At 41.6% G+C, this 144,179-nt stretch overlaps 1 protein-coding gene and 1 non-coding gene across 2 annotated transcripts; one reads left to right on the forward strand and one right to left on the reverse strand.

Annotated features, from left to right (window-relative positions):
• Positions 1–7,927: 7,927 nt before the first annotated feature.
• LOC133408366 (cadherin-22-like) lies at positions 7,928–87,860 on the reverse strand. The gene is made up of 12 exons (XM_061687173.1): positions 87,570–87,860; positions 79,178–79,472; positions 67,034–67,153; positions 62,927–63,094; positions 61,164–61,345; positions 60,251–60,507; positions 58,036–58,172; positions 39,035–39,156; positions 30,208–30,325; positions 24,393–24,542; positions 24,049–24,150; positions 7,928–11,368 (listed from the first exon to the last, which is right to left on the reverse strand). Exons 1-12 carry the CDS (start codon positions 87,774–87,776, stop codon positions 10,830–10,832), a joined length of 2,397 nt encoding a protein of 798 aa, XP_061543157.1. The 5' UTR covers positions 87,777–87,860; the 3' UTR covers positions 7,928–10,829.
• trnar-ccu (transfer RNA arginine (anticodon CCU)) lies at positions 67,478–67,550 on the forward strand. The gene has a single exon. It is a non-coding gene; the product is annotated as a tRNA-Arg (tRNA).
• Positions 87,861–144,179: the final 56,319 nt, after the last annotated feature.

The following is a 144,179-nucleotide window of genomic DNA, read 5'->3' on the forward strand; positions in this document are numbered from 1 at the left end:
GTATGCCCCTCCGCGGAAGTGGTCACTCGCCAGGCACGCACCAAATACATCATAAAGCCGTCGTGGCATTTGAAAGAAGTGAAATCATGTGGAGGATATCCTCGAATAAAAGACACATCCAGTTTATGGTAATTAGTGGTACACTTCCAAAAAGCCTCGGAGTAGTTCCCCGTGTCGGTTGAAGTCTGTTTAAAGTTTTGTATTTAAATATGGCTTCTTTTTTTTCCTTCTTCTTTTAAACACTTCTCTCTTCACACGAGAAAGACTAATGACCTGTTTGTCTTTGCCTCATAAGTGCACAGAGAGAATTATTTCACCCGCACTCGTGGGCCGACTCTAATAAAAATTAATGATGTACAAACACACTGGTAATTAATTGCTCGCCATATCGGCTCGCGCGGCGCCGTCCTACTGTATTCAGCAGCGAACAAATTCACCGTGTTCGGACTTCTTTTGGATGATGGGACCGCGATGACGTACTCTTTGTCTGCCGGTGTTAAAGGGTAAAAAAGCTGGAACGTAACAACACGTTGAAGATGGCAAGTGGCAACCTTGCCAATGGAATGGGCAAACATTAGGGGAAAATACACAAATATTTGCAAAAAAGTATACATTTTTAGAAAAATATACATCAGAAAAATTATTTTAGAAAAAAATTTTTTTTTAGAAAATATACATCACGCAAATAAAACAATATTACATAAAACCTTTGGTGAATAGAATATAAAACTTTGTGTATATATATATATATATATATAAAACTACAAACATATTAGCCGAAGAATTTAGAAATATTAACACAATTACACAAACATTTCCAAAAATATTAAAAGATACTGGAAAGAAACCTGCAAGTTTGGGGAAGATATACAGAAAATAAACAAAAAAAAAGAATAAATGTGACTTGAAAAATGTAGAAATAGTAGAAAATAATGTCAAATATTGGGAGAAAATATGAATTAAAAAATGCAAAAATGCATGACAGAATACAAGCATATGAAAAAAATAATAATTTGTCTTAAACTATTGTATTATTATGAAAATCTAAAATCAGGTATATAGAAAACAAAATATAAGAACATATTAAAAAATATATTACCATATTATGCAAAAATATATATTTGACAAAAATCCAAACTTGTGATAAATAAAACAAATAAATACATATTTAGAAAATACCCAAATATTAGAAAACATGCACGATTATTAGATAAATATTCTGCTATCTTTTGCCATGCTTGGAGAAATCTATTAGAAAATAAAAATAACACATAAAAAAATAATTAGAAATGATTAGAATTAGAAAATTAGAAAAAAAAGGAATTGTTAGTCAAAATATAAAATAAATACAGAATTGAAACATTAGTCGAAGCACAAAAGTACACAAATGTTTGGCAGCACCATATCGTGCAGCTGACGTCTTCTTCTTCCCTGTCTGAATCACTTTCTCTTTTTTCGTCATTGTTATTTTCTTCTATGTTGAGATGTTTCTCCGTTTGTTTGCTGTTGCGCCAGATGGAAGAAGCGAAAAGACAACTACTACTATGAGACGCTAAATATGGTATTCACGATAATTACAATTTGAAACGGCAATACTATCCAAACCACCTGCGTATATTTTCCAATTTATCTGTAAACCACAATCCTTTTCATCCTCTTGTGTACAATTTGTGTGTGTTTGGCTTGCTTCGACGGCTTGTGCCAGGCTGCCGCGGCGGCGCACACTTAAACACGCAGTAAAACAGCAAAGCCTGCACAGATGAGAAACGAGCGCAACCTCGCCACAGGATCTCTGGCCTTCACGTCACCGAGCGAACCACTCGATTGTGAACGCGGCAGCATAGTGGACACAAACCCCGGCAAAGTTGAGGAAACACCTTTTTTTTGCTCATTTTATTACATCTGCATTGCGATTTCGCGCAATGGCGCGTGGCTGCAAATATCACAGGAGCCGTCGTCATTGAGCAAGTAATTGGCGTTTTGGGCGTCTTCGCTGTTTCCGCTGAGATTTACAGTGTTGACTCAGGGCGTAAGATGGAGAGGGACGATGACTCGGAGGCAGTTTCTACCTTCAGCGCCATCTGTCTGGAAACCCGCTGCGCCACGCCGGAGGGTGCGCTAGTTTTAGTGTGAAACAGGTGGCGATAAAAATCAACATCACGGCAAAAAAGGCGCAGATGGGATCGAAGGAGGATCTTCATCGCAAGATTCATATTTTTGTGACTTTTCCATACAGCTCTTAAAGATTCGAAGCAAATGTGTCAGGAATATTATATATATATAGTGATTCTTCACACCCCAGTAGAGGGTGCCCGCGTACCACGAGTTGAGAATAATTGCTCTAATTGATCTCAACTCGTCAAGTTGTTTGTCCTGTCCAGGTTTGCGTAACGTACAGCATTCAAATGGGCTGTAAGGTACAATTAAAGGTGCTTAAAAAAGAATACACTTTTCTCTGAAGACTTGACAATTGCCAGCGCAAGCAAGAAACACTTAAATGCAATTATTTCAATTGAGCTATAATTCCAATAATTCCCCATTTTTTCCTTTCATGAAGTCAATCAGACTCATTGAAAGATTTTCAAAGCGCACGCTGTTGAATCTCATTTTGGCCTCGCCTCTCTCATTCTTATTACTGATGGCATTTCTATTCAAATGGTAATGCCAGACAAAGGTCAGCAAAGACTCACATCTGATTGTTCTTGTATTTGTTCCAACTTTGTTCAGGCATCTCAAAATTTGGTTACGTAATTCTAAATCTTGACCCGAAATGTACTTTTAATTAGTCTAGAATAACCTAAAAGAGCGATCCTACGCAAACAGTTCCAAGGTGTTTTGATAACTGATTTCGATATGATTTTGTCAAAGCTTATAAGATGTATTCATTATTCATGCGTTATTTATTATTTATTCATAGTTTCACTTTACAGCGTCACTTTTAAGAACTCAGCTTGTTTCGAGGGATCGGACCTGTCTGACGCAAATGAGCTGCTGCTCACACCGCCGCCTTCTTCTTCTCCGGTGCAAAGTCGAGTATAATGCTGCCTCGAGAAACGAGTGACCCAACTCAGGCGTTATTCAAGAAACAAGCTGTCATTTGGCAGATTGTTTTTGCTTGGACTTGCAATTAAAAATATGCGATACGATCGCTGCATGACGGCAGTGAACTCAAATCACTTCACAAACAGCGGCAGTTTGGCAGAGAGTAAACAATTCTTCAATAAAGAGACTTCAAGCTGTTTATTGCCCCTCCCAGCTAATGATTACTGTCAAACAAAACATTGAACAAAGAGAATCACATGTCGTGTATTCTAAATAACCACATAACTTTACCATCATAAAGTCTGCTAGCTTAATGCTAACATTTAATGGGAAACGCAGTAGGGTGGCTAACGGGTAGCATCAGTGTCACTTCGTTATAATCCTTTAAGCAATGGAACAAAAACATTGGAGCAACACGTAGACAGATAGTATAACAATACTCACCGGCATACATTCTTTATCCTCTGCAAAAAACGACTACCAGCTTACTGCTGAGACCGGCTCCATGTACGGTAAATCAGTGAAGCAATATGCACGTTTTGGAATGTTGGAGGTTTTTTTCTAACAAGGAAAGAATCAACTATTATTATTATTATTATTATTATTATAGATTCCTTTTTTTTTTAAAATACTTTAGAGCAGTGTCAAGATTGCTTTTATGTATTAAATATCCTCAACCGGCATTTTATTGATTTAAACTTGATTTACTATGAAGAAATATGATTCAGATTTTTAGCAAAATATGGAAAAAATACTGTTTTCTACTTGATAATAACCACGCGCAAAAATACTGACCTCAGTTCATTTTAAAATCCGTGCACAACAAATTCCTCCATGTGCTAATTGGACATCCTCTTTGTTATTTATCCTTCCCTCGTCTGCCAAGCTAACAAGCTAATGCTGTTTCCCTGTATGTGTGGCATAATATTAAGCTTATTTGACTCATATTCAGGTTATTTTCAGGCATACTAAACCAATGTGCGGCATAACAATCACAAACTCACGCCATCAATAATGTACATACACGTATAAAAAAAAACGTTTCCATTGGTCAATTAGAGTTGACGGAACCAGTCTGACATTTACATGATGTCCGAATCGGCTTCTAGGTTGACAGTATCATGACATGCTTAAATGCTTGAAGGCCAAACAAAAGTAAGACAATATAAGATGTCACAGTTTTGGCTCATTGCTTTTAATTTGAAAAGGTCGGTCCTGAAAGGAATGATCTCTCCAGGGCTTTTCAAAAAAAAAAAAAAAAAAAAAGCGTAGAAGTTATGACAGCAGACGTCAGCTCACGTGGGAGCTCGTTGCCTCAAGAGAGTACGAGGCTGTTGAAATTTTTTTTTATATATATATTTTTAGACACCCTTAATGTCAGTTTGCAGTGTTTAATCAATTTATTGAGGCTTCTTGTCAATGGAATTGCCAAATACTTACTAACTGCTGTGTTTGAGGTGTTCCATGAGGCACCCTCTTTGAGTTATTTTGTTTTTTACGCTCCTCTTTTGTGTGAAAATACATGCTCTATACTTTTTAAGTCTGGAGATTTACTTGACCAATCTAAAGCTTTCCACTTGTCGCTTTTGTTTGTTTTGACCGTGTATTTTGGGTCATTTATGTTTCTATCTTTAAAAAAAAAATAAGAAAACAGTACCAACACTACACAAAATGGGGAGATTGTCTGCTTGCATTTGTGTTATTGTAATACAACAGGATTTATAATTTCAGCCCGAGTTTGGACCGAATGTATGTGTGACCTTTTCACTGTGCAGAAAATGGCATATGACATTATTTTATACGTAGAACACAAATTGATCCCGAAGGTATTTTGAGGTACGTATTTTACCTTCCACTACAGATCGTCACTGCACACTGTCCAGATGTATTTATGTAACATTGCTGAAATAGTGCTAAGCCATCGTAAGTGCATGTGCTTTATGGCTTTGTAACAAAAAGCATTTTTTAATGTTACTCTAGTGAAAAAAACAGCATAGATAGTTGTAATAAAAGAATAAAGTTAAATAAAGGTAATAATGAAAAGAAAGTTAACTGACAGTAGTTATTATGATATCATTATCATAATTAACATGTTACATGTTTTTTTTAGACAATTGCGAATGAAAATTGTTAGGTTCGATATATTTTATGTAATTTTATGTAAAAATGGGACAGCTGTAATGCTTCGGTGCAGAATGAAGCGGTCAGCCGCGAAGGTTTGTGTGCAGATTAATTCCTGCTGATGACACAGTAATATACGTTCAAATTGTTGTGTTTTAATCAGAAATCGGAAAGCAGAAAATATGAGCTAAACTCACGATGGAAGAGCAGTCATCCTCCTCCTCCTCATTATCATCCTCATCCTCATCGTAAGGCTGAGTGACACGCTCCCTAATTAGAGATGCAGTGGCGTTAGCGGTCGAGGGGGGCAAAACTGTCTCATTTTGACAATGATGGGAGACGAATGATAAGCTAGTTTGCGGACAAAATGTGACTAAAAGCGGCTGAATAAGCGCACGAACGAGGGAGCGCTCGGCTCTTCCTTCCCTCCGGCACGCGCTGACTCATCATCAGTTCTCTGCCCGCTGTTAGTTGCATCACCTGACCGGAGGTCATGTGATGATGACATTGTCTTTTGCGAGATGCACGCACGCTCCTTGATGGACTGCAAACGTGGGCGCGCGGGCGCGCCGGCGTGTATCCACGCCAGTGGTGACATTTACTTGGCTGTTGTGTTGCGCTGAGCTAAAGGTTAATGTTAATTGTCGCTGTTTGGCAGAGACGCAGCAAAGAATACGTGCAACCAAGCGGCAGACATCCGGAAAAGTCGTATAGACAGCAGTGGAAATAACTTTGAACTTCATTTGTTCGTCTTTAAAGAAAATATATGCCTTTTGGAGAAATTATTCTTGACAAATTAAGGTTTAAAAAAAAATAATAATAAATAAACTGCGTTTTTTAAAGCATAGGATTTCCACTGCTCTTGAAAAAGTTTTCTTGTAAAATAACTTTTTTTTTACCCCCAAAAGAAATACAACTATTCTGGTCGGATTATCACATATTTTCTAAAAAATAAACAAACAAACAAAACAAAAAAAAACCTTAGACTTTATTCTAACAACAATATGACCTACGTCTCTCAAGTTATTTTTTTTCTTGCAAAAATTATTTAAAACATTTTTATCAGATACAACTTTTGGGAAGTGAACATTTTTATAAAAGAACAAATCCAACTCTGTTCTTTTAAGATTTTTTTTCTCAACTTTTTTTTCTTGAAGTAAGAAAGTCTAAAAACAATTTCTCAACAAAATAGATTTTTAAAATTTTATTCTCCAGAAAAAAAGCTTTTTTTTTCTCCCCCCCAAAATAATCATAAAATTACAAAAATAAAATGATGACTTGATTTCTTTGCAATTACTTGTTTTGTTTTTGTGGAAAAACGATGAGCTTTTATTTCGCAAAAACCCCAAAGTTAAAGTTAAAATTTGTTTTTCTCTCTTTTTTAAATCTTACAATAATCAATTTTTTCTTTCTTCATGTAAAATATCATAAGATTAAATTTTGTATTCAAAATATGAATTTGCACTCTTAAGATTACAAATATTTTTGGTTGAAAAATATGACTTTTCTTTTCAAGAAATTACTAATATACCCTTGAAATGTTATTATTATAAGATCGCAACATGCTTTTTCTAAAATATGTATTTTTTTTTGTCAGAGAAGCACAACTTTTTTTTTTTTTTTTTTTAAATGGGAAAACAGCACAGGTCAAAAATGTCAAGAAGGCCCGTTGCTCCTGACAAATGACTTCCAGCGTAACACGCATTTAGATGTAATTGTCCGGGCTGCCACTTCTTTTGTTGTTTTGCTCTGAATATGAACACAGGCTAAGCGGCAGACGAGGAAGATGAAAGCGACCTCACGCGTCTCGCCGTCTTCCCGTGGCTGCCACAATGGCAGCAGCTTGGCAGGATAATGGGCTAATGGGGTGCTGGGGGGGGGGGGGTGGGGGGGGTGGGAGGGGGGGGGGGGGGATGACAGAAGGGTCTTTGTTTGACTGTGCATGTCAAATGCTCCGTTTGTTTCCATCCAGGATTAATCGGCGAGTCCCTCCACGCTGACAACACACAAACTGCAGCGGCACAATTGACTCGTAACGTGGGAGACTTCATCGGCAAACGATCGGAAGAAGATCATGCTCAAGAAGCATTGACTTTATCATCCATCCATTTTCTGCAGCGCTTATCGCGGGTGTGCTGGGGCCAATCCCAGCTGACGTCGGACGAGAGGCGGGGTACACCCTGGACTGGTCGTCAGCCAATCACAAGGCACGGACTGTATAGACAAACGTGGACTAACAACCATTCAACAACAACAGTGCAATTGTCGTAATATTGCAAAGTTGTAATATTGCAAAGATAAAGTCAAAGAATTACAAGGAATGATTGTGTCAATTTGAAGAAAGAAAAGTCATAGAATTGCGAGAATTGTCACAGCTCAACAAAATCAAAAAGTAGTCATTTTACAAAAGTAAAAATACAAATCTTAATTTTATTACAGTAAAGTTGTAATTTTACAAACAACCCATGAATAAAAATGAGAGCCGAAATGGGTGTTGCTAACTTTTGATCAGTTTATTTTTAAAATGACCTCTATATTATTGAAATATTGTACTTTTTTATCATATAATATCATAACGTTATCCTCGTAAAATTACACCTTAGTCCAGTCTGCCCCTACAGAATTTGCATAATAAACATGAGATAAATATATTTATAATACAAATATAATGATAATACAATTTAATGTGTATTTAACAGAGTAAACACAAACAGATGGAATTTATGCCAAAAATTAAATATTTATTTCTTTTTCTCTCTTTATTTCCAAACATTAAGGTCAACATTAATTATAGGTTGTAGGTATAAGGAGGATGTGGCCAGTTCATTCATTATACCTTTTCAACCTCCTTCCCTTCGTACAAAGTTAAAACAAGAGCCAAGCAAAGATTTCAGAATACAAAATGAACTTCTTTTTTTTTTTTTTTTTTTTTTTTTTTTTTTTTACACACACACAGGAGCGAATTTTAGGAAAGAAAATTGGCAATTCCGTGAAGCATTTTGTTTCATTTTGCGCCTTCAGATCAGTTTTGTAGACAAGATGAACAAAAACGAATGAAATCCTTCACGCACAATTGTCTGTTTTGCAACCCCAAAAAAGAAAACACAGCTTCACCAAATGCAAAAAAGCTCAGAACCTTTTCTTTCCATGTCTTTTTTTTTTAAAACACATAATATGACTCACATCATGTATTTAGCAAAAGAGCACATAGGGGAAAAAAAAATACAAATATACTCCAGCGGCAAACTCACACGTGAGCTTATTTTTTACCTCCAAGTCTCACATTCCGGTGAAAATCGGTGTAAATAAATACATAGAAAATCAAATAAATACATAAATATCATCGCCTGTTTTTTAAGAAAAAAAAATATTGAAGGGTTTCCTTGGCCATCTGCGCCATCCGGTGTGAAAAACAAGAGACTGAGGAACTGTCACCCATCTGGTGGGTGGGCACTGAGAAGATATAAATATTGGGACAGCTGAAGTTTTTTTGTTGTTGTTGTCTGAATGCATACAACGTCAGTTACAAATTTAACTCACATTCAAAAATTGATGCATGAGCTGGGGCTCAAACCCACGAGCAGCAAAAGTCAGACCGCACGTCCCTATTACAGTAGCTGTGACCGCTTCAGAATAGAATCGAACTTTATTGTCACAGTCATAGGAACAATTATAATGGCTGTCAATTATCCACATATTTTCGGACCCTATTCCCTGCGAATAGCGGGGCTCCACTGTGAATAGCGGGGCTCCACTGTAGTACTCAATTGGGGAGCTATAGCATCAAACTCTTTTTCACCATTTCAGTTTTCCTGTTTTGTGTTTTTGGGGTGTGGCTAAAACGGCACCACGTGACTCACTTTGGAGTCCTGGCACGAGTCGCCCCTTCCCCTTGCCCGCAATGTAAAAACTATTAGCGCCTTTGTTCTCATCAGCGGTTATCCGGCACAGTTGTGATGTACTGTTAGCTAGTTAGCTATGCCAACACCCCGAATATGCATTTTCCATCAGGATAGTCCCCTGCCGTGACTGCTTTAGAGAGCCTCGTTGTCAGCCGTGAGCGCGCACGTCATAGTGAGAAGGGGGCTGGATGGGAGTCCGACTTGACGGCCAGCGTGAGGACCCGGACTTCGCGCTGGCTTGGCCGCTTTAGAGTGCCTCGTTGATACGACATGGAAAAGCCCCGTGACGACCCGGTGGAATCTATTCCAGCCACCGGAGGCTTGAAGCGGAAATATTTTCGCAGCTCGCAGATACTAGCTGTAGTAGCATCACTTTTTAGTCCAGGTTGTAGAAGTGGTATTTGATTGACAGTTGATCATGGAAGGGTTTCAACACATTCAGCGGATTTGTGATCTGAGAGAATAGCTTGACTTTTCACAATTTTGAAGCCTTATTATATGTAAGCTCCCAGACTTTAGATGGATTTGGTTTCCAAAAAATTGTAAGTAGAATGGGAGGTCGAGCCTTTAGCTATCAGGCTTGTCTCCTGTGGAACCAGTCCGAACGACTGAAATTTTCTCTCTCTTCAAGAGTTTCAGTCGTAGTCAGGGATGACTGAAGCTTTTCCTGGCTCACCTCTTGTTTATGCTGCCATAGGCCTAGACTGCCATGGGATCCCCCTTGATGCGCTGAGCTCAGTTTCTGCTTTTCTCTCCTCTCGATCCTTATCACCTTATCACCATCCATGCAGTTACGATACTAAGCTGCTTCTCTTTGTCTCTCCCCTATTATTTGTGCGCTCCGCTTCTGGAGGTGCGCCTTCACATTTATCTGCTTGTTATCGGCGGTGGTGAGGCCAGGTACGGGGGTTTTGGGAGCGAACCAGTAGCGTCTTCTTGCTGTCATCGTGGGATATTACTGTTGTTGATACGGCTGTTGTTGTGCCCATTGTTCTTTCGTCCCTCCCCCGGGTGCTCAAATTGCTCTATCCTGTTTTCTCTCTCTAACGACCCTCTTCTTCCTCGCCATCTCAAGGCAGATGGTTTCCCTACAGAGCCTGGGTTCTGGTCTAAGTTTTTCCATGCCTCTGTCGCCAAGTGCTTGCTCATGTGGGCTTCTGTTGGTTTTATTCTAAGGGTATACATGTATGAGGACTGTGGTTCTTTACATGATCAATGGGTAAAGTGCCTTCAGATAATTGACACGGTATAAATAAAACTGACTTGACTCTCCTGTAAATGTAAGCGCAAATGGTTGTTTGTCTATATGCGATTGTTTGGCATCAAACCCGAGGTGTACCGTACTTCTCTCGCCAAAAGTCCACTGGGATAAGCTCCAGCTACCCCGCGACACTAGTGAGGATAAACACTATTGAAAATGGATGGATATCACGAGTCCAAACCATGATGGATGAGTCCATTGATGAAAAGGTGTGTCCCAATGCTTCTGTCCATATAGAGAGACACACAGAGATGTTACCGAACAAAATCTATATATATTTTTTTCTCCTTCAGTTTGACAAACGGCAATTCCGCAAAGCCGAAACCTCCTTTCTCTCACTGCTGTAACACTCAATTCCTGAATAAAATCCTTCAAAAAAGCAAAAATCGGGTTGGAGAAACCAAGTGCGATAATGGAGGACTTTCTGCTGTGTGTTTTAGGAGAATACAGGACAAAGAAAGAGGAGAATATCGAAGAAGTCTCTCCAAGAACGTGACACTCTGCTAGGACCCGTCCTCATCGCGCTTTCCTGGCACGTAATAGCCGGCCAGCTGCCGGAATCGCGGCCCCCAGTCACTGAGGTATGAGAAATCCTGCTCGGAGGTGGTGGACAGTGTGTGGATGGAACTAAGCGACAGAGCAGGCGAGCTCGTACCCTCAAAGGCGTACGTCTGGAACGAGTCATACGGCGGCACCGACAGATCGGCGTCGGCCTGCTCCACCTTCTTGCGGATGTAGCCTTTGAAGAGGGAGAAGTCGGCGGCCGAACACGACTCCGCCGCCGCCGCCCTGCCCCCTAACCGGTTCGCCTGCAACCACTGTGGCAGCGAGCGGATGTCCGGGCCCGACTCGGCGGCGGCGCTCTTGGCCTCGGGGAAGTCGTAGAGGTTCCTGAGGGCGCTCATGTCGTACGCCTGAGTGTCCTGCTCACCGCCGCCCTCGTCGTTGTACTTGATGACGTTGTCCCGCATGTCCTCCTCATCCTCGGCCATCCGCTGGCCTTTGCGGTGGCGTTTGAGGGTCAGGATGAGCAAGACGAGGACTGAGGGGAAGGGGGGAGAGATACCAGAGTTAGTGAAGGACGGTCAAAAAAACATTTAGCCTCAAGTATGGAGGTTTCAATCATCAACCCATCAGCATCAAACCTTAAACGAGACAAATTATGGACAATTGATGGTTAGTATCACGGTCACATTTGATTGTTCAGACAGATGGTCCGGAACATTCTTTGATGATGTGTATGTTAGGAATTCCTGCTGGTTGCAACCAATCAATTTTAAATTTTTAATTGCATTGGTAAGGTGAGATGTTTTTTGGCTTTGACTGAAATTCTCAACCCGTCACCTCCGCATTTTCAGGGATTGTTTCTTTCCATCCGAGTAAGAGCCCAACTAAATTTGAACAAAACAAGGCCGGGACCTGTTCCTGGCCACAACATTAAACCAATAATCTTCAAATGATGGGCAATTGTCAATAATCATACTTCTGTTGAAACAAACTGAACACTGAAGTAAAATGTGCCGAAAAGTGCACATGATGTTTTTCTTGTGACTTTGCTACACTAAAACACATGAACTGTCCGTGCATGATGGATTTTCCAACGAGCGCCTCCGATGTAACTTTGATTTGACTTCTTTGGGAGCAAACACACAGCAGGGAACGAGGGCCTGCGTAAGGGAATTTCAGTGTATTGTCAAGTTTTTCATTTGAAATGCATGAGTATTGATTTTGCAGCCTTGTCCCAAAATATGATTTAAGTGACTTCAAACGGGGGATGGACGAGCTTTATATCAATACTCATCCAAGCCTAAAGAGAGTAAAACTGTGACGATGAATTAGCACTTTAAATGAGAGGCAAATAACTCCAAAGAGCAAAGGGATCACTTGTGATTAAAATGAAAACACATCACAAAGATAAAAACAAGCATTGGAATTTGATTTTGTTTACGCATATTTTGTTTTTTCAAATTATTATTGTTAATGCTGGTCAATACTGACTTTTATCTTAACTTGCGATTTCTAAACTAGAAACGTCTTAAAATAAAAAGAAATTAAGAAGCAACATATCAGAAAAAGGAATGTGATTTTAGTTCAGGTTTATTATGGTAAATATTAGAACTATAAATTGTATCATAATTATTAATATTATTATTGCTGGTACCCTAGTTTATATTTAATTGTAATTTACAATATAAATCTCAAGCCTAGCAGAACATCTGAACTTTACTTGGGGTTGACCGGAGGCATTTTAAATGGCAGCAAGCGTATGCGTTGGAATGTGTTTAGTTATTAGTTAATAATTCTGAATGCAGCCACATACCCAGTTATAAGAGGGTGTGCATAATTGTGCAACCACATTTACTGAGTTGTTTCATTTTTTTTCTTTAGTGGTGTACAGGCTAAAGGTCACATTAAAGGTGGATTTTTTTTCATGATTTACTTTGGTGTCCTTTTTGTACAAAAACGGGTGTGTGTAGACCTTTTATTGCCACTGTAAATAACTGGAAACAAATATGTATGTGTATTTTATACTTGAAATGTTGGAGTACAGTTGAGGCTTGTTTCACTCTAACATTATTCCAGTGTCCACAATGTGACATGTAAATGCACATTCCTACATAACTTTGTATTTTGTGTCTATGTTGTTTCTTCTTATTGACAGCAGCCACAATGGACCCCTCTGAGTTGACCGGCATCTGGCTGCGTCCTGTATATAGAATAGAGCAATTAAAGGCTGCCAGCAGAAAGAGATCATTACCCGGCGGGCGCCTTGATGCATCTTCAAGAATCAATGCCTGAAATGCTGGCGGAGATAAAACGACAATAAATAACACGGTCGGTTTGGGCCCAGACGGATGCGCAGTGTTTGAGGCTGTGAACCCACCAACGCCAACCATTAACGCAAAGACAAATGCCACACATGCACACGACGCGGCCGTCACGTCGGCCGTGTCCAGCGAACTTCCATACTGGCGTCGTCGGACGGAAATGTGGAAGGTGGGCTTCGTAAGTTAAAATCTTTCCATCGTTTGCCTTCTGTCCCCCGGAGGTGGCCGCCAATCATCCTTGTGCGTTTACAAGTAAAAATACCACAATGTAGCCTAAAGAGAAGGACTAAAAGAAAACAAAATAACACACATATAATGTCGGGCCATGTGTCGTTAAAATATGAGGAAATAAAGTTGTCCTTTCATGATAAAAGCTGTGAAATGAAACTTACAATAAAAATATTAAAGCAGTGTTTTCACTGATCTGGCAGGCATCTCAGATTGCTACATTTGTATGTGTGAGAATTTTGACAATTAATCGGTAAAATCCATCCATCCATCCATCCATTTTCTACCGCTTATCCGGGTCGGGTCGCGGGGGCAGTAGCTTTAGCAGGGACGCCCAGACTTCCCTCTCCCCAGCCACTTCATCCAGCTCTTCCAGGGGGATCCCGAGGCGTTCCCAGGCCAGCCGAAGGACGTAGTCTCTCCAGCGTGTCCTGGGTCGTCCCAGGGGGCTCCTCTCGGTGGGACGTGCCCGGAGGCGTCCGGGAGGCATCCGAATCAGATGCCCCAGCCACCTCATCTGGCTCCTCTCAATGCGGAGGAGCAGCGGCTCTACTCTGAGATCCTCCCGGATGACCGAGCTTCTCACCCTATCTCTAAGGGAGGGCCCGGACACCCTGCGGAGGAAACTCATTTCGGCCGCTTGTATCCGGGATCTTGTTCTTTCGGTCACGACCCACAGCACATCAGAATCAGAATCTGAATCAGAATCATCTTTATTTGCCAAGTATGTCCAAAACACACAAGGAATTTGTCTCCGGTAGTTGGAGCCGCTCTAGTACAACAGACAGTCAATTTACAGAACACTTTGGGGACATAAAGACATTGACAAAAAACAATTATGCAAAAAGATGCAGAGTCCTCTAGCACTTAGAGCAGTTCGAACGACTAATATTGCAATAGTCCGGTGCAATGACCATTGTGCAAAGGGCGCTGAGACTTCAAGGAGTGTATGCGGTTTAAAGTGACGAGTATTGCGATCATCTGGGACAATGTTGACCATAGGTGAGGGTAGGAACGAAGATCGACCGGTAAATTGAGAGCTTCGCCTTTCAGCTTAGCTCCTTCTTTACCACAACGGACCGATACAAAGTCCGCATCACTGCAGACGCTGCACCGATCCGCCTGTCGATCTCCCGTTCCATTCTTCCCTCACCCCAAGATACTTGAACTCCTCCACTTGGGGCAGGATCTCATGCCCGACCTGGAGAGGGCACGCCACCCTTTTCCGACTGAGGACCATGGTCTCAGATTTGGAGGTGCTGATTCTCATCCCAGCCGCTTCACCCTCGGCTGTGAACTGCTCCAGTGAGAGTTGGAGCTCACGGCTTGATGAAGCCAACAGAACCACATCATCAGCAAAAAGCAGAGATGCAATACTGAGGCCACCAAACCGGACCCCCTCTACGCCTCGGCTGCGCCTAGAAATTTTGTCCATAAAAGTTATGAACAGAATCGGCGACAAAGGGCAGCCTTGGCGGAGTCCAACCCTCACCGGGAACGAATCCGACTTACTGCCGGATATGCGGAGCAAACTCTGACTCCGGTCGTACGGGGACCAAACAGCCCGTATCAGGGGGTTCAGTACCCCATAATCCCGAAGCACCCTCCACAGGACTCCCCGAGGGACACGGTCAAACGCCTTCTCCAAGTCCACAAAACACATGTAGACTGGTTGGGCAAACTCCCATGCACCCTCGAGGACCCTGCCGAGGGTGTAGAGCTGGTCCACTGTTCCACGGCCAGGACGAAAACCACACTGCTCCTCCTGAATCTGAGATTCGACTTCCCGACGGACCCTCCTCTCCAACACCCCTGAATAGACCTTACCAGGGAGGCTGAGCAGTGTGATCCCCCTGTAATTGGAACATACCCTCCGGTCCCCCTTCTTAAAAAGGGGGACCACCACCCCAGTCTGCCAATCCAGAGGCACTGTCCCCGATGTCCACACGATGTTGCAGAGGCGTGTCAACCAGGACAGCCCCACAACATCCAGAGCCTTGAGGAACTCCGGGCGAATCTCATCCACCCCCGGGGACCTGCCAGCGAGGAGCTTTTTAACTACCTCGGTGACCTCAAACCCAGAGATAGGAGAGCCCGCCTCAGAGAACCCACACTCTGCTTCCTCATGGGAAGGCGTGTCGGTGGAATTGAGGAGATCTTCGAAGTATTCTCCCCACCGACTCACAACGTCCCGAGTCGAGGTCAGCAGCGCCCCATCCCCACTATACACAGTGTTGGTGGTGCACTACTTTCCTCTCCTGAGACGTCGGATGGTGGACCAGAATTTCCTTGAAGCCGTCCGGAAGTCTTTCTCCATGGCCTCACCGAACTCCTCCCATACCCGAGTTTTTGCTTCAGCGATCACCAGAGCTGCATTCCGCTTGGCCAGCCGGTACCCATCAGCTGCCTCAGGAGTCCCACAGGCCAAAAAGGCCCAATAGGACTCCTTCTTCAGCTTGACGGCATCCCTCACCGTTGGTGTCCACCAACGGGTTCGGGGATTGCCGCCACGACAGGCACCGACCACCTTACGGCCACAGCTCCGGTCGGCCGCCTCAGCAATGGAGGCGTGGAACATGGTCCATTCGGACTCGATGTCCCCCGCCTCCCCCGGAACATGAGCAAAGTTCTGTCGGAGGTGGGAGTTGAAACTCCTTCTGACAGGGGATTCTGCCAGACGTTCCCAGCAGACCCTCACAACACGTTTGGGCCTGCCACGTTGGACCGGCATCTTCCCCCACTATCGGAGCCAACTCACCACCAGGTGGTGATCAGTTGACAGCTCCGCCCCTCTCTTCACCCGAGTGTCCAAGACATGCGGCCGCAAGTCCGATGACACGACCACAAAGTCTATCATCGAACTGCGACCTAGGGTGTCCTGGTGCCAAGTGCACGTGTGTACACCCTTATGCTTGAACATGGTGTTCGTTATGGACAATCCGTGACGAGCACAGAAGTCCAATAACAGAACACCGCTCGGGTTCTGATCGGGGGGGGCCGTTCTTCTGGTAACATACTTTTTTTTTTTTTTTTTTTTTAATTAAGGGACTGGAGCCAGTTTGACTTAGCCACATGATATTTGATTGGCATGTCTATTATGAGTAGGCCCACACAAAAAGTCTCAAACAGCAATGGCCAAAAATATGCTGTCATGTCTGTAATTTTTTTTTTTTTCCAAGCAGGCAGTTTAGGACCATTTCTTCGAATCCATTTCCAGGGGTCCTTTATTAAAGATGAACTTGTCCTAGAGGGATTTTTTTGGAAATTCAGCCTCTGAAGCTACTTTCGCTGAACCACATGACATTTGTTAGGCATGAATATTACGAGAAGACCCACCTAAAATCGTCTCCAGAACCCATGCCCAAAAAGACACACACAGCGTTTTTCAGTTTTTTTAAGTGGCCATTTAAGGATCATTTTGATCATTTTCAGGGCTCCTCCAAAGAACAACTTGTCCCAGAGATTTTGTTTCTTTTCATCTAAAAAAAACACCACTGTCCTTTGTAATATAATTATCTCAGCTGTTCCCGACGATGACCACTATTTGTGTAAATGGTCTCAAAGGTCGCTTTCCTGCTCACCGAAAGAGCCCCGTGAGACGAGCGGAAGCCCGGCCGATCTCGGAATGTGGACGCCACACACCAGTTCGATAGCTGATAGCATCCAATCACGCTCCTCTCACATTGTTTGCTGGGCTCCACTGGGAGGCCTTGCCTATAACCATTGTGTTTATTGTTCTCTGTCGTGAATGGACCAAAATAATTGCCACGGGGTTTGGGGGAGAAACGGTCGCGTGGTAATTCACGGCGCGCACCTCCTTGCATACGAAAGCGGTCGCGCTCGATTCAGCCCTAATGAGGCGGGCGTCAACGGGGGAAAACTCTCAACTCCATCGTATGTGTGGATGCTCCTGGTGCCAATAGAGCGGACGCGGCGGATTTAACCTTGTGACGAACGCTCGCTGATAGTACGCCGGCGTCGCTGCCTATTAGCCACACACACACTTGAGCCGACGGCTATCGAAAAGGCATTTAACTCGGAGATTAGCGTGCCTCTCTCAACATGAATGCAACACTTTTCACATGTGTAGCAAGTAGGGGTGCAACATTCTGGGAATTTAGAAACTTTCAATAAAAACCAAGGGGAATTTAACGGAATTAATGGGAATAAAGAAGGAATGAATTAAATTGAAGCTTGGCTCTGAATAGGGAAGTTAAATACTGTGGTGCCTTGAGATATGAGTATAGTTGTTTCCGTGATCATGCTTGTAACTCAAAACACTCACATCTCAAATCATATTTCCCCATTCACATGACTGGAAATGTCATCAATCTGTTCCAGCCTCCCCCGAATATATATATATATATATATATATATATATATATAATGTTCTTTAATATGGAAAATAGATGGCTATAATATTTTAATTTATAAAAACATAATTATTCCCCATTTAAAGAATTAAACAGTCATCATGATTCATTATTTATTCATTGTAGCTGTTTCTGGTATGAGTGAAACCTGGCCACCAGGGGGCAGTAATAATAGTCATACAGACCCAAACAAAGAAGAGTTTCACAGCTACTGTAAGTGACTCACTAAAGTGCAGCAATATTATTCTTTCTTTGCAAAGAATAAATAATATATGCCTGTGTGTATTGTTATATTTTCTGTCTGCATGTGATGATGCATTGTTTGTGTTCAAATATCCGTTCCTTCAAGCGTTATACAACTGCCACATAAATGCTATTCCTCGGCCCGTCTATGGCGTTTCCTATTATGTGTTGGCATTAAGTTAGCAGACTTAAAAATAAAGTTATGTGGTTGTTATGAATACACAATGTGTAATTTTCTTTGTTTATGTTTACGTTGGCAGTAAACGTCACTTAGGCGTGGCATTAAAATGCTTGAAGCCTCTTTTTGAAGCATTGTTCACTGAGTCGTGTCACTCGTATCTCAATTTACCACCATATATATTTGGGGAAAATATATTTGTGCATAATCTTGAATAAAACAACCAGATTTGATGCAAGTGCAGTTGAATATAAAGAATCCATTGCCTGATAAAGTTCAGAAAAAAGTTTGAGGCCAGCCTTGAGAAGCTTGAGGGAAGATTTCTTTTAATTTGCATTTTGAATATGACTTTTTTGCGGGTTGGGGGGGGGGGGGGGCTTTCCATTTCACATTGTGAATGGCACTGTTGGTACACATGAGTGTGGGGTGGGCTGAACAGGCTAATTGGGAGCAAGTGGGTGCCATGATTGGGTATAAAAGGAGCTTCCCTGAATTGCTCAGTCATTCACAAGTAAAGATGGGGCGAGGTTCACCTCTTTGTGAACAAGTGTGTGAGAAAATAGTCGGACAGTTTAAGGACAATGTTCCTCAACGTACAATTGCAAGGAATTTAAGGATTTCACTGCATCAAAAATCGACATCAATGTGTAAAGAATATCACCACATGGGCTCAGGAACACTTCAGAAAACCAATGTCAGTAAATACGGTTCGGCGCTACGTCCGTAAGAGCAACTTGAAACTACTATGCAAAGCAAAAGCCATTTATCAACAACACCCAGAAACGCCGCCAGCTTCTCTGGGTCGAGCTCATCTAAGATGGACTGACGCAAATTGGAAAAGTGTTCTGCGGTCCGACGAGTCCACATTTCAAATTGTTTTTGGAAATTGTGGACGTCGTGTCCTCCGGGCCAAAGAGGAAAAGAAACATCCAGACTGTTATAGACGCAAAGTTCAAAAGCCAGCATCTATGATGGTATGGGGCTCTGTTAGTACGAATGGCATGGGTAACTTACACATCTGTGAAGGCACCATTAATGCTGAAAGGTACATACAGGTTTTGGAGAAAAATATGCTGCCATCCAAGCAACGTCTTTTACATGGACGCCCCTGCTTATTTCAGCAAGACAATGCCAAACCACATTCTGCACGTATTACAACAGCGTGGCTTCATAGTGACGCCCCTGCTTATTTCAGCAAGACAATGCCAAAACACATTCTGTACGTGCTACAACAGCGTGGCTTCATAGTAAAAGAGTAAGGGTACTAGACTGGCCTGTCTGCAGTCCAGACCTGTTTCCCATTGAAAATGTGTGGCGCATTATGAAGCGTAAAATACGACAACGGAGACACCGGACTGTTGAACAGCTGAAGCTGTACATCAAGCAAGAATGGGAAGGAATTCCACCTTCAAAGCTTCAACAATTAGTGTTCAAAACGTTTATTGAATGTTGTTAAAAGAAAAGGTGATGTCACACAGTGGTAAACATGACCCTGTCCCAGCTTTTTTGGAACGTGTTGCAGCCATAAAATTCTAAGTTCATGATTATTTACTAAAAACAATAAAGTTTATCAGTTTCAACATTAACTGTCTTGTCTTTGTAGTGTATTAAATTAAATATAGGTTGAACATGATATGCAAATCATTGGATTCTGTTTTTATTTATGTTTAACACAACGTCCCAACTCCATTGGAATTGGGGTTGCACATCTGTTGAAATGTCATGCTTGAATTATTTGGAATGGCTGTCGTCCAACGAAAGAAAATTCATGTTTATGCTTATTATTTCCAACATTTCCCAGCTAACTTCCCAAGGAAATTTACCAGCCATTTTCCACCCCTTTGCAACGGCAGTTGGAACCACGTGGACCTTCCGCACCCCTCCACGCAAAGCTGTTCATTTCACCCTTCCCTCCAAAGCGTGTGTACAGATGTTGCGATAAGCGCTCCTGACAAGACGGTTAATTTGCCCCCGGGTTACGCTGCGTGGCCCTATCTGGAAGTTCATCGCCAGCAGATGGGGAGTTAATTGGACTGGAGGCATGCAGATGCTGCAGTGCGGCGTGGATTCATCACACCGGGCCTTTAAATGAACGGACGGAGGGACGGTTTGTTTGTAAAGTAATTAGGGAGAAATTTGTTTTAATTTTCAGCTGACAATTGATGTAACAGAGGTGGTCCTATCTCGGGAGAGTGAAGATGTTTGCTTTAAGTAGCTGCTGCTGCTGCTGTTGTGTGGATAGACAAGTTACAAACTGCAATTGAGCATATGGACTCTGACAATAATTGACCCATCAATTTTATATTGAGGTTGTCCTCATCAGGGATCCCGGTAACTGGAGCCAATCCCATGTGACTTTGAGCGAGAGGCCGGTACACGCTGCACTGGTCGGCAATCAGCCACAGGGTGGTATCTCAATTTACTTGTATATCCAATCAATTTCCCCCATTGAAGTGAATTAAAATCCCATTAAACCGTTCCATGGACTGAGGCTTCAGGCTGGCGTGGCTGCTTTAGAGTGCCTCATTGTCAGCTGCGAGTGCGTGCACATCACAGAGAGAAGGCGGAAGAGCGAGGAGAAAAAGAAAAAATGTGCTACGTGACAGCCGGCGTGTGGACATGGGCTTTATGCTAGTGTGGCCCCTCGTTGTTGCGGCGTGGAAAAGACCCGTGACGACCCGGTGGGATATATTCCAGCGACCAGAAAGTTTAAGCAGACATATTTTCATGACTGGAACATATAGTTATGTGTTGAAAGAAGAAAAATGTATGACGTAATACATCCATTTTTTTCATGTCGTAGTTCTAGGGGGCGTGGTTTCAGCGTATTCAGCGGACAAGCCCACAGTATGAAAACAGAAACAACGGCTTTTTTTTTTTTTAAACCACATATTTTTAGATATATACACACATATATATATATATATATATATATATATATATATATATATATATATATATACATATATATTCATTCAGATATAGTTATATAGAACCTTTGCTCTGCATGGGTGAGCTATGAGGCCCCAGCAATATCCAATACTGATAGCATATGATACCTCAACAAAACCCTACGTGAAGTACAAATACTGCTTCTGTCCTCATGTTGACTCGCCTGTGACTTAACCCGCTCTAAATTGCTTTGGTAAGACACTCCATTCCATTTACTACCAATCAGTCAACCCAAGTGGCATTGATGTAATGCCAACAAAAGCACCGCACTCAGTTAAATGGATCAGTTTATGGAAGAGCATAAAAATGTGCAAATGATAACATTTACATCGGTTACGGTAATGTAATTATCATGGGAAACCATTCTTGAACATAGCTGAAGTCAGATTGAAGAGCCTTTTGGATATGAGACATGCTAGAATGGGAGGTGTTTATATAGAAATGTAATCAGCATAAAGGTGGACAACATGCCTGGAAGGTCATTGATAAAAAGAGAAGAAAAGGAGGGGCCTAGAGTAGAGCCTTGTGGGACACCCTTTTCTACAATTAAATCATCCGACACAGCCTTGAATAAAACACACACTGACGTCTATTATTGAGATAAACATGCAACCAAAGCAGAGCCAATGGTAAATAATTTGTCGAGGAGAAGTAGTGATCATATAAAAAGCTTTGGAGAGTTCAATACAGTAAAGATAGCAATGGTGTGTTGGACTTTATCAAATGAAGAAAACAGATCGTTGGTAAATTTAAAAAGAGCTGTGGTAGAGAAGTTAGGTTTAGAAACCAGACTGAAATGGAGACAGAATACTGTATTGATAAAGTCAGATAGCTGAATAAAAATGTTCTTTTTATTCATTTGCATCATTTATTTCCTGATAACATGACAAACTTTCTCAAAAAAGAAAAGAAAACATTGTTATATTATTGTAAACATGTTTATTTGTCAATCTTTATTATGGAGAATTTAGTGCAAGATCAATTTTAGTCATGTAATAATTTTCTGTTTGCACAAAATATAAGCAGTTTTATGTTTTGCACAGTTAGATTAGATTAGTTCGGGAGTATTTAATAAAGCATCCGGCGAATGTATATTCCCCATTTACTGTATATACTGTTTTGAACAATTGTTTAAGTTGCAGAAACTACTTGTGCGAGCTATTCTAATGTAATGTATTTCTGCTCGTATTGTGTTGTGCATCTAAAAGGCCTTGAAATGCTTTTCACTTGGTGTCTTTGAGCTTTTGTGAGCCACAATACACTGCGCAAACAAAGTTGCATTTAATAGCCGGCAGAGGCTGCATCCGACGTACGCTACACGCAACGCGTTTGCGGATGCTTTTAAAAAGATGATGAATAAGTGATGCTCTGCTCCCGATAAAATGTTCTGCTTAATGGAGGCACATTCACAACAAGTCTCATTAGGACGAGCTATTTACAAGAAACAGATAGCGGCGTGAGTCACAGTTGCGAGCAGCGGGGTGTCGCGTTATCCATCATTCAGGTGGCGCTGTGCGGTCGCCTCTGCTGGAGAGACTATTCATGAAAATTTCACACAGAACAACGCCAAACCGCTGCAGTCTCTGCGTGAACGCATGTTTGCACTTGTACGAGCGTGTGTAAAGTCTTGTCAATGTCAAGCGGGCTGCTATTTTCACTCAATCTCAATAAGATGGAGAGTGACAAGGCAGCTCTCAATGCAGCAAAGACCTACGCCAAGGCCTCAAAGGACAAAATATTTCATACTGTGCAGTGTGGTGCCTTAACTGGGGAGTCTTGAAATGAATGGAAAGGCCATTACTCTGTTCTAGCACCCCCCCACCCCCTCTCCCTCCAATTAAAAAAGAAAACTCTACAGTAGGGTACTTCATGAAAATATATAGCAATACCATAATTAAATACATATAATTTACAAAATTAAACAGTTTGTGCATCATGATTTCATGCATCAATGCCCATTCTCTCTCATGCTCATTCTGGTGCATGTGGCTTGGCCACCAGGGGGCAGTATAAAACTTACATAAGTACATGAAGAAGACGGTCTCTTCTTAGCTTCGTAAGCTGTAGCAATATTAGTCGTTTTTTTGCACAGGATAAATAATATATGCCTGTGAGTAGTTATATTGTCTGTATACATGTATTGCTGCACTGTTTGTTTTCAAATATTTATTGCTTAAAGTACAAGTGTCAAACTCCCGGCCTGGGGGCCAGATCAGGCCCGCCACATCACTTTATGTGGCCCGCGAAAGCAATTATGTGTCGACTTCACGTCTCCTGCTATAATAGCAAACTGCAGATTGAGATATTGCAAGCATTTCTTTGTTACCAATCCCCATTTTAAAATACATTGAAAAATGTATTACTGAATGATTCACTCTTGAGCACTCACTGATACCGCTAGTACTTTTGATACATACATTTTCAATTATCTCAATATCAGACAATTGTGAACAAAGCTTTTTCTTTCTAACGCCGATGTAGCGCCAACTACTGATGAGGAGGACTTACTCAATGTCAGATTTCTTTTGCTTTAAGTATTGATGACTGGTATCGGCAGCCTTCCAGAGTACCCTATACCTTGAAATAAGGCCGGTATACTGATACCTGGTATCGATACTCGCCCATCCCTAAAAATGAGCAAGAACTTCCTTCCAAACCGATTTTTTCCCCCCTCATGTTTTTGGGTGTCAAATATCGGTGTGCGTGTGTAGATGGCTTTAGCTCAACCCTCTTACTGGCACAGCCTCCTGATCAAATCCACTGCTCCTGGTGGTCCTCCCTGAGTTGTTGACCTGACTGCCCCTCCCAGGCTCATATTAATAAAGTGTGCTTAGCCATCCATCATCACCCGCCCATGTATCCCCTAATACAGCCATACATCCATGAGTACCTCTGTCCGATCTCCCATTCATCCACGTACCTATAAGGATGAGCATGCACACCAGCAGTGCAATAAGCGCCCCCGGGCTGAGCGCTGCGCTCATTACATACGCTGTAGCGTCGCAGGACTGGATGGCTCCCTCTATAAAAGAAAGGAAAATAAATAATAATCACATTACATAGAAGCAACAGCATTAGTCAGTCCAGTGGACACTGATTAAAGCCATCCAAGGTGGAATAGTCAAGTTTGTATTAGAGCTTCACCCTCCTTTGTGGCCTTGGGGGTTTATAAGCTGCTAACAAATTGGGTGCAAAAAGCAAAAGCAAAACAACACGGATGACCTTTCAGTGCTGCTGATGCTGATTGCTGCTAATGGCGCTCACCTGTGTCGCAGCCGCAGATGTGAATGGTCAGGGTACCCGTGGAGCTGTGGGACGGGAGGGCGCTGTCAACCACTTGAATGGGCAGGAAGTAGACGTTCTGCTCGTGGCGTTTGAAGCCCGAGCGCTCCGTTCGGATGCCGGCGGTGGTGTCTGGGTCGGGTTGGAGTGGTAAAAGGAGACATATGTTGCATTTTCTAATCACATGCTTTCGTCAAATTCGTCACAGTGTTTGTGTGGCGAAATGCCGATGTCAACTAAATGTAAAGAAAAAATATAATCATAACAACATTTATCTGCACCAAAATTGAAAAGGGGATACACTCAGATTGCTAACACTATTAAAACTGATTTAATCTACTGAAGCTAACGGCTTCAACTAACTTTTGTGCAACATTTGTTGCCGTAAGCGGCGCGTGAGGAAACGGATGAGTTGGTCGTGCTGATGTTTGCTTTTCCTGACGTCCACTGACAACATTAAAAGTGTTCATCAGCAAGATGACGGCGGTGGGTGTCGGTGAAGGGTAGGCGGGGGGCGGGCGGGTTTCGTTTCTTCTCTTCACCATGTTGTGTGCGGAGGCCGGCAGACGGCATGAGGAGAAGACGAACAAGATGCGACAGATTGGAAGTGACAGGTTGACAAATGTGTCCACCAGCGGAGACACGGGAGAGCCCAGTAACGAGAACGGGTGGGAGGATTACAAAGTCTGCGTGTGGGTTTGTTTTTGTTTTTTTTCTTCCCCCCACTTAGGTATACAAAGCTCGCTACAGTGGTGTGGATATTTTTGATTACCTGCCGCAGCCAACCTTATATAGAAAGTAAACAAAAACACATGCGCTCTGTCAACGCTATGTGACCTTTACATATACTTAATCACATACACAGCGTGTCATGCTAGCAGCGAGGAAATTACACGTGCTGAGGGATGCGTGCGTGTATGCGTGCGTGTGTTTGCATATACACAGCTGGAGGAAGCATCTTCCTGAGCATTTGTGCGTGCCTGCAAGTTTACGCTCAGGCCGCGGCGGGCCTCGCTCGCTGACATTTCACCATTGCTCAGGCTGCTCCCGTGACATTTACCCGGTGTCACATCAATCTTGATTTTGTTGCGTGTCACGGTGGCTTAAGTTCGCACCTCTAATCGAGGATCTGCCTGCGTTTTTTTTTTTTTTTTTTTTTTTTTGGACAACACGAACCAGGCGAAGAGATTTGCGGCGATAAACGGCATCTCCTCTGAAGTTGCCGAAAAGTCAGTCACGGGATATCACGCTCGGGGTGTTTATTTAGTGGCAGTGCCAATCATATTTATTAGGGGGAATCATTGTTGTCATTTTGGATGTGCATTACATACTTTTACACGCAGGAACCTGGGGAACTGGGTCATTATGGCTCCAATGAGAACAACAAACCTGATGGGGACATATTATGTAAAATGGACTCTTTGATGTCTTGGAGAAAAATAGTCGGACCTCAAGTGTAAAATCGAAGCGTTCAAACGCAAATGTCGCCAAGCGCCATTTAGACCAAAATAGAGCCACGCATACTAGCAGACTGCCAATAACGGGTTCGGCGGTGCATTTCCTAACCCTGCAAAACCAAACAACTGATGTAAAATATGTCGAAACGCAAGGGTTTTATTGCCAAAACCATCTCCATCAAAGGCAATTACGAGCCCATATATTAGGTATGTTACGAAATCCAGATCACCGGCCGCCATTTTGTTTCCATTGCACTCTGCCGGATTTCCCGAACTTGAATTTAGCGGAGGGCCACCAAAATCACATTTATCATTGTTTTGCACAAGGTAATCCTTGTTCTTTTTAGATTACGTTGTTGGGAAATCTCTTTACCACCTCGTTTTTTCTATTTTCAATTCAAAAAACATTTTCTGTGATTCTGCCAAAGATAAAAATGTTCCTCGATTTCGACTGCTTTGAAAAACCTTTTGAATATAAGTTAGATTTGATTGCTTTAGTAATCCATCCATCCACCTTCTGTACCACTTATTCTCACTAGGGTCGCGGGCGTGCTTCGGGCAAGAGGCGGGGTACACCCTGAACTGGACGCCAGCCAATCGCAGGGCGCATATATACAAACAACCATTCGCACTCACACCTACGGGCAATTTAGAGTCTTCAATCAACCTACCGCGCATGTTCTTGGGATGTGGGAGGAAACCGGAGTGCCCGGAGAAAACCCCTGCAGGCACGGGGAGAACATGCAAACCCCGGTCCTCAGAACTGTGAGGCAGATGTCCAAACCTGCTTTATTAACATTAACTTATAATACCCTAAATAAAAATATTAGCTTTAACCTGGAACATCAACTCCGTCCTCAAAAAGGCCCAGCAGAGGATGTACTTCCTGCAGCTTCTGAGAAATCACGGCCTGCCACCGGAGCTGCTGAGACAGTTCTACACAGCGGTCATCGAATCGGTCCTGTGTTCTTCCATCACAGTCTGGTTTTGCTGCTTCAAAAAAGGACAAACTCCGACTGCAACGGACAATCAAAACTGCTGAAAGGATTGTCGGTACCCCCCTACCCACCACTGAGGACTTGCACGCTGCCAGAACTAAGACAAGGGCGTGCAAAATCCCCTCGGACCCTCCGCACCGCGGTCACCAGCTCTTCCGGCTCCTTCCCTCAGGTAGGCGCTACCGATCAATGCAAACTAGAACTAGTAGACATTCCAACAGCTTCTTCCCTCTTGCGATCAACTTCTTAAACACCTAACCTACAATTCCATTGCAACATGCTGGCAATTTGTTGACTTGAGTTCGTTGTTACATTTCTGTAGGGCCAATTATGTATGACTCGTGCACTCACTGTAGTTGTCTCGCCATGCTGCACTATTTGCATATACTGGCCACTCATGCCAGAGTAGCATCTGCTCCATTTGCACACGGATTGAGGAGTATCTGTAACATTTGCACAACCATCATTGTCCCAGACGATCGCACTACTCGTCACTTTAAACCGGATACACTCCTTGAAGTCTCAGCGCCCTTTGCACAATGGTCATTGCACCGGACTATTGCAATATGAGTCATTCGCACTGCTCTAAGTGCTAGAGGACTCTGCATCTTTTTGCACAATTGTTTTTTGTCAATGTCTTTATGTCTCCAAAGTGTCCTGTAAATTGACTGTCTGTTGTACTAGAGCGGCTCCAACTATCCATCCATCCATTTTCTGAGCCGCTTCTCCTCACTAGAGTCGCGGGCGTGCTGGAGCCTATCCCAGCTGTCATCAGGCAGGAGGCGGGGTACACCCTGAACTGGTCACCAGCCAATCGCAGGGCACATACAAACAGACAACCATTCGCACTCACAGTCACACCTACGGGCAATTTAGAGTCTCCAATTTATGCATGTTTTTGGGATGTGGGAGGAAACCGGAGTGCCCGGAGAAAACCCACGCAGGCACGGGGAGAACATGCAAACTCCACAAAGTCGGGGCCACAGATTGAACCCGGGTCCTCAGAACTGTGAGGCTGATGTCTAACCAGTCGGCCACCGTGCCGCCGGCTCCAACTACCGGAGACAAATTCCTTGTGTGTTTTGGACATACTTGGCAAATAAAGATGATTCTGATTCTGATTCTGATTCAGAAGTAAAGAAAAAAATAAACTGATTTTCCTCACTCAAAAAATGGAGACGTCTGCTTTTGCATTTGAACTCTTCAACTAAATAACCAAGTAAATCTTTTGGTATCTGGCTGCAGTGCTTCCCTGCGTATTACCTACTCATGAATTTACTTATTCGCAGATATTTTTTGGAACATGTCTTCTTACCTTTTGCTGAAAGTATTGCTTTGGCTCCATCTTGTGGCATCTTGGTGCCAAGGCACTATGTTAAAGTGCGTTGAGGCACTTCATATAGACAGGCTATTGCCCGGTCTAATATAAAAGCTGTACTTTCTTGTGGCATCTATAGGCAATTAAAACCATTTGAGGGGCCGTCAATTACTCGCAGATTTTTGCTACAAGTGGGGGAATACTGTATTTCTTAGAACGTGTCTGTTGGTGAGCTTGTGCTTGAAAAATGTTCTTTTCTAGCCACTCTTGGTGCAAGGATCAGGCCCCCCTTTGGAGTGACTCATTTAAGCGAGAGAAGAAATACGATGAGCTAAGTGCAAGCATTTTTAATTGCGAAAAAATATATATATATATCCAGTATATCCCCTCAAGCCTGATGTGTGTCCTTGACTGCAATTGATTTGTGTTTGGTTTGACCATAAATTATGCAAATATTATTATTGCCTTCCCTCAAAATGTATAATGCAAATTTCATTATGACCCTCGTGCAGAACAATCTAAGTTGGCGCTCAGAGGGGAGAGACCAAGAAAATGCAATGCATTAATTATACAATGAAGGCACATTATTCAAACAAAGAAAATTACATTTGTGTTACAGTTTTTATATATCGGACGATTTAGCTAATTTTTGGTTGCTTTTCTACACAATGATGTTTTTTTTCTGTGTTTTGGATTAAACAAACAAAAAAAAAATCACAAAATGGTTTTCACTGGCAATGACAGGACAATACATGCACCCCCCCCCTAAAAAATATATTAATCAATAAAATTAAGTGGTCAGTGTGATCTCCAAAAAATTTTCCTAAAAAGATAAAATATTTAAGATGTTATGCGTTATTATATATTTTTTTTTAGCTTGCATTATTCATTTTCCTAAAAAAGATGACAAAAATACTTTTTTACTTTTGTAAAAACATCTGTTAATAGGATTAAATATTTAAATGATTTTTTTTTAAAATATTATTTTGCTTAATTGAGAAGCTTTCATTCATTGGAGAATTTATATGAAAAAAAGTTGTGATTTGTGAGGGTTTTGGGAGAGTTGGTGTTTATCCAAAAGTGACGAAAGCTCATTATAACAGTAATACAAAATATATACAATATAAACAACAATACTGCGTGTTTTGGATCAACTTTTTCCAAAGCATTTGGTAGAGTGCTTCCATCATCTGGTGCTTGTTCTTGTAGGTACAGTAGTGCCTTGAGATACGAGTGGGCAAGTTTACGAGTCATCATATGACCCGGCACGGTGAGCGACTGGTTAGCACGTCTGCCTCACAGTTCGGAGGACCGGAGGACCGGGGTTCAAATCCCGGCCCCGCCTGTGTGTTCTCCCCGTGCCAGCGTGGATTTTCTCCGGGCACTCCGGTTTCCTCCCACATCCCAAACACATCCCAAAAACATGCGTAGTAGGTTGATTGGAGACTCTAAATTGCCCGTAGGTGTGAATGAGAGTGCGAATGGTTGTTTGTTTCTATGTGCCCTGCGATTGGCTGGCGACCGGTTCAGGGTGTACCCCACCCCGCCCGAAGATAGCTGGCAGCCCGTGACCCTAGTGAGGATAAATGATAAAGAAAATGGATGGGATGGATGGAGCCATCATATGGCCTTTTATTTTTTTCCATTTATGTTTTTTTGCTTTGACTTGCCAGCAAAAATTAGAGACGAGCACTGTAAAGTGGCAGTGAGCGCAACTCAATCACTTCACAACAAGTCAGCAGTTTGGCAGAGGCTTCAAGCTGGTTATTGCTACTAACCAGCTGAAGTTTACTGTGAAACTAAACATACAACAAAGAGAATTAAATGTTGTGTTTAAAACAACCACACAGCTGTGCCTTAGAAAAGTCAGTTCAGCAAAATGTCAACAAACAATGCAAAACGCCATTGACGGGCTAAAAAATGGCACTGGTCTTGCAACAGATATTTGAAGACAAACAGTGGGGCAAGACATTTAGACGAGTGGCTGACATTTTTGCGGGATCCCAAAATCTTGGCACTCTCACCTTTGACGTCCCACAGGTTAAAGTGTCGATTGCCGGAGGCTCCAGGGGCCAGCGTGAAGTAGAAGTGATGGCCGGTCTGCGGCTCGTCTTTGTCCACCACACTGATGGTGTGAATTATCTAAGGAGAGGGACAAGTGGAAGAGCAAATTATGTTTGAGAAAGGTTACAGCCACACAACGGTTGGATCCACAAAGAGAAAACAAAGCCACCGCATTTTCAAGACGACCCCGAAGAGCGAGAACGGATGCTCAACGGCTCTGAGTGAAAATGCAGCCGAGCGGGTCTCAAGTCAGAAACGGATTTCTGAAGAAATCTGCATTATAAAAAAAGATACATAAAAGGCTTCCCCGGAACATAAAGCGACAGAAATTTTCACTCGGGCTGCCGTATTCACTTTAGGAAAATGCAAGTGGAATATAAAAGGAAGGCACAAAACTCAGTCAGGGTGTCATCCAGCAATCTTCCATATGCAGAGTGATCCACATTCAAAGAAAAAAGTCAACTGTGATCCAATTTGGAGAACTCTGCGTGGACACAATGAGGTGAGCTACAATTGACGGTGAGCTGAGCATACATCAAAACATCCCCCGGGGAGGCTCGCTGACAATTCATCCCGCTTCTGTGCAGAAGACATCCAATCCTCTGCAGGTTTACAGCACAATCGGACACAAGCTGCTCGTTGCAATGTCCTCCATGTGCCAAAATGAAGAAACAATGGTCGGGTGCATTGCTTTCACTTGAAAAGTATTATTTTTTATTTGCATTTGCAAGCAATTTTCCAACTGCAGGTGGTGGACCACTGGATGTATTGAAGTTGAGAGTCTTTTATGTTGTTTACAGACAGCCCAAACTTTTTTTTTGTGTGTGTGTTTTAGAAAATATTTGTTTTGTGCCAGAATGGAAAACATTAATTTAGTTATTAATTTAATAAGTAGTCCCTTAATTGATTCAATTATGAACAATAGTTTTGAATAACTGCATTGGGTGTGCAATTGATACAGTATATTTACTTATAGTGCAAAAGCCTACCATATTCCGCCATCTTTAATAATAACATGGCTGAAATCGAACAGTTAGTTGGTTAGAAAAAAGCATTTTAAAATGTCCCTTAATACAACCGCTTCACTGTTAATAAAAGAATAATTCAATTTGGCTTTTTTGCACACGGGAAAACAGTGTTGGAATGCAAGCAAACTGAAGGGTGACCGCTGTCTAGCTATCCCAAGATGCAGTGCATTGTACCGTTGGCATCATTTTTTATTTTTTTTTTTCCTGTGTGAACTTGCCAAGTGGGTTGATTCCTGCACCAAGCCTCAGTGAAATATACTGTCTGACGTTCCATGAAGCTGCATCCTGTCCCAGTAGACTGGACTGATTGGCATTTAACCACAGGGCAAGTGCGATTGATGATCTCATGGCAATTGATCCCACGCCAGCTGTGTTAAAAACCAGTTTCGCGAACCACTACGCAGTCAACGACCATTCTCTCAGGAAGACATTTGAAAAATAACAGCGCGCTCCTTTAATGAACGCACAAGTCCCTCAATGCAAGGCAATATTTTTTTGTGTAATCTTTCGCAGACAAACAACAAACTCCTCTGTGATCCATACAAGCCAAGACGTCCTTGCCAAAACAGACCTGAGCTCATCTTCTCTTCATTCTCCAAAGCCCTTTCAGGTTCCTGCAATTTTAAAGAAGTCAGAAAGTGGAGGAAGAGGGTGAGCAGCATAAGCAGGACTGTTGTCTCCAACCGAGAGATGAATGCTCGAATATCTTTGAAGAAATGTAACAAATGAGCCTCGATCTGTGTTCGGTGTCAGAGCCCTCAGCAGGGGCGCTCCTCTTAAGGCGGCGTCCGCGGGTCGACCAAAACATCCTCTGAGCAAAACCAGCACCGTTCTGAGCGAGGTTGCAAACAAATCTGAATGAGCTTCGTTAAAAATCTCACTGAAGGATTTAAACAAAATACGATGTGACAACTCAAGCTGTCAGTTTGTTGTTGATCAATTGACATGTACTGTACGGTTAGGCCCACAAGTATTTGGACAATGACACATTTGGTTCGATCAGTCTTCTTCTGCAAGCTACAGAAGGAGAATGAAGGAAGAGGAGGACAGTGTGGGAGTTTATCGAGCGGCTCGCGTAGCTCCCTCAAGCACAATCACCGAATTAGATTTCTATCCGCCGCTCCCCTTTCTTGACCCCCTTAAATCTCCTCGTTCGGCTGGAAAGCTAGAGGGGGAGACTTTCCCAAATGTGCAGCCTGTCTGCTCGAAACCTTTCTGACCGCTCAAGGTTGCGAGGAAGAGGAAGGTAAGGAGTTTCCATTTCAGGGGAGCCACAGGAGGTAGTCAATAAATATATACAAAGACATCACATGATATAGGGGACGTTCACCTCTCGGGGTTTTTGTCAATGCAATCTGTTGTGGCAGGGTTAAATAAAAACATTCCAAAGGCTAAAAAGTAAGCTACATGAGGTTTTTTTAAAATGGCATCCTAACAGCAGAAAAGAGCCAGTCAGTAGTGGGAAGTAACTAAGTACGAATACTTTGTGACTGCACTTAAGTAGATTTTTTCAGGTATCTGTGCTTGACTTGACTATTACATTTTTTGGACAATATTTTTTTTACTTGCACTTCATCATCCATCCATCCATCTTCTGCTTAACCAGGATCAGGTCGCAGGGCCAGCTGCTTAGGCAGGGAAGCCCAGATGTTGTCCGGCTTTTCCGGACAGGATCCCGAAACGTTCCCAGGCAAGCCGGAAGACGTCGTCTGTCCGGCGTGTCTTGGGTCATCCACGGGGCCTCCTTTCCGGTAGGACGTGCCCGGAACACCTCGCCAGGGAGGCGTCCAGGAGTCATCCTAAGCAGATGCCCGAGCCACCTCATCTGGCTACTCTCAATGCGGAGGATCAGCGGCTCGATCTCCTGGATGCCCGAGCTTCTCACCCTAATGGAGAGCCTGGACACCCTGCTGAGGATATTTATTTCGCCCCCTTCAATCATTGATCTTGTTCTTTTGGTCATGACCCACAGCTCTCGTACTTGTTCTCCCTACAACCGAAAACAGATGTTCATACTTTCTACTCCTTACGTTGCCGAAATAGACTTGTTACTTTGCCCAACCACCACTGATGACAACACAACAAAAAGATGAACGTTTTTTTACTTAGGTAAAGGAGTTAAATCAATACTTCTACTCGGATGAATTGTTCTTATTTAGTTTTAAAAGTATTACTATTATTCCTATTCTTGACCTGGATCAAGGAAACTTATCAACCCTCTGGTTTGTGTCTACAGTGTATATGCTTTTGTAAAAGCATTAGAATGCACTTTGCACTTTGGATTAATATTGGTTTCACTAAGAGGAGCTTAGCTAATTAGACCAGTATTGATCTGAAAGTGTTTCTGACAGCCAGAGAGCCAAGGTAGCTGCGGTGGAAGCTAACATCAGTAAGAACCTGCATGTTCCATGTCAGCACATTTTTAATGGATTGATTGGAATTATTCTATTCAAATTGAAATATGGCAACTGAAACACTCCATCGATTTGTCTTAAGCTTATTGTCACCTCTCATTAATGACAAAATTCCCATTCATCTTTAAAGGAGACATACATTAGCTGTCACAATTTGAAACAATAGTTTACAAACCTCTTCCATGCCTACCTGTTGAAAAACATATGTGACGAATATATTGACGAATATTGATGAATACTAATGTCCACGCCAGTGATTTGAGTTAATATGCCCCCTTTAAATAGTTATCAGGTTTAAAAAAAATTAGAATCAACGTGCCTCCTTTTGCCAGGTTCTGGCACTGTCGGTCGAACGTTTTTAAGCGTTTCTTTGCTTCGCTCCATTCACGGCCAACTCGCTCATTTTGCCGATTAAGCTTCTCACATATGCACCGATGTGATGAGCGCGTTTCAGACATGCGTAACATTTATGCTGTTTTTTTTCACACTGAGCCCTCCGTTGGATGCTGCCGACACTGCGGTCAAACCGAGGCGATGTGTCGCCGCGATCCCCTTGGCTCGGCTGTGAGACGGCAGCGCCGAGCTGACAGGTTGCCGTTGCCTCGGGTCACACTTACTGTTTGGCTTGCCACCCGGGCCTCTTTTCTGCACACGTGCACGCTGTATGATATCTGTCCCTCCACATCCCAGTCAAGCAAATACCAAGAAGTGGGCGAGCAGTGGCGAGGATCACGTCCCTCCTTGCTACATTTCTGGATATGTAGGATGCCGACGCAAAAGAGACGGGGAACATGCTAACTCCACGTTGGACGGATGGATGGAAGATAATGTCTGATTTCATTGGGGCCACGGTAGGGGCAGTGTCCTGCCAGATGTGGCCAAGGGAGTCAAGGTGATAAAAAAGCTTGTTGTGTGTGCCAGTTGTCAACCCATCTGTAATGAACATTAAAACTTAAATTACTTTTAGGCATAAAGCTCAAAATTCCACTGGGAAGGAAAAGCTGACTGAGAAAAGATGACTTTTTCAGCAGTTAAGGACTTGGCCTGCATTGCCTTCAGCTTGAAAAATGTTATTGCTCAACTGAGAAAAATGTCATAGTATCGAGAGAAAAATGTTTTCCTTGAATTCATCAAAAACATGCCAGGGATGGACACGATGAACATCTGTGAGGCTGAAATTTTGCACTTGAAAAGCTTTTCAGGTAAAGCTAACTCACTTGACTAATCTGTAAAGGTTTTTAATCCAAAAGGCTTCTTCAGTTCTAAATTTTGAGGTGTGGAGTCTCCTTATTTATGCCTTTGGTGGGTGTGTCCAACATGGTACCGTCCTGCATATCAAGTGGTTGTTCTCTCCCTCTTCCTGTAGAATGAGACAATCTTGACAGGAGAGATATGTGGAACTTATAGCAACCTCCTGATATCTCTCCCCCGAAACATTGTCTCTCGCACGTAACAATTTAGACCTGAAGAAGCCTTTTGGATTTAAGTTAAAACGTCTTCAACAACAAGGAAATTCCAGTTTCCTCAATTCAACCTTCGCTGATTACCATGACCTGGACGACCGAGAGTCTACACAGACATTCTCGCTCGACGAACTCTTGAGTCCCAAAGCCTTGCATGAACACTGACGAGGAGCCCATAGAATAATCAGCCTACAAGACTGCAGATACCGTCTATGAAGACGTGCAATAAATCTGCGCCACGCATGACGGCGAAGCCATGTGCTGCACTCCAGGAGGGAGTCTTGGCCCATTTGCAGTGACATCATGGACGGCAGAAGCAGCCTTCTGTAAAAAAGTTTGCAAACCCAATGTAGGCAATTTGACAGTTGATTTGGTTTGAGTTGATGTGAAATATAGCAGGTGTTGTGTGGGCTCTAATACATTCTGCCAGCGTCTCAGGCCTCAGACATTCGGCATCCAACAAAAGCAGTGTAAACGCTTTTTTTTTTTTTTTTGCTTTTCACAGTAGCCAGATGGAATGGAGGGAAGTGAACATTTTCAGGGCGCGTGAGACAAGCAGGAGAAGCTCATCAGAATTATTTGACTTCTACTTGAAGAAATAGTTTCAATAAGATGTTGACCTTTGCCATTCAAAGAATGCTGGCAGATTGTTATACTTCTTGTTTTGGTAGCTTATTTCAAATGAAAAATTAAATACAGTAGAACCACTAAGGTTGAACACAACGATTCAGAAACAACTTTTCCCTAAGAAATAATGGAAACCAATAATGTAGTAATAGTAATTGTAATAGGAATGTTTGATATTCATTTTATAGGTTTATATAGGTTTTAGTAGTCCATCCATTTTTCTATACGCTTATCCTCCTTAGGGTTGCACTTGAGCTGGAGCCAATCACAGAAGAGTTTGAGGGAGAGGCGGGGTACACCCTTGACTGTGCGTCGGCCAATCACAGAGCTTATATAAACAAACAAAAATGAAAACATTCACACTCCCTTTCCCCCCTATTGCCAATTTAAAGTCTTCAATGAAGCTTACCGGCAAGTTTATGCAATGCCGGAGTACCCAGAGAAAACACACGCAAGCACAAAGATTCTTAAACATCATAAAAGTGAAGAACAGAAGTGGACCGCTATGACATAACGGAATCAAATGACATCAAACGACATATCCTTTGCTGACATATGACAGAGACACATCTTATAAGGAAATGAAAAAGGAGGCTTTTTGACGGCGGTGTCATAATCTGGATTTGTACGTACATTGGAACGAGCTGTAGTTTATCATTCGCTAATCTATGCTAACACAGTAGTAAAGTCATAATTACAAGAAATATTTGTATGAAAAACAATCCTCAACCAAAAATATAAAACAACCACATGAAACAGGGTAACTATGACGGTAACTAAGCGTGCCTTCTTGTGACACATAACGACGTATTCTTACGCCGCTGCGCAAGTAGAGCATTGTGTAACATCGAAACGTCGTATGTTGTTTCCGTTGTATACCTACGACCCCCTGAATTATATATACTAGATTACTCCTTAGGAGTCCATTTTTACATGCAATACATTGTTTCTTGTAAAAAAATGTGCAGTTATTGCTGTAACGTATCGTTACTGTCAACGTATTGTTGACCTATTGTACTGAGCAACCAGGGACACAGACAAGCATTCCGCTTTCTATTGTCGCAATGCTACATGTTAAATTTCCAGTTGTATTTTCAGCATCAATCAAAACTTCTCTCATCACCATCAGTTGCACGGTAGGGTAAAGATTGGGTTCACTCAAAAGCACAATATTCTGATTAAATTACATTCACTGTAGAGTATTCATTTAATAGAGAACCCACAAACACGTGCGCCTTCAAAGTAGCCTGTTAGACGAGGCGTGCTCACGTCTCACTGGATCCGCTAAGGGGGTTAATTTCCCATTTAAAGCATATTTTCCTAATGGATTTCTATGGCAATCACGTGTCTCGGGGAAACTCTGCTTGCCAGGTATTCAAGCCTCCCGAGACTTCAGTGAGTCACGCCTCAGAGCGGTTGCGCACATATTCGGCCGGTACGCACGGGGTTTGCCAGACGTCCTATACGAGAGGATCGGGCAAACTTGATAGCACGCAAGCCAGGTGCCTAAAAAGATTTACGCACGAACAGTAGAATATGGCACTTAATGTGGGGGGGGGGTTTGAAATAAATAATTGAATTTAATTGAATAGCAGCATTTTTTTTCTTCCCGGCTTTGAACCATTTTTTTCACAGGAATCCCTTCAAGCTGTGGCGACGCAACTGGCGCCTCGCCCTATATCATGCAACATTCCTGTTGGACCCCCATTACCTATGAAAATAATAGGGAGGGGGAAAATTTATTGTTTTCCCTCAGGCCCCAGCTTGTAAATTCCCCAGAGTCTGAAAATGAGCGCCGGAAAGCCTTTCGCCAAAGGCAAACACATTTCCATTCAATCCCAGCACCAGCCATCTCCACAACACGATAAAAAGCCAGAACAGACAAGTAAAAATTGATGCGAATAACCTTTCATATGCACCCCATCTCTTCATTTCCCCTCACATGTGCCTACAGTTGCTAGGTAGGCATTTCCATGTATTTATATGAATAGCTTCATATATATTCATATATTATATGAATAGCTTGCTTGTGGGCTAGAAGTGATCTTATGGTGCAGGGTGTCTCATCAACGCTGTGATTAGGAGCTGAAGGTTAATGCAGGCTTCCTTTCGTGGGGGAGAGAAGGATGTGGAAGAAAAAAAAACTGTGGAGGGTGACGGTGGGAGTTAGGAAATGTAAGCATTTAAAGCCCTGTGGATCAAGAAGAGGTCAGACCTGAGCCTCATTACACATGTAAATACAGCATCCAGCATGGAGGCCGCACCATTTTTTAAGCCTTGTTTTATTTAATTACCCCTTTGTTTTGAACATGTAATTGGGTCCAATGTAGTCCAGGGCATTTTGAGTGTGTGTGTGTGTGTGTAGCATAAAACACCCGAATAAGCCTTTGAATTTTTTAGAAGTATTCAAAGATTGAACAGGTGGACGTGCACCTGTAAATGTTACAGTACATTTTAGGTTCATACGGAAATTTCACCTGCGAGCCAAATATCCCTAACCCTTTTGGCAGTAGTGTGGATGTATGCCTGTAAACATCCTCATTAATCCAGGTCATTTCATTCTCAGGGCATTGCATCGATCACAACTGGACTGGTTTGGTTGTTCTTGAAGACGTTTGTCCTCTCATTCGAGTAGGCTTCATCAGTTCACGCACATAGGCTAGCTAGGGCAACTCGAGTCTGAGTGTAGGTGTGGAACCCCAACTATTTATTGTTTAAGTTGACCATGACAAAGGCATTGTATGTCTGAGTCTTGACCTGATGAGTTAGCCCGTCTATGTAGTGCAACGGGCCTGCTCAGTGGTTGCTTGGCTTCCCCAATATAGAGATCAATGCATTCGTCACTAAACTTCACAGCATCAACCACATTTCTTTTCTGGGTATGGGGTGCCTGTTCTTTTGGGTGCACCAGACTTTGTCTCAGGGTCTTGCCAGGTTTGAAGTATACCAAAATGTTGTGTTGCTTAAAAGGTTTCTCAGACACACACCTGATACATACAGAACGACAATGTTGTTGCTTATGTCCTCTGTGGGACAAGATGAGCTCTTTACAAACAACTAGCTGTGGGTAACCACGACTTTTGAGGGCCTCCTTCAGTTGCCTGTCCTCTTTCTCTTTGGCCTGGTGGCTACATAATCAGCTCTGTGTTTTTGGGTTCTGATGCTACCCAGTTTATAGAGTAGATATCCTGTAGTAGAATAATTTGTAGTGCAGATATAGTAGAAAATCGCAAAACATATAAATAAATAAATTACCTTGCCGGCCTCGGCGTTTTCACATATGAAGGCTTCGTAGGGTGTGGCGAGCTCAGGAGGATTGTCGTTCACATCCAGTATCCGAATGCTCACAGCTGAGTGCGACGCCATGGTGTGGTTATCTGCACAGGAAACAGAAAGAGCAGCAGTCCGTTGAGAGTCTCCTTCTGGTTTGCGAGCCTTGCATAAGTGACATCTCTGTTGGCCTTGCACTTGAATCAATGCGGCTCTCTGCAAAGGGTTATTTGATTTCACAAGTTAGTCAGCGACGGTGTGGAGCTGCAGCACTTTGGCCGTTACACACTGTCAAGACGCTGATGTTGACAAAGGAGTGCAGAGGTGCCAGCGTGCTGACTTTACAACAAGGCGCCCGGCGTAGACAATAATGCCGTAATATCAAACGCGTTGACTGTACGGAAGCCGTTTGTGCGCTTCAGGCGGCGACAAGCGCTGGCGCTTGTAAGAAAATAAGTCAAAGCGTGTGCAAAACAAGCTCACAGATTTATTTTATTAAAGCAGCTGTTTTGCTCTGTCAAGAAAGCAGAAGTAAAACACGCACACGGAATCAAATGAGTCTTTGCAGATGGAAGAAAACAGTTGGCTTGGCCTTGTGGTTCACTTCTGAAGGGTTTACTGGCAAGGCCTCCTCCATCTGCACACAAAAACACCTTCTGGCATCTGTGAGCGGTGTGGGGAGGAACGCAGTGATAGTCATTCAGGCGTTTTAAAGTTAATCATTCGAAATTTGAGAATCATGGGTGTCCCGAAAAGTGTACTCACCGACTGCCAATTGCTTGCCTATTTCATTTTGATCTGGGTGTTTATTGACATACTGTACATACAAGTCAAATGAGTTAAAAGCAATAGCATTCAATTTTGGATAATCGAATGGCAGAATAGAAAACATAAGTCGAAACAATAAAATATGAGTCCTTTCTCCAGCTGCGTTTTTTTTTGCAGTTTATAAACTTCCATTAGTTGCGTCGGCATACATTATTCCACTATGCTGTGACTTCTGTTTGTGATTGGCTGCATTTTCAGTAACTGCTCAGGCATAATTGGACGAGATAGATGTCAATCATTGTCGTGGCACCACCAAGCGTGTGCTAATCATATAACACCTGGCAAATATTATTTATATTTCGTTGTAGTTGTGTATTTCGGGCCAGATGTAGAATATACACATTTAAGACTATATATTTTTTTAGCAACTTTATCTTTGGCCAATAAGAAACAAATTGTTTGATTGAGTAATTACTGTTTATTTATAGCCAGATGTTGAACGGACAGAAAGAGAAAGCTGCTGTTTTGGTGCTGTTTTCTTGTTAGATAGCCTAAAAATTATTCAACACCAATAATTAAAATTTTTGCATCCAGTACTTCGCTAATTTGCCGATCTTATGAGGAACACGTAGGGACAAAGGCGTTTGTTTTATTCATTAGGACATTTAAGATAGATTACACAGGAGCAAGAACGCCAGCACTCGGGCAAACGCTCTAAATGGACTAAAATGTCAACGTGGGAGGGGTGAGGATGATACAATTAGCACAATCAAAAGCTACTTCAAATTACTGTGACATATCCCTCTCTTCATTTGTCCAATTTCCTCACAAAACATTATGTACAGTACAGGTCTGAGGATGCCAAGTCTATAATACACAATATACATTTGTGAGTGTGTGCGTGTGTGTGAGACAATTCCTGGATGGAGATGGAAAGATAATGAGAGGACATAAAGCTAAATGAGAGCTGTGTTTGCATCAGGTGTTGGCCTGATATCCTGTTCGAATAGAGAACATTTTTAAATGACTAAATCGGCAGTCAGCACTCGGCGCACGAATCTGAGTGTCATCTATTAAAAAAAAAAAAAAAAAAAAAAAAAAAACTTCTGCCAACAAGCCAGTGACAAGAAAAAACAACAACTATTGCAGTAGAAAATCACTCAGTGCATCGATGTCAAATGATTTAATTGCACAAATATGGTAACAATTAGGAGCCCTCACTCTAAACAAAAGCCTCTTTCATATGGCGGAGGGCGAGTGCATTTATACACTTATCATTCAAATCGAACAAAAACTTACGTACTGACAGACTAACAAGTTAAGTAACAACCATCCACTCACCTAGCAACCTTTCACACTTGTTACTGCCCTACATCACTAGCATGCTCCCTACCTAGCTATCTAATTGGTTATCTTGCAAACTACATAACGATAAGGTGCTACCTACCTGATTTACAAGCTCATTTATTGCACAGCTACATACCTGCCTTGCTCACTAACTAGGTACCTAATCAACTACCCGCACACCTACCAGCCAGTTACTAAGTTACAAACTAGCACACTACTGACCTAACTACCTAGCTAAACAGTGCACTACTTATCTAACTGGCTTTGATGATACCTAACTAGCTAACTTCCATATGAACTGATTTACAGATTAACTTGTTACCTACTAACCTACACCGACTAACCTTGCTCACGAAATACTGGCTAATGTGTTATGTACAGTGTATCTACCTACCCACCTAGCTGAGCAATAAACTAACTAATTAACTGCCCACTCACCCACCAACCTTGTTCACTAACTACATACAGTATCTACCTAACTAGCAAGCTACCTACCCACACAGCTAACTGGCAGAGGTGCTACCTGCCTACCTGACTAATAAGCTAATTAACTACCCACCCACATACCAGCTTTGCTCACTTACTACAGACCTATCAAACTAGCTGTGAATCTACGTATCCCTGGATAACTTGCTAATTACATACCTAACTGTCTAAGGTGCTACCTACCTATCTACCTTAGGTGATAACAAATTGATTACCCACCCTGCCTACCAACGTGCATGCCTAGTGTTAGATATATCTTAGTAGTTATCATTTATTTGCTTAGCTTGCATTAGTATTTTGCATTAGTAGCTTGCATTAGTATTATGGACAATATTTAGATAGAAAGATGTCTCGCCTTCAAGAAGATGACTCAGCAACATTTGATGGAAGGGCGCCTTGACCAAGGACGTGATCGGATGTGGTCGGGGACGGGACAGGTGTCGTCTGGTCCTATGTTTTGTGTTGTGTCTTAATGCTTAGAATATTATGTCTTGTAGAACTCTCCTCTTTTCAAATAAATGTAGGAGCGACGGGGGAGATTGTTTAGAGCGTGTTGAGAGGCTGTAACCTGAACAATCTCCCATGCGCCCTCCTCATGAGTAAAATGACCAACGTCTTCATTCCTTTTGTGTTTATTCATTATAATGTTTGGTGAGATAAATCCAACATTAAATTGGTCCTTCGAGCCGGATGTCAACACACCCGAGGATTCCAGTTGTGGAGCCGACACCCAGTTAAGAGACCGTGGCCACGGCAATTGAGACCCTTTCCGGGACTGGTCTTCGTTCTTCTCAACTGGGATCTGAAGGTTGACGACAATCCACAGGATTGAAGACGACTGGTGAGTTAAATTTTTTAAAATTTTTTGAAGAATGAATGTATCGCGCGACAAAGAAGTCTGCGGCGAAATAAACCTTGTGTAATACTAGTCACTGGCAAGTAACTGATGGACGGCGGAGTCCGACAAATTCCGCATGGACGGCGGAGTCCTATACGTGCTGAAATTCCGTGTTAAAATAAAAAAAAATAATAAAAAAATAAAGGACGGCGGAGTCCTAGACGTACTTAAAATTCCGTGCCTTCGTGTTTCCGTGTTTCCATGTTTTCGTGTGTTTGTTAAAACGTTACTAATATCGTGTGTGTGTGTGTGTAAAAGTTTGGATGTAAGAGACTGGATTGTAAGTGACAACTGAGTTTGGAAGCAAAGGCAAGAAACCTCCGCCCCATTCGGGGTAGAAGGTTGAGGTTTACCAGAACTCAGACATTCATTGTCACCCAGTCATATTTTGAATAAAGTCAGTATTAGGTCACTCTAGGTGCAAATAAACTGACTTCCAAATTCACAAAAATGGGAAACAATAACAGTAAAACGAATCCAACAGAAAGCCTGACGTGTAAAGATTGGAAATATGTACAACTACAAAACCCTTCCAAAATAAAACATTTAAACACGTGGATAACCAAATACAGTTTCGCTGGCCAGCTGAATTCGAGAAAATTAGTTCAACTTCGAAACAAAATAAAGGAACGGCACAATAATAATATATCACAAATGGGAAAAGATGGATTTGACGACTTACTTTTTTGGCTAAATATGGCGTCTAAAAGAGAAAAGGAAGAAGAGAAAAAGAAAAACTTAACAGATGAACTAAAAGAGCAAACAGAAAAGGATAAAAATATATTGTTCCAAAGACAGGAAGATGACGAGACAGGACTAAAGATAAGAAATGTTAAAACAAAGATAGTTGAAAAACGAAGTGAAAAAAATGATGAGACACAAGCATCAGCGCCCTTGTACCCGGTTTTGCCACCTCATGAGCATCCTCCAACTTGTGAATCAGAAACTCATCGAGTTTTACGATCAGGAGGAGTACAAATGCATTGGTCTAAAAATATGGGGGAAACATTTTCTCCCGTTCCCAAAATGGCAAATACAACCTCAAACGAGGGGGACATGGATTTATATCCGATGATTGAGGTGGCAAATCCAAATGTACAAGAGGATCGCAAAGAAACTATTTTGGTCTATAGAACTTGGACTAATGAGGATGTGAAAAAGGCCGTAGCCGGCCTCATATCCTACAAAGTAGACATTGTCCAGTTTGTTGAGGACATGGAAAATCTTAGACATTCCTACCATTTAAACGGTGCAGAAACACAACAAATTTGGATGACTGCAATGGGGCCTGATTGGCATCTTTGCCGTGGAGATTGGGATCCAAAACATCATGGTGTTATAATGCCACATGATGACAGAGAATTACACCATCGAGTTAGAGCCTTGATAGAAAGAACCACAACCAGGTTCCGCAAAAGGGCGAATTACACGGAAATTGCAAGGATAAAACAAAAAGACGATGAACTATTTGAAGAATACAGGGTTAGAATGACCGCTTGTTTTAAAGCAAACAGCGGATTGACTGAGGATGCAAATCCTCAGGGCCCTTATCAACAACAGTTGAAAAATGTTTTACATGCGAACTCGAGAGAGCACATTAACAAATGGGTCGATAAACATTGGATGAACCTAGCAACTGGCTCTCTGGAGGAATATGTTAATCATGCCCTCCATGCAGAAAGAGTGTTAAGACAGAAGAAAAAAAATAATAATAATGTAGATGTCTTCCTCAACGGAGGAGCAGAAATTTACTATCAAGGCAAAAAGAGAGATAATTTTAGAGGACGCGGCAGAGGCCGTGGGATGGTAAGATATGGTCGAAAATATTATGATAATAACATCTGTTGGTGCTGTGGAAATAAAGGCCACATCGCACGTAACTGCCCGAAGAAAGATAACAAAGAAGACGGTCAAACAACCGCATGACTAAGCCAGCCTGCTTCCCAACACAACAAATCCGCTTCTGTAAACATTATGGAAAATGACGAAGTGGATTTCAATTTACAGGACATTCTAAGTTTGGATACTGAGAAACCTGAAATAATCCTTATCAGTAAATGGGAAAGAAATGAACTTTCTTTGCGACACAGGAGCATGTAGAACTGCATGTCGGGAAAAGATTCCAGGTTCCAAACTATCGGGACATAAAGCAATAGTTAGATCAGCAAATGGACAAATTACTTTTGCCATGGAACTTGAGCCTGTGTGGATTAGAGACCCACAGGGGAAAACATGTAGAATGCCAATTTTCGAAGTCCCGGAGTGCCCTGTGAATTTGTTGGGAAGAGATGGCTTATTCCAACTAGGACTTGTACTCATTCCATCATCAAATGGAAATATTTTAGTGAAACGAAAACATGAATTAAAAAGAGAAGATCTCTATATGACACTGGAAAGCAGACAGAATACATTCTATTACACAATCGATATCCCTGACAAACCACCGTTAAACATGGGAGAGACTCTGATGTCTGCAGCCTTGCAGCTTATCACACAAATAGAAGATAAAAAAAACAGTGATGAGCTGCATATAACACTGTGGTACAAAAACACATCGGGTCCAGACTCAGTATATGAAAACAAGTTACGACATGCGACACATGATAACATTACTGTGGATTATCTGTACTCAGACAATAAAGCAAAAGTCGCGGCAGGAATTATTTTATCAGACAAATTAAAGGAACTGTATAAAAATACAAGTGTCCCACATATTTCAATGTGCAAAGATTATGAGTCACAGTGGAAATGTGTGGGAACATTAGTAAAACAAGGACAAGAGGCAGATGATTGGCAACAAATAGAAAACGACCTCGAATACAGTGCATCAACTGGTCTAATCAGGAAGGCAATATTTTGGACAATGCAGGGTGATGAAGGGAGACACATGCATCCTGTATGATTAGACCAGATGATTCTCACTGAAATTGATGAAGAGATGTTGAAAACAGTTCCACAAAAGTTATGGTCCGCAGGACCATTCGATGTAGGCCTTATTAAAGGGGCTTTACCAGTACAAATTAGACCAAAAACGGAATATAGGCCAGGGATTCGTCAATATCCATTAAAACCGGATGCACATGAAGGAATCAAACCGGTAATTGAAGCACTAATTAAAGCAGGAGTTATAGTGGCGTGTCCAGATTCACCATGTAACACACCAATTTTTCCCGTGAAAAAGGCCCCACCTTCAGTCGGTTGGAGGATGGTACAAGATTTGCAAGCTGTAAATTCTGCAGTGATACAGAGAGCAGCATGTGTACCAGATCCACACACATTGTTAAATTCATTAAGAGCAGACGCTACTGTGTTTACAGTAGTGGATATAAGCAATGCTTTCTTTTCTATACCAATAGAAGAGAACAGTCAATTTTGGTTTGCATTCACATTTGAGGGAAAGAAATATACATTTACTAGATTACCACAAGGTTACTGTGAAAGTCCAACAATTTATTCACAAATAATGACAACAAGCATGTCTACATTCACTCCCCCAGGAGGGAGCCAAATCTTATTATATGTCGATGATGTGCTTTTGGCATCTCCAGATGGAGAGACATGCATCAAAGATTCATTAGCCTTACTGCATCATCTAGCAGAGGAGGGACATAAAGTAAACAAAAATAAATTGCAATGGTGTAAAAAGCAAGTCAAATATCTAGGACATAATCTGAGTGTAGGAGGAAGGACTATATTAGAAGACAGAAAAACTATAGTTTTAAAAGCCCCTAAACCGCAAACAAAGAAACATATGATGTCATTTTTAGGCCTGACAAATTATTGTAGAGCATGGATTCCAAACTATGCAGAAATTATTGCACCATTGTCAAAATTGATGTATGAAGCAGACCTTAAAATGACATCACCTGTTCAATGGAATACAGAGGCAGAAAAGGCCTTCTGTGACATTAAACAACATTTGGTGTCCAGTACTGCGCTGGCCCTTCCGGATTATGATAAACCATTCATTCAGATGGTAGATTGTAAACACTATTACATGACCTCCGTACTTACACAACAATACGGTGATAAGCTGAGACCAATAGCTTATTTTTCAACTAGACTAGACAACGTGACGTGTGCATTACCGCATTGTGTCAGAGCAGTTGTGGCAGCTTCAATGGCAATAGAGAGCAGCTCCACAATTGTGTTATTTCATCCATTAACTCTTAAAGTGCCACATACAGTGTCTGCTCTCCTATTGCAAACCAATATGGCGTTTTTATCACCTGCAAGACATTTATCTTGCATGGCCATCTTGCTGTCACAACCACATTTGACTGTTGAGCGATGCACAACCTTAAATCCAGCCACACTAATACCCTTACCTGATGAGGGCACGCAGCATGATTGTCAGGAATTGGCTGAAAAAACTGCTAAATGTAGAAATGATTTGAAAGATCAACCTTTGAATAATGGACAGGTTCTGTATGTAGATGGTTCTTCGAAAAAAAATGAACTAGGAAAGATAAAAACAGGTTACGCAGTAGTAACTGATACTGTTGTGCTAAAAGCTGAGTCGCTACCGTCACACTACTCTGCCCAAGCTGCTGAATTAGTAGCATTAACCGAAGCATGCAAAATGATGATAAACAAGGATGTTACAATCTATACTGATAGCCAATATGCGTATTCCACAGTTCATGTTTTTGCACAATATTGGGATAACAGAGGAATGATTACATCAACAGGGAAACCAGTAACGCATGCTGAATTACTTAAACAATTGTTACAGGCAGTGCAGCATCCACGAAAAGTGGCAATTTGCAAATGTGTTGCACATACATCTGGCACTGACAAAATTTCTCGAGGGAATGCATTTGCGGACAAAACCGCGAAAAAGGCAGCCTATAAACCATTTTTGGGTTTAATAAAAAATATTGAGCAACAGACCTTAGATGACCAAACACTAAAAGATATGCAACAACAGAGTCCACAACAAGAACGCAATTATTGGGAAAAACGAGGTTCAAGGCTACAAAATGATATTTATATTAGCACAGAAGGGAAACAAATACTTCCAAAGAACCTATTCAAATGGGCTGCTATATTGAGCCATGGTGTGTCACATGTCTCAACAGGAGGGATGGTGGCACAGATACATCGACACTTTACAACCTATGGTTTCAATTTATATGCAAAGAATTATTGTAGAGCATGCATGATCTGTGCACGACATAATCCTCAAGGGCAATTACGACCTACTAGAGGTCAATTTCCAGTGCCTACATACCCCTTCCAACGCATTCACATGGATTATATAGAATTAAATCAAAGTGAAGGAAAGAAATACTGTTTGGTTATCATAGATGCATTTTCTAAATGGATCGAATTATTCTCAACAAAATCACCTGATGCTCTGACGGTGGCAAAAGCACTATGTAAAGACATCATTCCAAAATATGGCATACCTGAAACCATTTACAGTGATAATGGGACTCATTTTGTAAATCAAATAATCAATAAAATAGGAACCATGTTCCACATCAATTTGAAAAACCATTGTGCTTACCACCACCCTCAGAGTGCAGGTCTCGTGGAAAGAATGAATGGGACAATAAAAAATAGCAGAAAGAAACACGTGGGTTCATTTAACACACTGTAAAAGAGTCATTTCAGCTGAGTACTCAAATAGGGAAGGTGAGCAAAAGTCTGATAACGGAGCGGGAGCAGATGTGTAGATTCTGAAAACGCTTGCTGGTCAGTGAAGAAAAAAGACACCAACCCGTTTAGTGAGAACTCAGCAGAATGGCACACCCACGTTGGTTACGAGATTCGATAAGCTGTTACGCAGCAACTTTGGTTACTATAGTGTTGGTTTTGTTTATGTGGTACGTGGGAAGTCCCACACTAAACGATACAACGCATTTTTTAGATAGGAAATTACCTACCAACTGGACCAATATGACCAACCCAATAAAAAAAAATGTTGAATCATTAACTCGTACCAAAAGGAGTACAGTTGATGATCAGAACTGTGGGAATAGCTTCCAAATGCGGCAAAACAGGTTAATATTTTGTGCCCCCCGAAATCAAGATACTTTAATCATAATTCCATATGCGGCTCTCACCAATGAAGCTCAAGAGAATGGGCAGAATTGGGGAGATAAATATGACTGGTATGCATCTATAGGCTTTGGATGGGAATACCTCATTGGTGAAACAGGTTATGATTGGTCCAATTGGTCATTAAAAGCAGCAAAAGAACATAGAAAGAAGTTTAACTTAAGCAAAACGACCCATAATTTAATATTGACATACAAGTCGAGTCACCCAATGTGTTTGATGGTGAGTTTGTGGGCATATACTGCGGGAAAAGATCCCCACTTCCAAGTAGCATTGTGTTATGGGAACCGCGTTAAACCAGAAATGCCATTAAAAACTTCAAAGAAAGGTGGACACATGTTAATGGTTAACAAAATAACTACTGATGATTGGTTCCTTGTAGTCACAGGAGTTTCAGGACAAAATAACAATTGGTTACTATTGGTGGAACAAGCAGCAAATGTAGCAAAAAAAGATTGTGTGGTTTGCATGGGTCCAAGGCCTTTGTTGCGAATAGTTCCGGCACAATTATCACAAAATTGTATTATTCCATTAATGAACGCTACTGTACCAACTAAGGGATGTAAATCATGGGATCGTATATATCCCGTAACAGAAGCAGATAAAAACAAACCGATGTTTTCTACTCTAGTAGCACCAAATAATTTCACTTGTATAAACATGATTAGTAAAGGCAAAAAATTAGGACCACTGAATGACACACAGTGTAAAGTAACCTTAAAAGTCGGACCAAATTTTATGCCAGTATCACGGAGCGACATCTGGTGGTGGTGCGGAGATGATAGACTGTTTGATAGATTACCTAAAGATATATCTGGATTGTGTGCTATTGTCACTTTGATATTGCATGTGTCAGTATACCCTATCCCTGTTCAAGATTTAATGAAAAGGGCACCAATGTTTTTGTCTGATCTAGAACATAGACAAAAAAGAGATTTGTCCTGGCAGGGGCAAAATAATCCGACGTACATCGACGCCATAGGTGTTCCTCGTGGGGTTCCAAATCAATACAAATTGGCTGACCAAGTTGCAGGAGGATTTGAGTCTTTCATATGCTGGTGGTGTACGATTAATAAAAATGTTGATAGGATAAACTACATCCACTTCAATGTACAGAGATTAGGAAATTGGACTCAGAGTGGGTTGGAAGCTGTACATGAGCAGCTCAAGGCTACCTCTTTAATGACGTTCCAGAATCGCATAGCTGTCGACATGCTCCTCGCAAGAGAGGGAGGTGTTTGTGGTATGTTTGGAGAACAATGTTGTACATACATTCCAAACAATACTGCTGCGGATGGCAGCTTGACCAGAGCCATCGATGGTCTACGGACCCTCAATCACAAGATGAAGAGCCACTCTGGGGTAGGACACTTCTTTGTGGGACAGCTGGATGGACGTTTTTGGTAAATATAAAACCCTAATTTCACCAATATTGATATCAATTGCTGTTTTTGCAGCCATTCTGACATTTTGTGGATGTTGTTGTATCCCATGCATTCGAGCTTTAATCAGTAGATTAATCACCACAGCCATAACCCCCATGGAGAACCGTATGGAGCTGATGTATCCATTACTGTTTGATAATAAAGATAATGATGATGATAATGATGATGATGATGATTATGCTTTAACTGATTTGTTTCCTGATCCAGATGATTACGATGTTTAAACTATAACATTCATGTATGACAAATCTACTCTGGGTGTAAATGTATTTGTTTCATAAAAATGATTCTACAGTTAAAAATCGAAATGAAGTGACTGTAAGATGATATGAGAATTTGTGCAAATACATGATAAACAGGAGGGAAATGTTAGATATATCTTAGTAGTTATCATTTATTTGCTTAGCTTGCATTAGTATTTTGCATTAGTAGCTTGCATTAGTATTATGGACAATATTTAGATAGAAAGATGTCTCGCCTTCAAGAAGATGACTCAGCAACATTTGATGGAAGGGCGCCTTGACCAAGGACGTGATCGGATGTGGTCGGGGACGGGACAGGTGTCGGCTGGTCCTATGTTTTGTGTTGTGTCTTAATGCTTAGAATATTATGTCTTGTAGAACTCTCCTCTTTTCAAATAAATGTAGGAGCGACGGGGGAGATTGTTTAGAGCGTGTTGAGAGGCTGTAACCTGAACAATCTCCCATGCGCCCTCCTCATGAGTAAAATGACCAACGTCTTCATTCCTTTTGTGTTTATTCATTATAATGTTTGGTGAGATAAATCCAACACCTAGCTATCTAAATTTATAACCACACCCACCCACCCACCTAACAACCTTCCTCACACATCAACTGGCTAAAGTGCTACCTACTTTTCTACCTACTTAACAGACGAACAAACACATGGACGGACGGATGGACAAACTAACAATCTAACTCACTAACTCGACAATAAGCTAACTGCGAAGCTAATTGAATGGCTTACAATCTAACTAATTCTCTACCCACCCACCTATCACCTTGCTAACTACCTACAGCTCTACCTAACTAACAAAACATAACCGCTCATCTCAGCTTTCAGTAAGATATAGTGTAGTTCTGCAACACTGCAAACCGCAATAATCATCATCATCATCATCATCATAAAAATAGCACAGTAACAGAGCCATAATATATATTTTGTTGTAAATGTAGCATTATGGCTACAGCTCTTGCATGGGACGCAGTAGCTGTGCGAAAAATATAATGGACATCGTAGCGACATTGTGCAGCTCTCTGGTGCAATCTCTGCACAAACAGCATCGGGCCCAGTAGTGTCCCGGCAGCTGATGAGAACACTGGTCGCTGCTAATAGTATAATCCTCACATCAATGCAGCCTTTTTAAAAAAAACAAATTTTTTAAATGGCTCCGCATTCTGACGGAGCGGGAACGAGAACACAACGACGGGAAGAGCTGCGCCGTCACGAGATATCATTTCTGTTCTGCTAATTTCGTCTCCTCATTATGTCCCTGTCCCTGTTGAGCCACAGTGAAAAGCAGTAATCATCCCATGTTACACATTATACATTTCAATTTCCAGAATTGAAAACAGATGAAACAATGGAAGAAATTTCCCATCCTTATCCAGCTCAAGCCGCCTCTCTGTGGCGGAAGAGGAAGGGGAAGCTATCAAGTGAGACAGATTCATTCATGTGGACCAAGTGGTGCTGTTCTAAATGTGTCTGCTGATGGACAAGAGGAAGAAAGAGATTGTGTTGTGAAGATTGGTGGCATCTTTTGTGGCACTCACCAGCTGTTGTGCATGTTCCTGGGACTCACTGTGCTGCACAGTGGCGCTAAATTATTCTGACACAACTTTGGAGAAAGAACAAAAAAAAATTTCATACATTACTCGGACGGGTGGACGCACATCTGGTCTGCAGAGCAGTGTTTCCCGACTTTTATTTATTATCAATGGCCGAAACGCAAAACCTCCTGAAAAAAAGAACTTTTTTTAAAAGAAAAGAAAATAATTCTTGCACAATGCTATTTGTCAAGGTGAAATCAACCAATTAGAAAATTGAAGGTTTTACATTTCGACCATCGCTATTTTACATTAAGCAACTCTCAAAACAATATCCTTAAATAATGATGATCAATTTACTCACAGACTTACTTAAATCTGTGCGTATTTAGTTGAATACGCAAATATTCTGTCGCATGAAACGCATCCGGTGGATACACTACACGTTAATTGTACCTGAATGAGCCAGAACTGAGAGGGTCAACCTCACCCCTCTCTCGGTCGGCTAAGACCACAGGTTCGGCACTGGCAAATTCCTGCTCAGGTCCAACCCATGTCGAATATAAAAATATTGTTTTAGCTCCATCTGGTGGCATCTTTGTGGCAAGCAATTTTGTCAAGCCATAGCCTTATCTAATAGAAAAAAAAGTGATTTGCTGCCATCTCGTGATAGCTGTTGGCAATCACATCCCTTTTTGGGTGGACATCCATTTCTGATGGATTTTTGCTTTGGGGTCCACTGTAATAACCATGTGTCCCAATACTTTTGTTCATACAGGGTCCTTGGTTTAGTTCTGTACCTGTGGCGTCAAACTTGGAACATGCCATATTCTTTTACTAAGCTACTCTAATGCTTTAGTAAAGCCTTAATTATAGTGACTACTTATTTGAAAAACACTTGACGTCATAAATATTTTACCAAAGACCCCTTGTACACAATGAAGCGCCAAGTGGGGCCCTTACTTTTACTGCTTTGACATAGGTGTAATAACTGGGAAAAAGAAAAACATCCATGACAAATAAAAACACCACAGCAAAGTTCCTTTCTCATACCAAGAAGGAACAAAATTATAATACAAACTTTGCCATTTCGAACAACGGCAGAACATTTGCACAAACACTATGCTACCCAGTTCTATGAATGCCTGAACAGAAGCGAGACTAAAGAAAAAAAAAAAAACCTCTCGTTCCATGACATTTTTCAGACAAGAACTAGGTGTAAAATCCTTTTCTCGCTATCAAGATTGAACAACAGGGAACAAGAATGTATCTCCTGACATCCTCTTACTTCTCTTCTTGTTAACATGTTTGGTGTTTTAAAGGTGTGTTTCGCCAAACTAAATCAGGAATATATGTGATGAAGAATCTTGGTGTCTACTGCTCGGCAAGACCTCAGGGGATTCAATTCCAGTGTCAGCAACACTGCGACTGTTTCTGTGTCTGAGAATTTATTTATTTTTTATCATGGGCTAAATTTTGTCTAAATTAGACAGTGTGGAAAAAATGCCAGTGAATGCATTCAGCAAATCCTCAACTGCAACTGTACCAAAGTGGAGGATTGCGAACCTTCCAATTGGTCACTTGGACACCAACAGTTTCTTTTTTTTTTTTTTACCTCGTGAAAGGAAATCTTACAACAAAAACACTGCTGATTTCCACAAAAGGGGTACTATGTTCATACAACACAGAATTTGGGCATGACATTTTCCCCATTGCATCACAGCAATCTACCACTGTGCACAGTATGAACACACAAATGTCACATAACTGATCCATACAAGTCTCAACTGGACTGGTCACGTATCATTTTTGGAGTGTGTGTCAAGAGTACTTTTCTTTTCCCACCTTCCAGACATCTCTATTAGAGACTAACTTGTTGTCAGAGTGGAAGAGTACAACATGATTGAGTCCTTGCTGGCCTTTCCAAGAGCATCACAGCGGAGAATTGTCTATTTCATCCCGCAGCCATGACCTCTTGATTGAATTTGTCACGGGGACAAGTTGTGAAGCATTAAGGCACGCGGGTAACCTTTGCGGCACAAGCACTCGCTGATTTTTCTCCTTGTTCTTCCGTGACATCCAGTATTTGGAAAAAAAAAAAAAAAAAAAGGGGATTTGTGGGAATACAAATTACAATGGGAACAATGACTGTCACCTAGAGAGTGACATTATTGTTCCTCTCCTTGAGAAGTAATGTGTGACTAAAAAAAAAAAAAAAAAAAAAAAAAAAACATCAAATGCCATTTAAAGGTGTGCAATTTGAAATTTGACCAACATTTTCAGGAAAAACAAACATGCCTGTAAAGTTGTTCAACTCTGTGTTGAAACAGCAAGGTCTCTTCTAGCTATTCTAATTAAATTGAACTGAATTGAACACTGAATTATTCACATGTGTAAATATCAATTTTATGTCAACACTCATATGATGATAAATGCAAACGATGTACATGCACAAAATAAATCATATTTATCAATATGGAAAATGCATACACTGTGTATAGGAGATGTCTTTTTTTTAATTCAAAAGTTGGTGCAAGAAAAGTTTTATAAGTGTGTTTTTTGATTTTCCATTTCAGGGCTATGTGCTTGGGACACATGCTGTTTTGTTATTTACTCTCATATAGTATTTTGATGACACACATACACTAACACACAGTGCTTATGCGTATCAGATATTTAAAGCTGAATCATGTTTTGATGCTATAAAAATCAAACTGTGCACATTTATTTGCCAGACAGACAATTTAGGCTGCACTGAATCTACGTTTCCCTTCAACACTGCAAGAGATAAAGACTTTCCAACCACACCTGTATCTATCTATCTATCCTCAGGGTGAACCAACCTGTCTGGGTGAGAAGAAAAAAAAAACATTTCAGCGACGTGATATCATACTTGCTATCAGAAAATTATATGTCAGTCTAACTTAGCCTGATGTGTTAGGGAAAGTGTTAAAAATAAGGGTTAGGCTAGGAGAACTTTTAATTGGATGAATGTGAAGATGGAGTACATTTGTGTTAGTCCGAGTATAACGAGCTCACGGTAATGCACTTGTGTGCCCGCTGACATTTAGTGTGCATCTTGCACTTTCGTAGTCCGGGTTAATCCCGGGGCTCAGACAGCCGACCGCGGTCGCAAAGCTCTTGTCACTTGTCCAATAACGGCGATACAATAGTTCAAAGGTGGCTAAAGGACGTACGGCGTAATTAAAGGTCGTGTTGCGTGGCTCCAGTTTTAACGAAGTCCTCGGACAAGTTGACCCCCGTGGGATCTGCAGCCTTAATGGAGGCATTTTATGGAAAACAGATTTTTTAGCGACTTGTATGCAGTAGTTTGGTGTTGCGAGTGGCTGTCAACCCACTGAGTGTTGAATTAAACAACCAAGTAAATCTTTGAATATATTTCTGATTCCAAAAATGCGTGAGACAGGGTCAACCGCTCAAACCGGTTCATTTCAGCCAGACAAACGCTACGGTGTCAAGTAGCGATGCACGATTATGGCCAAAATAGTAATCCCGATTATTTTGATCAATACTGTAATGACGAGCATTAATCACGATTATTCCTCGTCTTTATTTTTATTGCACTACTTTTCAACAAACAATATGTAACACTGTTCAATTCAAAATGATTCTTTAACTAAGAATCAATGATAGACAATAATAATTTTAAAAAACGTACCCCAGAAAAAAAAAAAAATCAACATTGCCAAGGGCTAGCTGAATAAATGTGCTATTACAAAGTGCAATCTTGAATTGCAGCTTAATGGAAGCAAATACAGTTAATGTGTCAAACGCAATAACATTAAGCTGGAAGCACTGACTTTTCATTTGAAAATTCCCCGTCAATATAGTGAACTGTCCAGGCCGGGTACATCGCCGTTATTCTGGCAGACCATTGGTCAGTCGTGCACGGTCACAAACTGCAAAGAACTCTACAGTTGTGATTTCATTACGGTCAGGCCAGCTGAAAAGTTGAAGTCAAGGCAGCTGCTACAACGATCGCTAATAGTGTCTTAGCGTGACATGCCGCCACTCCGCCGACGTGCTGAGAGGGAAAACCTTAAAATAAAAGCTTCATATAGTACTACATTGGACATCAATGCCACTTTAAGCTTTGATTTTGAAGTTGGCCACGGGGCGCGGTGCCCTTAACGGGGCGCGATGCCCTTAATGAAGCCTTAACCATACGTTCGTCCCCTGGTGGTTGGCTGACGAGGTTGCGGGCAAGTGTGACATAATTATTGATCCTCTGTTTTTTTGTTTTGTTTTTATTTGTTTTTTTTTTAATGCATATGTTTCCTTTATGAGCAGAGAGGCTTAAATAGGAAGGAAAAAAATCGAGAACAAAGAAGAATTTGTAAGCTCGGCGGCAACGACCAAGAAAAAATGTCAAATTTGACACCGTCTGTCCTGATGCTTTCATGAACGAACGTTTCCATGTACAGATGTTTTATCAAACGAATGCAGGCATGTGTTTATATGGCTGAAAAATGAATTCAATTAGCATTAAAATGGGATGAAATTTTAAATACAGAGAAGGAAAAGCAAAGAAGACACCAAATTGCTTTGTGAGTTACAACGCAAAGTGTCTTATTGAGTCGTCATAGTGTGCTGCCATTGATTATTGGAATAATCATTATTTGACCAAAATCTTCAAGAAAAATACACATTTAAAGTTGAAAAAAAACCCAGAGCAATTGAACCGCTTCACATTAAAAAAAATGTAATACAGCATATGTTGTGAGCATCTAAAGGGTCCATTTATGCCCAGCCAAGTCAATAATAATAATAATTAAAAAATAATAATAATCGAAGAATGCAAAATGAGCTTACGTTTAGTCTTTTATGTGACGAGACACCTGATTATTCTTCAAAGTTATGGACCATTACTGAACTTCTTCTATGACAGGAATGATAAGCGGCAACACTCCCCTCCCCGGCATTTTCATCAAGGTTAAGCTTGAGAAGACATTTTGTCTTTATGTTCTACTTGAAAGTTACTTGTACAAATGTTTTACTATGGGAAAATCTGATTGTGGTCAGCCTTCGAAGTTCCACTGGAAGGATTACTTTCCAAATCAGAATTTTCTCTTTAGTACAATCACACCAAAGCTATTAGCGAATAAAGGTAATCTTTCTATTGGTTTGTTAAAGAGCTTTAGTATATCCTGGAATGATGGAGACATTTCGAGACTGCCTGTTACTCGCCATCGGTTCGAGTGGGAGTCTGCAAGTGTCAATGACGAGCGGACGAGACGTGCCAATCATCGCAGCAATTCTAACTTTCAGACAGTATTATTTGCTTCAATTTGCAGTTTTGATGAGACCAGCAGAGTGCATTTATTTAAAGATGCAGTTGAATGATTTGCTCTTGACTCTGTTACACTGCTTTTGCGTCGACTTAATTAAAAACACAAAATAGAATGGAATTGGGGTGTAGAGAAAAGACAGCAAGTTTTATTTACATTGTCCTGCCCTTTTCAAAATCGTGTCTTTCGTCGTATGTCTGTGTAGATCCAGGTCATGGTAATCCGCAAATGTTAAATTGAGGCAACTGGACTCTTGTTTGTTGAATTTGTTGCTTTCCAAAAATATTCAAAAAGGTCTTAGGCAATACTGACGGAATGTAGATGGTAATAGCCTCTTTGATGCTCAAGTAAATTTTTTTACTTACTGTCACAATATCAATAATAAAAGGAAAAAACACCAATCTTCTTTCTACAAATAGTTGTTTCTTCATGTCTGTGTATATTTTTAAGTTACCCAGGTAAAGTAATCCACAAAGGTTGAATTAAGGCAACTGGGCGATTGACTAATTCAAATGTCGGTGGTGACACGCCCACTGATTCATGCCAAATTCAACATTGTCAACATTGAGTCAACATTGTTTACGACCATCTTTCTCCACTTCTAAGCCATAGACATACAGTACTGCACTGTAAGGCTCGTCGCAGCAGGGCAGTGACATTTGTTTTTAACAGTCTCAGGTGTTGTCAAATTTCACACTTTGGTTGTGCTTCCCTGGCTTCCCCTTGCGCACCGCTGGTGTTCCTCCTCCGTTGCGCATATGATTCTACTTTCAAAGCTGACTTCAACACCCCCATCCCACATCGATATGAATATAAATGTAATGTCCCAGCCATATGTCATGGGATGCAAATATTGTGAAAGGAGCCCGAGGAAGCGTACCTGCTTCCACTGCCATCACGGTGATATTGTGCCAGCCTGCTGTCTCACGGTCCAAAATCTTGTCCAGCGTGATGGCGCCCGAGTCAGGTTGTATGTGGAAAATCATGTCCTGGTCTGTGCTGCGATCGATGGAAAACCTGTAGCAAACAAACACAATTTGTTTCTTTGTTTCTATATACGTTGTACATGTTTGAAGATAATAGCTGAAAACCTGTTCAAAGACTGAGAACTTTGAAGTAATCAATTGTGTAGCTATAGTGTGAAATTGTTTTTCACCCTTTCAGTAGCTAAAACGGGTCCCAGTAATGCACCTCGGCCCCGTCGCGAGTCCCCCCCTTCCTCCACCAAGAAAGAACTTGAGCGCCTTCGTTTGCATCAGCGGTTATCCGGTGCAATTGCGATGTGCAGTTAGCTAGCTTGCAATGTTGTTAACAAAACCCTTGTTTGTGGTGTGTCAAATTTAGAAGACATCATTTTCGCTGTCCAGGGACGTATGGTCTTTTTTTTTCCTTTTTTTTTTTTTATGTTTGTATTATTTCTCTGAGTCAATTTGACAGGTCTGAAGTCATGACAGGTGCTGAAGCTGCCAAGCCGAAAAGTCAGCTATGTGAAGCGCTACACTAACAATAACTTTTCTTGCAACCAACCCAACAAAACTTTTTCTCGTTTTTGCCTAAAACTGAATATCTATTTTGTGGATTCGCAGTGCAGAAACAACAATCCTTTCCTTATATAAATCTCTTGTTCCTTTGGATGAAAGCGTATTTCTTCTAATCCGCTGAGCTGAAACACAAAACTGTGAACTTGACCGACGTGCGCCTACCCCCCATCCATAAATAAGGATTTATGTTCCTAAAATGTGACAGGACTCTCTTTTTCCATACTTGTTGTCTATCCGGGATCATCTTTTGACAGGTGCAGGTGTCTGCCAGCTGTTTGATTTACCTGCTGGAATATGTGCGATGCTTTTAGCTGCAGTCATTTGAAGCTTGTGGCAAAGCACCATTGCAATAAATTCTGCCACTGTGTGTTTCTTTTCCCGTTAACTAAAACTCGTTGCTCAGGCTGCATTAATATGCAGGTCTTAAAGAGTGTGTGTGTTACTGAAGCACCAGAGGCCATGAGCTTGCCAATTTAGCCCAGTTGGTGGCTTTTGGCCAGCGTCCCCCCTCCTCCCATCCACTTTGTCACCCATTCATTTGCTCATGCGCACACATAAACACACAGGCGCACATGTAGCACACACTCACACAGCCTCGTAGCTCCCGGCTGCCTGTGAACGACAACGCTGCCAGTGTGTTGTACTTTATTACACCTGGAACCTGGGAGCCTCATGCATTTTTAATGGAGGTAATTTGCACAGGCCCCGCAAGTGTCAGCGTTACACCCCGTCAGCGACACTGTCTTAGCCCTTATCTACTTCCCCCCGCCCGTGGCGCCAGCAATTGCTCTTCCGAGGATGCGTAAACCCAAGACCTTGGTACAGGAGATTACTCGGCGATATTGTCTCTTATCATGCACCGCGATCATAGCGGAGAAAACAAAAAGAGACAGACGACGAAGCGCTATCCATTGTACGGTTTGAGATGAAATCAGCTGCCTGTGTATGCTACCCTGCTGGTGAATTATGGGTCTTTTTAAGCCCATTTTTCATGACATCAATTTGGTTCCAATAAAAATTGTATTTGCAGCGGTTAAGCCCGAAGGAAGACAGAACAATTGAGTTGCTTTTACCGTATTGTCGTCATATTCAGCAGCGGGGATCCCCTTTGCGATGCATACTGACGTCAGTGCTGACCTTTTCTCTTTTATTTTCTTGCATACACTTAATACACCAAAAGTACATCAAATGAAGCTTATTTAGTCAAATTACACCAAACACAATTATAGGCCTGAGTAGTCTCAGGCATATTTGGTACTGTAAAGAGGCATTCCTACACAGAACATGTTAGGTAGCCACATCTAAATGCTAAAATCGTGTTAAGTGACATTTACAATTGCATACTGTATGTCTAAACGCAATTATTGTCTTAAGGCATCGACAATATTTTATGTTTCGATCGACATATTTCGCAGTTCAATGGCCACCTGATTTTAACCTACATGACTCGGCAGTTCACAAAAATATACCTGTTGGAAGAATGGCAAAGAATGACTTGCCAGACAATTGCAGGGCACACGAACCACTGTACACCAAGCAGCCCACTATTCATACCTGACCGGTTTATTTTTCACATCGGGGTCTCGAGCAGTGACGACGCCGACCAGCGCTCCCACTTTGGCGTCCTCCTGCACCTCCATGACGGCGCCATCCGCAGGCTGAAAGAGCGGCGGCTCGTCCACGTCCGACACGCTGACGCGGACTATGGTCTGGTCCCGGAAGGAGCCCAGGTCCACAAAGCGAGGGTCCACATGCTTGTTTACAGCCTCAACCACTACGTTGTGGGTGCGCTTGCTCTCAAAGTCCAGTGGCTGGGGTGAAAAAAGGAAAAATAAAAAAGATATGTTTTGTCTCAGTTCTGGCTGTCAGACACCCTCTGTAAGAAGTTGTTGCCCAAACTAATTCAGGCTGCTGTCACTTTATTATTAAGGAAAGCAACAACAAATAAGTCAATTCTGTAATTCTGCATATTTCCAACAAAGAATATTGTATCAGCCTAAATAGAGCGAGGACGATATCATCCACATTTTCTGGGCAAGTTTGTAGAAAAAAGGTAGTGGTATGGCGCATTAGAATGGAATGTTCTAAAAGTCAAACACTCGAAAGATGTCATTTACATGTGGCTCAAACTCCACATATATACACATACACAATTTATTTTTATTTCAACTTCATTTTAATTCAATTTAACTTGGTTTTACTTTACTTTGGTTTTATTCCGTTGGTCACTTCAAACATTCAAACCAATAACACTACTGCTTTATCACCATCTTCTGGCATCTTAATGCTAAGGAACTATGTTGAATTGAAGTGAAGCGTTTCATTTCAACATAAAGAGTGCTTTCTGCCATCTTGTAGCATCTATAGGCAATTCTAACCCATTTTGAGGGGCAACAGTTACTCGCGATTTGGGGTGGGGCGAATTGGGAGGGGTCGTTGTACTCTTTTTTTTTTTTTTTTCACGTACCTTCTTGATAGAGACGACAGCTTCTTGGCTCATGGCGTCGGTGGTCACCTTGAAGAGCTCCCCCCCTTCCTGGATCAGGTAGCTCATGTCCGTGTTCTCCCCCATGTCTGCGTCCGTGGCGATGACGCGTCCCACCGGCGTCCCCACCGCCGCGCCTTCCGACACCGTGAACTGGTACATCTCTAGCGGACGTAACAAAAAGGAGGAACACATTACAACAATAAGGAACAAAGGGATTCAATTGCAAAGGACATTGTTTGTAGCAGTTCATTCAGGACATACACTGCACGGACTACCTGTAGTAATGTTTCATTGGATGTATTGGAACAGGTTTAAAATGTCACAACACTCATAAAATCTGTCAAGACAAAACAGTTTAGAAGAGAGGAATTATGAGAAAACACTGAATTTCGTTACCCACACTCGGCTCACGTTTTCCCCTTTTTATCATGACGGACTAAATTCCGCGTCTATCGGAGCGGTGAAATCATTACCCTTGCGAGGTTTAGCCCTTCGACTGCACAAACACGATATGGCGAGATGTAAAAGTTATGAATACAGAAATAAGAAAAGACATATGAGGCATATCAAGTTCAATCCACGCCAGAAAGAATCTGCTCTTCGAGCTGGAACAGAAGTAAAAGAAAGAAGAAAAAAAAAAAAAGAATGATTAGTCTGTTAGCAGTAGCATTTGTCTGTTAGCGGTCACGGTTGTCTTCGAGCCGAAAAAAGGAGGTACTGTTTCTCTTTGTTAGGTGATATATTTTGTCCTATATTGGAGCTGCGGTGTACAAAAACAGGTGGATTCGCTACTTTCAGGAGCATTTGTTTGGTGCTAAAGGGATATTTAACTTGACTGTGGAAGCTAAATTAAAATAAAGCAGCCGAGAGCGGCTGCCGTATTGGCAAAGCTCATCAATAGAACTGTCTGCTTTTTCAGTATTTCAGTCACTACACATTGTTTGCTATAACAGATAAATTTAACCCCCGCTGCCCGCACCAAAGGCAGGCGGGTGTACCACAACACCATCAGCGACGACAGGTGGAATCGTTATCTTTATTTATATTCTTTGGACGTATTAATTGCCTACAGGACTCAACATGCCCGCTATCCTGGTGAAAATGAGTGTATTTTAGGGGTACCAAACGCGACGCCCCATAATTGATGTTCCCTGAAAAGTTGGGGGGGAAAGAAATAACGAAAATACAAAAAAAACACACAAAAAAACAATATCTAATGTGGGCGAGCATTGTTTCAGTGTTTGATGCTCACTATGAAAAAGGGGGTGCAAACCTTGACCTATTTGTGAAAGCCAAATTAATGATTGTGAAGTTGATTATATGACATGAATCACTCAAAGATCACAGGAAACTAATCAACCATGAATTTTCTTTTAACATTCTCTGCAACAATGTGGAATAATGAACAATTGACTGTAATTCATGCTTTTTAGCATGACTGCACCTGTATTGCTACAAAAAAAAAAAAGAAATTGCTTAATCAGTGTCTTGTTCATCACTAGTCGCAGCTTTAATTGTGATTATTATTGTTTGGTTTAATGAAAAGATTATCATGAAAAGAAGAAAATTGGGACATATTCCACCTTTTTGAAAACCAAAAATATCGTCACACTAGGTAAGAGTACCATAACGTTTTCGAGTCACATTGCTCAGAAATATGTCACATTTTCACAGTGAGATCATTTTGGACTTTGAATGTCTTTCTTTAGCTCAGTCAGTCGGAGAACGTGTCGGAAGCTCACTCTGCGGGAAGCGTGGCGGGTTGTCATTAACGTCCGTGATCACGATGGTCACTGTGGTGGAGCCGGAGAGACCGCCCATTTGTCCTGCCATGTCGGTTGCCTTGACGACGAGCTCGTAACGATCCTGCGTCTCGCGGTCCAGATCTGCCACGGCTGTCATTATGATCCCTAATGATTGCCGGATGGGCAGAGAGAAGGAAAAAAAAAAAAAAAAAAAAGGCAAAAGAGAGAGAGAGGAAGTTGGAGTCGAATGGAAACGCTACTACTTACTACTACTTTATGCTAATATGACTCCCCCCACTGCTACAAATGTCAACACCAGGCAAGCAGTGCATTATGGAGTACAGTGTGTGCATACTGTACATCAGTTTATGACACAGCTGTATGAAAAGCTCTAACGTATGTCACAAGAATGTGGGAAGAATGGTCTGAGCCAAACTCCTTTTAAAAAAGGAATGGATTTCCAAAGAGAAATTAAGGGACACTGAGAAGGTGATAAAACCTCAGCTTGAGCATTATCATGCACATTAGGAAGCATAAACGCAGGCAGGCGATGTTTTTATGGAACGTCATAGTAGTGCAACAGGTGAGGTTATGGAGCTACTTTGTTGATCTCGAAGGAAATTTTGGAACATGTTCTCATAAGAATTTAGCAGCATACAATTGTACAAATGGACTATTTTTCAAGTTGACAACACGGGAATTTGTGTGTCAAATCTAACCAGGGACGAGGAAAAAACATGGGCCTGTTTCTTAAGTTAAATGACATCTACGAAAGCTCAACTTTGTCCAGATGATCGTTATGCTCTATTTCACGAAGCACAACATCCTTCTGACCCTAAACCAAGAAAGGTCAGATTATCACATTTGACGTAATTTTCCTGTGGTTTGGGGTGTGTTAAGAGTGACTTTTCCTCGCCAATCTGCTCAGTAAACGGTCGGGGCAGACATTCGTAAAAGTTAAACCTGTTCAATATTTATGCAAATCCTTTCTGAGTTTGGCCCATCCATGATCACTGTAATTGTATTAAATCTAAAGGTAAAACGTGTGTACCAGGCTTTAAGGATTGTTCTTGTCCTTCATACTTTTCTCATTTCCATCCAATTTTAAACTTCTGTAAAAAAAAAAAAAAAAAAAAAAAGTCAAATTTGAACTCTTGGAGCTGAAGAAGCAAGCGCATTGTCCTTCTTGGTAGAAAAGAGACCTTCTCCTTGCTGGGTTTACAGCATGAGTGTCTAGCTGCTTTACTTTGCACTCGTAATCTAATTCCTCTCCTCGCCTGGGGATTATCCACATCAGAATCTATTGATGCATTTCCCTGGATTAGTGCCGTCTCGCTCCCCAAGGGCCGCCGCGCTATGTTGGGAATGCAACTCAATGATTCGAGTCACAGTTAGCCCTTGACCGTGTCCTATGAGCAGCCACAAATGCAATACATGCAGCGATGCAGTTAAGGAGATGACATGTGCCCCCCCTCCCCCCCAAATTCATCAAATGCCAGAAGGGATGCCTCGAAATCTGGACGGGATCGAAGTTGAAGCCCTGATCAACATAATGGGGAGGCTTCATGTAGATGAGGCTTTTATTCATGGAAGCAGTCAGTTTAGCAATGTGTGAGCTACATCTCAATGCGTGCTGCGCTGCTGCAATACTCCCCCAATTTTACCGGCTGTGACCGCGCACACCAACTGTGAAATAAAGCACCAGTATGCATAATATTAATTTAATTTAAAAGGCACGGAAGACATTCTAATCATTTTTTTTTTGTTCTTCTCCCTTTCCGCTCATGAGACAAAGGAAATGGGAGTCTGACTTGGGTTTGGAAAATCACCTACTCAATATTTAAGATTGCATACTGTTTAAAATACTGCAGGTGAAAGCAAGGGGTGTCCAACATACGACTCATGAGACATTTGAGGCTCTTTGGCTGCCCTGACGTGTCTTCTGTATCAAGTCAATCGAGAACAGTGGGTCCTTGCTTTACGATGGCACCAACATACGACATTTCGAGGTTTGTGCAGCGGCGTAAGAATACGTTGTCATGTGGCACAAGAAGGCACAGACTCAGTTACTACCGTAATGGATTGCTATAAAAAGCGTTTTTCATAAAAATATTTACTGTAATTAAGACTTTACTACTGTGTTAGCCTAGTATACCGATAGACTTCTAGTACTCTGAGTTCTGGTTACGCCACCCCTGTAGGAATGGAACTCAGTCTTAAACCAAGGACCGCTTGATCGATATTAATGTAGTGGCTTGCGCAATCTTCGTTTTGCCCTCCTTCACTCGCACCTATTAGGCCCACCGTAGCGACAATGAAATGCAAAGAGGGTCGGGCGGAGAGAACTGAGGTCGCGAGACAGACGAATGGAATGAACCATCCAGTTGAGGGAACGGTCCCACCGAGGCAGAACCATTTATCATCCAGGCGCTCAGGTTGGCCAAATCAAACCGGTGGAGGTCGAAAAGGGAATCATTAAAACTTTAGTGCTTTCCCCTGAGGAGGGACGGGGCACACTCCAAGCCGCCGCCGCCAATGCTAAGCTACTCCAGGCGGTCAGCTTGTTATGTTCCTACAACACCTAAACCTTTAGGGAAATAAGGGAACCTGCGAGGACCTGGGGATATTCTTGATATTGAAAATCTAGATCTGGTGGATTTTGACAAAACTGGTGAGGTCATATTTTCTATTGTTCGACACATTTGCACAAGTCGAGCAAAAATGTTATTCAATAACTTTGGGTTAGCTGCAAGGATTGAAATAACCTACTATTTCGTATCAATTGCCTTAACGGGTAATTAATAAACAAGCAATTCCACGGAATCGGCCTGATTTTAAACGATCAATCAATATTTACTAAGCTTAATCTTTGCAGAAGAATTTTTTAGGAGTAGACTATATTGTGATTGCAAGACTACAGTACTTGCACAAATCATTTTAATCGCTTTGTCTAAAATTGACTGATAACATTACAGTTATCAGTCAAGTGTAATTACGCCAGGCCGTTGGTTGACAGTGTTGCTAATTAAATACCACAACATGAGACATTTTCAGGATGAAAATGATCATTGTAGTAGGAGTAGTATATATAGTAGTATATCTTGTTACACCCACATCTGATATTGATAACCATCACTGTTTGATTTCATTTTTATAAATGTGTTTAATATACATCACAACAAGGGCAGATACCTATTTTTCATAAACCAGGTGTTGGACAACCTTGGAAAATTGACACAATGCTACCAATCATGCTGACTTTAATGTCAAATAAGTCAATGCATGGATCATAAACTCTGATAAACTATCGGCTTAAACATACATATATATATATATATATATATATATATATATATATATATAAAACAATCTTAAAGGGTAACTGTACATTTAATTGTTTAGTTATCTTTTTTTTTTTTTTTTGACTGTCAGTACAACAACTATAATTCAATGCTGTGGCCAATATTTTCTATTATGGTAATAAACAGTGGGAAACAGCAGAAGTATTACTTTTCTTGTGTTGCATGCACGGAAGAGGAGAATTTTGACAGAGCCGCCGGCAGGGGTGAGCGGCACTTAAAGGAGACAAAGTGATCGTGACATATAATTTGTTAACAGTTGCATGTAGGAATAGCCTCGGTTGACGACCCGCATGCTATTTCACCAAGTCTAAAAACAAACAAATTTTTATCTCCTCACATGCAGCAGTCTCTTCTGGAAAATGTCCATACAATCAGTATACTACAGTTATTCTTGATCTATGCTTCTTATTTTTTTCCTCAACGGTAATACCCACGTGGAATAAGAGCCTTAGATGGTATTGTCGCCACCGAGAAACCGTTGCTACTTCACAGAGTGGCTGTGACTTGTGAGCTACCCAGCTCCCATGATGCTTTGCACTGGCTTGTTAATGGCTCCTGGGCAAGAAATCAATGATATTCAACTTGTTTACTCGAATGAATGAAAGTCATTGGGTGAAACTTTAAAGGGTGACTTGTTTTGGTCAATTGCTTTTATGTTTTTAGCCACAAAAAGTGATTGGTTGAGGGAATTGCAGCCGCTGATCTTGAGGTGGTTTCAGGTATACACGGCATCATTACTGACCTGTGTGTCTGCCCACGGTGAAGAACTTTTCTCCATCCAGGACGCTGTAGACAACTCTTGCACTGCTGCCGTAAGACGGGTCGTCGGCGTCCGACGCTGTGATGTTGAGAACAGACGTTCCTGTCAAATGAACCATTTCAGTCAGTTTCACCTTGGACAGAAAGTTTCTTCAAAGGTTACGATTAGACTCTCCGCGTTAATGTGATTTTTAAGGGCTACAAGGCACAGAAGTAGCGTGTTTCATCACTATCCAGAAACATTTGCTGATGATTAAAATGATTGTTGGCCGCTCGGCTGCCTTGCTCCAAATTGTTTTCTCATCAGCACAAGCGCAGCTCCTCACTTTGAGAACATAAAGTCAATATCAACCTATAGTCAAAACGAAATCCGTAGAAATCCAAACGGCCTGGTGGTAAGACATTTACACCAACCCAAGTTGTATTAGCCCCAGTGGCCTAATGGATAAGGCACTGGCCTCCTAAGCCAGGGATTGTGGGTTCAAGTCCCATCTGGGGTGGTTGTCTTTCTTCAATTTGTTGTAGCTTTTACAATGACAAAGAATTACATCCTCTTTTTTTTGGCAACGTTTTTACACCGGATACCCTTCCCAACACAAGCCATACATTTTTTGTTCCAGGCTTGGGACCGGCATTGGCCAGGAATCGAACACACGCTAAGGCAGCACTGCATGTGCTGTTACACTACCAGTGCTTTTTGCAGCGACATTATTACGAATCATTATTTACATGCAGTGTTACATCAAATCGTTTAGTCACGGTTTAGCGAAAGCTCAGCCCGAGGCCGTCGTAATTTCAAGGTTCTTTAACACAGGCTGAGAAACAATACCGCTTAATAATGCATATGTTTTTGTTTTGGGAATAAATCCACACAAAAAAAAATTTAAAAGGGGGAGGATAAGACTCCTCAAGGACAAAGAGTCACCCATTGTCTCTGTCAGTGTGGGTAATTACTGACAGCTGGTGGTGTCCACCAAAGGTCACCGCTGTAGCCTTTTTCGGAGCCCTGTCGCGCTACAGCTCAGCCGCCGAATGGCTGTATGCTAATGGTGCTAATTAGCGGCGAGTGTCAGAGTGCTGTTCACTCTTCAGCCTCTGAAGCTCCGAAGGCGAACTTGATTGCGGTGGTGGTGGGTGGAAGGAGCCAGATCAGCTGCCGGCTTTTGCATCTTTTTTTTATTCCTATACATTGATACCTTGATTTGCGAGTTTAATTCATTCTGGCCAATTAATCTGATGCAGCCCCCCCCCCCCCCCCCCCATTTTTAAAGAATTAAAAACTGCACTGTTAAATATAAAAATATAGCAAAACAAAAAGAGAATGTGAAGAAATAAACTGGTTTCATAAAGTGCAATTGAGCCAAATGTCACGCAAGTTATTGTGAGGTAACGAAGAGTAGTTTTTTTCCCCCTTTCATGTCACCTTAGGGTCTCCTTGGAAGCTCCCACTTTAACCAGTACATAAAAAGCCATGATAGCTAGATGCAAGTAGGAAGAGCTACACGAGGCTTTCGCTCAGATGTCCTCGCGTCAGTTGAGCAAATCGACTGCAAATCTTTCCCGATGCAGCTCGGTGACAAATTGACTCGAAGGTCAATTGTCCGTTGTTTCCGTTATCGCCGAACATATTCTCAATTCTCTCAAAGTCCTGCGACGGAAGGAGATAAAGATAAGAGTTAATACCAGTTAGGGGCAGGTGAGTGAGATAGTCTTACCGTCTTGAAAACATTTTCGGGAGAGACATTTTTGTTATTATTATTAATGGCAACAGACAGAAGGAGAGACTTAGTCGGTGCCTTCGTTGTTAAACTACTTGGCCCGACTGCAGTTGAGTCCAATAAAGGAATTTCCATCCACTGGATTACTCTCTTATCTTAATTTTCCCCAGGTACCAACGCTGGTTTGGGCTACTGGCTGCTTTCACTGTCAGATGGCTTGGAAGAACTATATAAATGCAAATGATTCTTTATTGTGTTTGTATTAAAAGGCAGAAGTCAGGCAGCAGGTTTGGCACTTGGGTTATTATTAAAGCCAGACATTTTACATACTTAGTGTTTGCTGGCGTCATATCGATGCAGATTCTACTGCTGACAGGGAGGGCATTACATTAAAAATTAGCTAATTCACTCTTCTTGAGTTGGCATGTAATGCACATACAAACTTTATTTACTGATAGCATCTAATGGTACAGTATTAAGAATGAGTGTTGTTGTGCTCTGAGCCGCTCATATGACCATTTTCTCTGCCAAATTAATTTTAATTATTAACAATGTATTTTTTTGTCATATTAGTGTTCTATATTCAGGCCAAAATATTCTGTATAATTTGTATTTTATTCTATTTTGTGCATATTGTAAATATGGCTCAATGCCAACTTTTAATAATATATATATATATATATATATATATATATATATATATATATATATATATATATATATATATATATATTCCCTCGCTATATAGCAATGCAGGGCAGGTTTTTGTCCCCCAGAATCAAATCTTGATTATTATTATTATTTATTTTGAGTGTACGCTGAAATTATATGGAGGTAAAATAAACGCTGTCTAGCCTAAAACATTAAAATTGTAGGAAAAAAAGGGGAAAAATTCATCAAAATACATTACAAGGAATAAAATAGTGTTTATATATACAGTACGACTAGTGTACAGTACTACTGTGCATTGCTGTATGTTTAAGAGTTTAAAAGGTGTTTAAGAGTACAGGAAGTGTTTCTAGGAGTATGGTAGAGCTTAATAGGAGTGTCCGGAAGATTAATAAGAGTCTAGGGAGGTTCATACAGCTTTAAAATATGAATAAATAAATTTTTAAAATGTGGTCACTACTTCGCGGCTTTCACCTCTTGCAGGGGTGGTCCGGAACGTAACCCCTGCGATAAACGAGGGATTACTGTACTCAAATAAAGTACAAACATCTGAAAAAGTACAGTAAGGAATTATTTGTGCTTTGTTCCTTCCCAGCAAGCGTGTGTCTTTTTTACATGTGACTTGGCTCTAATGTTAGCTTGGCCACACCTTATCAGATCTATGAGAGCAATGGTTTCATCCGCTGCAAAAGTGCGCGAGACGCGGGACTGACAGCTATTTAAGAGGCGGCCTCGTAAAAGAGATTTGTGCCCACCTCAGCCGAGCGCAATGCAGGCGAGGGGGTCTAACGGCCGCGTGTCGTGCGCCGGACTACTGACTGCTCCCCGCCTTGCATTATGGATCATTTAGTAAAGTCGTAAAAGCTGAGGTGTTTGCACATGAAAAGTTATTTCATCACCACTTCCGCCGTGATTCATTCGATCCCCCCTGTCCACAGAAATGCCTCGGGAGCGAGACAAGGTGAGGAATAAAGGAGGGGGGGAAAGTTGGCGTGTCATAAAAGCCAATGAGCTGCGTACATTGATCCTTTTTGAGATCTAGACGAGGATTTAGGGAGATGTTTCATTCCTCCTGACAGAAGTTGTAAATCCAATTTTGTTTAGCCTTTGAACTCACGACATAATAGATAATAGCTGTATATTACCGTCTATTTGTTTGCCTGACAATATTTTGCAGCGCTGAGATAAATCCAATGTCTGGTGTAAAAGGGGAAGCTTTGTCCAAGTGTAGAGTTATATAAAAAAGTATCAGCTCTTACTCATAATAAATATTGTTAAAGAATTACTTCAAAGGTTTGGACATTTTAAATAGGTGTGTAGCTACAGTAAATGGCACTGTGGTCTCTCTATGTGGAGCTTTAATGTTTGCTGGAGTACCCGGCGAAAACCCTCGTGAACACGGGGACCCGATAAAAAACATCCATCCATCCATTTTCTGAGCCGCTTATCCTCACAAGGGTCGCGGGAGTGCCGGAGCCTATCCCAGCCATCATCGGGCCACTTCAGGGTACACCCTGAAGTGGTTGCCAGCCAATCGCAGGGCACATACAAACAAACAACCATTTGCACTCATATTCACATCTACGGGCAATTTAGAGTTGTCAATCAACCTACCATGCATGTTTTTGGGATGTGGGAGGAAACCGGAGTGCCCGGAGAAAACCCACACAGGCACGGGGAGAACATGCAAAGTCCACACAGGCGGGGCCGAGATTTGAACCCCAGTCGTCAGAACTGTGAGGCAGACGCTCTAACTAGTAAGACACCGTGCCGCGATAAAAAAACAGATTAAACAAATATTGGTGGTTTTGAGGGGCTAGAACGGATTAATTGCATTTCCAATCATTTCAAAGGGGAACATTTATTTTCGTTACAAGCATGGTTATGGAATTAATTCAACTTGTATCTCAAGGCACTCCTGTATTATAAGGGTTCCCAACAGTGCCCCCTGGAAAGATACCAGTTTCATTAATTGCATCCAAAATTTGGTGCACGTGTCTAGCACGAAAAAGTCTGTTGGACCCACGCACCCAAATTAACAAGACGTTGGCTATTTTGCTTTGAAGTAGGCATTTTGGCCGCAATCCTAGGCTTTTACTTCGACAGACTCAAACAAGCTAACTCACCCAAATGAGGCCCAAGAGGAAGCAGGTCTACTAGACAGATGGCTGACGCTAAATTGCAAAGCTTTTTTTTTGGCTACGTCAAAGAATGCGGGCGAAGCACGGTGTCAAACTTTGACAATTACTTGGCGTATTCAGCATGAAAAGATTTAATTTATAATCATAACAATGATTTAATTATTTCAATTTGGCTCAAGACCACTTTAAATTCCATCCTAATTCAATGACCTTCTTCAGACTTCTTTGTCAAAAGATGAAAAAAGTTCACCCCAAAAAAATAATTCAATTGGCACAGTGCCAAATTTCAGCACATCTCTTTTATATTCTGTGCCACAAGGCAGAACAATGCACAACAAACTATAGTCCACACTTTCTTGCATGATTGGACCAGCATTGCTGAAAAATAATCACATGACTTAGTCGGTGCCTCCGTTGCCCCCGTCGCACTAAATCACACATTCTGCCAGATCGGTGCTCCTCCGTCGCTAACGTAAGCACTGATTCATACACGAGGCCACGTGGGGATCAGTGACGATCACTTACGGCAAAGCATCGCGGTTGAACGCATCGCGTGGACGTCACCGGTCGTCCGTGGACGTCACCGGTCGTCCGCATAAGGACGCCTGGCAGAGACTATCGATTGTAAGTCATCCGTCGTTAGCATGACAGACCCGAGCCATGCTAATGTGGACGGCGGCAGTTTGCCGGGGGTTATCTCACTGTAGCAGAGCGACAGAGGTGCGATCAGCCCGTGAATGCAGCTTTCATGTTGACAAAGTGAAGAAGGAGCTCGGATTCCAACAGCGGCTTGACGACACTGTGAAGTTATTTACTCAAGAGATTTTCATGATGAGCACTGAGGAGAAGTAGATGAAAATTGCAACGGCTAAAAGTTCTGGAAAAATTCCACCGATTATTCAACTTCACCAGGGTTCTTGTTCTTACATAAAGCACTAATGCCTGAAATATTTAAGAATGACATTTAGAGAGATATAATTTTAACAAATTGTGAACATCAAATGTGGATATTTTGCGACACGTAGAAAGCTTAGAAAGAATATATATGTATATATGTATATATATCTACACATATATATATATATTTTAAACAGGGCTTCCTCATCTGCCTTGCTCTGGAAATACACCCCAAAATCAATCTTGTATTTCTGAAGTATTAGGAGAGTTGAAGTATGCGTTATGGTATGGAATAAAGATTTATGAACGCTTGCTACATATGATTAGTTACTGATGTCTCTGTCTTTAGACTTGGTGAAGCAGCATGTGGTTTACTAGCCAAGGTTATTTAGCCTTCCCCATTCCAAGTGACTAATCCGGGTAACAATCCGGTATATGCTCAACCTACTCCCGCATTAACACAAGATGTCACAAAAGAGCCGCCAAAGACGACAATATCCGATGTTTCGGCTTCGTTCGTGTTTACATAGATCACATCATATTTGTGTAAATAAATGTTATACATGTACATAACTTCTCCCTCTTAACTCTTCTCTTCCTTAGATATCCATTACAGCGTTGGTGGATTAGGGGTTCGGTTGAACTCAAATTTAGGTTTAGGATTAGAAATTGGGGTTTCGGATCTGGGGTTATGGTTAGACGACCGCCAATGTCATGCCCTGACACACATTCTACCTTTTACAGGAACTTTCCATTGAAACCATATCAAACAAGTAAAAAAAAAAAAAAAGAAATTTGTAATCTTTTTTTTTTTTTTTAAATGTTTTAATACATCAATAAGATGTGCACTGCATGCACATCATCTCCCACCAGGATCTGGACTAGACATTGAGGTGAAAAGCTCAAACATTCTAATGCTTGAAAAGTACATGAGTCTCTAATTTAGCAGCTTTGAGGATTCGCGGCAATATACCAGTGTGGCATTACTTAAAGCTCCGGGTTTTTAAACCCCCAAGAGGCCTCGCTCAAGCTGCATAAATATTTGAACATTTACTATTGATAGGGAAGAGCAGAGGGAGAAAGAGCTGGCTTCTGTTCAAATATTAATGATGCTTTCCAAAACATAACCATTAAGATGGAATTCCAATGTAAGCCACCTGCTACTAAGCACTGTGTAAAAAGCTGCTGTTGATACAGATCTTTGGAGAGCACGGCTCATAAAAAACATACTGTTTGAGGCAACAAAAAGCACTTTATGCCGCCGCGGCTGTCTCGTTTCCCCGTATAAATACTATATTTAGCAAATCTCAACTGAAGGAATGCAAAAACAAATTGGACAACAAAAAAGCTGCAGGAAACCACAGACCAGTAGAGGATGTCGATTGAGGACCAGGATGGGTTCATCCATCCATCCATTTTCTGAGCCTCTTCTCCTCACCAGGGTTGCGGGCGTGCTGGAGCCTATCCCAGCCATCATCGGGCAGGAGGCAGGGTACACCCTGAACTGGTTGCCAGCCAATCGCAGGGCACAAACAAACAAACAAACAACCATTCGGACTCACATTCACACCTACGGGCAATTTAGAGTTGTCAATTAACCTACCATGCATGTTTTTGGGATGTGCGAGGAAACCAGAGTGCACGGAGAAAACGCACGCAGGCACGGGGAGAACATGCAAACTCCACACAGGCGGGGCTGGGGATTGAAACCCGGTCCTCAGAACTGTGAGGCAGACGCTCTAACCAGTTGTCCACCGTGCTGGCAGAATGGGTTCATGGTACCGTTAACTCAATGTTGAACTCTTAACTTTTTTTTTTTCTATTGTGACGTTGGATTTACACTATAGAGTCATGCTAATCTGTAAAAAGTATTTATTGGACAGATTCGACAGAGCCTGTCAATGAGTGTCTATCTGAACAACATGGCAAATAAACAAACAGCTGTGGAAAAACAAAACTACAGGCAGGATATCAAATGTTAAATGGGATCTATGATGGTACATTGGCTACATTCAGTCCTTTTCAATACTGCTTACCTCATTTGGGTCGCAGGTGAGCTAGAGCCTATCCCAGTTGACAGTAGGTAGTGTACAACCTGGGACTGGTCCACTAGCCAATTGCACAAGCACATATAGCCCAGCAAACATTCACACCTATAGTAGGGACAATTTAGAATCTTCAATTAACCCAACATGCATTCTTTGGGGAATGTGCGATGAAACCCAAACGAGCATGGGGAGAACTTGCAAACTTCACAAAGGAAGGCTAGAACCGAATTAAGCCATTCAGAACCGTGAGCCTGGCTGCTAACCACTTACACTTATTTATTTTTACCAAAACTCAGCTGGGATAAGGTTCAGCTCACTTGGGACCGTAATGACAACAGAAAATGGATGGATGGACAGGTGGCTGGATGAATTTATTCGTGTTTAATTCTGTTGGTATCCAATATTGACACACGTGTAATCGTTTATCCTGATCCATGTGTTCAGTAGATCTAAATGTCGTGATATCGGATATGGGTCACTTGAAAATATAACGGACATGGATCGTCACAAAAAATGTATTGGAGTTGGACACATAAACCTGCTTTGCCAATCCACACCGAAGTGCTGATAAGTACCAGTTGGAGGCCGATCTAAGTTACATTTCTTTGATTTGTCCCTGAAACTGTTTAATAGCAGATTGGTAGTGGCTCATTGTGGCTTTTTGCAAAGATTAGTTCCTACCAATGAGGCAAGGGTGTGTGATAATTACATATCATGCATCCATTTTCGAAAGCGTTTGTCCTCAGACAGACAGACAAATATCACCGAACCCAAGCGATTTTCCACGAATGAGCTCAAAGACTGCAACTGGCTGTTGTAACCATATTTGGGAATGCCTCCCTATTCTACCTTTTCGAGTGTTTATCTGAGGACACAGCCGCCGCTGCCCACCCATGCAGACTGACTTCATGCGCACCCCTGCCCACTCCTTTTTGTCCTATCATAAAGACATGCACACTTCTCAGCAAAATTCAATCAAGCATGAACGGCAAATTTGATTTAGAGCTGCAATTTCATTAGCCGCATATTTTTCAACAAAACAACACCCGGCTGAGTCCCTCACACTTCATCAAAATCATCGCCACTCCTGTTTTATTTGCCCTCTCCTTTTTTTCGGGGGACTCAACCAACCTTGAAAAACAAACACACTATGTACACAAGTGTTAGTTTGGTTTGAAGGCGTAGAGAAGTAAATGAAGCTGTAGGATGCAAATCTCTGGCAAAGCACAAACCGTAAGTAAAACTGAATATGCCGCAGGTAGCTACTGATTACATCCTAAATATTACTGGCTGCTGTTCTCCAAAGTTATTTGCTCCAAAGTTATTACTTGCTCGCGTCACCAAAATAAAAGCTCACATAAGCCATACAAGCAACCCACAAAAGCTATCAGAATTTAACATTTTATTAATCAAATGTTACAAACTTTGCTTATCGTAAATCGAATAGTAGACATTGATAAAAGTAAATACAGTGGAACCTCAATAAAACGGACTCCGATATAACAACGATGGGATAAAACAGACCGTCAAGACTGAACAATGTGTCCACAATTAAGTTTCCATTTGTCACTTAAACTTCCAAAATAAGTGCCTCCCGTGCCTATGTTGGCGGCCATGTTGAATGTGGAGCACTGACGTGGCGTCCATCTCATGATGGATCCTGTAGATCTATTGTCTATTGTACATAGACTCGCAGCACACACAGAGAGAGAGAGCGAGAGCGGCATAGTGGCAGTGTTTACTCTGAGGAATACAAAATACAAGTCTCTGGAGTCTGGAACATGCTATTTTTGGTATAGTAACAGTTTATTTTCAAGCCGTTTGCCTTCGGCAACAGATTTGGAAGTAGGAAGCACACTAATTCCTCCCGGCTCATGAAAGCGACTCGCCTATGATGAGTACTGTACATCAACAGTGTCAACATGACCAAGCACGCCGGCGTGGTAAGTTTGGATAAAATGTGAAACTTTCAAATATTTTCAAGCTTGATTTATATTTATTTACAATAACTTTGACCTGTACTGGGTGTCTTAGGCCACGAAAAAACCTACAAAACAATAAATTGTACTGTACAGAAATATGGGTGCATAAAACCTGAAAAAAAAAGTGCTTCAATGTAACGGACAATCAGCTTTTTAATTAATTTGTTTTTGACCAGTGTGATTGGTGTGCTGTATGCGTTGTATGTTGTATATAATGTAATAAATGGTACGTGTCACTCTGTGTTTTATTATTTATTTAAGTTACTCCTATACCTATTTCTGGAACTTAAATGGAAATTAACTATGCTAAAATGCTGTCATACAACAGTATAATCTCCTATAAAAAAATCATGGAAAGTGCCATTTTTGATCCCACATTTATCGTCAACAAGAGCAATGCATTGTGGGATATTTTCCCACCAGAGAGCACAGCTATTTCCCTATTCAAAGCATGCAGCAAATATTTCACAGCTTTTACTGTTTGCTGCAGGATGCCTCGCTACTGAAGTGATAACCTTGCGCCGCTACTGATGTCGAATAACGGTGTTTATGCGTGCGTGTGTGTGCGTGTGTGTGCGTGTTTGCGTGTGTGTGTGCGTGTGCCTCTGTGTGTCATCCACATCTCCCGAGAAAGATTGTGTTCAACATCTGAGGTTCCACAACTGTCTTATTCATGTGAATGGGACTTTATTGCTGATATTCTAGAGCGGGGGGAAAAAGCTAGCAACAGATCACGGGGGAACAGAAGAAAAACCTCCATTTGGCTTCAAACAGCAGTGTATGCACAAAAGGACGGTTGGCATCACGCTGAGGAAGCAGGAAGAAATTCCAAAAGGACGGAGATGTTCCTTTTAGTGCAGTGGTGTGGAATAACAAAGTATAAATACTTTGTATACTGTACTGAAGTACATTTTTCAGGTATTTGTCCTTAACTTGACTATTTAGTTTTCTGGTGACCTTTTCCTCCCTGCATTTTAAAACACGTACACTGTACTTTCTACTCCTTACCTTTGTCAAAATTATGCTAGTTATTATTATTATTATGCTAGTCAGGTATGTTTGCAGAATTAGGGGTAGGTCCTGAGAAGTTTTTTTTACTTCTTCCTACTCCTGTTGAACAAACACATTGTACATTCCTCAGTTTATTATTGCTTGTGTTTGTTTGTTTTGTTTTTCCATTTGTCACAAGTTTATCTTGTGTTGATTGTTTTGTTTTCTGTATATTTTCAGTAAATACAATAAAAAGAAAACTTCCACAGATGATGACACAGCTGGGGTTGCAATCTTGATCGTTTGATTGATTGATTGCTTGATTGGGTATTGTATATAATTGACAGTAAAACATGATTTAAATATTTTACTTCTGCCCTTAAGTCCATTTCCGACTGTTAAGTAATCTTTTTACTTAAAGATTTGAGCCCTTACTTATACCTTTACCAGTCTTTTTCTACACACGTGTTTGTACTGCTTCTGAAGTGCATTTTGTGGTAAACTGTCCATCCTCTCACTGATACTTCCAATAAATAATTGTCTCATATCGGTGTCTGAGTAATTCTTCTTTGGAACACTTGAGTAGTCCCACATGTGCCGCTCCTATTTCCACCTGTAATCATTTCCCTCCTTAAGATTGTGCCGGAACACGGTCAAACTGACGGCTCATCGGGGAGTAATGCAATCAGAAACGTCTCCCTCCTCCCCGTTTGATTCGTAGCGGCGGGCGATAACTGATGTTGTTGTCATCCGTTAGCTCACCTCCACCCTACTGACTCGGTTGATTTTCGTGAAACATCTGCTGCACGTTTGTTCCTATGTCCATCCCATCAACAGGAGAGAGTTTTAGCATATTGCCTTTCTTGGCACTTTTCAGAGTACAAACCATTATTGTAGAACCTACTTTAGGACTTTGAGGCTGTAAGACTTATGCCTTATGCCTTGCCTAACGAAATCACTTGACACAACATGCTTGATATTTAGTGGCGACTCCACTTTTGCCGCAGTAACTCGATTGAAACTTGAAGGTTAAGACTTGAGACTTACGTATGACTTACTACCACTTCCGTGTTGTTGTTTTCCCTCGTAGAAAATAATGTAAGGTGAATCAATTTCAGACTCATACTGTGGCCCTCATAAAAACCTCACGATGTTTTTAAGAAGTTAGATGGTAGGCTGCCTGACAGTAACTTCATGTAACGTGTTTTTTTGTTTTTTTTTAGGTACTGCTGAAATCAGTACCTGTTATTTGTCAGCAGGTAGCATAAGCACACAGTTTCTTCTTATTTTGATGACATTTTGGTACTTTCATGTTACGGAATAGCAAAAACACCTATTTTCTGTGCGGTACAAATGTTGCTCTGTTCGTTTCCACAGTCGCCATTATCCATTATGCTAGCGGCATCTGCTTGTTAAAATAAAACTGTGTGTTTTTTTTTTTTTTAAAGAAATGTAGCGCTCATTGTTGTACTTAGCAGACAGACCCTTTCCGAGGTTGCAGTGACTTCTAATCGCCAAATCAAACCACATTTGCGGAGTTATTCCTTAAGAGGTACTTAATGGTGAAACTCCGCACAGTAAATGTTTAATCGCTAAGGCTGTAACAGTATGCCACAAATCGTGGGCCAGTATTTACATACCTTGGTTATATGTTCACAGTTGGTTGTTCATTGCGGTCTTACCTATAGGAGACAGTTCGGCCACGCTGCCGATGTAAGGCCCCTCCAAGAACTTGGGCTCGCTGTCGTTGATGTCCTGGACCTTGATGACGAACTCCGACTCCGGTTCCAGCGGGTCGTCGCTGAGCCGATGGCGGGCCTGCGCTCGCAGCGTGTAGAAGGCCTTCTCCTCGCGGTCCAGCCTCTCTGTGGCGTGGATATCGCCTGTTAGCTCGTCGATGATGAAGATGGTGCCAGCCCCTTCTCCGGAGATGGTGTACTTGATGCTACCCTCGCCTTCGTCGGAGTCCGTGTGGATCTGGAAGTGAATGACGGAATACACGCGGGTTGTCACGCATCTGGAAGTAAGTTACCTAAAAAGATCGACTTACAATAGAACATTTTTAAACTCTTAAAACAAGAGATTATTTCAAAATAAATTGGGGGGGGCATCAATTTAATTTTTTTGGCTATTCGCGGCAGTGTTTGGTCTGTGTCCCCCTACAGGTTTACTGTATAGTGAAAAGGATGGGTGTAAGTAAATGTTAACAATCGCTGTGGACAAAATACTGCATATTGTCAAAACGGTAAACATTACCAATTACTAAATTCAATTCACAATTATCTAGAACCTCTGGAGACTATGTCATGCTACTTTCCCACTGCCTGGTACGAACTGACGTTGGTTCAGCAATGCGGGGTGGTTGGTGTACCAGCTCAAATACGCATGAGTGAAAAAAAGTGCTGCACTGTCAAAACAAGACACAATCAACAGCAAAATAGGAAAATGTGGTCTCCTGTACTGGGTTTTCGGTTTATGATGGTCAAGAACGTATTGCTGTTGCTGCCATACTGACTGTTTTTCATTTGCTTGATTTCTATTCACGGACAAAAGCATTTAGTCAACTGCATTATGTAGGTTAGTGATAGTCTACACTGCATTACAAATTGGGGTTACGTTGCCGTCATAGAACGCTCTCCCGCGACCTGTATGCGGACATGCGCTATAGAAATTGGATGGATGGACTTTTCTAAATAGCTTTCTTTCGGTTGAACTACCACAAACTGACCAAAGAGCAGTAACGGTAATACAGACGACGATTAAAGTGCCAAACCAGGAAGCCCAAAAAAAAAAAAAAAAAAAGAATAAAAAGTGAGCAAAATTAAACCCTTGAAAGACCTTCGAAAGTACTTGTATCAAGTATCAAACTCTATCTAGGTTTCAATTCAATGGCTGAAAGTTAGACCAAGTTGACCGATTCTCCCGCCCAATTCTCGTCATCCTAATTGCAATCACAATCTAATTTCATCCGCCAGATTGGAACACCAGTCATCATTTAGGATTTGACAAAAGACTTTGCGCTTGTGGTGGTAATTTACACCTTTACTGCAATGGACGGCTCTCCCAAATGAGGTGTTCAAAGTCATGCCGGTAGTTGTTAAAGGTAGATGAAATGAGAACTTAAAAGAATCATTATAAATCAGACCGATAGTTCCCTCCTTAATGTGATTGGATGTTCAGAAGCTCCCCAGGCGACAATACTGGGACACTGTGCGTCTCCTAAACTCAACTTAACAAGAACATTCTCCAATTGCTCTGCATATATGGGCATCAATTTTGTAACCTGAACTGCATGACAGTCATATTGGGAATAAGAGACTTTCTTTTAAACAGCATCTGAAGATAGACTGGAGCAGTATGGAAAGTAAAAAATGGGTAAAGATGTTGAGCATCTGGATCTTTATGTCATTATTGGTGGCATGTAGTGATAGCATTGCTAAATTAATCTAAGGAAATTCAGTGTGATTGAAGACAATAAAACATTTTGAAGCTAAAAAAAAAAACCCAGCCGTCCAAGTACCACATCATGACCAACATTTAACATGCAGTAGCATAGTAGGTCTGAGTGTTCATTAAAAACAAGGAAAAGGTTTTAATCCCAAATAAGTACATTTAATATCACTGTAAGCCACTGGAACATTAGGGACTGTATGAACATTAACACTGCATTTAAATATAGGAAAATTAAAAAAGAAATGTAACTGTATTGTAATAAAATGTTAAATACAACCGCACTATATTTCGGCTTTGATTCTTTCGCGTAGCACGAGCGAGAACCCACATCCCACTAGTGGCACTGTTACTGCAGTTTGACATTGGCTGGTCTAGAAAACCAAAACATTTTTTTTTTTATTCTGAAACAGGTGAAGCTCTCTGAGTCTTTCATCCAAACTCGATTTAAAATCTCTGGAAAGAGATCAAACATGCAGCCGATAATACACCATCTTCCCAAAATAGAAGTTCCATTATGGATTATTGCACTTTTCCTTTCAGTTTTTGCCTCGAGTCAGGCAAAAATATTCAAGCAGGTGTTTGACCCTCGACGTAAAACCTTAACTCCTTTTATCGATAAAAGTATTCGTCCATGTGGGGCACTCAATACGCCTCCCCAGCTTCTCTCGACAACGTTGCATTTCCAAATGAGATCGCACCGAGCGCAATGTACGTGAAATGTTGTCACCGTGCGTTAATTCAATTGCACGAAGGCTGGCACCAACTTTCTAACGACTGCACATGCGCACACCAAAACCACGCGCACATGCACACACGTGGTCAACCGCTGTGCAAAACACTCACACACACACACACATACACGCAAACACACGCAAACCCACAAAAGAGTTCACTATTCTGCTGGCATGATGCAATTCCCCCCCATCCCTCGGGCTGGATATATCCATCCGTCTGTCAGCCTATCATTGCTGGAGTGATTCGAGTTGGCGGCTTGAACAGAAACACACACACTCACACACACACACACACACACACACACACACACACACTTAACTAAATGTTACTCCGCAATCTGAAGGTCAAAGCCAAGACATGATTTAGCAGAAAACAAAGGAGGCGGCCAGCCGGTTTTCATCAAGCTCTTTTCATTTTCATACCGAAGGAAAAAGTAGGGAAAAAAAAAAAAAAAACGATAACAAGCAAGCGATTTTCTGCAATGTGAAGGCAAAAAATAAATAAATAAAAATGGTGTCATAACCGAAACAGACACCCTACATTTGCCCATCAAACTCTTCAGCTTAAGAAGTGGCTTCCTCTTTCCACAAAAGCAAACAATAGTTTTCTTCCAACAGTGTCCCACTTTTACAAAGCCATCAAAATGCCCACTGACATCATTGCAGCCTTGTGCCCTCACAGTTTCGAAAAATAATACACAAAAAATATTGGAAAGACCTTCCCGTATGACGCGGGGCAGTTGCACACCACTGCAATCCCCGCAAACAATATTAACCCTTAAGAGGTCCTTCACAAAGACTGCTGTAAAAATAATATTTATTTATTTTATTTTATTTTTCACTTTTAAATGAGTCAGTCTTTTACAAATACTTCAGCCTGAAATATACATGTCAAATATTAATTAGATTTCTGGTTATTTTAAAGGCCATTATGTTTACATAACTCCACAGTTTTCTATGGGAAAAATACCACCAAGAATTTCCATAAAATATATTTGGAGTAGGTCATTTTGTTATCACATTTTTTTTTTTAAATCACTATTACTATTCTTTTTCTTTGCAGTGTAAAACTGCAAAGAAAAAGCCCATTAATGCGATCCAATCATTTTAAATTAGGGCTTCAACTTGGGCTACTGGTTTTCCATTTTTATTTGGTAGCACATTTATCCAACAGATGGCAACAACTTTTTCCGATTCAAAGCATGCAGCAAAATTTTACACTTTTTACAATTTCAGGCAAGGGTGCGTTGCTCCTAAATTGATAACCATGTGTCAGTACTGATGTTGAATAAGGGTGACTATGTCAACAGAATGTGGGTTTGTATGTGTGAGGGTATGTTTTGTCTTGGAAATCCACATTCTGCGCTATGGTCTAATACAGTAATGAAGGGTTAAAATCCTATGCCAGCTGACTTTGGGTGGGGGGGGGGGGGGGTACACCCTGAACAGGTCAGCAGCCAATCGCAGGGCACATGTTTACACACACTTACGGGCAATTTACAGTTTTCAATTAACCTACCATGCCAGTTTATGGAATGTGGGAGGAAACCGGAGTACCCGGAGAAAACTCACTCAGGCACGGTGAGGCGGATGTGCTAACCAGTCGCGCTAAAGACTAGAGTCTCCTTAATTGCGCTAACATTTGTCACCCTTGACGACGCAACCAAACGTGATAATTGTGACTACAGCAAAGCATGCTGGCTAATGCCCCTTCCTCCAACTCCCTAACATGCCACATTACCTTGTAAATGGTGCGATGTGAAGCACTGAAGACACAGAAACTACAAATCCCATAATGCAGTGCCAGAGCTGACATTTACAGTTGATTTACTCTTGACAAATATTCCAGCCCAGCCGTTCTGATTCAGATAAATATTCAAAAACATTTTGTTTGAGTCTGTTCACTAAATCCTGTTCAGCCCATAACTTAATGTGTGCTTTGAATTTTGCGTTTGACACCCCTGCTTTTAACCCATAAATGAAACACACACACATATATATACATATCCGAGTGCAGCTTTAGGAGTTGATGCGATTTGTCTCGGTTTAAATTCAACTTCATGCACCGAATATAAGGGACAGACGCCCGAGGCTTTACAGTGGCACACTACAGGGTGACTCGGGGGAGAGGGAAGCTATCACTTTCCCCTTTGGGTGATGGCAACGAGCCGTGCAGCCACACAGCAATCATCGGGAAAAAGAAGAAGGTTGCCTTTTCATTGTTTGCTGGTGAGCGAGATGACGCAACAACGACCTGACCAATTTACACTTTGTGGAGGTGCAGTCCATAGGCCAAACTAAAGAAGCCTTTTAAATTAAAGGTGAAACGTCTTCACCATACAACAACAGTCCAGGTGCCTTGAATCAACCTTTGCGAACGGAATGACAATATTGTTGCGTCTGCCTGCACATCTTTTCCTTCTTGTCCACCTTGCTCTTGTCCCTTCTAGAATTAGATCCAGTTTAAACTTTGATTATTAAGCCTTGGCCTGTGCTTCCAACTTTGGGGAAACAGTTTGAGTAAAAACACTTTCCTATAGAGGCGTGCTTGGACGTGCTTGGTGTGGAAGATCTTCACCTCGACACACATCAGACACCTTTAGGATGCACTCGAGCTCTACTCTGGTGCCAACGTCACCTCGCAAATTTCACAGACATATACGAGAAAGCCTTCCCAAGGCTGTGATAGCTGTTATACCTGCTTACATGTTTCATTCCACATTCACTCCGTGTTGTTGAAAATCGAAACTATATTTGGAGGAATTCTGAGCGGAGGTGGCCGGGGCTCGATCCCCTCCGCCTGTTTGGTTTATGGAGGGCGTCAAAGCGGCAACAAGTTGGCTGTCTCATATTTAAGTCTGTGTAATCATGAGAAGGCCCTGCCACATTTGGCTGCAGCTTGTCAGCCCCTCAGATCTCTGCTTCAAAGTGTTAACAAGGTGACTATACGATGCAGCAGCAGAGGTGGAAGCTGCTGCAGGGAGGCAACCAGACAGGAAAAAGAGGGAGACGGAGAGAGTGAGAGTCATTGGTGGCAAAGTGAGCAGAAGGCTTAAATAATGTCAACGTCATAGTGTGAAGAGAATCTGTTGATCAGAAGTAGACCTAGGATGAAGTCAAGAAGAAAAGATGACACAAACGACTCGTCGGATATAATCATTAGCCTTGGAGCGAGCGGAATGTTTAATGTCACAATGTACACCATCTGATTTGTCAGTGGCGCCCCAGGCATAGTCACGGTTCTGTATTTGCAAATGTTCCATTTTAGTCTACTCTGCCATTAATCATTATTATGAGCAAATACCAAAAAGTGAGTTTAATTATTTATGCCCGTTTAATGTGCTAGTGTGCATATTTGTTTGCCCATGTGTGATATCATGTGCCAGTGTATTAATAAGGCTAGTAAGCTAGCTAAATACTATTGATGAGTCTCATGTGACAGTGGTTTGTTTGCGTCGAATAATTGACAACCGAGTCGTCTATGTAACATGGGTTCATGACTGTGTACATGCGAGATGCATCTTGTTGATGCCTCGCTGATTATTTTGTCGGGCTGGGTTGGTACAGACCACAGTAAATATAACAGTTTAAATAGAAAACCAGTTTTTGTTGCTTAGCTGCCATCTTGTAGTATCTATAGGCAAATTACAAATCCCTCGGATATTTGCTGTTGGCGGCAGGCATCGTTTCCTATGCATACAAGCGTAGAAAAGTAAGGTAGCTATTGGTAAAACAATAACATAATTAACTTTACCACCACTATTAACTGTGCAAGTTAGTTAACCGCTCTACTCTTCTCTGTCGAGGCTAGTCCTTCTTTTGGAATACGTGTCAGCTACAAAATGCCAAAGAAAAAGTTGAGTAAAATGAACTGAGGGAGCACATAACTTCAACGACTCGCATAACATCATGCATACCGGCGATTATCAGGATTATCCTGAGTGAAAGATTTTTACATTTGTAAATGTTAACTCTGTTCAATATTTAGGATCACAATTCATGTATCCCGCGTAACACGATCAAACTTGCATTCCCTTTCTGCTTGAGAAAGACGACAAAAATGTGTCACTTTTCTTCTTCCCTTATCGGCCGTTTAGAAGGAGCCATATTTCACTCATTCGAATGCTCGTGTCATCTGCTCGCACTAAAAAAAAAAATAAAAAAAAAAAAAGCACATTTTGAAAAGGAAATATAATGGCTCTCGGATCGCTCAACTCCGCGAGGATTCATTATCTAAATGTACTGATCCAAGCTGCCAGTTTAATGTGACGTGAGTGGCCTTTTTATGGGTAAATCAGATTTCATTAGCGGAGTAGCCATGGTGTTAGACAGCGTGAGCTTGGCAAGTCTGCTGACTTGGCTGAAGTAATATTAATAGAGAAAAAAAACAAACTAAAAACATGTCACAATTATGTAGCCGAGAGGCACTCGGCTCAGGCTTTATCCTCCGTGACACTAAAAGTGTCGATTGCCGACATCCAGCTGAGTTCGTACATTTTCATGAGAAGCGGTGACATGCATCAAACATACGCACTGTCACGTTCTGTATGTGTTCATAGAAAAGACAGATGATGCAATAATTGGCTTGCAAGCGAGCATGTGTCAATCATGCGTCAAACCTCCCAATGCGCCAGCACTTTTTGTCTCTATAGTATAACTAGATAAGTATTCACGATATAATTGTGGGATTGTAATTGCTACACTGAAAGGATGTACCTTTAAGCAACAAAAGGAACACATTTTTACTTTAAATAACATGTTTGAATAGGACACTGCCTTGTAAATAATGAGATCAAACACAGTTACATTATCAGTAATGTCGGTGGACCTCCAATTCTATTCAGCATGTCGGACTCTTGGCATCCACTATCAGAAATACAGTATATGGACATACAGTACATAAATATATACCATAATTTCTGGGAACTAAACGGACATTTTTTTTCTCGAGCTAATCTATAACGGGTCCCTAAATGTGGGTTAAAAAATTAAAAATTAAAAATTAAAAAAAATCTGCAGAATCGACCAGATTTCATAAAAATCGAGAACATCTTGTAGAATTTGTGTGCAAACAAATCTGAATTTGAGAAAACAAAATATTTGCTTGTATGTATTGCTAGCAGTTCATTTCCAATCATTTGCAACTTTGTTTAATGTTTCCAAAATGACCCTGCTAAATTTCCAATAGAAAGCTTTTGTATGTTTTGTCGTAATATACTGGAAAACGTACACCCCTTTGAAACCTGCTAACCAGCACCTGTGCTAACATTGCTAGTTCTAGTAAGCATTCAGCACAGTTAGCCGACTGTATTTCCTGTCTTAAGAAATGCATGCTGTATATTTGTTACTTTTACAAGGGCTGTCAAAATGTATATTACACTACACAACTACAAGGTGATCCATCCCTGGTACAAAAGTTCCATAAACAAACAGTGCAGCTCAGCTAGCTCATTTAAAGTTTCATGCAAACTTGAACACCACAGCAACATACAGTAGGACCAACTATTGATGTTGCACTTACCCAAACAAGAAAAGATTTAAGATATTATGAATCATTACATATTTACTGTATTGGATTGTGTACTGCCGCAAACAGGGACAATTCAAGAGTAATTGAACACCTCTCAAAAGGGTTATAATTGTTATAGGTGCCACAAGTTTGCGGCAAAGCACCACTTTTCTATTGGACACGGCTATGGCAAAAGATTAAAGAAGCATTTTTACATTTTGTGATTTATTTCTTGACCTTAAAACCAGGCTACACCCCCTAATGGACAGCTTTCTGGGCACTCAAGGGAAATATTGAAATAAGCAAGACAATCATCACATGAAAGCACCTCAAGAGAAACACATTTTGTAAATGTGTTTGACAAAACAGACGTCTTACCTTTCCAACGTAGAGCGGTTCCGTGCCTGTGTACTCCTCCACCACAAAGAACTGGTTCCACACCCATCCTCTCTTCACCCGTTCCACGGACGAGGCCCCTTGCTCCCCCCTGCTGGAACCAATAGTCCTCGACGCTTCACACCAGCAGCTAAGAAAACTCGATGCGGCCAGCAACGTCCACGCGCCGACTTTCCCCAGAGAAGCCATGTCCAATTACAGGAAATAGAAACAACTAAGAGAAAAGTCCAGCTGGGGTAGACATGTAATAAAAAAAAAAATGACGGGAATAATGTCCACGTTGCAAAGAGGTGATTGTTAATCCATGGGATCAAATATGTTCAGTTATATACTAGATGCAGGCTTATAGGTCAGTTTCGATTCCTTTGTCCTGCCAAGAGTTGTATTGTAACATGGTCACTCACTCGGATTCCATCTCTGACCCACTTGCCCGATAGTTTCACATGACATAACAGCACCTTTCAACGAGAACGTTCCAAACAAGAGATTAGCTCTCTTCTTCTTCTTCCTCGAAAAAAAAAAAAAAAAGAAGATTTTGAGATTATTTCCCCCCTTTTTCACAGCCAGCTCATCCAGCAATGTTCGATGCCTTTGATATTTCCTCCTCCTGTGCTCTTGGTGCTTTCGTGGTGAGCTGTCCAAAAAGTATACTTCCTTGTAGGCCAACTGGGAAGGTTTTCAGATATTGTAGTTTTTGCTTGATCATCAACAACAGTAGTCAGTCTTGCACTGAAAAGGACAAACCTGTGGGGCAGTAAAGATTAGTGGTTAGTAGGGCTGCAACTTTTATTCGAATAATTCGATTACAAAAAAAAAAAAAAAAGTTTGCAGGGATTATTTTGATTCATTTGCCTATTTCTATATTCCATGTAGAATTGTAAGAAACCAAATGTAAATAATAATAAAAAAAATACAAACAACAATAAAAAATATATATATAATAAGCACATTTATTCACAAGCTGTTGATGGCCACAACTCACGGCAAATCCATATAACATGCAGACTGGTTAGCCAGTTATCAGCCAGCCAACACTACACTCTTATTCGCTGGCACCAATTTAACTCACCAGGCTAAACCCCGCCTTTTAAAGCCATACACTCAAATCACAGAAACGCCAGTAGACTATAAGGATGGTGACCTCGAGTGGAAAAAAAAACCAATAACAATGCAAAATCTACTTTTATCCGATTACTCAAATAATCATTAGAATACTCGAGTCTGAAAATATTCTTTTCGCGCTTCCCTGAGAACCTACAATGTGTGTTTTTTGGGGATTATCTGTCATTTATTGAACTGGTTTTCTGAAGTGTTCCTGAGCCCATGTGGTGATATCCTTTACACAATGATGTCGGATTTTGATGCAGTGCCGCCTGAGGGATCGAAGGTCACGGGCGTTCAATGTTGGTTTTCGGCCTTGCCGCTGACATGCAGTGATTTCTCCAGATTCTCTGAACCTTTTGATATTATGGACCGTAGATGATGAAATCCCTAAATTCCTTGCAATTGTGAGGAACATTGTCCTTAAATTGTTAGACTATTTTCTCACATACTTGTTCACAAAGAGGAGAACCTCACCCCATCTTTGCTTGTGAATGACTGAGCAATTCAGGGAAGCTCCTTTTCTACTCAACCATGGCACCCACCTGTTCCCAATTAGCCTGTTCGCTAGTGGGATGTTCCAAACAGGTGTTTGATGAGCAATCCTCAACTTTCTCAGTCTTTTTGGCCACCTGTCCCAGTGTTGCAGCCATAAAATTCAAAATTAATGAATATTTGCTAAAACAATCAAGTTCATCAGTTTGAACATTAAATAACTTTGTAGTGTATTCAATTAAATATAGGTTGAACATGATTTGCAAATCATTGTATTCTGTTTTTATTTGTTTAACACAACGTCCCAACTTCATTGGAATTGGGGTTGTATTTTTAACAATGGGCTTCGAGCTCGAGATCACAGTTCGACTCTTTGCGTATGTCTGCCTTTTCGTCAGACTGACAGAGCGACCCGCTGACCTCAGACAGCTGATTAATTGCATGAGGAAGCACTAATTGGATAAAAGTATTCATCAATTAATTAAATCCAACGAGGCAACAAGCGCCTAATACCTCAGACAAACACTGGAGAGCAGCGGGGGCTCGTGGGGATGGGGTCTACGTCCTTTGTGGTTCAGCAGACCCGAGGCGAGAAGGAATGGAAATAGTCAGAAATGAAAGTTCCGAAGGAACGGAAATAGTCCGAAATGAAAGTCCCGAAGCGGAAATTAGAGGTTGATGTGTTACGTGTGGCCTGAGAGTGATTAATGGCTTTAAAAACAAATATTTGAAACATCACAAACTAAACTAAAAGTTTTCTTTGGCCTTACAATCCCAAGAGAAGGCGATGCCAAGAAGAACTTTGCAGGGCCGAGAGATGGTTTAACCTATTGTATGTGTCCTGTGGAGAGAACTTCTATAATCACACTCTCTTCCTGCCTGGACTTGCAGCTTCCGGAAATAATTCCTTCTCAGGCTGTTGGTGGAGGCAATGTCCGTGTTATTGGAAAGCAACTTTGCGGCGGTGTCAAATCCCCTGCGGCAAACAACCTCGAGAGCAAGTCAAACAGCTCGCTTCTCTGTGCTCACCTGCTCAGACGATGCTTTTTAACGTGTGTCCAAGACGTTAATGCACTTTTGGTAGGATTTGTGTGCAGCAGACATTGTTGTGATACATTGGCATCAAAATGGTTTGACACTGGTAGCTTGGATATTTGACTTTTACAGCTCGACTTATACAGCTCGACTTATACAGCTCGACTTATGAGAACTTAGATTTTTAAGTATCCGATAATAGCCTTTGTGATTTGACTCCTCGAAGTCTCAAATATTGCTGTTTGTCCAACCCTATCATATCACCAGTGAAGAAAAACAGACCAAAGCTAGCTCTTCAATTTTTAAAGACCTTGGAAAGTGAATTTCGAAATGTGTTTCTTCATATAAATTTAAGATAATCGTGCAAAATATGTGCAAAAGACTAAGAACTATTTAGCACTCAATTGTGGATTTACAGCATGAACCTGTTTCTCACCATTTCAATTTTCCTGATTTTTTGGGTGTGGCGCCACGTGACGCACTTTGTAGTCTGGCATGAGTCGCTCATCCCCCACTAATATAAGAGCTTGAGCAACTTCTTTAGCATCAGTGGTTATCTGGCGCCATTGCGACATGAAGTTAGCTAGCTAGAGCGCTAAATTCCATTTTTCATTTGAATAGACCGCTGGCGTGGACAATTTAGAGCGCCTCGTTGCCATGCCATGGAAAAGCTCCAAGACGACCCGGTGAGAGATAACCCAGGATGTGTAGGCACAAGAAAGATGCTAGACAAAGTAGCATCTGTTTTTCCAGGTCGTAGTACAGGTATTTGTTTGACAGTTGACAGTTGAGCGGGGTGCGGTTTTGGGGAACACCGCTTGGATTTTGGCTCGGACTGCAGTGAAAGCGGGGGAATGTGACCCGCGTTGCTCCCTGTGCTAAAACACCGCCGAGAGCCACGCCGCGCTGCAGAGTTGACAGACAGTCATCATCATCACATTCATCGTCCTCTACCGTGGCGGAACAGCATCCTCTCTGCAACGTCGAGGCTCCCCCAAAATTGTGATGCTAACGAGTAACGTCCGATATGAGCGACTCCTTTCACTAGCTTGGTTTGCTTAAATTGATCCCAAATACTTCCTTTCAAGTTTCCAATTAGGAATGCTCCAGCCATGAAGTGGGAACTTCAAAGCCATAAAACATACGCTGTCGTGTTTATTCCTCGGTGCCTCTGAGGCAAACGGCGTCAGGATGAAATTAATTCATTTTGCCTATCTGCTGCTCTTTATACTTTTTTTTTTTTTTTTTTACAGTAGATGACTTAACAGGGGCGGCAGGCACTTTCAATGTGTTTAATTAGAGAGCATTTGTATTAAACATATTTTCACATGCACCAGTGGCCCATGAGTTGATTTGCAAAGCGAAACATTTGTTGAACAGCCGAGTGCTCGCTATCTAAAAACAAAAATCCTCCAATGGCTCTCTCCCTTGTTCTGTTCTGCCTCCCCAATTAGGGAATTTCATTAAGTGTGTACACATTTACTCATAATTAGGCCTGGAAGTAGGAAACGCTAATGAGGAAGCTGGAGACGTACGCTAGCGTGTTCTGGTTTTCCCTCAAATTTGGCCACCGCCACACCGGTTTGTCGCTAGGCTAATTAGCAGCGTGTCAATTAGCGTCCGTTTCTTTTCTCGCCATGGCCAGCAAAACGTAGGTTTGATGATGCAAAATGGCTGCCATACTTCTCTCCCTCTCTCTCTCTCTCTCTCTCTCTCTCTTTCCACTATCGTTTACTCGGATCCAAGGCATTTTGGCAAGCATTGCGCAGCCATTCGTGACCTATTAAGAGTGCTGGATTGATTGGCGAGCGTGCGCGGGACGTCTCATCGGCGGGCATGACCAGAACGGGCCCTTTGACAGCCGGCAGCAGACACATGACAGCCAGGCAAGACTGATCACTGCAGGCTGAGAGGCAGAGGGCCAATACCCCCCTTCGTCCCGTAACGGTTACCAAGCGTGACCCGCCATCCGTTTTTTTGTGGCCTGTGGCGCATACTAAAATTAACAATTGACACAGCCAGTGTGGTTAGCCTGATTTGTACTACTCGCTTTCTACGTTGGGTGGCAAGCCAGGAGAAGTGAAAAAGAAGAAATGTGTTCTTGTCTCTCATTTTCTTGTCTTCCACCAATCGCACATCATTTGGTAAGAAACGCCTCGGAATCAAGATTGTTTGATCTTCTTTCTGCTCTGTGTCGAGGTCATCTTAGTGCAGATTGCCCTTGCTACTGTTCTAAGTACTGATGAGATGTGATTCGTCTGCTATTTCAGAACAGGGGCGAATGTTTTTTTACTAGGATACAGGGCTACAAGTGGCCATTGCATCTTCAAATTTATTTTTATGCGGCCTTTGGAGAAAAGGTTTGGACCCCCCCAGTTGTAACACATACGTCTGACAACATATCCTCGCGGATTTTCTGCTACCCAATTGGAAATTGTGAAAACTATGCCGCATTGAACGCACCGGTCGGAAGGACTAGTAGTTATATTCATTGTTTGCTAACCTTAATTGAGCCAAGGCCCATATTTTACATTTCAAAAATATACTGTGGATAGATATAGATAGATGAACAAAGATACTTTTGTCGTAAAAAAAAAAAGAAAAGAAAAAAGTTGTGCAAACCTAACCTTAAACACGACAGATACTTTGCTCAAATACAATCACACACACACTCACACGCACACACGTCTCAGCCAAGCAAGTAACACTTCTTTAATATTCCAAACATTTCTTTGGCCCTCTGCCTTTGTCTGGCTCTGCGCTTCTCACCCACTTCTAAAAACATATTGCTTTCCAGCCTTCCACCGTCTTCCTTTCTCTGCGTTTATTCATTTGCTTTTTCAACTTTATATTCTCTCGTCTTTTTCTTTTTCTGTCACCTTGTCTCCTCACCTTTTCATGCCCGGTGGTATTTTCCCACAACCAGCAGCTCAATAACAAAACTGTCGCCGAGTCTAGGCGGCACGGTGGACGACTGGTTAGAGCGCCTGCCTTGCAGTTCTGAGGACCCGGGTTCAATCCCCGGCCCCGCCTGTGTGGAGTTTGCATGTTCTCCCCGTGCCTGCGTGGGTTTTCTCCAGGCGCTCCGGCTTCCTCCCACATCCCCAAAACATGCACGGTAGGTTAATTGACAACTCTAAATCCCCCATAGGTGTGAATGCGAGTGCGAATGGTTGTTTGTTTGGATGATAGCTGGGATAGGTTCCGGCACGCCCACTACCCGTGTGAGGAGAAGCAGCTCAGAAAATGGATGGATGGATGGCTGAGTCTAAAGAACCTGCAATTCAAGTCATTTCAATCAATTTCTTTTCACATTATGATTTTTTTTCAGTTTTCAGCTTTCTTAGTAACATGTATGTTAAAAATACCGTCCTGCACACCAATCAGTCGTTCACTCGTCTTGTGGCAAAACAGCTTGTTAGGTCCACGCTTCCTGTTGAATGAGGAGATCTTAAGGATACTGTTCTAGGCAGATGATAGGTGATGCCTAAAACCCCCTCCTCTATTTAAAGACATTTTTTTCTAGTTTGACACTGTATATGGCTTTTTCCACCTTTTTCCTTCCTATCTGGAATTTTGATGATGTTGTCATCGAAGGAATGTCCCTTCTTCAGATGCAAACGAACCGCTGATTCTGGACAAGATGAAGCCACTCGCCAATGCTGCGCCATGCGTCTGTGCAGCGGCTGCTTAGTCTCTCCAATGTAGAGGTCATTGCACTCCTCATTGTAGTGCACTGCATAACCGACATTGCCGAGTTTGCTTCTCTGGATTTTATCCTTGGATTAAAGGTGAAATGTCTTCAGAAAACAAGAACAGTCCTGTTGCCTTGATTCAAACTTTGCGGATTACCACGACCTGGATGAATGAGAATTTACACAGACATGTACACCATAGTGTTTTAGTTAACTTCTTGTATGGTTTCCTACTAAATTGTGTTGAGGGCGTGTCGTCTCAGTACACATTGGAGCTAAAGCTGTGTGCCGTGTAAACCTCCCTTTTACCGTGTACATATTTACCCCCGACTTTGGAATTTGGAATCAGCCTGTCACGAGGCGCTGATCCGGCGCATTGACACGCAACGATAAAGGGGAAGGTGAACTAAAACCTCCTCCGAAGTGCTCTTGAACTGTTTATTCCTCAGAATACATTAAACGGATTAGTGCGTGTACGTAACGTGATTACGAACAACGCGTCGGGAGTGTGAACAGGTGGAAAGTCAACACTTACGTAGCTACACCAGGCGAGGGAAAAGGTGAGGGATAAAATGAAATTATCAGACGGATTAAGAGATTGTGTTCAAACGGATATTTTTTATATATATAACTAAAGGAAAATATTACTGAGAGAAACTGGACGGAACTTCATTGTAAGAAATTTTGAATGTATCTAATGACCGTGGCACTAGCAAGTTGAGCAATACATTTGGTCGCACAGAACTTCAGAAGAGGATGCGCTGTTCAGGAGGAGATAAGAGCTCAGTTGAGGAAGCATCAAGGAATTAAGGGGAAAATATTATGGAACATTGATTTTGGAATTGAGTGTTTGTTTTTGCCTGCCCACCCATCAAGTGTGAAATGAAAGAACCAAATACATCTTTGTTATCTGTTTTTTTCTAAAAAAATGTGTCTGAGCGAGCCATCCTGCACTTTCAACCAACTGTTGCATAACGTTGGGGCTAATTTATATTACGGTAACTAAAGTACATATGGGGACCGGAGCGCCAATAAAACATACCAATTACTCCTGCCTATTTTATCTTTGGACCATTTAAAAGGTTATCATATACTGTAAATCTGGCATCGCTGCATGTGTGCAGCATTTCTAGCATTCTCACACACTTCTCTTGAGTTGTACAGGTGAGGCAAGGCAACCCCAGCAAAATATTTGCAGCTTTTAAGTACATACCTCGAGTTATAGGTTTCCAACGTGGTAATAAATGACAGGTTTTGCAATCTGTAATATTTGTGTTTGTCTTTCTGCCATCATCATCACAATTCAAACAAATAAAGGCTTGAAATATTTCACTTTGTGTGTGGTGAACTAATATAACATACAAGTTACACTTTCTGTATATGCTCAGACTTTGTACGGAAAGCTTTCTGATGTATTTCCAGTCCTCACAGCTCTCGACAGCAGTTTTCACGCAAAACGTTGTTAATGCCAAAGCATCCTGACGCTAGTGCCTAACTGTATGGAGTCCCAATGTGTTAAAACGCAAATATCCATTTCGCTTCCCCCGATGGTGAAAAAAAAAAACACAAGAAAACCCAACCCTGCCAGATATGCTCGGACTTTGTTGTGCTCATCCGTGTAGGTGGTCCCGGGAGGGTCGCCGCAGGGTCCTGATGTTGAGGACCCGGCCGGTGCTGAGTGTTGACAGACACCAGCGCTCCTCTCGTCCGTCATCTAGCTACCCGAGTGTATGGACAGCTGTCAGGAATGTTGGACATCATCCATCACATTCAAGCAGACACGTACGCAGAGATGCACAGAGCAGGAAGAGGCGTTTGGCTGTTTGTTTTTGGTGTTTTCTTTTGTTTTGTTGGCCATTTCTTCATGCTTAACATGACCTCTCACCTTGTCTCTCTCTGCAGGCTGAAGCTGTGAATTTAGAGCGCCAGTGACGCGTGAGCCGAGGGATTTGGTAATAGTGCAGACTAGTGGCGCGTTTCTGGGCAGCACCAGTGGACGCTCGCCTCTGCATATACAGAAAAAGTCGGATGGGAGGGAGAGAGAATGAGAATGAGACGAGTTCATCTCAAATCACCTTTCCCCATTGAAATGAATGGAAATGCCATTAATCTGCAGTAATATTTTTCACAGATAAAGCCGATAGAGAATATACGCATGTACAGTTATATGTGTCGCTGCACCGTTTGTGTTCAAATATCTGTTTCTTCAAAACGTTTTAACAACACCACATGGATGCTATTCCCTGGCCTTAAAAGAATAGTGGAGGAGTTTTAACATGTAAAACACTGTAATTTTGTGATTCACACTGTTATCATACACGGTATTATAGCTATAAAATCAGTATGACAAAATAAAAGAATCAGAATTTTGTAGTATTTTGTACAAACAGGAAAGTATTTGTCTATAAATCGGAAAATGGTGCTTTCATATGGCTTTTTTTTTTTTATGGCTCTAACCTTCATTTACCTTGAATTTTTTTAAAAGAAAAAAAATTGCAAACACTGAAAATGATGCTCTACAATTGTAAACAAATGAGAAAAGGTCAATTTTTGAATCATGATTGTTGTTGTTGTCGAAATTCATAAATGATTAGATCCTAACCTCCAACTGCCTTGAAGTGTCAATAGCGCATATTCAACCAAACTTTCGTGGTCATTGTTGAAAAATGTAGATTTTTTAAGAGGGCTGGAGGCATTGCTACAAGCGGTAGTTGTGGGCGTAACGTTTGTAGATTCCGCATGAGCGACCGTATACCTGGTGGGTGTCGGTGGGGTAAGGAAAGGAAATTGTGATGCAGTGCAGAGCTGGCTATGCTGCAATTAGTGTAATCACAAGGGCGACTTTAGCACGGCACTGACAATATGTCACCTCCCATTAGGGGCCGTAAGCAAACGCAGGAGCCTAATGCGACGCAGCGCCCGTTCCCCTGCACAGTTCCCGGTGTCGATGCGCATCTTGCTCCCCTCGATCACGCTCGGGCTGGCTCGGATTGACTCGCCAATACCACACAGGGCGCGGGGCGCAGAATACAAAGTCCGGTGGAGGGAGTGCAAGAGAGAGAGAGGCAAACAATGGCAAGGTCCAATTGCTGCTGCTGGGCTGGATGGGATTCTTGGCAGGCAAACAGTAAAGCTTGTGGCTCCCTGTCAAACTGCGGGGATAGGGAGTGATTCAGATGGACGAAATGGGTCAGATGTTTCTGCAGCGGTGCCTTGGGTCGAACACTGTATACTGTGGCCAAGCGGAATTCAAATTTGGACCAGCGCGGTGCTGGAACATGATCAGCAAACTCGACTTTACGAGGGACTGTGTAGTAGTTTGCATTCATTACAGAGCAGTGAGTGATTCAATGCTGAGTTTCTGTCATTCAAACGTTGAAGCGAGTGTGACTGGCATATGTACATTTTTGTCATCTTCCATACGGCAGTTATGATGGAGCTCGACATACTCTGCCTAGCAACAACTGCAGTTTTTTAACGCAATCGGGCCAAAGAAGTCCAGAAGAATTAATAGCATTGTTGGGAACAAAAATACATTTTCTCTTAAAATATCCACGGACCCCGGGAAGATTAGCAAACTGCTAGGGCACAAGCTAATGGGGATCCTTTTAAATAAGCAAACAAAGAAACAAATAACAAACCATAGTTATGTTTTGTCCGGTGCCCTTATGTACAGACAAAGGCGCTTATTACTGAATTATTGTTTGTTATATGTGCCAAATAATGCTTGTAAAAAAATATTTTTCCATTACAAAAAAATTTAATGAAGTGAAAAATAATACATTCTTACTCCAAGGTACCTTAAAATTGATAAAACACAATTTGTAGAATTTTCTAGGATTTTGACAAAGACATTCATCCCAAAATCAGTATGACCATGTCTTATTGTCCCTCTAAATAATTTTAAAGAAATTGTCCTTTTTCAAATAATTATTTATTAATTCGAAAAGAAATATATATATTTTTTAAATTTTCTTTCATTTTTTTTAAAATGGAAAAATAATAAACATTTCCCATAAAATTGCTTGAATTGTGAATTTATAGATTTTATAAGGATATAGGAGATTTTTTTTTTCAACCAAATATGAATTACCTTGGACAAATATATCTATAAATTGTTTTTGTAATGTTTTCAAATGAATGTTGTGAAAATAATAACATACACCAGGAAACCCCTTGAAATTGGTAAAACAAAAGTGATCGTACTGCAACTGAAATAAAAAAATAAATAAATAAAAAAAAAAATATATATATATATATACTCAGGGATACCTTTCCTCCAAAGTACAGCTTTGGTATAGAAACCGTATTTAAAAAAAAAAGAAGTCATTTGACTATATATTCAAAGTCTGACTTTGCTGCTGTATCAACACTTGACAGGGACTGACTGTTTCATGTACAGTATGTTTATGTCTGAGTCACTCCTCGGTGACATGGCGTGGGGCTCGCGGAGCCAAATGACTGGAACAAATTGGGATTGGAAATGACAAAATAGGCGGTTTAATAAGCACGGCGGAAGGGATTGGACTCTGGCGTCGGGTTCACTTCGCTGAACAGACTGCGTGAACTCCTCCTGGGCCCGGCTTTGATGGCAACTTTCATTCGTCTGATGGGGAGATTCTGCCAAGGCGAGACGGAGCCGGGTCTCTCTGTTTGTATGCGCATGTGTGTGCGTGTGGATCTAAGAAATGCATAATCAGTGCTCACATCAATCAGACATAGTGCGCTTGTGTCAATGTGGCCATGGTTCAAAACCTCAGGCTATGAAGTAACGCATACATTTTCCCCTTGTGATGGTAATCTAGTGACGGCTCTGCTGATTTTTATTTTATTTTATTTCATTCCCTCATGAAAGCAGCCCCAACTTTGTGTGCGGCTTGCGCAACCTTTAATGCATGTGTGCAGAAAACATGGGAGGAGATCAAATGTGCAATGTTAGTGTTTTTCAAATGTGGGAATAATTTTGCGAATGCAATGGTGACGAAAATGTGCGTTTCTAAAGGAAAGGCGATTATGTTGTTTAATATTATTATAAGATGCCCACAACCCTAACTGACGTTGAACGCAGTGCTTGACAAATTTATTAGACTGCCTGTCATTAAAAGGAGAAGAGACCAACCAGTATCACGACGTGCTATAATAATGACTCTGTCGTTTTACCATTTGGAACGGGAAGGAGGGCTTTCAAAGTGAATTCACCTCTTTATAGCCAAATTAAAGTCTAATTAGAAATGAGTATACTTAGACTTAAGCGTCGAAAGGAATATTATGTCTATTGTGAAACAAGAAGCAGGCTCTGTTATGTTTTAAAATGGTGATGATTTTCAAAATCTAAAATCGGCGCAGGGTACGATGACATTTCCAAACTATCAAGGCATTCTTATTGTACTTCAGAAAATGTAGAGCAATGACGGAATCAGAATGTAAATGAAGAAAGCAATTTTTGCCACATTTATTTACATCAATTCAATAGACATGGTGGTTCTCCCTCTCGTGTGCATAACCTGGCCACTTGGGGGCAGTATAATACAGAAATACGGAAATAAAGGAGATGGTCTCAGCTCAGTAAACCACAATAATATTGGTCGGTCTTCGCAGAGGATAAAGAATACTTGCCTGTGAATATTATTATATTGTCAGTCCATTTGTGTTGTCCCATCATTTCTTTTCAAATATACGTTGCTTAAAGGGTTCTAACACCGCGGCACCAATGCTATTCATCAGCCCGTCTCTGGCATTTCCCATCATATGTTAGCATTTAGCTAGCGGTGATCTTAAAATAATGCGGTTGTTTTAAATACACAACGTGTAATTTTCTTTGTTTTATGTTTAGTTTGACAGTAAACTTCAACTGCGATTGTCATTGAACAGCTTGAAGCCTTTTTTTTCCTTCTTCAATTGTTCACTCCACTCCCTGCCAAACTGCTACTTGTTGTGAAGTGAGGAGTTCACTGCCACCATAAAGGGCTTGGATCTTAAACTACTACATTTTTGCTTGCAAGTCAAAGCATCCATCCATCCATTCTCTTTACCGCTGCTCCTCACTCGGGTCGGGGGCTGCTGGAGCCCATCTCAGCTATCATCGGGCGGGAGGCGGCGTACACCCTGAACCGGTCGCCAGCCAATCGCAGGGCACCTAGAAACAAACAACCATTCGCGCTCACATTCACACTTAAGGTCCCCAGAACTGCGAGGCAGATGAGCTAACCAGTCGTCCACCGTGTCGGCAAGTCAAAGCAAACAATTTAAATATATCTAAGAAAAAAAAATCCCAAAAAAATCAAATCTAAAAGTAAATCGTAACTCAGGTCACTCGTATCTAAGGGCACCTCTGTAATACTGCTAAGCAACAAAATATAAAATATCTAATTTCCATTTATTATTTTCCAGTGTGCTTTCATTTCTCATTACTTTTGTCAGTTTGAAGTTATTTCTGGACATGGACATTTTTCCACCTCCAGCACCCCAATCAATCCCTCGCTTTTCATTTTCTTTGTCTGCTTTTTGCTTTTGTCGCTTGACTGTCCTGACTCTGTGCCAGTTGGCGCGTTCAGCCGTGAGATTCCCATTAAACCTGAGAGAGGAGCGGCCCTGACTCCATGTTTCTCCTCAGCTTCATCAACATCGTGACGGTTAGATTGTTTGTGCGCTTGCCAAATTGCGCGTGAAGACCTCCCCTTCCGCCCAAATGTCTCTCGTCTGTGTTTCATCTGTTGACCGCACGTCCTTCGTCTTCGCATCACATCACCGGAGTTCACGCAACGTTCAGGCCAGGCGGGATGCCACGAGTGCCACCATGTTGGAAACGCACAACAGGAAATGACATGCACGTTTGCACGTTGAGGGAAGCGCGCATGTTATTTGCAGAAAGGTCAAGCTTACAAGCCCGAGGACAGGTTGTATAAGTGTGGTAATTAGTATGTAGCTACACGGGAATAAGAAGGAGCTACATGTCAAATGTCAAAACCCTGCACTCTGAGGCTACAAGAGTCCTTTTGGAAATGTCAGCGTTGGGGGAGGGGGAGGGGGGGGTGGTGGCTACAACTATTGGAAAGCAATTCTTGTTCTCAATTGTCATTACTGCCCTTAAAAGAGTGAAGGGATTCCTTATAGCCAGCTTAATAACAAAGTGTGTTCCTCTTCTTTACACTCACACTAAAAAGGTCAATCCTAATGATGTTCTTCGTTAACATCCTGAATGAGGCCTGGATTAGATGCGAGCGCATCTTTTAAGCATCAATGCTGACGTAGCAGACATGTTTGTTTGTTGTTTGACATAGCCATAGGGGAAAGGATCATATCCATTCATTTTCTATACTGCTTGTCCTCATTAGGGTTGCAAGGGAGCTGGATCCTATCCCACCCTGGACTGGTTATAAATCAATCATCCGGCAAATTCCTGTATCCACAAGCAACCATTCACCAACCATTTGGTTTCCAATATTTCTTTTAGGAACCTAAATCTCAACAGGATCCAGCTTCCTGGAATGAAAAGTTCAACTGTGTTTGCTAATCATCAATTCCCGGTAACAAGTCGTGTTTTTAGAGATGTCTATAGGTGGCTGAATTGATATCTTTTTTTTTTTACTTGGTGAGCTTTTTTTTTTTTTTTTTTTCACGTGTTGACGAACCCGTTTGTTTTCTGTGAGAAGACGGGCGCGATTAACACTGAGCGTCTCTCGCCGCAGCTTGTAATTAACATTACAGCTACTACTTTCCAAAGAAAGTTTCTTCTTCACACAACCTTTCTTTAAAGAAAGTCAATGAAAATGGGGCAACAACAAAAAAAAAAGAAACAAAATGAACCTAGAACATTTGCTACTGGGAGGAATTGCTATGGATTTTGCTGCAAACCCTGTTTAGGTTCTGCTAGGTGATGGGGATGCTGTAGTCAAGTGAATGGGAAAGAAAACACAGCATAGCCCCTTCAAGAGCAAGAGGTACACCTTCTCCTTATCATCATTTCACCAAACGCTTTTTATTTTTTTAGCCAAAATCAATAGTTGGCTGAATATGTGCATCTTCGATTGTGCACATGTATAGAACTTTTTTAAAAAACGGTCCAGGAAACGATTGGATGGATGCATTAAAAGGTGTGGCGATACAGGCGGGGTGAGGCTCACCGTTTGTAGTAAACAAACATAACACAACATGCGTGGCCTGCTTGGGTTAGCAAAGAGACCATTCTGTTGGCTTAACAACCAAATAAAAGTCGCTGCAAAATATTTGAAAAATAAAATGTATTTTTAAGATGCAATACAGATAACTAAAGCCTGTACATCAGTTTTGTGATCCAAACACTTACAAAATACTTCAAATGAATCTCCGTCACGAGGTGACCCCTTTACCTTTGGGATAATTCAAATGACTCACGTAATAGAACGAACATCCAGTGCAAATCAACTGATTATACCCACTTGTGTGTCTATTAGAGGATACGCCGCGCATCGTGAGCCTCTCTAGTTGGGAACGAGAGCTCCTTCTTTTCAGTATAATTAAACACGCTTCAGGTAGCTGCGGTCATAGGAAGCCCTCGCCGGGCATACAGATTTGGGTGTTAGAATGGAAACGTCAATATTGCTATGCACGTAAACTGAGTTTGAGTTTGAACTGTGATAAGTGAAGCAATGACTGATGATGAGACAAAAATGTCCCAGCGTGACCCGAGGTATCCCAAGCATCCTTGATCAAAAAGGAGCTTCAAAAATTCAAAATAATAAAAAGTGTGAGGCCTGTCAGAAAGGTTCCAGGACTGGTGGCACAAAAGATACCATATTTCAAATCCAAACCTCAAACAGCAGGTTTTTGCCCTCGGAAGTAATACCCCTGGAGTCCCACTGGAAGGTCTCTTCTGGGACTCTCTATATCTCTGTCGTCACAGCCATCTTGCTCGTGTCCAAGTCTTCAAAATGGGACCCTTTTGTTAACTTTTGAGCTTGGAAAGAGGAAAAAATATCACATGGAGCCAGGTCTGGTTAGCAGGGAGGTTGCTCCAGCACAGCAATCTTTTTCTTGGCCAGGAACTGTCAGATGCTCATGGGATTCAACGGGACATTGACTTTGGATTTCGATTGTCTTGGCAAAGTCACACTCTTCCACCGAAGGCTCTGGCGTTTGGTCTCCCGTTTGTACTCGAAGATCCATGAGTCACCACCGGTGATGATTCAACCCAGCAAGTCTGGTGTAATATACTCCTTACATTTTAAGGGGAGAACTTTTAGTTTTTAAGTTTGGGTTTGAAAGATATCTTTTGCCACACCAGTCCTGGAACCTTTCTCACACACCTCGTATTCCTGGTTTGATGAACTAATGAACCTGAACCTCTGAAGAAAACAGGTTGAAACGTGACGGGAAGAAACTTACTTAGTTTACTTAGAACTGAGTTCAAGGAAAAGAATCCACCTAACCATCAATCATTTTATATATATATATATATATATATATATATATATATATACATACACACACACACACACACACACACAGTTCTCGTCCTCATCAGGGTCATGAGAGCTGAAGCCTATCCCAGCTGACTTTGGGCACAAAGGGGATTGACCCGCTGGTCTGGTTGGTGGTCAATCACAGGGCACATAGAAACAGATAACCATTCGAACTCATGTTAACATTGCCACTGAGAATAACAATCCAGACAGTAAAACTGTGGAAAATGAAGCATGGTGCAACGCTTCGGAGGCACGCATTTAACAGTTTGGACAAACCTTCTCTTTCTAAACTAACTGTTTTTTGTTTGGTTTTTTTTAACCTCCCCCTCCACTTTAATTTCCTCATGAGTAATCCTGCTCCCTGGGCTTTTTTCTGTGTCAGACTCTGCATGACTGGCAGGCTCATTAGCCTATCCCCATTATGATATTGCTGCATCAATCTATTCATCCCGCAATAGGTCATCTTTATGATATATTCTAGACTTGCCCCAAACTAAAAGAACGGTCCAGTGACACGACTTGGCTATACGCCGGATTTCCACTTCAAAGCCATGGGAATCTGCAAAACTCAAGGAAATTATCCAAGTTTGCTGAATTGAAATTGTCTGAAAATTATTTATTCATCAATCTACGCCAGTGTCTTATAGAAACAGGTAGACATTTTTATTTGCTGCTGTGCCCTGAGATTTTTATGTAATATTTGACATATATGTATGCAAAGTTTAAGGGGAATCAGAATCAGAATCAGAATCATCTTTATTTGCCAAGTATGTCCAAAACACACAAGGAATTTGTCTCCGGTAGTTGGAGCCGCTCTAGTACAACAGACAGTCAATTTACAGAACACTTTAAAGTTTACATTTATTTTAGTGTCATCAGGGGTGCTGCCATTGTTGTGCGACATCAGACTGCATCTGCGTGAAGTCGGTCCATGTAAATTTGAAGTAGGACCTTTCAGTCTGAGTGGTGTTGAAATACATTTTTCCAGGGAGTAAAATTACAGATTTGGCTTTTTTTTTTCTCTCTCTCTCTCTGGAAACACAGCATCATCTGCATGGACATCCATCCATCCATCCATCCATTTTCTGGGCCGCTTATCCTCACTAGGGTCGCGGGCGTACTGGAGCCCATCCCAGCTGTCATCGGGCAGGAGGCGGGGTACACCCTGAACTGGTTGCCAGCCAATCGCAGGGCACATACAAACAGACAACCATTCGCACTCACAGTCACACCTACAGGCAATTTATAGTCTCCAATTTATGCATGTTTTTGGGATGTGGGAGGAAACCAGAGCGCCCGGAGAAAACCCACGCAGGCACGGGGAGAACATGCAAACTCCACACAGTCGGGGCCGGGGATTGAACCCGGGTCCTCAGAACTGTGACGCAGACGCGCTAACCAGTCTCCACCGTGCCGCCTGCATAAACTGATCCACGTTAAAGCCTTGTTTTTATCCTGTGGCAGTATGAAAGAAAGCAGAAGTTGGCCTATAGGAGGAATGTTCAGGATCTCACTGGGAGGTAAATCATACCTTTGCAATCAACTTTCTCGTTCCCCTGCTGTGGTCTCACACAAACTATCAACACGGCGTTGGGAGAGCGTGTTCCAAGCGTTACCAGCCCCGCCATTAAGTGAGCGTCGAATTATGAAGCACATCAGGACTCCATCAGAAGTTCATAGGAATCTCAGCATGTGCAGTTTTGGATGCCTCTAGCGTGACTGTGATAGTAAAAAATACCTCATACTGTCAGGTTACATACTGTATGGAAAACTACTCTTTGGATCACGGGCTTGCTCGTTCCTTCCTTTTAACAGCCAGTGTTGCCCTTTGCTCAGCAGCGAAAATTAACCAAACACAAAAGGGATGAGATCACATTAAGAAGAGGGAACGCGCCAAAGTAAAAGAACATAATTGCCAAAGCTGAACAGAACGGCAACTGACACACGGTCGCCCATTTTGAGGACAAACATCATTTACTGTATGAGTGCACAGAATAAGTGGAGAAGTGTTTGAATTCCCCAAATGTGCACTTGCCAGACTTAATGGGCTTGCAACTTGACACCATTTGAAGATTAATAAGCACAAAGTGTTTCCAATCAATGGTTAAAATAATAATAAAAAAAGGTTCAATTCCATACGCAAGCTTTTCAAAACATTCACTTTATTATACTGCATCATATGGTGGTGGCGCAAATGTAGTTATTTTGTACTTCTTTGCATTCTAAATTATTGGACAACACGACAGCTCAATAAAGATAAAGGCCCATGAGACAATACGAGATAGTGTATCAGTAAAATGTTTACAATAATCACAAACTCCCTTTAGCATAGTTTGCTGCTGTAATAGGCCGGACTCAATTTAAATCTCAACAACTAATTAAAGGCTCCATGCAGATGGCAGCAGAGAGGTTCTACTCAAATGCTTGTTAACTCAAACTCGACTTTCATTTTCAAATGGACAATTCCAGTTTGTTTTTTGTCTTTTTTAATTAATATTACCATGCCCAAACTCTTGTAAATGACATAAAGAGGGTCAATTTGCTCACTCGTGTCATGAGCAGCAGCCCGAGAGCAGTCCATGTCTTTCTTGTAAACGTCTGGCAACATTGCTGAATCGTTTTGTATTCTACTGAATGTGCTCATATTCATATGTTCTCTGGGATTCATAGATTCAAGGCCTGTGTTGTTTGAGGTGATGGACATCATTTAGATTGTTGCAGTCACGTTTTTTTTCGCCAGCCACACTTTTAAACCACATCTTTTTTAAACGAGGTAAGAATCCTACTGATCATCGGATACAAGATTGCTCTATCACATATCAAACGTGTCAACCAAGGACTTGGTTTTAACAGAGCCTCTTTCAACTTCCTCGTACTCTCATTGAGTTTTATCGAGTTAAGTGTGTTTTTCAACAAAACTGATCTCAAAGCCTTATCCGTACGGAACAGGTCCGAACCCAAGCTCCTCTCCTCACACATTAAAGAAAAACGCCACAGGCGCAAGCACGGAACCTCGAAACCTGAACAGACAAGACAACAAGACTCCGTACAAGACGCTGTACTACATCAAAAGGAACGAATGAAGTAAGTTCAATGTCACAGTAAAGTTATGTTGAAAGCAACTTCTTAAAATCGTCAGCTGCAGTCAGTGGACTATATGTGACCTACGATCCTAAGCGTGGAGGGCTAATGAGACTTGAATTAAGGGCAGGCTCTTGCGTTTCGCCGTAGTCTCACGTCAAGGAGACGACAATTACGGTGTACGTCCGTATCACCTTTCAGTCTCCTTGGATTTTTCTTAATTACGGGCTGAGCGTCCTCCTCTCATCATTAGAGAATTCGCTGGGCGCTGATTGATGCGAACGAGATGGCAGAAGGACAGCGCCAATGAAGCGACTGGGATACTGCGGTATTACCGACAGAGATTGTCTTTATGCTTAGTGAGTCCAGACCAACACGTCTGACAGCCAAATGACTTGATATTCTGGCTTTTGACGGGCAAACCACTCTTCGCTTGCGAATGTAAAGGGATGCTTGGGAATTATGAATGTTAGTGGGTTATCTCCCCTTGCCAGATGCTCCACTCATTGTGGGAGAATGTCTTTATATTGGTGCTCAGCCATTGTTTTAGATGAGTAATGTAAACAGTATGGAGCGGCATTGAGAGATGAATGGCAATGCGCCCCCACGCCATGAACATTCGTGCAAAAACATCGCCTTTGAAATCATTAATATGCGCACTGTCTGCTGTGTCCCATTAGCAGACAAAAGATATTGGAGGCAATCAAGCCAGCTCATATGAAGACAATGAATCAGGAGGCGAAAATGACTATTTTAGTTGATCACTGTTTCCCGTCCCCAAAATAAAAAGCTTTATCATCTCAAAAACCCACAGAGACGCTCACTGTTTTCACCAATTTGGAGACAGCGTGTTAAGTCCAAAGCCCCTGGAAATTGTTCACCATGTCTGCATTTCTCATCTCCTTTCTTGTCTTTAAGACTTCCTTTGATTCTCCCCTCTCTCACTCCCTCTTTCTACTTCCAACCGGTCCCCCAAACTATTCAGCGTGATGGTTATTCCCAAGTTATTATCTTATTTGTGCGTATCTGCTCAGCTGTGAATCCTCAAGGTATTCCTCTCTGTTCTCCATTAGCTCGGCTGCAGTCAGGCCTCTACTGCCAATCACACTGCATTGGCAAAGGAGAGAAGGGGTGAAGAGACAAGATAAGGAGAGATGAAGTGGAAGCTGGGGAGACGGCGACAGAGAAATACGAAATAGCTGTGAAAGAGACAGCGATAGAAGACGGAAGAAATGATACAGGGGAACTTGGAGATAAAGAGAGAGCTTTAGGGGCTAATAGGGGCTATGTGAGAGTCCAAAACGGGGGTCAGGGACTTCACTTGCCAGCTGCCATGGAAACGACTCGCAAGGCAAAGAACTATTCCTTGCTCTTTATTGTCTGCATTTCTGTGGCAAAACATTCCGATTTAAAGAGTCAGCAAAACTCAAGAGGAAAGAATGTTTAAATGCTGATTGCATTTTGGGTAAAAACAAGCAGAATGCCTGAGAGGATGCAGACTAACCTCGAGACTGTGTGTGGGTTCGCTGTTTGCACTGGAGATACACAAAGAAGCAGTCTGCCTTGTTGCTTTGGAGGAATCTGCAGTAGGATCTTTTTCATTCATGACAGCTGATACTGACATTTGCATACGTGTCAACATGTTGTCATACCCACTTTTCCACGACTCTTATACTGTTGTGAGACAAACTCAATTGTAGAAGCTGGCACGTGTGCAGAATAATATAGCTTTGATGCAGGCATCCAAGCCTGGATTTTTCAGGTTAGCATGTTTGCACAGCTTCCTTTTTCAGATTCTACACAGTTGTCTCTGTTTCTAAAAAAAAAAAAAAAAAAAACACATCTATGTTAGGTTAAATGATGACACTCAAGTTGTCCGGATATATGCATGTGACTATTAAGTCTCATGTGACACTTTAGAACGTTTCAAACTGCTTCTCAAAGTTATTTTCCCCACTGCTTTTACCGTTTTGCTAATTTCTGTAAGAGGTATTGACACGGAAATGGTTAGTAAGCCACACCTCGCTGGGTTCAGTGGGAATGGCACAGGCTGATAAAAGCTGGGTCTGATGTGACGGTTATGCAGAAAATGAGTGTGAAACAGGCCTTTGTGTCAGTCCTTTGATTTGCAGCTGATCTGTCCCGGACAGAACCGCTTAGTCAGCTAAAATAGGCTCAATGTGGCCTTGCTGACACCCTGTAAGGTTGTATAGAAAATGGATGGAAGGATCCATACTAACACAAAGGCACGATTGTGAATGAACACAGGCATTAAACAATCTCAAAACATGCTTTTTCCCTTCTTATACCATTCTATTACAATTTCAAGAAACAAAACAAGACTTGTGAGACTTGGTTGCTGCAAGTTTCCTAGAAATGTTGCAGAAGCCCAATTCGGGGAACCTCTGCTCTCACTGCCAACAGCATTACTAAATTTAGACAACAGATTAGTACTGTTGAGTGACAACCTACATACATGCAGAGTGTGGTCCACTTTTGGGGAAGGCATCACCTTTTCACTGGTAAATGCTCCCAGCAAACATTTGTACCGGCATTACCAGATAACTAGCAATCCTTTATTGCTCAGTGACTGCTTTTCTCAATGTCTTTATGTCTCCAAAGTATTCTCTGTCAATTGACTGTCTGTTGTCATACTAGAGCGGCTCCAACTACCGGAGACAAATTCTTTGTGTGTTTTTTGGACATACTTGGCAAATAAAGATGATTCTGATTCTGAAAAGCACAGGCGGATCCGAGGAATCCGTCAAGACTCCCGCGTGAAAAATCTGGTCAACTTCAGAACATTAAACGTGGAAAGTTTTCATCATGGTTTTCTTCCCGAATCAATGCCATTTTGTTTTTTCCTTCACTTTTCCAGGTGCAGATTTATGGTTCTGGTTGGGCTATATATTGGTGCTCAGCCAGCCATTGTGTGTACTACTAACAGTCTTTAATTCACCCATTATCATTCAACTGTAAGCACTCTATTGATTCTCAACGATAGCTGTAAGTGACAAGACGATTTACAAGGTAGCCGATTGTCAAAGGAGAAATCAATACATTTTCCTTGATACCCTTTGACTGGTGCTCACTTTTAATCTTCAAACTTTCCTGGATTATTTACCTATATCGATAGATATCCCATCCAACATGATTGAGAGGGCACATGGCAAAGATCATGTTGGTATGGTTACAGTTTCCTGATAGGTGCACTAATGGCTTGGTGTATGAGTGTCAGCAGAGAAAAATGTGCGTGATTTGCTGTTGGTCATCTGAAGTACGCCACACACTATAAAAGCAGGAAAAACAGACCTGCTGATCTTTTCCCTCGTGTGGGGTGTCTTAGATTTTAAATATCAGCACATACGTACCCCACTTAGGCGCTAGAAAAATTGAATGGAGAGAGATACAGTAGAGGCAGAGGGCTAACCAATACAGGCAACATTTGAAGCCCAACAATTCCTTTGAGAGCAATATTAATTTATACAGTACAACTTATATAAAGCTTTACAAGACAATTGCACACATTATTCATTCACACCACAAACACACACTAGTGGTGGTAAGCTACTTGTGGGGCCACAGCTGCTCTAGGGCAGTCTGACAGAAGTGTGGCTGCCATTCTGCGCCTACAGCCCGCCGACCACCACCGAACATCCAACCACATTCATTCAATGTGGGTTAAGCGAAATGCACTCAGGTGGGGATACGAAGCAAGGACACACAACTGTATAGTGACCAGCTCTTTTCTCAGACAAAAGATTCTCCAAATGTTTTTTTTTCTTTTCAATATCAATCTTTCTCATCTAGCTGAAGGTATGCACTCCAGGAAATGAAAAGCGTGAAAAAGTGTGGTGGATGGTTGAAAGGGATGTTTGGAAGGTGACAGTGAACCCTCGCAAATTTGGCATTGACAAACTCACCCATGCGTGATTGTGTTTTTGTTTTTACTGTAAACAAACAACCAACATTTGATTAGGTTCTTCTTCAGCACATTTTGCAACCCTTTGTAACATTTTGTTTTGATCCATTTTGTGTCACCCTGCAAACAAACAGCAACAAATATTACCACTTTTGGTGGCTCTAGAATTTGTAGGAATATCTGTTTCCATTTGAGCAGCGTTAGAAATAATCAAATTTAATATATTCATCGGCATGTCTCCCGATGCGACACGGGGTGAAGTCCAAACTGCTCTGTTCTGCCTGCGTCTTCTTGTTTGTTCTGTTCCTCTACTTCAAGATTGGTAAACACCGGCCATGTCTGTGCCCTGCACGGCAAATCGGCCGGGCTCCCGCTCCGCTCGGCCCCGTTCGCCCGGATTATGAATCCGTTATGGGTCAAGGTTGGGGGCGTTTCCCCAAATCAATTCGCAGAGCCGAATGTGAGTCGGCAGAAAGAGAAAGGAGAGGAAAGGGTGGAGGTTTAACCCGTACATACTGTTCAGGTCAAAATTGACACGTTTTGACATTTGACAGGAATAGAAATACCGTGAATGTCATTCGTTCACTCAAAATTCTGATATGCAAATATTTTTGTGTGTTTTGGTCGGAGTCCAAGTCGTGTTTTTGGCACAATCTGGACGATGCACATGGGGGGGGTTTAAAATAGTTTCCAGAACTGTATGTGTTACCACCACAATTGCACAGGGAATTGCACAGGGTCCCTCAGAAAACATGCCTCTGCTGGTTATGTGGGAATCATGAAACTGAAAGAGAAAAATGGCATAATGATCATACATACTAAATACTAAACCTATTTTATTCATTGTAAAACATCCAATACACTTTCGCTTTGCTTGATTAATCATCCATTTAATAATGTAAGAGAGGTTATTAATAAATTTTTGAAAAAAAAAATCTGTAGTAAGCATTTAAATAATGAGGATATTATTGGCCCGGGTCAAAACTGATCCGGAACGTTCTATTTTTGCATGGAAAAGTAACAGTATGCAAGGGTTAACAGCAGGACGTTATCGCTGCACCGCAAACACTTTTGCTCTGTCACCTTCTCTGTCGCACATGTGAATTCGCCAATCAACCTCGTCGAAGCCTTAATGAGAGCATTAGCGTGGAGGACACAAGCAATCAGTGTCCTCCAAGTTTGCCATGCCCTATTGCCAAAACAGAGCGTTAGGCCTCATCTGCTCCCATTTTGCAGAAATGCCCGGCAGCGATGCTAACAGTGTGCGTAAAGCCTCAAGAATGAATATTTTAAACATGATTGGATAAAGGCCTCGATGTTTATCTGGTGGGACCTCCGTTGCGTTCCTACGAATGGTAACAGTGTTGATATCCTGCTAGGGCAAAGTTGTTAGCCGCTCCTGGAAATTGAAAATCTCCTCTCAGGTTTCAAGGGGGCTTTTGTTTTCTTTTTGCAATAAGCAGTAAAGCGAAGGCATATCACCCAGGGATAAGGCCTGCGTTGTTATTCAAATGAGACTGGTACTTGTTTAACGGTTTATCGTTAGATGGGTAAGAAAAAAAGTAAAATATAAAAATAAAAAGGATCAATTGGTCGCAAAAACTCATATTGAGCCGGTTGGACCCTTGAGGTGTTTTGTGCAAATGTCAAGAGAGTGGACCGTACTTGAGGGCGCAGCTCTCATTACCATTTGCGTACTTGCAAACATTGGATTTCTTCTAATGATAACATCAGCAAAGCGATTATCTGCTGTAACTGAATCACCTCTTATTGGAGACTTCATATTTATACATTAGCATATGCTATACACATTTCGACACACATACTGCAGACGTGGCAAAACGGCGGAGGTATTTATTGACCGGTGCCTTTCAGACAGAACTCACTGAAGCCGCTGCGGCTTCGAGCATTGAGATAACAACACAGTGGAGCGATCGGACGAGACTGTCAAAGATCATCTTTCATATTGTGCGGCGGACTGGTTAACAGAAACATTTAAATTGTGTTTATTATGTGCTTTGATGCTGCTGTTTTGATTTACAACAGAGTTCCAATGGGCCCAGCAATTTAAGGGGGACAATTTGCAACAGATATGATTTAGGACCCTATTTTCGTAAACGGCATAAAATGCTGCACGGCGGACGGTGCAACAGGAGCAGGTTAAGGTTAGGTCTTGGTAATTTCGTAGACCAGTGTAGCCTGGCGTACCCGAGAGTGGGCGGGCTGTACCGCTTTGAGTGTGTTTACAGCCGACTTCATACACCGCCAATCAAAGCGGCTCCTGTCATTCCCTTTAAATGGGGTGCGATGACAGTCTCGACGGAGACATGGCATCGCATTATCTGTGGGCAAGAGGACGATGCGTAATCGCGGCGGTCCGTGCGTGACTGGAGCATTGTCACTAGCCACTGTGCTCTAGCCATTGTGTAGCAACAGAAGACGGGGGCGGGTACCCTTATTAATTACAGAATGAGCTGTTGATAACCGCTGGCAACTTAAATATGTCCACGGAGCTCAGTATCCGTCTGCCTGTGCCCTGATCAAACTCACGGAAATCACATTCGACCACACCTACGATGAGTGGGGGAGTCCCGTCTTCTGTCTCTGATTGATTTGCTTTTTCCTCAGGTGTGGCGGTGTCTGGTAAATCAATTTAAAGGCACAAGATGGGGCGACAGACAGCTGATTTTCTTTCTCACAGATCATACTTCATCACATACTACTGTCAAGTCCTGATGACTGTTTTAACATATGACAAATAGGTTTGTTTTTCTTTAATTGCCAACTCCACCTTCAACTTTTTAAAGTTTCTAGTGTCTATGAACTTAGATGATTTACTGACTTTTGTTTTCCTGTTGGAAAAAAAGTAGGTGTTAATTTTTTAAGTATGTCATGTACCCCAGGTGTATATACATATACATTGGACATTATTAGCGGGACTATGGTATATTATTGTTTTATTTTTCCGATTGTGCTGAAGAGTCACGCCACCAGTTGCTTGGCATGAGCTTTACAGCTAATGAATGTTATTCTTACTATCATTACATTATATTCTTTTTTTTTTCCTTTTTTTTTTACCATGTGTTTGTTTGGATATAGCCACTGAAAGAGCGAATAGGGGTGTACTCGACTTGTGAGTCCACATTGTGTGTGCACGCACATGACGGGGTAATATTGTTTCATCTCTGCTGTCTGCTTTGCTGAAGTTTTATTCTACTGTTAGTGTGACTTATTGCATTTCTTTGGCCTAATACTGCTTTCTGATGGTCTAGAAAGCTACACAAATATTGCATGACAAGGTCTTCTGCTTTTTTGTTTTGCGATGTTAAAAAAAAAATCTTGTTGGTACAGGCTGCAGCGTCCATCACGTTCAACCGTACCAACAAGTAGACAGAAGTATGAAAAACCACACAGAAAAACGCTGAAAAAAACATGGACTTGGTACAGCTAATGATCGTTGACGATTCCTCACCTGCTTTTTATAATGAAATTTAGGCAAATAAAACAATTGGCTTCAGGTAAGGGGATTCTAAATATTTTCTTTTACAGTCACATAAAGTATGTTTACGGTAACACACATTTGTCTGTTCACTGAAGAGAGATTGTTGGGCAAGTTACTTCCAAAACGTAATCCATTACACATTAGTAGTGACAGTTATGTGAAAAGAATGCACTGTATTACGTTATTTTCCGAATTGTACTACATTATAGTCCTTTCTCTAATGCTTTTGAAAATTCTGAAGCGTAACGTTTAATTTTAACACATTGATGATCGCTAACAAGACGACAGACACATTTGGGTTCGGATCTTCGACAGTAATTGACAAGTGTGAAGGCCAATTCATACTTTCCGCATTGCATGTCCGCAGACCGTTCCGCCGCATTGAGGGGAGCCACATGAGGTGGCTCGGGCATCTGTTTCAGACGCTTCCTGAACGCCTCCCTGGCGAGTTGTTCCGGGCACGACCCGGGACACGCTGGACAGAGCCCCGAAGAACTGGACAAAGTGGCTGGGGAGAGGGAAGACGGACGGGGCTGCTGTCCCCACGACTTGACGCCGGATAAGCAGATGATGATGGATGGATGGATGGATGGATGGATGGATGGATACTGGCTTTACGCGCCTCCCTCCGTCGCAACACCCTTGCTCCCCAGTCCCCATTGTCACGGTAACAAAAGCAGTTCTCTGAGTTGGCCCTGCGGTAAATGGGGGCAGGGTGAGCAGTGGTTCAATTGCATGAGACAGGACTGCCCCCTCAAATCAGACTAAACTGAGCGAGCCTCATAAAAGGTCATTAAAAGGTGTGTTATATATGTTGATGGTTGGGGTATATAGAGGAAAGCATGTTAGCACACCTGGAAACTGTCTTAATGTATAATAAAAAAAAGTGTCTTTTTGCAGCCAGATTAAAATAAAATTCAAAGTACGACTTATTGATTGCACAGATATGCTTTCTGAAGATCTGTAGTGCTGCTATAATGGGTATTATATCCAATGTATCAGTAATTATGTTATGTGACTATTTTAAAGCAAAAATGTAGAACTTCTTTAATGTTGTTACTTTCGTGACACTACATATGCCTTCCATCTAAACTCCTGCCTTGTCAGTTGTTTCATGCGAGTTTCTGCAGCTTTATTCCGACCACTAAAACAACTAAAACATTTGATCATGTCAGAGTGCTCAAATGACATGACACCATTTAGTCTGTACTCCAAAATAAATGTGTTATTTGTGTCTAAAAACATATGTAGTTTAAAAAAAAAAAAAGTCATCTGACACCATCGATACATCAGTTCCAGCAATGAAGTGTCTAAACACAACGTTGCTCCTTCTGGGTCCAGCACGCCATTTCATTTCAAGGTTGCACATTTATCAGCATGCCACGGGAGGCTCCGGTGGTATAACAACAAAATTGTTCACATCAATGCTGGATGTCACGCGAGGAAAAGATTAATAATCACGTTTTTGCAAATGCACAGGCAAGACTATACACATTCCATACGCCCGCACACACATAAACGTACGCCGAGGTAACAGGAGAAAAACAAACATCCCCAGCCGTTAGCCATATAATGACATCCCATTGGGTTACACTGACAGTAATAGCCCTCCAAGCAGCAGTGGGATATTATGGCGCGACATCCAATGCAATCACCGGAGGAATGTTGCACAATCACATGGCGTGCTGGAATATTTGAATTTAAATCTTGTTCTAAAATGTATTTGGAATTGGACATTTTTGGACATTTCAATCAAATCTAATGGAAACATTAATGGAAGAGTACATATCGAGTATCAATAATGTAGACACAAACAGGAAAATAAATCATTCTCACTGATAAAACTCGGATTAAAATATAACCTTGGAAGAGGAAATTATTACCGGTGATTGGACACCAGGACACTCTTGTATAAGACACTTTTAATCTTTATGTTGTTTATTTGTTTTTGTTTTTTTGGGCTAAATAATTGTTAAATACAAATATGATGACATAAACGGTAGTCTTTATTATCTGTGCATCAAGTGCAGCTTCTATCGTGACGTGCATAATGTACAATAAATACATTGGCAAGTATTGTATTCACAAAAACTAATAAAAAAAACTGCAAAATGAAACTTTTGGGGGGGGGGGGCGTAAGGACAGAGAAAATAACATTAAATACACCATACGACAAAATCATTCTATTTAGTTTCGCCAGACACACAAGGGAAAAAAAATAAAAATCAACTAACCATAAAAAAATCCATCTTGGAGAGGGCCATTCAGCACTTCCACTTTTGTGTGCAGCCTCTGGAGAAATAACAGAGGCGCTCTTCTTTCTCCTGACACAAAACGGTCGCTCCGAAAGCCACTTGATGAGTATGGTAAAATGATGGCGGCTCAAAGAAAAAAAATAAAATAAAATGCCAAACCTCATTCGATGACGGGAGGTGTAGACAGAAATAAATAAGGCTTGCTTAATGAGAATCGAAGCAAGGTTACGTTTACACACGCACACCTGATGGAGCAATACACGTCGCCCCCTGCTGGGATTACACATTGTGCAGTGCGCCAAACACCACCATTCACTTTGATGGCCACAACGGTTACAAATCTCGCTCTGTCTTTAAGCTGCACACTCCACGTTCGGACGGTTTCTCGCCGACACGGCTGGACGTCAACCGGTGGAGAGCACAGCTACATCACAGCAGCATTCTGAAGCTCAAGACGGCGGATGAGGCGAGTCAGTGATGCTGCCGCATACGCAGTCAAACGCAAGCACTCACGTCGCTGAGTAAGACTTCGGCTGTAATGTCTGCAGGGGAACACACGACACAACTAAAACATGGCAGGACTTTCCTGCGCAACAAGGTCCTGAAAAGAAAAGGAAATGATTGGCCTCCGATGAGTAATCGCTGACGGCGACTTCTCCTTTAAAACGAATAGGTTTCTTAACGACAATTGTCATTGAGAGATGTGATGACGGTGATGAATATGCCTTCATTTCTACTCTGCCATTTTGGGTCAGCTCATGAAATCCGTGGGATTAAGCAAAGAACCAGTAAAAGACACTAAAATGATGTTGGAAAGTGACTTTGACATACTGTGTTTGCACCATACATATACGTAGTCTGATCGAGAGTCAGGTGCCGAAGCTCGCCCGACTCCCATTGTTTTTGCATTTTTCTCCCTTCATCATGGACGTGACAAGCCGAAATTCACCGCATGATCTTTATTTTCAAAGACAAAGACATGAGGCAATGGCCAAGGAAAATTAATTCATTTGTGTTGGCGAGCCAGATACAGGTGAACATTTGCTTGTAATAGTCCCACGTTGTTTGCTTTTAATCGAACTGGCACACTAAACAAGTCGATAGAAGCTATTTGGAAAAGGGCTGGCACCTTCTAAACAAAGCAATTTGAGTGGATGATCATGTCTGTAACATACTGGACATTACAGATTGACAAAAACATGACATGGAATATGACGTAGGGACACGCATCAAGTCCTGCTTGGTTTGTAAAGGAGATATTGCCCAGTTCTGCTAAAACTGCAGACGTGGGAGCACCCAGGCTAAAATTGTACCGCCTGATCCATCACGGCACAAAGCGTGACAAGATAACTGTTGTGGCAATAGGTTTCGATACTATGGTAATAAATAATGGGGAATGCCAACAGTTTTGGAGAAATTACGTGGAGCAGACATCGAATGGAGTGCACGACGTCTTCTGGCTAGCGAGCCGGGTGCAGTCACACACGAGCCGCCTCAAGATCACGCTTTCGTAATCGTTCAAGCTACTTGGTATAGTGCATCCCCAGATAACTTTGGGCAAGGAGCCACATTCTGCCTCACCAAGTTGGAAGTCAAACAGATTACAGGGGGTCCTCGGTTAACGAATGGTGCCGACATACGACATTCCACGGTTACGAATGGCGCGTGATGAACTAGTGTACGCGGCAGTGTAAGTAAGAATGTCATCACGGGACAGTTACCATCTTACATTTTTTTCCTTGGATTGTTTTATATTTATGGCCGACAAGTGTTTTCTGTGCAAATATTTATCACTGCTATTATCACTTTACTACTGTGCTAGCATAGATTAGTGGTAGACTACATTACATTTGGATTTATACACACAAAAAAAATAAAAAATGTCCTTGACTAAGGCACCAATCCACCATGCACCAGCAGTCAGACTCGGTGGAAAATATGACAAAAGTTCATACACTGAGGGAAAATTATGATATGAAGGGCATTTTTCATTAGTCTGGAGACAAAAGTGGGGGAACGAGGCAGTGAGAGACAAAAAAACAGACGAGGGCATGGAAAAGAAGCTGCCGAGCCTCGGGTTTAACGATTGTTGCCGGCTCATCCTTCAGCAGCGGTGGCACAGGACTCAATCAAACTCTTCTCTTTCCTGACCACAGCATTAGCAAGCAGGGGCTCTTGTTTGGCTTGCTCAATTAAATGCCCACCCGCACATAATTAACAACTGTTTCGTCCACAGATCAATAAAAGCCCTGTTCATTAAGTCCCTTTGCTCCCTCGCTTTTGCTGCATCTGAGGAGGTGGCAAAGCCTGGCAGTTTGCATTCCGGATTCACGTCTGTGGGTTGTGTTTTTTTTGTCTCTCTCAGCTAGTGTAAGATAGAGAGACGGAAGTCAAAGGAAATGGAAGCTCGGAGGATTTGGGAAAGCTTTTGAGAAGGAGTGAATAGACTCGTGGCAACGTAGAAGCCCCGACGTGAGAGTAACACGCGCTTGGCTGTTCATCTTCACCGATACGCCGCGTGAATAATGCTTAAATGACTCGTCTTTGTCGCAGCGCATCCATCGGCTCGGATCCGGGGCAGCACGTTAAACTTAGCGCGTCTGCCTCACACGTCCGAGGTTGAGGGTTTGAATTCCATCTCCGGCCTTCCTCTGTAGAGTTTCAATGTTCTCCTGGTGCTCGCAAGGGTTGAATGGAACAAACAGTCAAACACACAAATATAAAATGAAAATACTCACAAGGAGCATGGCAGAAATGCCTTTTTCTATTGTGTTATTATCGTTTTGTATTAACATTTTACAATACAGTTTTCTTTATTAAAAACGTAACCAAAAAAATCATGTTTTTCTTGGGGGCTGCAATTGATTAACACATTTTAATTGAGTTAATTAAGTTATGAACCAAGGTATCACTATAAATAAGAATTTCAGACAAATTCAGTGAAATTGGAATATTTACTGTGGCAAACCTGATCTCGCACATCACATGAGCAATGGTTGGGAATCACTGCTTTAAAAACAAACAAACAAACAAACAAAGAAATAAGAAAAAAAAAGAACATTGCACAGGCTGCTCCATTAAACCCTGTAACTACTATCCATGTTCTGAAGTGAAAAGACAACACAAAAGCACTTGTTACCACTTTCCAACCATTAGATCGATATAGACAACAGTTGCTGGATTCAACGGGGAGCTCGCCTGGCTGCCAACCACCTGCCACGGCTCACACGCCAAACGATTAGAGGGCCGCTTGCTTCAATCTCGCTGCGGCGCACAGACGCACTCGAGCAGCGGGGAGTAACACGCGTTCCCATCTGCTGTGCGAGCGCGGCATCTTCGCGAGATACACTTTAAAGCTCGAAGCCAGGCGTGTTTCTTTTTATTATGTTTATTGTGTTTGTAAGAGCATCCATCGCGATGTTCGATGCGCTTTATAGCAATTGTCACAAGTTGGCGGGTTCGTATCTGCAGAGGTAACAGTGTTATGGTTGCAGTCCCTAATACTGTTAAAGGGCAGCCACAGAATATCCTCGGAAGACAAAGAGTTATCTAGTTATCTGATACTGTGATGGACTTGTGATCTGTGTATGTGATACGGGATCATTTTGATGACGTTCAATGCAATATTGCCATTTTTTTACAACCAGTGGCGCGTGGTGAGTTTCTTGACTGGTGAGGCACGGACTTTCGCATCAGATCTTAACATTTATGAGCCACACAGAGTGGAACATTTTCCATTGAATTAGCAGCCTGACATTAAATACTGGGAAACTGGCATTTTCCGACCTGCTGTTTACATCAGTTCTTTCATCTCTGGCGTTGGTCTTCCTCGATGAATTTGATCCCTTTTCAATTGGTAGTCCAGTTTTGAGGATTTTTTTTATGGTCAGAGGGTAACCCAAAACGATCACAATAGGATGAAACATTTGACGTGTTTTTAAGCACGTACATGAAGACTCAAGCAATAATAATTGCTTTCAATCAAAAAAAAAAAAAAACTTGCCTGTGGTTGCCTCAAGGTAAGTCCTCCTTTGTGAGACGGAATACTGTCTGCCTTATGTTTCGCTCTAGCTGTTATTTAATGCTTTCAACAAAACTCAATACATAACAGACATCTATTAAATATATTGGCCAGACTAAAAATCAAAAGAGTGCAGTGTCTGAAAACATTGTATTGAAAATGTGAAGAGAGACAAACAGGCACTGGCCAATTACAAGCCAATTCAAGCCAGTTCGTGAGGTATTGCACAATCTGAATTCAGGTGAGGCTGCTCACTGCCGCGCTTCTCGTCTGGCCCTTGTATTTGAACAGGAAACACACAAATTCAGCAATTTGGACTATGAAATCATGGACATTATTGGATTCAAAAATAAAATCAAAATGCAGCACAGACCAGAGAACTAAAATTGGAAAGAATTTAATTTAATCGTTAGTTGTTTGTTTTGTGGCGGCACGGTGGGCGACTGGTTAGAGCGTCTACCTCACAGTTCTGAGGACCCGGCCCCGCCTGTGTGGAGTTTGCATGTTCTCCCCGTGCCTGCATGGGTTTTCTCCGGGCACTCCGGTTTCCTCCCACATTCCAAAAACATGCATGGTAGGTTAATTGAAGAATCTAAATTGCCCGTAGGGGTGAATGTGAGTGCGAATAGTTGTTTGTTTATATGTGCCCTGCGATTGGCTGACAACCAGTTCAGGGCGTACCCCGCCTCCTGCCCGATGATAGCTGGGATAGGCTCCAGCGCTCCCGCGACCCTTGTGAGGATAAGCGGCTCAGAAAAAGGATGGATGGATGTTTGTTTTGTATTCTCGATGACGCAGGTGAGGCTCAGTGTCCACTGCCTCCCCTGACCACACGTCCCTGTTTAAAGGGGTTAAGGTTAGGGTTTGAATATGTGAATTATTATTTGTCTATCCCAGATTAGAACTAACTAATCCTAATGAGGATAAGCGTTACAGAAAATGAATGGATGGGTAATTTTCAGTTTGGGGGTAAGGGTTACACACATTTGGTCAATATTATGTATTAAATTGAACATTTGTCTCATCTCATTGTGAATGGACAAAACTATTGGAATTCTAGGCTCCAGTTCTGCGTCATTTCAACGTAAACGTCTTCCTCTGCATATACCAGGGATTCATGACAGCGGATTAGAGACATACTTGATCGAGATGGACAACGATCAAAAAAGCCATACGTTCTTCAAAGATTAAATCCAGGACCAAAACTAATTGCGATTTCTCTGGCCGGTGGCTGAACTTTCCAGCACACGTGATTGAAATGTGCCTCTCGCTAAGCGTCCAATAGAAAAGAGCTGACTACATGGTCAGGAAAGAGGAACCGACGTGCATTTTTTCCCCCCCATTTTATTCATCCACATTTGAATGGGAGCACCAAATGTTCTTTTTTTTTAGCGAGCCAATTTAGAATCATTGCATCCTTGGTCAGCCTCGCTGAAGACGGATTCCCTTGTGTAGCATCTGGCGGTCTCTAGGCAGCGCTCATCCCTCCTTTCACTCCCTTGCTGGTAAGCTGGTGTAAAATTGGCCCCTTTGAATCTCCGCCATAGCGGCTTTCTCATCCAGAGCGAACACGCGCATATTCAACCCCCCTCAATTGCTCACCTTTTAGTCTGTGTAATATGCTAAACCACTAAGTCTCAAAGTGTGGTACGCATACCTCCAGCAGTACGCAAAATGACTACCCAAGTACTTCTGCGTTTAATCTTTAAGAATGGTTTGTTTTAAATATTTATGTAGGTGCAATTTTTATTCGACTTTTATTTGCAATACATTTTAATTGAAACATTATTTAGGAAGATTTGTCTAGATTTAAGCGCAGTATTAATGGCCAAACTGTGCATGATATTCAAAATACCATAAAATTCAACCTCCATCTGATCTTTTTTCTCTCCCCCTGCTTTTCTGGTTAGAAACCAGTGTTTTTGGTAAAACCAACCCATGCTCAACCGATGATTGCTGAAGAATGGAAAAGGTTTAAAACAAACTTGTTTTTTCAAATATAAGAAGAGAGTCTACTCTTTCTTTTGTTATGCTCCGTGTGTATATTGTCACATGACAAAGTCTTGAAAGATCAATCATACTGCTTTGAAAATGGCCGTCAGGGAATGACTTAATGTTGGTCATGATGGTGGTACTTGGAGATGTAAGTATTTTTTTTTAGGTGACGCTTCGTGTAAAACAATTGAGAACCACTGTGCTGCACACAGTAACCTCTCTCAGTCTATTTATTTGGATGGATGAATGAGGCAGGATGCTTCCCAATCCCCCCAAGATCTCCGCGCTGCGGTCGGTGCCAAGCCTGATGGATTAAGGGACAAATGGAGAGCACAAACATGAGGAAAATGGAGACAAACTCTGTGGACGCTCATAAACAGTGTGGCAAATGGCGTCTTCGTGAAGGCTACTTAGATAGGCTAGCGCTAATTGCCAGAACAGCATTAATGCACTCCTCCGCATTGACGGAATTCTCTTTTGCTAACGTTTGATCATTAACGACACTTCATTAGGTACACCTGCACAATCTCGTCTGTCTGGCAGTGTTATTATTATTTTCAAAGCACTGTTGCACGTGTTAGCGACGTAGTCCAGCATTGTGCAGGAAAAGTATTACAACAGTCGAGATTTTGGTGTATATTTTCTGATTTTCTTGTATTGGAGTTTTTTTGTCTGGTGGAATCTATGGAGGGTTGTTTGGTGCCAAAATCGGTGCCTGTGTGCAGTTTGCATGCTCTCCCCATGCCTGGGTGGCTTTTCTCCAGGCACTCCGGTTTCCTCCCACATCCCACAAACATGCATGGTAGGTTGATTGAAGACTCTAAATTGCCCTTCGGTGTGATTGTGAGTGCGAACTTCTCAAGCACAAGAGTGGCCAGTATTGGTCAACAACAGATATCCAAATAGTGCAGAGTGGCGAGACAACTACAGTGAGTGCACAAATTATGTATAATTGGCCCGACAGAGATGCGACAAGCATCTCAAGATAAAAATTGGCAGCATGCTACAATGGAATTGTAAATTAACTGTTAAAGAAGTTAATGGCAAGAGGGAAGAAGCTGTTGGAATGTCTGCTAGCTTTAGTTTGTATTGTTCGATAGCACCTACCTGAGGGAAGGAGCTGGCTTTATATAAAATATTTGTCGACTGATGCAATAATGATGAAAAACATGAATGGAGTGTCGATGAGTTTTCTTGGAATATTATAGCAGAACGGCTGTTTTGTCATGCCATTGTAGCACTGGGTTGGAATTTGTATTATTCCACTCTGCAGACTTCATTAAAATATTAGTTTTTATGAGCCACCATAAAAACAAATTGGGACATATGTGCAAACCTGTAATGATTCGAATTATTAAAACAGTGTGCTTAATGGCTTGGCGATAAACATTGTTCAATGCATTCATTCCCTTTGCTGGTAATCATAATATTGACGTCTCTGCACGCCATGTGGATTCAGGCGATTCCTTTAATTCTCCACCCAAGCTCTCATACAAACACACTCTAAATATTAATACGGTTTGGTTTAAGCCTGTGCATTAAAAAAAAACTGGACTGAACTGTGAGTATTTGAGATTTGTAAAAGCCTCTCAAAAGCCTCTAAACAAGACATGACGGGGGTCTTTTTTTTTTTTTTTTTTTTGAATTTAACCCAAATCTGCTCCTTGCATCACAGTCATCCAAAGAGTGTTGACTCAAGCAATATTTTAATATGAACATACTGACAATAAAAGGGCCATTAAAAATGTACTTATCCATCAAATAAAAGTGTTACGATTTATTGGATGGTGTGGAATTTATATGGGATGATTTAATTAGCGCATATTGACCACATTTATAGGACCAACAAAGCTGAAACTTTTTGTTTTTCTTTTTTTCTAAATAAAAAGATGAGAGAAGGCCATAGTTAAAATGGAGCGCTGGAAAAATGAGACTAGCACGCAGGACGCCGACTAACCATCTGCACGGTGAGTAGCAACACAAAGGTCACAGCAACTCTTGTTGTTGCTCAAGTTTTTGGTCAAACAAGGCTTGGATGTGTATTTTGCGTGCGTGTGCTTTTATGTGTGTGTTGCAACGGTTGCTTTTGATCAGTGCTGAAGGATTTAAGAGAAGTAATGCCTCATCCTGGCTGCGCACCAGTGACATGCTTGTGACCATAGTCTCCCTCTGCCAACCACAGAAGCCGTTTGGTAGATTTAGCAAGTTTACACTAGTTCTTGTTTAATATTTATGATTTTTGTTTTTGTGGTAACTACCAAAACCCAAACCATTTCCATGCTGAATCAAATCTACTCTATAATGTCATGTCCTATAATCATCATATTGTATTCAGACATAACATGCAATATTGTACACTAGTGTAATCTATAGTTTTCTTTTCACTTTTTTTAGTACTGTGACTAAACCATAATTATATCTGAAAAAATGTACATGACACAACATGCTAGCTGATTTCATTCCAATTTAAACATTCAACACCGGTGCTGTCTGATCAGCTGAAACGTTTCTGAGCTAAAAAAAAAAAAGAAAAAAAAAAAAAAAGTGAGCTACAAGTTTATACATTAAAAATGAGGACCGATAATGAAAGTAGTATGCCGGCGGTATTAAGAGGTAGAAGTTAAGAACTGTTCCACGTATCCCACGAGTGTATATCTCTATGCAGGTTGAGCACTCGGAGCTCAGTCGGGAAGAGGCGGGAGGGATTAGGTGGAACAAACCATTTTTGAGGCAAGAGCGGCGCTGTATTTTTCTGACGTTAAAACCAAGTACCATTCGTTTAGGCCATTTTCTAGCTTATTTTAAAAGTACATACAGTTAAAAAAAATAAATAATCTGTAACATTCTAGGAGTGCTGGGATTCAATTACCCCACAAAATGGGCTACAAACGCTACGCCTATATCCTAAAGTATTGTAATGCAATGCAAATATGTATAACACATACCATACCATATCCTATCATGCCTTATCATACAGTAATGTAACCCACCATATTTTGTGTTCCTATAGTATTTTACTGCAACGTACCAGATCATATCGTGCCATAGCGATTAGCATATCTTATTGTTTATTGTGTCCTAAAAGTATATATTGCATCATACTGTATCATATTGTGCTGTATTGTATACCAGCATGTCTTACTGTAGGGTATTGCACACTAGCATATTTGATCATATTATTGTATTGTATTCTACTGTGTCAGAATGTGCTGCATCTTACAGCATTGTATCTTATCCCGTCGTATCACACTGGATTGCATCATAATGAGACCCAATTCATTTGGCGAAGTCAGTGAACTACGATGACCTGAATAAATATATTATATATATTATATTATAATCTTCTTTGTATAGCCACCATTTATATATATATATATATATATATATATATATATATATATATATATATATATATATATATATGTAATAATGTACACCATAACGAGAAAAACAAAAACAAAACATCAGAAATATTAAATAAGGTTGTTTTAACATATGGTTTCTGGTACAGAATCTTCAGTAAGTACAGCCCTGCCCATTTTGTATTTATTTTTCTATGCGTATTATTATTGTTGCTTTTCCATGCAGTATAATACTCTTATTAGGATGAGAGGCATTGTATCACCTTCATCAAGTGCAGAGGTTATTGGCATAACAATTTCAGTGGGTACGATTAATCCCTGCAAGACTTTTCTTTTTTGATTTGAGCTGAATGGGCGACACACACACACACACACACTCACACAATACGTACACAGACATATCAAATTATAGCATGCAGCACATTCAATTATATCACATGGCAGATGGCGTAAACAAAATCAAACACACATAATCTCAATGATTGGATCCCCCCAAGTTTGATATTAACCCTGATATCCGAGGACGCGACAAAGGACGAGACTTATTAAGACTCGGGGAGACCCGAGCTGATGACTCTGCACTTTTCGGATGCGCGGTAATCCGCAGATTTGGAGGTAAACAAACACACATACACAGACACCCGCGCACACTCTCAGGGAAAAGTAGAGCAATTGCAAAAAGTCTGTCGCTGTTGAAATGATATTTTTGTGAATGGTTATTGTTGTAATCAAGCGTGAACTAAAACATTTCTCCAAATGTATTTCGGTTATCGCATGGTGTGCTATAGTGTCGTATCATATTGTTTTGTAATGTACTAACGAATTGCATCGTATTGTCTTACATCACAACATATAACAAATTAGAATGCATCGTAAGGAAAAATACTGTATTGTAATATATTGTAACACATCCTAGAGTTTCATCATACCATATTATATTGCGCTGGACCGTACACGATTGTATTATATCGTATTATATTATAGCGTGCAACTTTGCATTACACTGTCTCACATTGTATCTCATCATGCTTTTGCACACGAGTGCATGATGCTCAAGAGTTATGGATCGCATCATTCCCATTGTACAATATTTTGTCCTGTACCGTGTACCTCGTGCAGTGATTTCCAACCTTTATGGAGCAAAGGCACATATTCTACAAATGGAAAATTGAAAATAAGCAGAGGGAGTATTTCAAACTCCCCCTGCTGCACAGCAAAACTGTTCCAGCACAAAGGCATACGGATGCACAATTCTGCAAGGCCATGCAGCTGAACAGGACAGCTTTAAAATAAATAAATAAAATACAATTTTAAAAGATACCACAAACATTTATTTGAAAGTCAAATAAAGTCAAGACTGTGAACTTTGTCCCCAGCTGTCTGCAAGCATCTTGTAATGGATGTAATTTAAAATCCTTAATGCCCTTGCTTGGGATATCGAAGAAAAAAAAAAATCTGTAAAGTTCAAAGGTGTTTGGTCAAGATATGTGAGCAGCAGAGCGTTAACAAGAAACACGGCGGTCCAAGGTCAAAGCTTGTGACCTGTAAAGCATCTTGTTCTTTTTTTCCCCCTATACAACTCTCCAGAAGATGGATGGGATTATTTTATCTCGGCGCGTACACACATGACATCAGAACACCGTCGGACAAAATCAGCGGTGTGCTGGTCAAGCAGAACTTCCCAGCCGGCGGGATTACACAAATAAAAAGACTCACCATCCCTCAGCCCGATGACCTCACTGCCACGCTTGAGAGACGACTCTCAGGTTCACAGTCGACGCTCTGGCTTCTGCAATGTCAAAAAGAGACCCCGGAGGGGAGATGATTGTTTTTCCTGGTTTTTAAATGAATACAGTCCCCTGTTAGCTTTCTAATGGAGGAGTTAGTGGGCACTCAGGGAGGGGAGACGCACACTTTGGCAATTTGCTAATGGAACATGGAAGGGGAAAATGGTCCGTATGAAAGAGGTGGTGGTGGTTGCTCTGTGCGGAGAGAGCCAGACTGAGCTATGGAATATAAAAGCTGAAGTGCTTTAAAATAATAAAATCATGAACTGTCATCTTCATCTCGGGCGTGAGGATGAGGAGGTGCTGTATTAGCCCTGGAGATCCTTCAATAGCCTGCAATCTTCGTTTAATTACTCGCTGTGCATCTCCAAGCCTCTTCTACCTCTCTTAACTCTCAATGTCAGGGATTGCAGTGTGAGCTATTTAACGCAGGTAATTGCCGGCCCACTCGAGTCTCATCAAGTAAACCTTAATCCAACGATGACGTCAAAAAACTCCTAAAAACCTTGTCGCTGTGAACCCAGATTACAAACCAAAGACTCTGTCAGCAAGATGAAGCTTTAGGATTTAGTCCGCTTAATTCAGTAGAACATTATTTACAATCTCGCTCCACGGGAATAGAGGTCACGTAAGCGGGGCAGATGTGGAGTTGGCACACGCTAACGTAAAGAACGCGCAGTTTATTTCGTAGCACTGACATTTACGAAGCAGATGTTTCCCCTCTCGTCAGAGATGTCTCACTGGCCATTAAAGTAGCCGTATATTATGGGATTTACAACCCCAATTCCAATGAATTTGGGACGTTGTGTGAAACATAAATAAAAACAGAATACAATGATTTGCAAATCATGTTCGACCTATATTTAATTGAATACACTACAAAGTCACGATGTTTAATGTTCAAACTGATCAACGTGATTGTTTTTAGCAAATAATCATGAACTTAGAATTTTATGGCTGCAACACGTTCCAAAAATGATGGGACAGGTGGCAAAAAAGAGTGAGAAAGTTGAGGAATGTTCATCAAACACCTGTTTGGAACATCCCACAGGTGAACAGGCTAATTGGGAACAGGTGGGTGCCATGATTGGGTAGAAAAGAAGCTTCCCTGAATTGCTCAGTTATTCACAAGCAAAGATGGGACAAGGTTCACCTCTTTGTGAACAAGTACGTGAGAAAATAGTCCAACAGTTTAAGGACAATGTTCCTCAACTTCATTGGAATTGGGGTTGTATGTAGGTAATCATTTGCACCACTTTTATCTGATCAGCCTAATTGTTTTCATGGGAATTCAATTTAAGAACCCAACTCGATCCCGATCGGAAACATCCATCCATCCATCCATTTTCTGAGCCGCTTCTCCTCACTAGGGTCGCGGGCGTGCTGGAGCCTATCCCAGCTGTCATCGGGCAGGAGGCGGGGTACACCCTGAACTGGTTGCCAGCCAATTGCAGGGCACATACAAACAGACAACCGTTCGCACTCACGTGCACACCTACGGGCAATTTAGAGTCTCCAATTTATGCATGTTTTTGGGATGTGGGAGGAAACCGGAGTGCCCGGAGAAAACCCACGCGGGCACGTGGAGAACATGCAAACTCCACACAGTCGGGGACGGGGATTGAACCCGGGTCCTCAGAACTGTGAGGCAGACGCTCTAACCAGTCTCCACCGTGCCGCCGATCGGAAACATATATATAAATATTTTTTCGGGCAGTTCCTTGGAACAGAGTGTGCGACAATAACAACCTTGTACAATAAGCCACATCCCACTTCGCCAAATCCAAAGACAAACATAGACATTACCTGCTCACATATAGCATCCGCTTCTGGTAAAATTCCATCACGACAACCTTAGCTAAAACAAAATAGCTGTCAAACAAATGATGATGTTCTCCTTGGAGGAGGTAGTATGTATCCAATAGAGGACTGCTGCTCTTCACCTCCAAGTACAGTAAATATCCTTTATCCTGGCCACAATGTAATAGGCTCTTCCATAACCTTGGTCTTGGGGTGGCAGGAGTGGTCATCTCTCAATCCGAAGGTCTCAATAGTTTTCTGATAAAGTATAATCCATTTTCTAATTGTACAAAGTTCTGCTCAATTCCCTTAATGTCGGGCTGTCCGCAAAGGCCTCACAGTTTTCTTCGCTGAGGTCTTTATCTACTGTATATACACTATTTCCATGCGGTCTATTCACCAGCCTCCCGTTTTAGCTCTTAATGAGGCAACATTTGATCGCGCACGAGTAAACGCCCGCACAACAAAGGATTGAGTGCATGTACCGAGTCGACCGCCAACGGCGCCATGAAGAGCACATAAGATGGTATCACACGGATGGTTAGCCTTCTAATAGCGTACCGTGTGGTCTTGCTCGGGTTTGGAGGTTGCGACGAGTGGCAGGGATCGATAAAAATCAACCGCAGGCACTTGTTTGTTAACAGTGATGACCCAAAAACTTGTTTCAGTTATAGTGGTGCAAAAAAAAAAAAGATAATTGTTTCCTGTTCATTTTCAGCCAAGGATTCTTGAGACATTTTCTCCAAGCCAGCTCCGTCTTGAAACTGGTTTCAAGGGCCAAATTTTTGTCACTTTCCGGGGTTGGCTAGTGAGTCAATTCTGGGGAGATTATTAACTCAATTTTCTAACAATTTATCATCGCACATCTGTCTGTGTCAAATTTAGTGGCAGTTGCAGAAAATCTCTAAACCAGTTTGTCCTAAGGAAACCCTGAAAAGGGTAAAAATGACCCAAATATGTCCGCGTCCAACCAAAATGGCTGTTTTTTTTTGGGTATGGCTTTTTGAAACTTTGTCATTGGTCTACTCGTGATGCACATGCCTATCAAATGTCATATTGCTCCGTGAAACTGGCTGCAGGGGCTGATGTTTTTTGTTTCGTTTAGTTTTTTTAGAAAATCAGGAAAGGGAACCACAACCCTAACCCAAACCCTACACTGCGTACCAAATCTCAGGTTCATATGGCAAAATCCTTCTCAGGGTGGTATCGAGCCAATTTCTGGGGTATCATGTCCACAACCACGAACAAACATTTTCAGCAGGATGAACAGTTTCAGTATTTGAGTTTGGTAGAGCACCGTCTGAAAACCAAATGGGATGATCTCGGCCACTTTTTTTGCAGTATTTTCATTGCATATTTATGTGGAGACAACTTTACAACTCTGAAACACAGTCCCAAATTGCATAAGAGAGCTGAAGATTAAAGGAGTCAGCAGGCCAAATATTCAACAGATTTTCAGGATCGTAGGAAAGGTTGCTGTAGATGAAGTCAAGAAACCTTTGGATTTTCTTTGCTGCAAATCAGCACTGCTTGTTAACTGCTTAATCATCAAAACATTATTGCATCCAAACTTCAGTCATAAAGTGATACTAATTAACCCGGTCCACTGTCAGCGGGACACGTCGAAAAAGAGGAAATATCTTTCACATCTTTCATCTTTAGCACCCTTTAGATATTTCCTTTGTTGAAATAATCATCCGGGAGCCTCTGAGAGAACATCACACGCGGTCTCTCCACCTTCCACAGTGTAGATTGTTTTTGTAGAAGCGCGAGCTCAGACGGACTCTGAGCGCAATTCCCAGTGGGCAGAGTTTCTTTATTTAAATACTGTGTGGATGTAACCAGAGGGGACAATAGTACTCATCCTCTGTTCTTTAGTGGAAGTGGAGGTTAAAAAAAGTAACGAACCAAAGTGAGGTGAGGAGGACAAAGTAGAGATGGGCCCTTCCACACAATCAGTCCCATTTGTGTCCCCGGAATATGAAACGTATAAATGCGTGATAAAATGAACTGTAAATTACATTTTTTTCTTGAATAAACAAAGTGTCCTGCACATTGATCTGATTGCATTTTTAATAAATACAATTTGAAAAATGTATTGAAATTACCCTGAACTCTGGAAAAATTGCATTTTTTTCCCGTCCCCACTTTCTAAAAGTAGATTTTACCATGAAATAGAATTTAAATCCTTCAGAATGTTACATTTTCTACATATTTGTGTTATTCTTCATCCTTGTTTACTTTAAACATACTATTTTTATTTTGAATCACTGTCAACACGCTATTGACATAAATTCACCATGGCTACATTTCAAGCATTTGTGAATGTTTTGCTAAAAACATTCACAAATGATTTTCCAAAGAATGTTTTATTTTGTGAGTTTTCAATAAAAACACATTTACCAGATTTTGTGTTGCATGAAATAAATTGGAGTGGGGGGAATTTATTTTAGACCAATTATAGAAATTTGCATTGGACTGATGTCAATCAATTTAGGCCACTTAGTGCACTTATTTTACTTTGGCTGTATTTGATGAAACTGGGTGACTCAATTATATCAAATTACACGGAACTACGAAATTCGAGTTGGAGTTATACACAAATAAAATGGATGGAAAACCTGCCCAAAATGTATTTGTGTTCATCCAATGAGTAATTTTTCTGGATGTAAGCCTTCCCCCCCAGACACATGACGGTCCAAAGGTTTTATTTCCTCTACGTTAACTTCATGTCTGCGGTCGACTCGGGGCAGTGGATAAGGCCTGTAGAGATACGATATGAAGCGTACAAGCCCTCGCACGGGAATCCCCCCCGCCCCCACCTCCCCTCCAATCCCCCCCGTGTATGTTGTGTGTATTAACAGCTCAGCGGCGGCCACCCTGCTTTAGAAGTCTTTTCCTGAGGTAGCGCTTCACAAGTCGGCTGCAGAGGAGGATAAACGCGCAGAAATCCCGCAGGCCAAGCGCCTCCTCAGCTCCACTCGGCTCCCTCTCCGCACCGCACCACCTCCACTCCTCTCGCTTATCCCCCACTTTCCTTTCCATCACTCATTATCCGACCCCCTCTTCCCTCGGCATCACATGCTTTCTCTCCGATCCGGCCCCTCCTTCCCTCTCGCCCTCTGTATAATTCTGCTTTTCTGTGCCTTCTTATCCCGTTCCCCTCCCACTTCATGTCTCTTCGTCCTCCCATCTTAGTAGTTCTTTTTTTTTTCTTCTTCGCCAATGAACAATGCTCGCGGCCTGCCTTCTCAATGCTCGAGTGGAAGGAAATGACGGCTATATGCGCTGTCGCCCCACTTTGGCGGAGTGAGCCACATATTGGGAAAGGGAGAGTCAGAGGTCCGTTACGTAACTGGTGATTTGACTACTCAGAAAATGAAGAAAGAAAGAAAAAACACACACGCACAATTGGAGAGGGGGGGGGGGGGGGGGGAATAACTGCCTGTGAAGCTCTACAAGCACTCATGCTATTGCGCTGTGCTTTTAGTTTGTGTTTCTCCCATCTTGAACGCCTCGCGCCCGTGTGTGCAACCATCCATTTATCATACATAATACATAAATATACATACAATACATAAAGTACTGAAGAAATATTATTCCCATTAGTGTGCCTCCAATCCATTTTCACTCAACTGGTCCGAACATTATCGTTTATTTACTACAAATGATGTATCTTTGCTCATATTATCTATACCACTGACATATAGTGACAGGCAGAACAATTAAATGATCTTCCACTAGAGAATATAAGTCAAACTCAAGCCCGGGGGCCAAATTTGGCCCACGATGAAATTATATTTGGCCCCCAAGACCATATCAAATGTGTAGTAGAGCTGGCCCGCCAGTACATAGCACATGCGCCACTAATATTACAAATCCCAGAATGCTTTGCTAGTGTGTCGGCCCATCAGTCTAGACCGGCGAGCGCCCCTTCCCTTTCTGTTGCAGTCGTTAGCAACTATGCTACCAGTCTCCTCGAGCAAATTTACACTTCCCCTTCCCAAAAATGGCCAAATGAAAGATGGAAAACGGTTAACTGCCAAGACAGGTGGGAGGCAGATTATCTTTTCACTAAAGTAAAAGACAGACCTGTTTGTCATGTGCGGAGCAATGTGGCTGGAACAAAGACTCCATCCAGTCAGTTTCTGAGCCGCTTCTGCCGGAGCCTATCCCAGCTATCATTGGGCAGGAGGCGGGGTACACCCTGAACCGGTTGCCAGCCAATCGCAGGGCACATACAAACAAACAACCATTCGCACTCACACTCACGTAATTTAGAGACTTCAATTAACCTACCACGCATGTTTTTGGGATGTGGGAGGAAACCGGAGAGACAACACACGCAGGCACGGGGAGAACTTGCAAACTCCACACAGGCGGGATTGAACCCCGGTCCTCAGAACTGTGAGGGGATCGAGAGAATTCATGTTATCTATTTCAATACAAAACAACCAACAAACACCACTAATGTCTTTTATTGCAAATTTGATTTCTCGTGTTTAAAATATTAAAGTTTGTTTATTCCAAATTCAGTGTTGAAGCAAAATTTAAGTTTGTTGTCAAAACGTTGACAAACTTTAACGCTACATTTCTGCAGAAAAGGGAAACTTGCACGTCGCAGTGATTTTTCATTAAATATTTGAGTTTGGCCCACGTTGTTGTCCCAATTTTCAATTTTGGTCCACTGTGAATTTGAGTTTGACACGCCTGCACTAGAGGCTGAACATACAATTAACCCGTTGCCATTCAAACAACAAAATCATAGCTTTGTGTTCAACAAAACAGGGCCAGATTTCACACTGCGTCAGTAAATTTGTGTGTAATTTGGTTCCAAATGCTGCTTTTCACCTCCTAATTGGAACGTGGAAGAGGCAGCACATAATTGCTACTCCGGCCTCCGTCCACTGGCTGCCGGTACACCTTCCAGTTCCTTTTAAGATTGTGCTATTTGGCTTCAAATTTCTAAATGGCCTCTCCCCTGCTTACCTCTCGGAGCTGCTCAATCCCTACGTTCAGCTGATCAGCTGGTCTTGGACGTACCGAAGTCGAAGCGCAAGCTGAGAGGGGATAGAGCTATTCCTATTGCTGGTGCTGAACTATGGAACAACCTCCTGGTGCACATTAGACAAGCGCCCTCTTATCTATTTTTTAAATTCACCTGAAAACACATTCTTAACCCTTTGCTTTCAACACAGCTTGACACGCTGCAGCTTCAGCTAATTTACACAACATTGCCCCCCACCACCACCACCACCAAGTTTCTCTGCCCGTGATTGGGCAGCTAGGCTCACAGATCAGCCAATGCACATTGGCAGCAGGAGTTCAGCCGCTAGAAAAGCCCAAGCCAAAGAATAAGTAGAGCTGCAGTGTTAGCGCAAAATAGCATTAGCATTGAATTCTGATACAGAGATACGTGAATGTTCAGCTAAGTTGTCAACGTGGGTGTGGGTGGTATTTGTGTTTTGCGATGCAATACACTAATTGACAAAGTGTGATTGGTGATGAAGTGCTGCCTCAGCGAGGGAAAATACTATCAAATCTTTGTAGCGGGAAAATATTGTTTTTGCAAAATGATCTGTCGTGACGTAAGAAACGAAAGTTGTGAAGCTGGTGACACCGAGTCGTCGCTCAATTCATCATGTCTGTGGTTCACCCCTTGTTGTCATAGTTACGAAAACCTTGCTTGGCATTTGCAAGAGAAAAAACAGCCTCCACACAATTGAGTATTTCCAAGCAGAGTATGACAGTTGGATCTTAAGTGTGTTAAATTTCTTGACAATAAATAATATAACATGTTTTAAGATGAACACATTCACTTCTTTTCACACGAGCTAAATAATTCGTAATGTTCAAATGTCTGTTCAGTCAGCAGAGGCTTTATGATGGTGACAGTCTGACAGTAGAAGGTATAATATCCCGTGGCAAAATTTGTTCTCTATTCCAAGCAATTTTTTTCAGAAGTCATTGAGATGCCAAAATATACAAAGTGCTTGATTGTGATTTGTCAGTAAATGGAGCAAAAATATTTCCTCTAACAGATGAGATGCTAATTCTGGGAATAGGCACATTATTTCCTATCAATCGCTGGAGGAGTGCATGTAATTCCAAACTGCACAAGTCAATATATTGCATTGACACGTGGGCTATAAATAAAGAGAGCGACTTCATTAACGGTGTTTACAAAAGGGAAAAACACGCTTCTGGTTGCAAAACAGCTTCAAATATACAAATCTGCTCATTAGTGGAGTAAAGATGATTTATGTCATTCGCCAAACAAAACAATTGAGCTGGGGAAAGAAAAAGCTAAAAATGGATAGAAGCAGAACGTTTCAGCCGGGAGCGTTTTTTTTTTTTTTTTTTTTCCTTCCTAAGACAGGCAACGTGTTAAAATGAGGTGATTCAAATAAAACGGGCAAAACATCGTGCCATTTAGGCAGACAGAGTGACAGACACACGTGCAGACATATTGAAAGGCAGATCAGGGGAGGGGCACAAGCGGGCTGAATCCAAATTAAGCTGATCAGAGCTCACAGTGACTTAATCTAGTTATGTGGATAAAGGATTTCCCTGTGGCTAAAAACACTGCAAGTTATGACTCAGTGCACGTGCGTGCGTGTGTTTAGATGCTGCAATTGTTTCTCAGTGTGCACTGTCGCGAGCTGCTCATCTAAATATGAGCCTCAAAACTCAAAACAGAATTGTTGTTTTTTTCCCCATCTTCTCGCCTCGTACCAACGTCTGTGTTCGCAACGTTAAGCAAAAACTACTTGTCGGACTCTGTGGATACAGTATCGGCTCCAGCAGAATTGTACCGCAAATACGCAAATTAGTAATACAGTACAGTGGTGCCTGACCGGGCGAGTCAATTTAACCTATTTGACGACCGACATAGAAGCGAATCAAAACAAATGATTCAATATCTACAGCACAGGTGTCAAACTCAAGGCCCAGGGGCCATAACTGGCCCGACTCATGATTGTGTGTGATTCCCGAAAAGCGTTTGTTTATGTCCAAAATTCTTGCTCAAATCTGTTCCAAAATTTCTGTTATAATAATGTAATAATAATAATGTTAATAATAATGTACTAAATATAAACCTTGAGATACTGAAAGCATGTTTTGTTACCAAACACCTTTTTAAGAATTGTTACTTGAACAATAGTTGCACAAACTATTATCCTTGACTTCTGATTTCAAAACGAGTTATCCATCAGTTTTTTGTATGCATGTACTAAAATGGTGAGGCGATCAAACATTAATGTGGTTTCACAGTCATAACGGTCCTCTGAGGGAAACCTTAACTGCAATGTGGCCCATGACAAAAAAATAATTTGACTCCCTTTATCTCCAGTAACTTTTATTTATTTATTTAGTTTGTCCTGTTCGGCTGTTAGGTCAAGCAGAATGGAAAATCTGCATCCCTTTTATGCCGGAAAATTTTTACAGTGTCACAGTGGATATGTTAAGCTTCCGCTGTGGTTTCTTAGTATTATAATTGAGGTTTATTGAGAATCAGACTTGATCAGTCGAACAGAACAAAGTTTCTAGAAGGGGGAGAGAAACAAAGACAAAAGACAAAGCACTAATTGTAAACAGGATGAGAGAAGTAAATCATTACATTATCTCCAACAATGAAACATTAATATGAGCGTTGCATGGCGCTGTAGTGCTACACCCTTTGAGGGAAGGACAGGACAAGATAGAACAGGACAAGGACAGGAGAAGAAGCATGCAGGACAAGGGTCGTGAACTCGACTGTACAACTGAAGTGCGGTGGGATTAATAATGTAAATGATAAAAGTCTACAGGACGAGAGTATAAGTGAGGGGATACACAAGCGATTTGCATATTCATGAGTTATTTGTCGCAGTAAAAGCCTCTTCATACTCCCGCGGTCGCGCGGCCGACAACGCCCGCATTGCATCACATGACCGCCGAATTGCTCCGCACACAGGAGAACTGCAGCACACTTTCAAAAGCGCGCGCGTGGGTTGCGCTCGAGTAAAAAGGCAAACTCGGCGAGGGACACCCGCAGTGACGTCAGCGCGGTCGCCGTCCGCGCGAGTATAATGAAGCCTTAATTGTGTGACCCCACACCCAGTGAGAGAGTCCTAGGGGTGTGTGCCTGCGGATACATGCAAGTGAATTGACACCGTTTTACATGCACAAAGATTGTTTGGGTTTAGCTTTTTTTTTTTTGGTTATGTTTTTTTTTTTCAGATTGGCAGAGGGTTGCTGAAGCGTCTGAACAACACTACACACGGCGATTACACGGCAAAAACAAATAAGCGCGTCAACGAGCTACCTTTTGCTTCATCTTACAGTCCTCAGAGACAAAAAGACATCAAAGGTAAATGATTCCAGAGATAATTGTCAGCCACCAGTTATTCATTCCCTACCGACACGTTTTATGAAATGAATTTCAACGAAAAGAAAGAGTGTGGGTACAGTGCTCGCAGCTTCATCAAACAGAATGAAGACACGGGCGGCGATGAAGCCCAGAGATTTACGTTTGAAACCCTTCAGCTTCAAAAGTACTAGCGCTGAGCTCCAAAATCCACGCAATGAAAAAGCATTATTCAATTTATCGAATAAATAATGGCAAAGTGCTGTGGTAGAGGGGTCTTTCTACGTTGGCACAAAAGCAAATAAATGAAACATGGAAGTGAGAGAAGATAATACGGGCGATGGTCTGGCACTAGTAGGAATGCAAACCCACGTTCGCTTCATAAAAGGATCAGCAGACAAAAAGTGGAAAAGGGTGGCACGACCAAGACCAGAGGCTAGATATGAAAAAAGTGTTAAGAATTTTTTTTTTCTGTTTTTCAAATATTTTTTTCATGATCTTTTGTCGTTTTTATTCAACTTATTTGATTACAGTGAACCCCCACCTATTTGTGGCTCACTGTTCACAAACTTTTTGTTTCTGTGGTATCTAGTCGCTGGAAAAAGTCACCGCTTCGTGGTTGTTATGCATTTGCAAAGCTAGCCGAGGAGTGAAAACAAAGTCTGGGCAGTGACGTGCACTGGCGGCGCCATGTTGTCAGCTTGAAATTAACGGGCCCTATTTTCGTGAACAGCAACGCGGGTGGCGCAACTATGCGCCAGAGACGCGTTAGACCGGTTTTGGTCATTTGTGGGCGGGCTGCACCACTGTGGGAGTGTTTACAGCCAACGTGAGTCACCGCCAATCAAAGCGGCTCCTGTCATTCCCTCTCAATGTGGCGCAACTGACGAGCTCGACGGAGGCATGGCACCATTCTCTTGCACGAAAATTAGGATCTGCCGACATTTGCGCCCCACCACAGATGCTCTTTAATCGAAAATAGAACCCAAGATCACTGTGCAATGCGATGCTATTGAACTATTTCCAAAGCTAACCATATGTAAGGGGTATTTTCCACAGAAAGCTCACTATCTAAATGACATCAAACGTTCAACAATTGTTCAATAAATGATTATTTCGGCATGGAAAATCTAGCTGAAGCAGAAGCTCTTTCATGAAGACCTGAAGCAAACAGTATTGTACTTTGACTCCAGCTTGGGAAGCAAGACATTGTACAGATCTTGCATCATACATTTGTACATTTTGGTGATTTGAAAGTCATTCTTCAGTTTCTTTATTCATCTCACCAGTGCCTTTGCTGTTGTCCATATTTCTACAAATTCTGACAGGTGGCACTTCCATTGTTGATAAATTCAGAAATATGGCTCTCCACGGAAAACAATTCCGCCATGACTTATAAGAAAAAAAAAATTAACAAAAAGAACAGTAGGTGTTCAAATGAAGGCTTTGACTAATTGTCCATTAAGAGTTGCTCATTAGCTTTGCAGCTGAGAGAAAGTGTGTCCCCTGTCGAGAAATATCTGCATAGATTTGATTGAAAATGTTGACTTTATTTTCTCTTTGTGAAGGGAAAATACACCTTTTTAAAGAAACATAATTTTTCTTTCATTCTTTTCAAATTGCTTCTCTTAGGACAACGTGGCTCGAAGCTCAGTGGGACAAATGAAAGAAAAGAAAAACAAATCAGTCGTTTGCCCTCTCTCATGTCTATTGCAGTATCGCGTAACTTCCCAATATGAATAGTTCATTATGCGTATCGGCGTCCCCTCTTTACATAAAATGTCCTACATTCTAGGAAAGTAATACACATGAAAGGCGAGGAATAGACGTATCGAGCCGTCGGCAATAAAACGGCCTTTTAATTAAGCAACCAGCGTTTACTGACAGAAATTAATTAGAGGAAGCAAAAATAATTTGCCATGGAAATGGTTGCTTTCACTTCTCATAGTAATTCACGCTCTTCATAGCGAGGCATCTAGAATTTGTGCTATATTTTCAACTAATGCCAGAATCCAGAATTTGAAAGGATGATTAAATTCCAGGGCGGTACGGTGAACGACTGGTTAGAGCGTCTGCCTCAAAGTTCCGAGGACCGGGGTTCGATTCCCGGGCCCGCCTGTGTGGAGTTTGCATGTTCTCCCCGTGCCTGCATGGGTTTTCTACGGGTACTCCGGTTTTCTCCCCCATCCCCCCCAAAAAAAACATGCACGTTAGGTTCATTGAAGACTCTAAATTGCCCGTATAAATACGCTCAAAGTGTTGTTGGATGCGCAGAGCCATCGCTATAGAGGCGGGGTACACCCTGGACTGGTTGCCAGCCAATCACGGGGCACATTTAGACACAAAAAAAAAAAGAAAAAAGAAAAAAACATTCACACATATTTCACAGCTATGGTAAACTTAGTGTCTTCAATAAACCTAACACGCATATTTTGGAATGTGGGAGGAGGCCGGAGTACCTGAAGAAAAAAAATGTGAACATATAAGCTGAATGTTTTGGTACTAAAAAGTCCAATTCAAGTCTTAAAATAATCATGAAGCCGGTGTCCTTTTTTTTGAAGGGCAAATTGTTGGTTTTACATTCGGTGCTGCTGAGGAAACAACAATGGTTCAAGTCATCGGCCAATGATGCGCAAGGAAAAAGTGTCCTCTTGAAAGCTTGTCGGGTCAGACAAAAAAAGGGAAGCTGGGTACGAAAAGTGTTTTCCCTTTGATGGTCAGAACGTCTGAAGCTGTCCATCTTCACGGCGCTGCCCTTCACCCTTGCCGCTTCCACAGGCTCCGACCCCGTTTGCTCCTCCAAAGAACAAATCTCCCTCACTTTGATGGGTAACGCTTGCTCATTAGTTACCCAGCATCACCAGCATCATTCCAGCGCCATTCCGTGACACTTTTAAGTCGAAATGGACCCAGAAGGCCAGTAAAAAACATCATTTCTCCCAGCCAATCAGCAAAGATTGATCGGGATCACCACCGGTCCGTGGCACTTTTGGAATTGGGCTGCACAGTGGGACTGAGCAAAAAGCCAAATAATCTAAAAGCCATTTATTTATAAGGGCAGAGAGCACATGAAAGTGAATAGCAAAAAAATTAAAAAAATTAAATAACAGCTGAATGAAACAGCACTGTTTAGAGTAGGGCTGTCACGGTCGAATCTTTTTAGAATTGATTATCCAATAGGTAATTCGTCTAGTACTTGAGTACTTGAGCGCGTTTTTTTTTTTTCCTTTTTTTTTACTAACATGCATTTCACTCTCATTTCTGAAGGGTGGACTTCTATCCTTAAGCAGCATATGTTCATACTGAGTGTATGGTATAAACTCCGAACAGAATTTCAGACAACAAAGTCAGCCTTTGCTAAACGGTTAGCATTTGTGATTAGCATTATTCCGCCAGTGATTACCACTATAGGTATTTAAAAATAAATAAATAAATAAACGATAACTACCATTCAGCTCACTCATACATCGTGTTATACGTCCATTACTTAATTGTCCGTGTGAAACATTGGTTCTGGCGGCGCAAATATGGTTCCTGGTGGAACTTTTTTTTCTTCTTTTCTTTTCGGTCCCGGCAGAGCTTCCTGGCAGAAATTTTGCATCAACCTATTTTTGGAGTCGACTTAGCCAAGTTATTTGATTTTCCCCCCCCCCCCCCCCCCCCCCCCCCCGGCCCGAGTTTAGAGCGGCTGATAGTGTGGTACAATGAGAATCAGAATCAGAAACAGATCAGGTTTCCTTCAAGAAAAAAAACAAAGGATCCAACACAATGAGATGATTTAATCATCTGGAAATGGCAGTAGTAACACAACTTAAGGACAAGCACAAAAAAATGCATTGTTCTCCATTCAAGGTCTCCTGCATCTGTCAGAGAACATTCAGTGCATACGACTTGATTACTGGCATGATGGCACCTGGCAGTGCATCAAAACAGCAGCTGCGTGAACACGGCATTCGGGTCCCAAAATGCAGAGAGTTGGCAGCTGCCCGCGACTTCATATTCTTCCCTGAAAAAAAAAGGTTCCCTCTCGTTTTGACACGAGTTCGCGGAGTCCTTGCAGATGGTGCTTGATGCTTACGAAGGACACACTTTCCAAAAAGCCTTCTGAGTGTTACGTGAGCGCTGGGAGTGGCCAAATGTTAAATATTTGAAAAAGAATCCTTGGATGTTGTAATTGGCACAAGCACCTCTTTGCTTTGATTGCGCGAGGACAAGCGTTTGCTTTACAAGCGCTTTAACAGGATTAGTTTGTGACTCGGGATGAACTGCAAACAAATACAGTATATTTTACCAAGTAATCGGAAAACAAATACAAGATGTGTTTTGTACTGACCCAGTTATGGCTGCTGGTGGTTGACTATGGTTGAGTTATGGTATTAGCTACCTATCAGTCGATCGATCGATCAACAAACGTAGGTAGATAGATTCCAAATTCGGGTTCCAAATTGTTTCTGCACCGATTCTTTCCTGAAATTTCTGTGTGAAACTCCAAGTGGACCAACTTGCGTTTGCAAGAACAGCACGCCGAGGAAGACAGAATGAGCGTCAGGCTGGCAACAGGTCTGACTCATCTCAAAAAGACTTCCAGCGTGACTCACAACAGACCTGAGCCAGTCTCACCTCAGTCATGCAGTAACTCTATTAATTCTGATGAAAGGAGTCTTGTGGCTCTTTTTACTTTTCCTCTACCTGAACATAAATGCTCTGAAAGCCTTTGATATGAATGAAACCATTGTTCAGCAGCACTCCTAAAAAAATTAATAATAATAATAATAATAATAATAAAAAGCATAAGTCGCTGTGCCTGCTGTCGCTTCCACAGATCACAGAAATTGATTTTCGAATTTCTAATTTTCAAAGTCAGGTCAGTGAGCTATTACGCTGTCAGCGACTGTGAAATCTAAATAAAAAAAGAAATAATTAAATGGCATGAAGATTAGATGCACACAACATTTGGGAGTGATCAGAATCTAGCAGAATGCCAACCTGTCGGCCACCGTGCCGCCGAGCGGACTGCCAATTGTGCCGCCGAGCGGAATGCCAATTGTCTTTAAATCACCCAGGGGACTCGTTTCGGGTAAGACTCCACACTTTACTTATTGGGAAAGACGTTATGGTTAGCAAAATAGTTCAAAATTGACATGGTAGTGTACAATTTTAATGTTTGTGTGTAGGCGATAGCCTCTATAAACTGAAACCCTTACAGTTACTAGTTTTTTGTTTGGTTGTTTCTTCTTAGTAAACGGCAGGCATCTTTTAGAGCAGCGAATTCATCCAATTCCATCTTATTGGTCTGAAAATGATTTATTTATGACAAATAATTTATCTTTCTTCATCTGTCCATGCATGCAATGTTTTATGACAGGAAGAACAAATGAATGCTCTTCCATTTGATGGTAGAAGGAACAATTAAATCCACCACATTCATACAACAGAATTGTTGATTTGTGTTCAACTGAACAGGCAGTCAGTCAACTGAGAAGAGATCGTCATTATTTTAGCACCTCGTATATACTTTTTGTGATTTCTTTTGGTGTGGTGTGCAGTGAGAGTTTTGTCATGTAAAATAGCGTAACTTTTTCTTTTTTCTTTTATTTTTGATGGACACCTTTTGTGCATCACATCACAGATTTGCCTGGTTTTGCAACGAAATGACAGGAAAGAAAAAATTTTTGAATAATAATTGGAATGTTCTCCAAATTAGTCTCTTAATTGCTTGATTTATATTAACAAAGAAAATCAAAATAAAACGTATTACCCGGAAAAAAAAAATGTATTGATTCGTTTAAATCATTTAAAAAAAAAAAAAAAACCTTGGCAAAGAGACTGTCATCCTTAGAAATATGGTTGTATGTTGTACAATCCCCGTTTGTAGTGTAACAGTGAAATATGGCCTCGCGTGACCCCGGAGAGGTGACCTGCTAATGTAATGTACTCCCCTCCCCTTAACCTCGCTGTAAGCCTTTCTCACCTGTCAGATTACTCTTGGGACGTTGATTCGAAGTGTGCATGCGTTGTTGTGTGCATTCGCCTTTGTGTTTTTCTGAGGTTTTGAGATACAACCCGGTCTTAACATTTTTGGGAAGGTCCCCCAAAACCCCAACAGGGAGAATGTGAATCGTACAATATGTACAAGTGAGGCTTTAGTTGAGCCTTTTTCAAACAAGCATTTCTTTCATCCTGTCCATCCTAAAAGGTAATGGATTCGAATCTGTGCTTCATTTTGTCACAATTATTTACGTTTACTGAATGTCTTAAGAGTAAGTACACCTTTTCTAGATAGACGAGTGTACAGTACTTAACAAATGTACTGGATGAGCAACCGATTTAAGGTTTATGCAAGGGTTAGCCTGAATGAACAGTGTTTGCGTGCTTCCTTCTATTCATCTGTGAAAATGAAAATAAACATATAACCCTTGTCAATGTCGCAAAGTCACTGAAATGAGGCATTACATGATTATTCGTGCTATCTTACGCACCTTTGCAGCCATTGCGAAGCTTCTGAGAGCACAATTATAGCAAATGTTGTCGCCTCCCCCATGAATGAACAGTGATCTGAAAAGCGTAATCCCCGTACTGATGTATAGAGTACTCGCACACGACATACCCGGTGTCATTCAAGGCGTCTGAAACATTTAATCAGACACAGAAAATGCAATGTCCTCGACGTCGTCCGCTGTCTGGCTAAGCTGCCACGAAGCCTCCGCAAATTCAATCAATCTGCCTGCTCAACTAAATCAGAAGAATC

The sequence above is a fragment of the Phycodurus eques genome, chromosome 10 (genome assembly GCF_024500275.1).
Source record: "Phycodurus eques isolate BA_2022a chromosome 10, UOR_Pequ_1.1, whole genome shotgun sequence".
Classification (NCBI taxonomy): Eukaryota; Metazoa; Chordata; class Actinopteri; order Syngnathiformes; family Syngnathidae; genus Phycodurus; species Phycodurus eques.

Excerpts from the sequence above, each read along its gene's own strand:
- LOC133408366 (XM_061687173.1), bottom strand. The coding sequence starts at position 87,776 with ATGGCTTCTCTGGGGAAAGTCGGCGCGTGGACGTTGCTGGCCGCATCG. Across the intron at positions 67,154-79,177 it reads GGCCGAACTGTCTCCTATAG|GAACGTCTGTTCTCAACATC; the intron begins GTAAGACCGCAA and ends TTCATTTGACAG. Across the intron at positions 39,157-58,035 it reads CGTGATGGCAGTGGAAGCAG|ATAACCACACCATGGCGTCG; the intron begins GTACGCTTCCTC and ends TTTCCTGTGCAG.